We start from the raw sequence: 144179 nt of genomic DNA, 5'->3' as shown, positions 1-144179 counted from the left end.
TGAGTGAATGGATGGATGGACAGCATATCCTCTAGAACAGATGTGGTGCGTTTTGGAATGCTTTCTAGTGGATTTAACCAACTTCCAAACCAATCCTACAATATCAAGATTAACACATTATAAAATAAAATCTTTTGGGCGCATACACATCTTTTTTTGTTTGACTTTATATGTCACGTGACCTCTCATGTTTCTGTGAGCCAGAGCCTCCAGCTGGTCGGCTCTTCTCTGCTGGCAGAATGCAAACACCACCACCCCTGCTTGCTTGGTTCTTTTTCCCCCAGAGCATCCAGGGAGAGAAATCATGTACTGCCTTCCTCATGGAAGCCTTTAGTGTCTTGATTTACCTTCCTGACTGCTAATGGCTGTTGAATTATAAAATGTAGTTAGCCTATTTCTACCTTGAGTCCTTAAATTTCTTCAGCCAAAATTTCAGGTTGAATTCAATCAGGAAAGTCATGCTAAATACCTGCTCCCACTTCAGACTCTGGATGAACTGAGACCTTCCTATTGAATTACTTATGGAGGAAAAACTACATTGTTCTGTCATGTTAAAAGAATATTAGGGATACTCAGAGTCTTCCATATCTAGCCCAAATGACCTTTAGAGAAAAAAAATCTCATTTTTTCACAAGGTTTCTCAATGCATATGCAGTTAAATTACCCTGAATTCTAGTGAGTTTCAATGACGAGAATCAATTTTTTTTATTTTTACTACTGTTTCTCATTGCCCCAGTTTTTTTAATGTGGTTGCTTGTGCTGTTCATTTCTTCCTCAGACCAGCCAATTCCATGTTTCAAACTGAGTAGGACTGAGACACCAATTTGAATTTGAAGGCGGTGGGGGTAACAGTTGAAAGTTTTATGCCATTAAGTCAGTTTTGCTATTGTCACTCTTTCTAAAACGTATTTGAGGGGGAGACCAAGGGACTCTTTGCATCTCCTTCTGAAAGAAATTTCTCCCTTATTAAATAATGTCAGATAAGCCCAAGAATATAAGATTTTAAAGGCCATTCTGAGCACTGTGCTGGGCTGGCTTCCAGAGGACACTCTCCCCTGATGACTCAGCCCCAGCCACACCCAGAAGTCTTCACACTATTCCTTGAAAAGCTGGAAAATATTTCTCTGGAATTCGAGGCTAGTGATTGTCACAGAACACCCTTAGCCAGCCGAGCTGTCCTCAGAGTAGGTTTACGGTGGTTTGTGTTGAAGATGGTCGAAGGCAAATGATTGCTCACCTTCTACTTCCCTTCTGTCTTCAGAAACACCCAGAATGTTCTCTGAGAGGCCTAGAGGTACATTAAAAGTTCCACTCATTTATATATGCCATCCCCCAGTCAACACAGCACATACCTTTGGACATTGACTAGATAAGTTATAGTTGATCTAGTGACCTAAAGGTGAATTGTACGTTATATTTAATTACACTCTTGAGCCAAGTCTAAGTCAGTAACAAACCTTCCTATTTCACTCCAAAATACCGAGAAACCCCATAAGGGAGTCCGCTGATTATACTGCGGAGGTTTGTATGAACCAATGAAGGTAAATAATTAGACTGTATTTTTAATTAATATTGTGGTGCCTTCTAGCACAAGGCTATTTAAGATTAGGATAGTACTGGAATAACAGTGAAGGGAGGGAAGAGACAGTCTTGCTTTTGATGAAGCCAGGAAGAACAAAGAAACTTTTGTCAAATTGACCAAAGCACCCCACAGTTTTGGCAATCCAATGCCCAAAATTTCTAGTGTTTTTAAAGGAAGTTTTCAATTTAGCAAAAGCTTTGTTTGCCAAGGTGAATATTGGTCTTTATTACCAAAAATAAATCCAGAGAAAATGAGAGAGACTGAAAGGCAGTTACTGTACATTTCTCGTTGCCTAACTGCAAAACTTTTTGGAATCGTGAACTTTATGGGACTAGTGACAATTAACACAGATTTCATAATAGGCACCATTTCAATTTTTGTTTCATTAAGCTAATAAAAGTATAGTCTCACGAAAAAGCCAGTTCAATTAAAACATAAACTTTTCATTATTTTTAACACATTTTACCTGTTTGTAATTGATGAAATTGTTTGTATTTTGCCAACTCAAGGATTTTTCACACTTCTTTAATTCAAACCAGCTTGATTTTCGCAATTCAAATAGATAGGTTATTATTTGATATTAGCTGGAAATCAAATAAAACTATAGTAAAATGTATTAATAGATCACAATGCATAATTATTTCCTAAAGAAATTTATTTTATCCACTCGAAATACAGTAAATAAATTTTTGTTTAATCCTAGCTAATCCTCACAACTCCTTAATGAGGTAGATACTAATATTTTACAGATAATATTTTACAAATGACGGAGTTCCCATAGTGGTGCAGTGGAAGCGAATCTGACTAGGAAACTTGAAGTTGCTGATTCAATCCCTGGCCTCACTCAGTGGGTTAAGGATCTGGTGTTGCCATGAGCTATGGTGTAGGTTGCAAATGCAACTGGGATCATATGTTGCTGTTGTTGTGGTGTAGGCCAGAAGCTGTGACTCCGATTGGACTCCTAGCCTGGGAACCTCCATATGCTGTGGGTGCGGCCCTTAAAAAAGCAAATATATATATATATATTTCATAAATGAGAAAACCTAAGCTTTAAAAAGTTACGTAACTTGCCAAGCTCACCTAACAATTGGAAGGTCCAGGATCCCAACAGAGTTATCCAACTACTTGTAATATCTTCCCTAGACTTAAGGCAATCAGGTCTTGTGTCTTTTCAAGGGTTGTGTCTTTTCCTTTTCCTTTCTTTCTTTATGTATTTTATTATTTATAATTTTTGATTAGTTGCTCTTCCCTTTTGCACTGTTGCTGTGCTAGACCCATATCAGTATCTCGATAAGTATAATTAATAAATGACTTGCATTCAGCTTTCTACGAAACACAACTCTCTATTACCTGCATTTTCTTACATTTAAGGTAAAGGAACACTTAATTACAGTGACCTCTGAACACACTACTGGATTATAAATAGTCATCTGAAGCATCATACAATGATAAAATTATGTTCATGAGGATCTTGAACTGCAGATTAGTGTCCCCACCTGTTGGCTGAGCTGACCAGCTCTATCGAAAGGTCTTATGGACACCTCAATCACATCATGTCCAAAATTAAATTATTTCTCTTCTTCTACCCAACATTTCTCTTCAGTGCCCAAACATCCCAACTAGACACCAGGGTGTCGCCCACAAATTTTTTTTTTCTCACTCACCTTCCATATGGTCTCTGAGAATGGATACTCTGTATCCATACTACCTGCTAACTATATTTCAGTTCCATCCCCTCCTTTATGTGCTTTAATTCCTTCACTCAAAAGATTTTGACACTTTTGTTATAAGTTACCAGTCTTTCATCACTGTCATTCTTCCTCCCCAGGTACCCAAAGTTTCTTTCTGGAATAGAAACCATTCACTTCTTGAAGACTGCTGACAGCAGCTTCCGTATTAAAGTAGTATTTTCTACTGTGGGACCCATTGAACCCTAAGAACACTGTGAAAAGGGAAAAGGCAAAGAGGTTTAGAGCAAGTTCTTAGGAATTAATAATGCAAAGCTGCATATTAAAGGCTCTGAGGTCTTGTAGGAACGAAACCCTTGTTAGAGCCTAACACAGTGTCCCCTATATTTTGTTTGGCCTTCGACCCCCCTGTTTTCTCGTACAACACCAACTCACATCTCAAGGCACCAGTGTTCTAAGCATAACCTGAGAAAATGCCATCCTGCCTGATGAATGAATTGTAGTGCCCACCCTCCTCCAACAGACACCAGTCACACCATGTTTATAACTATTCCCAAGGCGATAACATACTCTGTGTTTTATCAAGTTAAAATGAAGTTCCCTCAAAATAGAAAGTGTTTCCCCCAACTTTTCAATCTGAAGAACTCTTACTAACAATTTCAAGACCCGACTCAAGCATTACCACCTCTCTAAAGTCTTCCTTATATCCTCTGCTGTTATTGGTCCTCGTTCTGATGCGACATGGACACGTTCCTAAAGCCACCTTCCCTACCAGACTGCTAGGCCCTTTTATCTTGGTATCTGGAGTCCATAGCACAACATCCAGCGTGAAGCAGTAACTCAACAAATGTCGACTGAAGGTGTATTTCATTGTATTCTAACGCAGTACCTTACAGATAGTAGGTGTCAATGCATATTTATTATACAATTTCTTGAGACAGGTCAAATTGACTTTAAAGAAATGTCACCTGGATGGCTGCAGCTGAGATAAAGGGATTTTCCAAAAGGAGAGGCATCTATAGTTCTGGTCTATCTAGAGAGGCTAGATTCAATCAGCCACCTGATTATTTCTTCTCACCCCCAAATTCCTGAGCACCTCCTGTATTGTGAGCACCTCATGAGAATAAACAATCTTCCCCCAAAGAGGAAGAGATATATTTTCCAGCCACTAATATAGTTCATCATGGGGATGGCACAAGGCACAGTGTTGAACGCCTGCTGAGGGACTGTCCTCATCCAGACACGAGGTACCCAGTGGTTCCAAGAGTTGTAGTAACTTCCTAACTCCTTACTGGTGAGAAAGGGTCCACTGAGAAACAAACAGTCTAGCTCTATACCACTCTGACCAAGGTAATCTTCAAAGAGTTGTGTCAAACGTTTTTAATGATGAGGCAAATCGGTTTTCCAGCAGAGCTATCTAGTTCATCTCTTCCCACCCCCTTTTCCACATCTATCAGAGGAGGATAAATGAAGTAGCATTTGAAAACTTTTAACACCTTGCTTGCCGCCCAGCAGGTAATCAATAAAAAACATGTTACATTTGATTCTGCTTTCTCCTACATGTTAGTTTATAAAAATAAAAAGAGGAACCACTTACATGAAATTAATAACCAACTCAAAAATCTGCTACTAAGTATATTTTGGACAGATCTATTTGTCGCTGCTATTTTCCATGTTAAATTAAAATTAAGACACTCTCTCAAAAAAAAAGCCTTCCTCATTCAGCAGAATAGTCTTCATAATTATGCATCTGAGCCACAGATTTTAATGCTGACTGACTCAGTTTTTTGGCCAAAGTTTAGCAGTTTGAGACCTCAATATTTTTAAGGTAAGATACAGATAAAACACGTGTATCAGGGGGTTCCTGCTGTGGTGCAGTGGTTAACGAATCCGACTAGGAACCATGAGATTGAGGGTTCGATCCCTGGCCTTGCTCAGTGGGTTAAGGATCTGGCGTTGCCGTGAGCTGTGGTGTAGGTCACAGATGCGGCTCGGATCTGGCGTTGCTGTGGCTCTGGTGTAGGCTTGGCAGCTACAGCTCCAGTTAGACCCCTAGCCTGGGAATCTCCATTTGCCACTGGAGTGGCCCTAGAAAAGGCAAAAAGACAAAAAAAAAAAAAAAAACCACGTGTATCAGTGGTATAGTTCTGTCATAGGAGAGTTAGAGATGCTGGTTGGAAGCTAGCAGAATATAAATTTTTTTCTCTAAGGTTGGGATCTTTCAAATTATTCCCCCATTATTTTGTAAGAGGGTAAACAGCATGCGGCAATTTAAACAAGCCAGGCAGAGAAGAAACCACAGCTTAAACTGGGGACTGGACAAAGTCACAGGCAGAGAAGTCCTGGGCCACTGTGGGGTAAGGGCCCCAGGTCTTTGGAATGTGGGTCTCCCTAGCATTGAAGTTAATGAGGTCGTTGGTTCACTCACTTTAATTTCCAGAAACTATCACGATCAATTTGCGTGGTGATTATGGAAAAAATTAAAACACCCTTCCCAAAGATCAAGTTAATATAGGCCTTTGAGACTTAGAGCTTCCCAGAGGAGAAGAGCATATTTTTCTCCAAAAGGGGGAAAAAAGCCCTTGAGATGATCTATAATTTAGTTCAAAGAAGCAATGGTAAATTCCTCTTCCCGTCCATTTTTCCTATTCATAGCATCTAACATCTCTATTAAACCCTTGAGAACCTTTCTCCTTTAAGAACTTGTAATGAATTTAATACAAATTCAAAGGGAAATAAAAGGAGATGGGCAGTGTCGGGGGTGAGGATGGGGGATCTGAATGAAGAAGTGCAAAGAATATGAATTTGTGCAATACTCTTGCATTTGAAAAGCCATTCACTGCTCCTTCAGCCCAGTGACAGATTCTACATTTTCTAGATTCAAACAAAAAACCATTTTTCCTTTGATACCTAAAGCATGACGCCCCCAAGGGATGGACATCTACAGCGACACACCCTCCTCCTTAGGAGCCAATATCTAATCCTTAAGATCTCACTAAAGGCAATTGCCCCACATAGGGAGCAATTTCTTTCTCAGTTCTGTTTTTACCCCTTCTTTTGTATTTTACATACAACTGGATCCTATTTTTTTTTTCCTTCTACAGAGGCTTGCATTTTCCACTCCTTAGAGAAGGTACCTGACTGCCTTTGTAGCTGGTTTGGAGCATAAAATCTACACAAACAGCCCACAGTCTATTTCCCCTCTGATAGCAGCTCCTCTGTGGTAGTTGTGATCAAAAGTCATAAATCAAGGGGAAAAGATGGAAAGTGAATGAGATTCTTGAGATTTCTTCTCATGGCCCTGCTACAAAACAAGACAACATAAAAATGTAAAACAGAAGACCATTGTAGCTCTTCCAACTATTAGAAGTGTTACTTTTAGCAATTAACTTATCTTTACAAAATAAACAAAAGGAAAAAGAGTTAAACCAACAAATATTCTCTATCACGACTAACTTTGCCTGCAAACTATTCTCTATTTCTCTAATTCTCCCCCTTCCCCAATCATGGGCAATCTCATGTATATAAAGATATGCATATCTTTCTTTAATAATTTATGTCCCCTCAGTTTCTCCATGCTTTTCTCCCAATCCATGTCAGGGTTGATTCCCTGCAGTTCATGGACACGCCAAACAAACATACAAATAAACAAAAAACTAGCATTTATGTCCAGTAAACCTGGCAATGACTGACTTAGAGGAAGGAACATTTTAAGAAGAGGAAAGAATCCTGTTGTTACTTTTTACATTTCATCCATAATTTACACATTAAGGCTTTCCAACGAATAAAGTAATCTTATTGAAAATGCAATGCCATCATTCTAGGCACAACAGTGACTGTAACAAATTGAGTTTGAAAAGACTTACCAAGTATGTATGCTGGGCCAAGCACCATGTGAAGTGTTAGTGGAGTCACCATAGATGGTTGTGCGGGTTGTGCACAATACAAAGGTGCCCAGCTGAAGAGCAGTTGGTACCCAGTTTGTTCTTCAACCAAGCAGAACACCTGGATGCTGGCTACACCGACCTGGAGGGGAAAAAAATGCCCTTTTTATAATTCATTTGACTAAGGAAGGTCAGGGCTAAGGATACACAGAGTTTATAATCTAATGTCAGATGATTTTAGTGGAGGGTGATAAAAATTTTATGAAAAGCAGAATTGATAATATTAAAGGCAACTTGTGGGTGGTCATCACTTTCCCCTCTATAATTTCTCTATCTGGTCTTTTTAGCAAAGCACAATCAGGCTGTGATGCTCAATCCTCTCAGCTCTATGAGGCATGAGTCTAAGTGTCCTTTTTTGCAACTGAGGGAAGCAAGATTCAGAGAAGTGCATCTACTTACCCCAGGCCACCCAGCAGCTAATAAGTGACCCTAAGACCCTGTGTCCTCCCAACACAGAGGGACCCAGAAGAAGGAAGGTAAGCTCTGTGACTAGGGTGGGATTGGAACTGGAACCCAGGGGGTAGCAGCACTAATCTCTAAAGTCCATTACTGCACTTGGCACTGGTGGGCCCTCGAGAAGTATTTGTCAATCTGAACTCAGAAAGGAAGACTGGACAACCAACATTTCTTGAGCAGGTCCCAAAGGAGCCTATGATGCCACATGTAAGAGGTACTCCCGCTCAGAGTGGCCTCAATCCCATCGCCCTAGTCCCTCACTCTGTCCCCCCATCTTACCCGACACCTGCCAACTTGACTTGTGCTGCCAAGCCTGGTGAACAGATAGAAATTCAGACAGCTCATCGATGTTTCCACTTTTACCTGCTTGTCGACCCTCCATCACATTCATTGCCGCACCTGCCCAAAGAGACAGTAAAACCCTTGAGGAAAGCTTCCCATCCATCTTCCTGGTGGTCTTCCATTTCTTTGCCAATAAGGCGATCTGCTTCACAACACACTTCAATATATTTGACATCTGTCATAAAACCCAGGTCAAGATATCTGTCTTCTGTTAACATAAGCCATTCTACAGAGGCACTTCTTCTGCTGTTCGGGCTCTACCAGAAGTAATTATTGACATATTGTCTGCACGTCCAGCTAACCCTCTTAATAGGAGCCATAAATTACTGGTCAGGGTTCCCCTCTAGTCCTAACAGAGAAACAAGGTAACACTTACAGGATTAGAAGGACATACCATGATATTAAAATCTGAAGGCAAAGCTGTAACTGAAGTGACTGGCTTGAAACAAATACCTTCCTTTAACGTCTTTCAAAAGTTAGTGACTGTGGCAATACACAGCTGCTTCTTGGTGATGGGGCGTGAATTTTCTCATAACACTTTACTCAGATGAGTCTAAGCTTCACGCAGCGGAGAAAGAAGTGGATGGAGTTTTTTCTGAGTGGCAGCAATTCCTCTTTAGACTTAGGGTGGCTCAGCTTTCAAGGGGGGCGGTTCGTGTGGGTGAGAACAGGGCACTTGGACTCTAATTGTTTACTCCGAATATAGGAAAGAAGCATCCATTGCTTCTGATCCAAATTAACCCCTGAAAGACACCCATGGAAGAAGCTGGTCTCAGTTCCCCAAAGACCTGCCAGTTGGAAAACCTTTCATAAGATCATTAAAATCACTTCTACGATCAAAGGTGTTATAGCCCCTTTGAGCCTCTGGGGCCAGGTGCATATGGTGAAATACACAATACTTCACCCTTGGGTAGAGAACGTGGGCATGTGAACATTTTCCAGCAGATCAGGAAAGAAGGGAAGGGATGACCTCTGTAAAGGAACAAGATTTTAGAAAGACATATGCTGACTTAGCTAATGTTTTGGGGGTAAAAAAGGAGAAATGCTTTTTGAAGATATTTACAAATTTTCCTTGTGGAACTAATTGCCACAGAAGTGACATTTTAACAGCGAAGATGCAGCATGCTGAACAAAACATGTTAGTGGAAATGAATGTTTCTACTTCAGAGAAAGAGAAACTTGTCTAGCTAGATGGCTATAAATACTTTCTAGGTTTTAGCTTGGAGTCAGTCTGACTACCTGAGCAGACCAAGTGGCTATTTGGTGGATGGACAGGGTAGGGGTCTTGGGGAAAAGAGGGGGTTGATATATATATATATATAAAATGCAAAGATTAAGAACTACAAGTTTCCTTTATTGCGACTACCATAGTGAACCAAAAAAAAAAAAAAATCCATGGTAAGAAAAATTACTTCTCTGAGCAGACCTAAATAGGATGTTTAAGGACAGAGAGAATTCATGCAGGCAGGATAAAAGTCCCCAAATATTGAATGATGGACACCCAAAAAACACTATTTCTGGATGGCAGCCTTCTTTCTAAGTTCTTCTCACCCAGCACTTGAATGGACACCAGACATTTTCGTTTGCACACACATAACCTGCTTGCATCATGCTCACATGAGAAATGGACTGTCTTGTTCAAACTGGAATAAATTGTTGAAAGAAATGTAAGTGCTTAAGTGTCTTCTTCAGGACAAGGAAATCATCTATCATTCGGATTTTGAGTTGCAGCCATTGTAAAGAAGAAACTTGTTCCTTACAGTTATGCTGCTAAATTAGGAATAAAGACGGCTGTTGAAAGAGATGCTTTAGCAGTATCTGGATGAGAGATTAACTCTACAAGAGGCAGAGGAAATCGCCTATTTCCCCTTGTCCAACCCACTCAACTCAAACCACCCAAAACTGTCAGTGGATTTGAAAAGAGAGGAAGTGGCTAATTTGATGACCAATAACAACATTGACAGTTCGGGATGTCAAGATAAGGGTAATGTAATTCATGTTTCTAACTATGGGCAGATTAGTTGCAGGAATGAAAAAAGCACCAGCAGTGACAAGTGACTCAAAGGGATCAGTCTTTAATGTTCCAGACCACACATTTGCAAAGCAGAGCCTAGCCATCTTATCTCAAGTGGGCATCCATGTCTCCACAAAAGTTGGAGTTCTGCTTCTTTGCCAGAGTCTGAGCTAGACAAACATGTCAGTGGTAGCCAAGCTCTCCAGCCTTCTAATAGATGAGGGGTGTCTATTTCTGAACTCCTCAAAAGGACGGTCAGCCATGAGTTGGTGATGGGTTGCAGCAGAACAATCTACCATGTAAATGGTTGCTGAACAGCAGGATCACCAGTAGGCATTCAGAGATCCACAGAGGCTAGAAGCCCTCCACAGTGCTCCCTTTCACAGTGCTCCAGGACCTCTGCAGGATGACTGCCGTGAGTTAGTGCCAGCAATAATGGACATCACGCCAGGAAGGTTGTTCGTTTTGCAAAGACAACCACTGGGTGATTGACATACTGTAGACCATTAAGTACTTTTCACATCAAGTCTTCGGCATGCTGCTTACTTTGGGGGTTCCAGGGGTTGGGGGGGACCTATTCCACTGAATGTCCTCTAATGTAGCAGATGTGCTATAGAAAAATTGTCCTACTTTCTCACCAGATTTTGATACATTGTGTGATGTCCATGCTTGGGGGGAATAGTTAGCTCTTTTCACATGACCAAGCATTGTTTCTCCTTGAGAAAATGGCTCACCTCAATTACATGGGCAGAGAGCTGGGTTCTGATCCTGGGGACTGCTCTGGCATTTTCTGCCCATGGGCAGAGGATGCAACAATTTCCTGCAAATGATGGCTTCTCTTGCTTCATTGTTATTGCTTCCCTATCAAGTTCCACACAAAAACTCAGATGCCTCTCAGCATGCTATTTTTTTGGAAGTATAGTTGATTTACAATGTCATGTCATTTTCAGGTGTTCCGGAAAGCAATTCAGTTATACATACATACAAACACTTTCGTCTTTTTTCAGATTCCCTTCCATTATAGGTTGCTACAAGATATTGAACATAGTTCCCTGTGCTATATAGTTGGTCCTTGTTATCTATTTCATAGATAGAGTAATGTGTATATGTTAACCCCAATCTTCCCCCCACCTCAGAAGACCTTTTCCATTTCTGCAGTTGTGATTTTGTATTCATCACATTCAGTACAAAAAGCCAAAGATACGTGCTCAGGTTTAAATGTTAACAAAGTCCTTCCCCTTGATTGGCTGATATTTAAACACTCTAAGACCACACACTTCTCCCCGTGTTGTCTTCATCTGCTTAAGCCTAAATCTGTGCCTGTAGGTGGGGAACGACTGGATACCATTACCTCGATGGCTGATGATAATATTTCTACAGCCATTGTTAAGCTTCTTAAGTTTCTGCTTCACTTTAGGCGTGTTTAGCATATCGTTTTCTAAAAACCGTTCTCAATGTGCCTTAGGTAAAGTAAGATTCGATACCACGTTCACGGGAGATTATCTAGGACTAAGCTTCTGAGCGAATATCTCATCCTTCCTCAGCCAGCGTCTCTGTAAATGCACCTTTATAAACCTCTCAGGGGTAAAGTGGGTCACTTGATGTTGTTTCAGAACATCTGGAAAATAGTCATTGGGGTGGGGAGGGCTGTAAAAGCTCTTTGTGCTAAGGCTCAGGGGATCTCCAGCAAACACGGATGTGACACATACCAGATGATTCTAAAACATCCTCTTGTTTGTAAGTACCCAAGCTATCATTATCTGCTCTGACTTCAAGTGAGGGGGCTTTGGCAAGGACACTGAGTTCAGATCTGTGTTACTGCTCCCACACAAGCTTCAAATCCCTTTTCTGGCATTTTTAGGCCATGAAGACGCTAACTGCAGCTGAGCTGAGCTGAATCTCTATTTTACATGCATCCCCAAGGTGAGCTCCAGAGGACCAAAGACAAACAGAGGACCCAGCTGCCAACAACAAGAGCCTCCAGGTGACCAGCAGGTAACCACTCCTTAGACATGACGGCTTCTCTCTTTGTCGCTATTTCCCGGTCAACAGCAAATATGACCAGGTATGAAAAGCGACCAGCCAGTGGATTGCCCTTTCTAAGGCCTTTCATTCGATGGCTATAATATTTCTTTATAGGTAGAGGTTTAGACATTTCGGGTATGAAAAGTCCTTCCTTAAGCAGCTTAAATTCCAAGCTGGGTAATTTCCGAAGTGATTGAGTAATGTGTTTTACAGTTCTCACTTTCCTTAAAATATTAATTAAGAAACAACTGAGAGCTTTTCTTTAAAGGATGCACTGAGAGTTAAACTGCCTAGTCCTCAATGCTAGCCATATTGCACTTTCCTCCTTGATTAGCACGGATGCCAGGCTATTCCTTCAAATTAAGACAATATGCTTGTAGTGATGAGCCGTATTGGCCATCTATCTTTCTTTTGTGATCTGACTCTCATCGAGCTGAAATGAAGCCATTTCTTCTGCCTGTGGCTGATTAAACACAGAGTAAATCCACATCTCCAAGGAGGCTCTAATGATCCTCCACAGAGCCTGTGTCAGCCCAGCCTGCACCTGCAGGCTTCGGTGTCTCCACTTCCATCATAAAACGAAGCATCTGTTTCAGGGAGGTGGCATATTTTTATCATCCGGTGTATCATTCTGGTCAGAGTGGATGCAGCTCATTTGGTATACAAGGCTGCCTGCCATGCCACAAGCAACAAATGGTCCCTGAGGAAGTTTTGTTCTCAGCAGGGGGGAAAGGGATACAACTTTGGGTAAAAATCTGTGACTTTGGTAAAAGTCTCCATGGTTCACAGCCCATGGTCATCTTTTAAGCAAAACGGGTCAGAAATGACAAGAGGAATTTGTTTTAAATAAGGCAATCCTTTATTCATCAACTCCTTGATGTTTTTATTCATCAAACACCAGCCATGAGTGGACCCCTGTGCCAGGAACTGGAACTAAAGCACAGACATGGCCCCCTGGAGGTTATATTCTAGTGAAGAGACAGCCGTTAAATAAGTAATACTGAGTTAAGTACTTCATTACCACTGTAAGGAGATTCTCAAAATAAGAAAGGGTTCTGGAAATATATGAGGGGGACTGATTTTTTTTTCTGGGGTTCAGGGAAAACTCCTCTGAGGAAGCATCATTTAACTGAGACCTCAAAGACAAGAATGAGTAGAGCCTTAATACAAAGCCAAAGACACAGCAGGTTCAAAAATCCTGGGGTAGACGGGCAATGTTCGAACCATCTGAGCAATCAAAAATCCTTGAGAGGAAGAATGGCTAAAAAATGGGACTGGCAACAAGGGCAGGGATGAGACCAGGCAGGGCTACTATAACCCACGGCAAGGAATTAGACTTTTATCCCAAAAGTTTGATTGGAGCTGGGGTTTGTGAGCAGGAAGGTGGAATGATCATTATTGTCATAGGCCACAGGATGCCATAAGACCTTACAACCATTTATTAAGGACAATGTTGTGCTTCTCTTGCCATTCACTGTACAGATTTGTAATTTATGATCCCCCACTGGAACTAGCATCCCTTTAAGGTGGATATTTCTAGCCCCACATAAAGGTGAGGAAACAGAGGCTGAAAGAGGGAAAGATGACTGGGACCATGTGGGGCCTGGTCCCAGCCAGGCCAACTCCACCCACACATTTTTTCCTCTGTTACGCTGTCTACCACACATGGACTGAGTTTTAGCTTGCTAAATGTTTGTGACATTTATGTAATATTACTTTTCCCAATTGTTTGACACGTTTGGAGAAGTTCCCTTGTTTTGCCTTCCTGAATTTATTATTTTCATTTTTTAAAGTTTATTGAATTATAGTTGATTTACATTTTTGTGTTAATTTCTACTGTACAGCAAAGCAATGCAGTTATACATGTCCATTCTTTTTCAGATTCTTTTCCCATATAAGTTATCACAGAATATTGAGCAGAGTTCCCTGTGCTGTGCAGGGGGTTCCCACTGACCATCCATTCCATATACAATAGTGTGCCAGGCCAATCCCAAACTCCCAACCCATTCCCTCCCCCATCCACATTTACCCTTTGGTAACCATAAGTTTGTTTTCAAAGTCATGAGTCTATTTGTTTTGTAAATAAGTTCTTTTTTATTTTTTTTTAGATTCCACATATAAGTGATATCATATGATATTTGTCTTTCTCTGTATGACTTACTTCACGTAGCATGACTGTCTCTAGGTCCATCCATGTTGCTGCAAGTGGCATTATTTCATTCTTTTTTATGACTAATATTCCATTGTATATATGTACCACATCTTCTTTATCCATTCCTCTGTTGATGGGCATTTAGGTTGCTTCCCTGTTTTGGCTATTGTGAATAGTGCTGCAGTGGACATTGGGGTGCATGTATCTTTTTGAATTATGGTTTTCTCCGGATATATGCCCACAAGTGGGTTTCTGGGTCATATGGTAGCTCTCTATTTCATTTTGTGAGGAACTTACATACTGTTTTCCATAGTGGCTGCACCAATTTACCAGTTTATTTATTGATTTATTTATTCAAATAATGGCAGTTCCATTTTAATCATAATAGAGCTAAAGATAGTATAGCTGATTTATCTTGTCCATTAGAAAAGAATCTTGGCACCAAGGTATTAAATTAGTGCCATGGAGAAGCTAAAAGCCCAAGGTTTGGAATTAGATTGACCATGATTCCAACCCCATCTTGTCGGGTTCCTGGCGGTATGATCTAGTGCGGGGGAGGGGCATGGGTGATGGGGCTCAATTTCATTCTCTATAAATGGATAACCCCGAGTTCACTTTGGATGTTGTGAGGATTAAATAGATATGCAAACCAATTTTCCAATTTTCCGAGACACCCAGTACACAAATACCACCAGCACCACCATCATCATCACTTTAATTGCTATGTAAAATCATCGTCATGACTTAACTAACTTGACAGGATTGTGGGACATTAAATACTCCCACCTCTTTCTCCTTGCCTGTGCTTTTTAGACTATTGCAAGTGCCTTGCTCATTTTCCTGCTCTCCTAGAAAGGAATGTGCACTAATCCCTGGCACGTAGCTGAAGACAAAGTCTACCTGATAAGTCAGGCAGCAATTAAATCCAATAACATTTGAAAGCAGCACAAAGTAATCCCAAAAAGACTTAAACGTCTCTGCAAAGGAAGATGTTTGGTGGAGATGGGTGGCTATGAAGCATTGTAAATGTAATTCCCCTTTTAAATACATAACTATAACAGATGAAAGGCCCCTGTTTTGCTTTGAAAACTGCATTTGTCTTGAAAAGTTTTTTTTTAATTATGTGAGGCATCAAATGGATTGGTTTTCACATGAACAAAAAGTTTACGTACAAGTATCATATAAATTGAACATAGATTCTTATAGGTAGAGGTGAGGCAAATGTCTCGCAGAAGAATATCAAATATCTTAATCCAAGAAATATCTGGGCAAGACCTTCTGCTCTCTTGATGGTTATCTAGAGCACCCACCACACTACACTTGGTGTTACTTACAGCCAAGTTTACACAGCAGAGCCACAGAAATTATTTATTATTAAAATGAAATAATGCCTGTAAGACCCTCCTGTCCAGTGCCTGGTACATATTCAACCTCTGATTAATGTTAGCTATTGCAATGCTAAGACCAAAAAAAAAAAAAAAGACATAATGAAAAGACTTTTTTTCCTCAATTATATTGAGATAAAATTGTTGACATAACATTGTGTAAATTTGACTTACAATGTGATGATTTGATACACATATATATTACAAAATATCTACCTGTGCATGGTAAAAACATTTAAGATCTACTCTCTCAGCAACTTTCAAGTATCCAATAAGGTATTGTTAACTATAGTCACTGTACATTAGGTGCTCGGAACTTATTCATCTTTTAACTGGGAGTTTGTATCCTTTGACTAACATCTCCCCATCTCTCCTAGCTTTCACCCTGACACTGCATTCTACTCTGTTTCTATGAGTTTGACTTTTTTATATTCTACATATAAGAGGGATCCTTAAAGTATTTGTCTTTTTCTATCTGACATTTCATTTAGCATAGTCTCAAGGTTATCCACACTGTTGCAAATGTCAGGACTTCCTTCTTTCTCACAGCTGAGTAATATTCCATTGGAGATACACACACACACACACACACACACACACACACATATTCTTTATCCATTCATCTATAGGTAGACACTTACGTTGTTTCAGATCTTGTCTATTGTGAATAATGTTGCAATGAGCATGGGAATGCAAGAAAAACCTTCAGGATCCTGATTTCATTTCCTTTAGATAAATACACAGAAGTGGAATTGCTGGATCATATAGTAGTTCTATTTTTAATTTTTTGAGGAACCCCCATACCATTTTCTTTTTTTTTCCATACTCCTGTATTTTATTTTATTTTTTCTTTTTATATTTTTTATTGTTATTTCCCTGATACAATTTTTTTTTCTACTGTACAGCACGGTGACTCAGTTACACATAGATGTATATATTCTTTTTCTCCTATTATTATGCTCCATCATAAGTGACTAGACATAGTTCTCAGTGCTACACAGCGGGCTCTCATTGCTAATCCATTCCAAAACCAATAGTTTTCATCTATTAACCTCAAGCTCCCAATTCATCCCACTCCCTCTCTTCCCCTTTGGCAACCACAAGTCTATTCTCCAAGAATAGACTTTTCTGTGGAAAGTTTCATTTGTGCTGTATATTAGATTCCAGATATGTGATATCATATGGTATTTGTCTTTCTCTTTCTGACTTCATTCAGTACTAGAGTCTCTAGTTCCATCCATGTGGCTGCAAATAGGTTTTTATAACATACAAGATAGTAAATAGTATCAAAAGACCAGAAATGATGCAAATGTCTTAAATACAGGCTGGTTGAATAAATTATGGTTTATCCACAGTACAGCACTATGCAGTTGTAAAAATAAGTGAGAAGTATCCCTGTATATTGCTATGGAGTGATACACAGGATCTTGTGTTAAATGAGAAAAAGAGCCAAAAAAAGAGCACTTAGTATGTTATTATTTATATAGGAAACGGTAGGTGTATAAATACATGTACAAATGTGATTGTATTAAAAACATGAAAGAAAGTACCATATTTTTTTTAAATGATTTGCTTATAGAGATAGGGAATGAATGAGCTGAAGAGTTAGTGAATATACTTTATCTTTTCAGTCATTTAAATAGTTTATATAATAATATAAATACATATAGTTAATGAACCTAACAGTACCCACTTGATGGTATAACCTTAAAAGGGGCACATTTGTTTGTTTGTTTTTTTATTTTTTTAATCTTTTTTTCTTTTTTTAGTTAGTCAATGAATTTATTACATTTATAGTTGTACAATGATCATCACAATCCAATTTTATAGGATTTCCATCCCACAACCCCAATGCATCCCCCCAACCCCCCAAACTGTCTCCTTTGGAAACATAAGTTTTTCAAAGTCTGAGTCAGTATCTGTTCTGCAAAGAAGTTCATTGTGTCCTTTTTTCAGATCTACATGTCAGTGAAAGCATTTGATGTTCGTATCTCATTGTCTGACTGACTTCACTTAGTATGATAATTTCTAGGTCCACCCGTGTTGCTAAAAATGCTAGTATTTCTTTCCTTTTAATGGCTGGGTAATATTCCATTGTGTATATGTACCACATCTTCTTGATCCACTCCTCTGTCGATAGACATTTAGGTTGTTTCTCATGTCTTGGCTATCGAAAACAGTGCTGCAATGAACATTGGAGTATATGTGTCTTTTCGAGTCATGGTTTTCTCTGGATAGATGCCTGGGAGTGGGATTTCTGGACCTAATGATAGTTCTATTTTTAGTTTTCTGAGAAATCTCCATACTGTTTTTCACAGTAGTTGCACCAATTTACAATACCACCAACAGTGTAATAGGGTTCCTTTTTCTCCACACCCTCTCCAGCACTTATTGTTTTCAGACTTTTTTGATGATGGGAGGAACCCCCATACTGTTTTCCAAAGTGGCAGCAACATTGGATCCTTAGCACACTGCACCACAGCAGGAACTCTGGTTTAGAGTCTTATGTTTATGTATTTAATCCATTTTGAGTTAATTTTTGTGAATGGTATAAAATGGGGTATAATTTCATTCTTTTGCATGTCAGTGTCCAGTTTTCCCAATGCCATTTATTAAAGAGATTAGCCTTACCCACTGAGTATTCTCGGCTCCTTTGTCAAATATTAGTTGACCATATATGCAAACAAATACATGGGCTCTTAATTCTGTTCCATTAGTCTTTATTTTATGCCAGCACTATACTGTTTTGATTACTATAGCTTTGTAGTATAGTTTGAAATAAGTATGTGTGATGCCTCCAGCTTTGTTCTTCTTTCTCAGAATTGTTTTGGCTAGTCAAAGCCTTTTGTGGTTCCATACAATTTTAGAGGGTTTTTTTTCTATTTCTATGAAAAGTACTATTGGAATTTTGATAATTGCATTGAATCTACAGAAGGCTTTGGGTAGTATGGACATTTTAACAATATTATTTTTTCCAATTCCTGAATAAGAGATAGTTTTCCATTTACTTGTGACTTCTTCAACTTTTTCATCAAAGTCTTATAGCTTTCCATGTACAAATTTTTTCACCTCCTTGAATACATTTATTCCTAAGTATTTTAGTTTCTGATGCTATTTTAAGTAGGATTGTTTTACTTCTTCTTCTTCTTTTTTTTTTTTTTGTCTTTTTGCCATTTCTTGGGCTGCTTCTGCAGCATATGGAGGTTCCCAGGCTAGGGATCAAATCGGAGCTGTAGCTGCTGGCCTACACCAGAGTCACAGCAACACGGGATCCAAGCCATGTCTGTGACCTACACCACAGCTCATGGCAATGCTGGATCCTTAATCCACTGAGCAAGGTCAGGGATCGAACCCGCAACCTCATGGTTCCTAGTCGGATTTGTTAACCACTGTGCCATGATGGGAACTCCATGGGATTGTTTTACTTATTTTTCAGATATTTTGTTGTTAGTTTAAAAAAAAACAACCGAATTCTGCATATTAATTTTGTATCCTGAAATTTCGCTGAATTCATTTATTAATTCTAAGAGCTTTATTGGTGGAATCTTTAAGATTCCTAATACATAAGAATGTATCACCTACAAACAGAGATATTTTATTTTTTTCTTTCCAGTTTGGATAACTTTTATTTCTTTTTTTGCCTAGTTGCTCTGGCCAGGACTTCTAGGACTATGTTGAATAAGAGCAGTGAAAGTGGGTACTCTTGTCTTGTTCCTAATCTTAGAGGAAAGACTTCAATGTTTCACTGAAAAGACTTTTAAAATCATCCAGTTGAATGTCTCTGTGTTCACAGATAATGAAACTACCATCTCAATAGGTTATGAAACTTTCAAAGTATTTCACAGTTATTTAAGACAGAGCCTTCACCTGTTAGGACATGAAGAAGTTAAGGCAATCTAAGATCTGAGTTAACTGGGAAGTTCCATCATACTTAGCCCTCACAGCAAAGCTTTTCCCGTCTTATGGGACTGTTCTTTCATCACACTAATCCTACTGCCATTCCTTTCTTCTCCTCTGTCCTTATTAGGTTATACGTTCCATGAAGGCAAGAACTGTACACGTCATTTTCCATAATATTCCCAGTATCAGCACACTCACCTAGCATGCAGTATGTGCTCACCTTATGTTGAATTGGTAAGAACATATCAACATGTAGCACAATGCCAAAGTTTAAGCCAAATTGTTATGTCATCCATCCCAGAATCATGTGTAGGACTTAGCTAAATGTTAAGCCTCTCCCTACAACTCTGAGGAATAAGAACATTTTGTTATATAATTATCTGTAACCCAAAGATACAAGATAGCATGTGCCAAATAAGTCATGTTTATTGTTACACCCATTTTCAATGTCCTTTCTATCTGAGAGATGACTCAGTCTACAGTGAGTGAAATCAGTTAAAAGTTAGGTCAAGATGATCCAGTAGAAGTTCCCATCATGACTCAGTGGTTAATGAACTTGACTAGTATCCTTGAGGACACGGGTTCTATCCCTGGCCTTGCTCAGTGAGTTAAGGATCTGGCATTGCTGTGAGCTGTGGTGTGGGTCACAGACAGGGCTCAGATACTGTGTTGCTGTGGCTGTGGTATAGGCAGGCAGCTACAGCTCTGATTTGACCCCTAGCCTGGGAACTTCCATATGCCTCAGGTCCAGCCCTAAAAAAACAAACAAACAAACAAAAAAATTATTCACCAACTAGCAGGCTGAAACTGCAGCTTAAGGGAAAACAACTACACACTGGACACTACTTTCAGGCAGAGACGCATTTCCACTGCCATCCATTTGGAAACATCATTGCCAATCATGCTGAGGATTTGTTCACAGTTATCTTGAATGTAGTTGGGTGCTTCCTCTAGCCCTGGAAGTGAGGTTCCAATGGTGAGGGAGAAGTCCTGTGGCTTTATAGGAAAACTTCTTTTAAGTGTCACTAACTGACACATGAATTCAAAAGAACACTTTGTCAGCAGCCCCTTTCCCACCCCCCTTCATGGTAATTCTCCTTCCACTCAAAGTATGCAGCTGTGGGATGCAAAAAAACTGATGGAATGAGACATGGAGGGAATCACAAGTCACTCACTCTCTCTGATACTCAAATTGATCATCTATGAAACAAAGGATTATAAGACTAGCCCAATCTACCTCACTAGATGGTTTTAAGTATCATGGAAGCTCACAGACAGACATCTTCAGGAAGATAATGTCTACACAATTATAATCTAGTGTTTATTTCTCAAAAACTTTCCACTAAGTGTTACAGGGTTAACAAAATGAACAAAGTCACACAGCTCTGCTCTTTAAGACTCTTACAATCTAGTACCCACAGCTAAGCACGAATTAAAAAAATTTATACATACATAGACAAGTCATTATGTTATCAAATATCTTTGTAAAGGAATTCATTATAGAACACACTGAAGCACAAATTAAATAATTTTTTTGATTGATTTTGAATACCCTCAGACCATTTCACGCAAATAAGCATATAAAATTTTACATGTTTAGAAGGGAGGAATAAAGAATATATAAAGTCCTTCATGTGAAATTCTGTATAAGTCAACTTAGGATCAGACACAACTAAAATGGAATAGAAAGATGTCCAGATTACATATCTGCCTCTTACTTCCTGGGCAGGATCATTATTCCATAAGTCCACAAAATCACAGCTTGACCGGTAGAAGTCATACACAAAGACAATTTATATTGACAAAGAGTTGATTTTTTTCCCTTATCAAAAAACAGGCATATTTGATATTTTGCCCAAAGTGCTTAAACTGGATTATACCTACATTTGATTTTGTGTGAAGTTCAAAGACAAAAATCTCTAAAATTTACAAACAAAAGTTTCTTTCTTCCTTCAGAGTTCAAGGCAAAAAAACAACTTTCACTAAATCGCAAACATACTAGAGCTTGAACGTTACAGGGACATAAAATATATTTATTGTTGGTGTAGCTCGACTTTTCTATCCTACTATTTTGAACAGAGTTGAAGTTTACCAAAATAGAATCAGCAACATTGCCAATGAGATCCTATAACCTTAACACAAAGTAAATATGAAAGTAGAGAAGAAATGTAACCTTTTTAAAGTTCTCTCTATGCAAATATCATGCAGAAGTCACTGACTACTGAAAACTCACACAGCTTTTCGATATCCGAACCACCCCCCGAAATCATCATGGCAATCTTGTTATTTTGATCTTTCACAAATTTCTTTTTCTTTCTTTCTCTTTTTCTTTCTTTTTCTTTCTTTCTTTCTTTCTTTCTTTCTTTCTTTCTTTCTTTCTTTCTTTCTTTCTTTCTTCTTTCTTTCTTTCTTTCTTTCTTTCTCTTTCTTCCTTCCTTCTTTTTTTGGCCACATCCTCAGCATATGGAAGTTCCTAGGCCTAGATCCACAGCTGCAACCTATGCCACAGCTATGGCAACACTGTATCCTTAACCCACTGTGCCAGGCCAGGGATTGAACCCTTGCTCAGCAGCGACCTAAGCTGTTGCAGAAACAATGCTGGATCCTTAACCCACTGTACCACAGTGGGAACTCCTCACAGATTTTTTAAAATTCTTATTCACTTTCTGTGATGATCTGTGTACCTGAAACCATCATCTATTATTAGTAAATTTCTTAAGAGTCTGATACAGTCACAACCATTAAATCATAAAAGAATCTTTTTATAAAGCTTCCAGGTCTATTTATCCTTTGAGATTATATTCACTCTACGCACAAGCCATCTTCTAAAATGTTCTATTACAATGAAATATGTTCAAAACATACAAAGAACAAATCCAATTCAAGAGCCCAACCCCCCACCCAACAATGAGATTTAAAGATGGGCAGAAGATCTGAATAGACAGTTTTCCAAAGAAGACATAGGGATGGCCAATAGGTACATAAAAAGGTGCCCAATATCACTAAGCGTCAGGGAAATGCAAATCAAAACCACAATAACATGTCACCTCACACCTGTTAGAATGGCTATCATTAAGAAGACAAAAAAAATAAAACCTGTTGGGGATGATGTGGAGAAAAAGGAATCCTTGTGCACTGTTGGTGAGAATGTAAATTGCTGTCACTTTATGGAAAACCATATTGAAGCTCCTCAAAAAATTATAAATAGAACTACCCTACAATCCAGCAATCCCATTTCTGGGAATTTTTCCAAGAAAAATAAAAACATGAACTCAAAATTATAAACGTATCTCCATATTCATTGCATCATTGCTTACAATAGTCAAGAGATTGATTGTGTCCATCAATGAATGAATATATATATATATATATGTATAATGGAATATTATTCAGCCATAAAAAGAATGAAATTTTGCTATTTGTGACAACAAAGATGGACCTTGGTGTTATGCCAAGTGAAGTAAGTCAAACAAATTCTGTATGATCTCTTATATGTAGAATCTAAATAACAAGTACCAAAGCAACAATCTCATAAATACAGAGAATAGACTAGTGGTTGCCAGAGAGCTAGAGGATAGAAGAAATGAGTGAAATAAATTGAATAACTTTAATTTTAAAATGAAATATACTAACAGTACCAAAGTAAGCGCTGAGACTCGTGGGACCACAGACTCCCTATCTTGCTACCCTTTTATTTGAACTCGTTTCCTTGCATGCATTCATGTCCAGTACTGGTTGGGGGTCTGAACCGAAAGAGAAGAACCTTGGCGTGCAGGCATCCTTGACGTCATGGGAAGTCAAGTAGATGGAGAAGGATGTTGTGCCTTTCCTAGGCAGTATTGGAAACTTAGTCTGATATTCTATCGAGACACTGCAGGATGAGGCTAAAGGGGCTGTTTTGATGAAAGCCATTGTGAGAGTCAGGTCCAAATTGTCTTGCCTCCAGACTGAAGTGATGAAGTGTGACACACAGACAGAGGGACCTCCCACACACAGTCTACCTCAGACCTCACAGCAGCTCTGAGTCTCCATGGTGAGCAGCCCTGGAGAAAGGCTGAGCCCAGCAGAGCCCAGATGGGGTGATGGAAGGGACCAGGCATGCACAGGAGGTCCTGGTGGTGTTTGCAGGAGGCCCTCAAGAACTATTAATGTTAATTCGACCTTATGTGTGCCAGCTAATTGAGGTTCCCCAGGAACCTCAAGTTTCCTTTTGTGTATGGAAGATTGAGCTGAATATGCATTACCCGCCTGAAACTTATAAACAATATTTGTTAAGTCTAAATTTAAAATTTGAGCATTATTTCTGGAATACTCAGCAGTAAGTTACCAAAAATGTTCATTGCTAATATGAAGTCGAATGAGCTAGCCTTGATTAAAGAAATTGGGAAAGGCCATATTTGTGCTTTAAAAAAGTTTTCCTTTTTTTTTAACTCTTCTGCCAAAACAAATGCATATCTCAGTCACTGTGATACTAGATTCAATGAATCTTGCCAAATATGGAAATCTTTTAACAGACTGCTCTTATCAACTTTCTTTTTATTTCATTTTTTAAAATTGTACTGAAATATAGTTGACTTATAGTATTGTGATAATCTCTGCTGTACAACAAAGTGATTCAGTTACACATGCACACATATCCATTCTCTTTCAGATTCTTGTCCCACATAGATTATCACAGATACCTGGGCAGAGTTCTTTGTGCCATACAGCAGGCCCCTGTGGGGCAATCATTCCATATACCTCAGTGTGCATACGCCAATCCCAAACACCCAGTCTATCCCTCCCACCTCCCACCTGTCCCCTTTGGTAACTGTAAGTTTTTCAAAGTCTGCGAGTCTGTTTCTATTCTGCAAATAACTTCATTTGTATCCTTTTGTTTTATTTTATTGTCTTTTTAGGGCTCCACTCACAGCATATGGACGTTCCCAAGCTAGGGGTCGAGTCACAGCTACAGATGCCAGCCCTCACCACAGCCACAGCAACACCAGATTCAAGCTGCATCTGGGACCTGCACCACAGCTCACAGCAATGCTAGATCCTTAACCCACTGAGTGAGACTAGGGATCGGACCCATGTCCTCATGGATGTTAGGTTCATTTCCACTGAGCCATGGCGGGAACTCCTGTATCCTTCTTTAGATTCCGTATATAAGTGATATTATTCATATCAACTTTCAAGAAACCAAAAATACGATGAAATGGGTACTGTGAAGCCTTGTAGAGTCAGGATATCAATCACATTGGATGATGCATGTAAAAATATTTGGTAAGTGATGAGTTCCCATCGTGGCTCAGTGGTTAACAAATCCAAATAGGAACCATGAGGTTGTGGGTTTGATCCCTGGCCTTGCTCAGTGGGTTAAGGATTCAGCATTGCCTTGAGCTGTGGTGTAGGTCGCAGACCTAGCTTGGATCTGGCGTTGCTGTGGCTCTGGTGTAGGCCAGCAGTTACAGCTCCGATTAGACCCCTAGCCTGGGAACTTCCATATGCCGCAGGAGTGGCCCAAGAAATGGCAAAAAAAAAGACAAAAAAAAATTGGTAAGTGATAAATAAAGCACTGCAAGCATGCATACTATTTATCATGGAGCTTCTTCATGATGCTGATGATTGTGACAATGATAGTAATAGCTATCACTGTTGAGCGATTTTATTATATGGCAGCCACTATGCCAAGCACTTTACATGTATTTGCTTATTTATTACAAGAATTTATTAATCATCAGACTATCATTATCTCCACTTTACATACGAACATGAAAAGCTCAGAGAAGTTAAGCAAATTGCTTAAGGTCACACAGCTCATCATCCCATGAGCATTAAAATTGTTCCTCATCCCCTCATGCAAGTAAAAGTGTGAGCAAAGAATTCATGAATTAGGAGTTCCCGTCGTGGTGCAGTGGTTAATGAATCCCACTAGGAACCATGAGGTTGTGGGTTCAATCCCTGCTCTTGCTCAGTGGGTTAACCATTCGGCGTTGCCGTGAGCTGTGGTATAGGTTGCAGACACGGCTCGGATCCCGAGTTGCTGTGGCTCTGGCGTAGGCCGGTGGCTACAGCTCCGATTCGACCCCTAGCCTGGGAACCTCCATATGCCACAGAAGCAGCCCAAGAAATGGCAAAAAGACAAAAAAAAAAAAGAATTCATGAATTAGGTCTAGTTATGTTATGTGATCCAAGTAACCCAGCATATGATCATATTACTTTTTAGTTATTGAAGTAAATGTACACATACAAGCTTATTCAGATACCCAGGGATATGTTAGGGATCCTTGAACTGACATATAGATATGTTCTCCTGATCTGAAAATGATTCAAATGAGTTATGTGATTTTGCTATGAAAAGGCTCTATCTGGCATTAAATAAGCATGAACTAAATATTTGATAAATAAGCACATAGTCCCTGGTGTGGCAGTATTTGCCTTATTTTCCTGGCACATTATTCATAAATCTTTGGTTTGCAGATGACAAAAAAAAATCAACTCGTATCAGCTCAAAGCAAAAGAGAAATTGATTTGTTCACATAGGTGAAGAGTCTGGAGAGCTCTGGTTCCCAACTTGGATGAATGCTGGCTCTCGGCAAGTCTTGTCCATCTCACTACTGCTCCTGCTCTGCATTTTTTTCTTGACTCCCTTCTCATGGCTAGCCCATAAATGGCAGTCCTTCTTTATTTTATTTTTTACTTTTTTCTTTTCTTTTTTTTTTTTTTTTTTGCTTTTTAGGGCCACACCCGCGGCATATGGAGGTTCCCAGGCTAGGGGTTGAATCGGAGCTACAGCTGCTGACCTACACCACAGTCACAGCAACACGAGATCCAAGCCACATCTGCAAACTTCACCACAGCTCATGGTAACGCTGGATCCTTAACCCCCTGAGTGAGGCCAGGGATCAAACCTGCAACCTCATGGTTCCCAGCAGATTCATTTCTGCTGCACTGCGACGGGAACTCCAGTACTTCTTTCTTTAAAGAAGTCCCAAGGAAGCCTTGAGTTGGCATAGCTTGGGTCATACAGCCAAGCTGGAACTATTCACTGCCTTCAGAGGAATGAGGCATCTGCCCAACCAGGAAGAAGAAGGAGGAATGGAGGAAAGGAGGAGAAAGAATAAGAGAGGAAGAAAGTGGTGATAAACTTAGGTGTGACACAATGTAGCCTTTCTTAGTCCAGAGATGCCTTGATGATTTGCAGTTTCGAGATTATCTCAAAAATGTAAGGAGTTCCCTGGTGACCCAGTGGGTTAAGGATGGTCAGTGGGTTTGATCCCTGGCCAGGGAAATTTTGGAATGGCCAAAAAAAAAAAAATATATATATATAAGCTTCCAAGAAACAAAGTGAAAGACAGATCATCCCGTGCTTCTTGTTAGATTACATTCTGAATTTGTGCTGCCTTGTTTATTATACTTAAAGGAAATGGACACAGAACTAGCTTTGACGAGGCCAAGGCTTATATGAATGATGCTGTTCAGGAGGGAAATTGTTTCTTTCCCTGCTTCATTATACTTGGTGATAATTATGATCCATACCACGGTGACACTTAATTATACCATTCCAATAAATCCACATTCCTCTTCCAATTCATAAATTAACCATAGGACACCACAGAGTGTGCCCAGTTATACATTCATAATTTTTCTTCTCAGTCTCCAGGAACATAATGGGAGTTTCGCTGTGGTCCTTTCCCATACAGTGACATCCTTGTGCCCCGTTGCATACAAAGGTCTCTTTGATCAGAAGAGCAGCCACACCAATGGGCAGGGCCAAAGGGGATCCAGGAAATTCCCAACTGGTTTAACAAGAATGGGCACCACACCTTCTTGAACCTCTCCAGTGACCAAGTCACAAAAATCAAGTCTACAATGAGCATTGGGTAAAAATTAGGGCCGTGCCTTCTGGCAAGTTAGGGTCTATGAAGATGGACCATTCAGATAAGGGCAGATGAGAATCTCAGGCTACTCTACTTCATATCAGTCTAGCATCTTTCCTAAGACTTCTTCCCACCCAACGGGGGGGGGGGGGGGGGAGGGGGAGAGGGAGACAATAGAGAGCCGTGCAGGTGACCATCCTCATGCCCTGATTCTGATGCCCTCACAGCACTACTCCCATTAGACCCTCTCCCTTCCCTTGACCTTTTTCTGCATCTTTCCTTTTTTTCTTTTGGATCGAGAAGCAGATTATTGAATTAGTCACACTCCTCAACTGATAACACGCTATCATTATAAGTTTGTGCCAGACCTCTCACTGTTTATTGCCTTTTATCCCATTTCCCGTCCCCATTTTCTTCCCCACCCCACCAGCAGCAGCACTACTAAATTTGATGATGTCCTCGAATTTCTCTGTCTCCTCATAAAACACGCGGTATGTCCTTGTGCTGTGTCCATATATTTTTAACTTTTACAAATTGATGTCCACAGATTTTGTTCTCGTTTTCTTTGTTGTCCACCCAGCACAGTGTTTAAGGTTTATCTAGATATTTCAAGCTCTTTTGCATGGCAGTGCATGGTAAGCCTCCTGGACATCTCGTTATCTGTCCCCCCAGGGGTGAACCCCTGGGTGGCCACCATCCTCACCACCACAAACAGCACTGTGATGAGCATCCTGGTCCAGCCCCCTTCAGGGACCTGTATGACAGATTCTCTGGGCTCTACACCTGGGAGTGGGACTGAAGGCTTGGTCCCTATCTGGCTGTCCTGTCCTAACTACTCAGAGGATCACCTACCTTAGCAACAGTACTGAGATGTGATATTCATGTCATGTAAATGGGAGAACCTGAGGCTCAGAGAGGTTAAGTGATACGCCTAACTCCACAGTGCTCCTTCGGTTGTAGAGAGTCAGGATTCAAAGCCAAGTTTCTCTGACTCCCAGGCATGTACCCTTCTGTTATACCGCCCAGCCTTCCACAGGGATCTTTTGATTCAATAGCCTATGCTAGAGGCAGCAGGACCTGGTAAGCAGGAAAAGTATCCCTTCCTTTCACCAGGCGTCCATTCCCCCAGGCGCCTTCAGGCGCCTTCAGACCTGCTTGGAGAGCTAGCCCTGCCACAAGGGCCCAGGATCCCTAGCCTGGCCCACAGCGCTGTGTAATCAGAGGTGCAGGAGAGCCCCACTGGCTGGGGGCCAGACAAACTTAGCCCCCCTCTCACCCCTGATGCAGATTAACAGCTGCCATCTGGCAAGCAGAGTCGCTCCAGGCAAACTGCACCCGCCCCCCCACCCTGGGTGAATCACTGGTGTGTCCAATACAAGTCAGGCCCGATGAAACTTTGATGGCTCTATTAATGAAGATGAAAACTTGTGATATGCCAAATACAGATTAAATGGCATCTTGGTAACACGATTATCTCTGAATTACTAGCTGCATAGTGCGACAGCCAAGTGACTAATCCTGGGGGAGACTGGACGCTTTGGATGCGGGAGTCACTGCTTTCCACCTTCAGGGTGTCCTTGATTGCATCGAAGTAGTATTTTACTAAATGGAACACCCAAGAGGGGCTTCCTCTGGAGAAGTCCCTCTTTTAGAGAGAAGATTTAATTTCTTGGAGTTCTGAGGTTCCAAATTCAGAGTGGTCTGTAACAAGATGAGCAGGGGGTATGTCAAGGGAAGATGAGGAACAAACATGAGAATCTAGCAAATATCTGTCTACAGCATTGTTCGTAAATTTAGCAGAAAGGACAGGATAGGAATGATAGAGAAGAAACTAAAAGCCCCAAGTCACTCTCTCCTGTTTTTTTTTTTTTTTCCACTTCCACCTTTGGCTCATTATTATCTAGTAAGTCCCTCTAGGCTACTGCTTCCAACACATGAGCTACATTAGCGTGGGTCCTTTCTATAACGTAAGCATTGTCAGTCCTACTTTCCATGTAAGAATGTTGAGGCTTTAAATTGTTAATAATTTTTCTGAGGGCAAACACTCAGTGTCTGCTGGCCAAGCTGAGACTCAACCTTGGGTCTTTCCATGTCTAAAACGAATGTCCTCATAAGGAAATGCCATGGTTTGGCTTCTCATTTTTAGAGTGCTGCAGAGAATTTTGAGAGGTTCTAAGAACTATTTCCAAAACCAATGGAAAGCCAGCCCCATTAGAGAGGCTTTGACTATTTCATGTTTAAAACAGAACGGGATTTTTCAAGTGGTGCTGTGTTGAGGGAGTGGGGTTGTTAGTGAAGATTTGTGGATAATTTGACAAGTAAAAGGTCTTTTGACTTAGTTGGAATTCTGCAAGAAAGTCTTTACTGGACAGCTCTGGAATAGACTATAACATCTCCAAGAATCACATTATCCACAAATGTGTATAAGCTTCCTTCCAGTTTCTGTAAGAAGCCAAGGGACAAGACTTGGTGGCATGGCACGTGGTCTAAATTGTGTGTTGTATAATTATCTAAATACATCTCTCTTTTTTTTTTTTGCCAAGGAGATAATAATTTTAGAAACAAGAGAAGTCTAAATGTAAGGACAGGGAACAAACCATTTGTAGACAGAAGGCTACAGTTTCACATTGAGCTTTCTAGCATCTGACGCAAAGACAAGAACATGATAAGCCAAATATTTCTTGGGGTTCATCAAATAAAACCAGATCATCCTCAAGGGAGGCAGCTGGATTCAGCAGTTTGTTTGTTTGTTTGTTTGTTTGTTTGTTTGTTTAAGGGCCACCCTGGCGGATATAGAAATTCCCAGGCTAGGAGTCGAATGGGAGCTACAGCTGTCAGCCTACACCAGTCACAGACGTACAAGATCTAAACACATCTTGACAAAACCCAAGATATTCTCCTTTCTCTTGAAGTGCATTTCCATGTAGACCAGATGGCTAAACATTGGCTCTGAGACTTCTGATATACTGTACTTTTTCAATCAGATGCATAATTGTGGTAGAACTGTTATTGCTTGTGTTTCACACGATCACTAGCAAGTTTAATTTTTGGTTAAAGTCTTAAAATCCCTTTCTGGAGAAACAAATGAGATCACATCCTGCATTCTCCTGGTTAAGAGTATCATTATCACACTCAGATCCTCAAACGATCAGCTAAATTCCACTGTCATTCTGAACTTCTTCTCTTTCTTTTGTGATGCATTCATAAACTTATTCAGTCTTCTGCCTGTTCAATGGAAAAAAATTTTATAGAAACTACCATAAACAGTATATAACTGTAAATGGCTTTAAAAAGCCATATGGACGGATGAATAATCTTCCTTTTTGTTTCCATCTTTCCTAAATATTCTTCCACTTGGTGTTTTGCAACACCTTTTGCACTCGCTTTGATCAAAATTGTGGTTGGCCATTTGCCAATTTGAAATGTCCTACAAAATGAATTGCTTCTTTTGTAAATTAGAAAAAAAAAAACTTTGGGAAATAGTGCTTTGAAATACTGTGCTGGAGTTACAGCTAGCCAGTAGCACTTTCTGTGGGAGCGAAGAAGGGTAGCATGTATAAATCATGATCCAGGTAATATTTTGTGCTTGCCTTCATAGATTCTAGTGCCTGTAGTTTGGAGCATCACAAATATTCTTTCAGGAAAGAATTACATATTTCCTGTGTCATGATGGCCTTTCAGTTTGGGTTAAACTTTCAAATGGCACCAGTACCCGATAGAAATTGGGACATATCTGTAACCAGCAACTTCTTGGCTGATGCTTAGTGATGACACCACGGTTTTCACATGAATGAGTTCACCCACTTTCATTGGCTTCCTTTTCTTATTATTTACTTTAAAATGTTAATTTAGGAGTTCCCCGTTGTGGTGCAGCGGAAATGAATCCGACTAGGAAGCATGACATGGCAGGTTCGATCCCTAGCCTCGCCCAGTGGGTTAAGGATGCGATGTTACCGTGAGCTGTGATGTAGGTCACAGACGCAGCTCTGATCTGGGGTTGCTGTGGCTGTGGCGTAGGCCTGCAGCTACAGCTCCGATTAGACCCCTAGCCTGGGAACTTCCACATGCCGTGGGTGTGGCCCTAAAAAAGACAGAAAAGACCAAATAAATAAATATTTTAAAAATAAAAAGTTAATTTATTCCTCTTACAGTTTAAATGCCAACCTCTTCGAATACTATTCTTGCAAGGTAACTTTGGATGTGGCCACTCTTCAATTTCCTTCTTTCCAATATCACCCAATGTTTTTTTAGAAAAAAAAAATCTCTAAATGGCACATCAAGAAAAAATATCAGGAGTTCCTGTCGTGGCTCATGGTGAACGAATCTGACTAGGAACCATGAGGTCGGGGGTTTGATCCCTGGCCTTGCTCAGTGGGTTAGGAATCCGGTGTTGCCTTGAGCTGTGGTTTAGGCTGCAGACGTGGCTCGGATCCCGAGTTGCTGTGGCTCTGGCGTAGACCGGTGGCTAGGCTACAGCTCCGATTCGACCCCTAGCCTGGGAACCTAAATATGCCGTGGAAGCAGCCCAAGAAATGGCAAAAAGACGAAAAGAAAGAAAGAAAGAAAGAAAGAAAGAAAGAAAGAAAGAAAGAAAGAAAGAAAGAAAGAAAGAAAGAAAGAAAGAAAGAAAGAAGGAAGAAAGAAAGAAAGAAAGAAAGAAAGAAAAAATATCAGAGTTGTGAGATCATTTTTAAGCCAAAGTGGTTGTCAAAATTAACCCAATAATACATTGCAGGGCAATTCACTTATAGGGCACATTAACATATAAATAATAATGCTTTTATTTTTTGCGAACTTAGAAATGGCAGTGGAAACACAGTACAAGGAAATTTTAAAGCTCACATTTAAGAAAGAAATAGTTTTCTATTTTTGCCCATTGAAATGAAATGAAATTCTATATGTATATACATTATGAATCACTATAGGATTATTCAAATAGCTTTCCTTTCAATAATTTTCTTTCTAAATGCAATTCTTGACTCATATATCTTACTATAATATTCAAAATTATGATAGTGAAAAACTTTATTGAAAAGATGGACTATTAAGGCAGGATTAGATTGCTGGTCATTTAAAACTGTATCTTCACACTTTCATTCATAATGTGGATTTTCTTTCCACCTCTGTAATTAGCTGAAATAAAATATATTATGCCAAGATCTCTGAGCAGGAAATTGCCACTAAGTGTGAACGGGGACACAGCCAATCTCTCCATTCTAATGAAAAGTCATATCTGTACTGAGAAGAAAAAACAAAACATGCCAATGACTCAAAAATTTAGAAAAGTACCATTAAAATCAACTTGCAGCTTGTGTGAAAACCGTAATGAGAGGACCTGACATAATCAATGAATAAGATATAAAAGATGTAAAAAAAGTGTCAAGCATGTTGACTTTAAGTCTTTCTCATACAGAATTTTTATATCAAAAGTTAGGAAAAAATCAGCTTAGGAGTTCCTGCTGTGATGCAGTGGGTTAAATATCTGGCTTGTCTCTGTGGTGTTCCCAGTTCAATCCCTGGTCCAGGAATTTCCATATGCTGCAGGTGAGGCTGAAAAAGGAAATAGGAGAAAAAAATCAGCTTAAATGTCTAAATTCAAAAGAAAAACATATTTTATAAATACATTTATTATATATGTGTGTATAATAATATTTTGGCTCCCTTAGATTGAAAAGAATAATATAAGCTACTCAGAATAAATATGTAAATTTATGAAATAATGCAAAGCTCCACAGAGCATTTAGCCAAATCATAGCCAAAAAAGGGACAAAAAAATACCATTATGAGAGCCGATTGGATAAGTATGTGAAGATTCTTCATTCTTCCATATCACATCTCAAATGGTGTTTCCTCTGAATTCGAGATTTATCTTGGGAAAGACATCATTTTCAAGACCAAAGCCCAATATTCCAGAATCTTAGGCTTAAACAAGGAATCTGAAGAGCACAGTTTTAGCGAAAATTCTGAGACTAATGTTTACTGATGCCACTACAATCAAATACGCTATCTTGAAGAATGTTAAAATAATCAACTCTTGAGCTTCACTGACTTGTGAGTGAATGTGTGTGCGTGTGTGTTGTAACACAAATGTTTTCTACAAATAAACGTGGCCTCAAAACTCTTTGGTTGCTGGTGTATTTTTGTTTTTCCTATGTGGCACTGAAAGCATTTCTGTAGTTGTGCACAACTACATTTGATTAAAATCTGTCAGATTTATCTTTTTAGCAAGAGAAAAGAAATATGTGTTTCTCTAGAAAGGAAATCAATGTGTCTTTATGATAGATGCAGAGTGGAAGGCTGGATACTGTCATTTTAAGTGATGAAGCAGAAAGACAGGGTAGCTCCACAGTTATCACCAGTGGCTGCTGACATAATTGTTGGGAAGCAAAGCCCTGTTTAAATCTCATAATCATTGTTTATAGCATAGACTTACAGCCACTGACCTAATAGTTATTACTCCAACTTGTTAAGTTACAAAGTCTAGCTTCGGAGGTGTCCTTAGTTTACTTTGTTTAAATTTTCTTAGCCGTATCTTTTAGCCAGAGCCCTGCTCTGTTGCTCCACATAGGAGGGCACCATGTCTGCAAGGGCGGATAACTTTGCAAAGCAAACAGAAAAAAATGAAACCTAGCAAGCAGACCCTATGCTCTGCCCAAGACGATGGAAGCACGAAGCATCCTCAAGGGGACATACTGGAAACTGTCTTGTGGCAAAAATAAGTCCAGAGACCTCCTCCCTCCTATTGGGACCCACCTACCTCCCTAGGGGCCTCAGATAGAGAGCTGTGCTGGATCAAAAAGAAACTCCTTTTTTTCGTTTGTTTGTTTGTGGTTTTTTTTGGTTTTTGGTTTTTGGTTTTTGGTTTTGAGGGCCACACTTGTGGCATATGGAAGTTCCCAGGCTAGGGGCTGAATTGGAGCTGCAGCTGCTGGCCTAGGCCATTGCTACAGCAACTCAAGCTGTGCCTGAGAACTACACCACAGCTCACAGCAATGCCGACCCTCCGACCCACTGAGCGAGACCAAGGATTGAACCCACATCCTCATGGATACTATTTGGATTCATTTCCCCTGCACCGCCACAGGAATTCCAAAAAGAAACTTCTGACCTGGCATTGTGAGGTTATAAGAATCTCCCCTCAGAAATGCTACAACTAGCAAGACACCCTGTTAAGACCACCTGAGAAGTCACAGTGGGCACAGATGTCTCTGCAGCACAAATATTAGTGTCTTTGTGGCTACCATCAGAAAAACATCCTAATGAACTTGTAAAACAATGTCAGGATTTATGAACTCACATGTCAGCTAATATTGCTCTTTCTGGCCTCATAGTGACATCCGTCAGTAATGTATTTGACGTGTTTATTTGTGGCCAATTTTAATAATAACATTCTATGTATAAACCCCTCTCCTAATCAACTTTTTAAAAACATGTTTATTTTTATTCCTTAATGAATGTTTCAAGAAAGCATGACGTGAGTGTGTATGTGTGTGCTCTGCATATTAAGCCAGACCTGATTAAACCATTAAATGGCATCATATGCAGAGCACCTAGCCAAGGGTTTGAAACTGGGTAGATAATCTTCACAGGTCCATTCCTTATTTATCATACCTCTCTTCAACTTGCATATCCAAAAATTAAATAAATAAGCGCAGATGACTAAATGCATTTGTTCAAAGCTAAATGACTCTTTCTCTTTTCTCCCAATGCCAGCCTTCCATGCTTACCTCTTTCCTACAATCTCCAAGCTACTCAGGAATCAAGGTGTAAGAATTACGTATTAAGAATTCATTGGAGTTCCCATTGTGGCTCAGTGGTTAACGAATCCAACTAGGAACCATGAGGTTGCGGGTTCGGTCCCTGCCCTTGCTCAGTGGGTTAAAGATCTGGCGTTGCCATGAGCTGTAGTGTAGCTGGCAGATGTTGCTGAGATCTGGTGTTTCTATGGCTGTAGCATAGGTCAGTGGCTATAGCTCCTATTCAACCCCTAACCTAGGTACCTCAATATGCCACAAGTGGGGCCCTAAAAAGACCCCAAAAAAAACGATAGAAGGCATAAAACTTGGCAGAGTATCTAACTCAGGGGAGCTTATGCACAGCTACCCTTTTCAAGAATTAAGAGATGCTGGAAAACTGAATGCTGGGGGGAGGTGGTTATACTAGGAGGTGGGAAGAGAGGGTGTGGCATCAGAATCTAGCAAGACAGAGCTTCTTTCCAACCTTCCCACTTACCAGCCAAGTAATGTGCCCTTTCTGAACCTCAATAGATTCACATATAAAGCAAGATTTTTTTTAAGTGCCTTCCTCACCAAGCTGCTATGAGAATTAAATGAGATGATGCATGAATGTACCTGCCACATAATAAGAGCTCTATAACCATGAGTTTACAGCATTCCTGTCATCGCCATCATTGTCACAGTAGGGACAGGGTGATAGGGTGGAATAATTGAGAGGCAGAAGCCAGGCAAGATGAGCTGGAAAAAGGACAAGACAGAAATGACCTTAGTCCAATATGATCCCAATCGTCTTGGAAACAGTGATTCTGTAAGGAAATTTTAAATCCTTTCCCCGTCATGGTGACCTTTCTATAAACTGGTTCTATATTTCATTTCCATTTTGCTCAATAATGCTACACCTCTCAAGAGGGTGCCCTGCCCACAGAGCCACCCCAAAGATGGCTGCAGGGATGGAGTGGATGGGAGGAAGCAAGACAGGGCGGCAGTAATGTAGTCACTAGCTGGCCCGTGAGTGCTCGTTATTAGGAAGATTCAGCCTTCAGGGTCATTCATGTGGAGAAAGGAAGCCCCTTTCTGCCATTCTTGAAATAAATGCAGGAGAAGCTGCACCTCATCACTGCTGTGCTTGGCCAGAGATCTCTCCAAGGCAACATGGGCCGGTCTGGAACCAGATGGCCAGGTTCTAATCCCACTCCTGCCATTGACAAGCTGTGTGGCCTCAGGCAAGGCACTTGACTTCTCTTTGCCTCAGTAAAAGGAGAGCTTTAATGACAAACATTTATATAGAACTGTTTTAAGTGCTTACAAATATTAACCCATTTAATCCTTACAGCAGGTGTAGGAGGTAGGTCAGATAGGGCATGGTGAGAATTAAATGGTGACGGTACTTAAAGTATAAGCACGTAATATGCTTAGAGACCTTGTTGTTTGGCACATACTAAATACTACACAAGTACAAACTCCTGTTATCATTACTATTATAAATGCCATATATTAGCCCTGTCCTCATCAACATCATCACCATCTTTCTGTTCTGTTGCACTATGGCCCTCGGTGGTATTTTCTCTCTCCTCATTCCATCTCCAAGTTCTCTCCCCCGTTCTCAGGCACACAGAGTTATTTCAGTATTTCCTTCACATTCTTGCCATCCCTCCATCATATGGTCTTCATTCACCTTCCTCACGTTCTGAGACCTTGTTCTTCCATCTCATTTAAATGGGTGCCAACTCTCCCAGACCTACAGGGTGCCAATTACAGTGTTAGGTGTTCTCACCTACACAGAGTCCGGGGCTCCAGTGATCATGACCAGACCCAGTCAGAAAGCTATGATTCAAGCAGCTGTCCATTTGCCTCCAAAGCCCGCTCTTGTCTCATATCCTTATAATATCCACCTCACCATCCAAACTTTTTTTACCGTCACTCTCAAACACTGGACTGATTTGTTTATAAAACATAACCTCCAAATTTTTAACATAAAGAATCATGATAGCTTGATGTATTCATATCTTATTCTCAGTTTTTATGGTTTAATTTTTTAAAGGTGATCGATGAACTGTTTTGCAGCCTGTAATAGGCCGTCTTGACAAACAGTTTCTTATCCCAGCCCACATACCTTGAGATGATTATACCAATCAAGACCTCTTATTCTACATATTTTAAGCAAAAGCATGAAATAGAGAAAAGTTGGAAACAATTGGAATGTGTCATAAATGTGAATTGTTTAAATACATATTAGTAAATCCAGAAATGGAATAATGTGAAGCCATAACAATGACACTAAACAAATAGGTCTAGTGATAAGGACATATTTGATGATCTATTAAATGAAAAAGGCTGGTTACAATGTGTATGTAGAATGAGACGCAATTTTATACATCAGCAAGAATACATAACAGTGCAATGACAATGGCAGATTTGTGATGAAAGGGAAAATTCATTTTGAAGGTGTTCTTTGTTTTGCTTTGTGTAGTCTAACATTTTTCTGTACCAAGTATACATTGCTTTTACAGTATCGAAAAACAATAGAAAAAAACTACATTTTGGTGGAAAACACTGTTGGGTACTTATCTCCACCAGCTGAAACTATCCTCAGTTAAGCCTTTTAATCTGCTGTCTCATCAGGCTGTGCATTTGTTTGATAGATGGCTCAGTTGCCTCTGGCCTGTCATGTTGTTATTTGCTTTGAACTCTGAACATCTGGGTGGCAAGAACTATAGCTGCCTAATATTGTTTTTTAGTGTTTGGATATACAGAAAAATACATTAAAATTCTTCTGATCATTAGGATAAATCAGGAACAACTAGTCCAATGTGTTGAAGGGAAAAGTCAACCTTCTAAGCTTGGAGCATAAAGAGAAACAAAAGGCGCCCCATGTCACCATCTTCAGTCCCCTTTCAGCTGTATCCTAAAGAGCACGGCACACTCAGCTATGTTTAAAACAACCACGGGTGCATTTTCTTCCTGGTATAACTCAAATATCTAAAACTATCCCTTTGCTTCAATATATTATACATTAAACACAATCATCAACAATTTTTAAAGTTCTCATTTTTCTTATCAATCTTAAAGCACACTTTATTGATTAAAAGATAATGAATACATGTTCAGGAAATGGTAAAAGCTGAACTTTTATTTTTATTGAATTTCTATTTTTATATTTTTATCTTCTGATTAAAATCTGAAGAGTAGCTGGAGTTTACTTCTGTAAGAGAGAGAGAAAGGGGTTGCGCCTGTTAAAAAGCAAAAATGTGGAGTTCCCGTCATGGCGCAGTGGTTAACGAATCCGACTAGGAACCATGAGGTTGAGGGTTCGGTCCCTGCCCTTGCTCAGTGGGTTAACGATCCGGCTTTGCCGTGAGCTGTGGTGTAGGTTGCAGACGCGGCTCGGATCCCGCGTTGCTGTGGCTCTGGCGTAGGCCGGTGGCTACAGCTCCGATTCAACCCCTAGCCTGGGAACCTCTATATGCCGCGGGAGCAGCCCAAGAAATAGCAACAACAACAACAACAAAAAAAAAAAAGCAAAAGCAAAAATGTATGACAAAACAAAAATTTCTGTTAAACACCTAGATATTATCTCTTTGCAATGTCAAATTGATGAATAATTGGGTAGTGGGGTTGTTTTTTTTAATTCAGTCACATGGCATTATATAAAATGCCACATAATTCATAATCTATAAGGACTAGATTAGTTAGAAAGTAACACTGGAAGCTGTTGCAATATTCCAGACCAAAAAGGATTAAGAAGTGAGTTCAGAGGGTAACTCTAGGGATGGAGAGACAGAAGCAGAGGCAAGCAATGGTAAGGAATTGACATTGACGAAATTATGAATTGCTTTGGTAAAAGAGAAAGTGGGAGAGTCTAGGATAATTGCAGGTTCTTGCCTTGGGTAACTGGGTAGATGGTTGGCACATTTTCCCAAAATAGGCAGTGCAGAGGGAGGAGGGGTGGTCAGGAGAGGCAGTACATTTAGTCTCCTAGGCATAGTGTTTATAGTGCCTGCAAGATATCAAAGGAAGAAGTTGCATCTACTGGAAAGTAAGATCCCTGAGGGCAGGGATCTTGCTGGTTTAGTTCAGCCAATCAGCACGTGGCTTTCAACATAATCACTACTTAGCACAATATCTGACAGATGATAAATGCTCAGGAAATTCCAGTTGAATATGTGTTCTTAGATGAACTGGGGCTAGATCTCAGGACAGTGTTCTAGGCAATTATTCAATGCTCTTTGGTTTCCCTGCACTGAAAATTCTAGAACTTCTTCTGACCATTTTACTTCCAGAAATAAGATGATTCTGGTCCACCCCCAAAGGAGTGAATTACAAAACTCATACTAAGATTCCTAACGGTCCTATTACTCTTTGTTAATAGATATAAGCATAGTTGTTTGTTTACCCACAGAAGAGGAAAAACTTGGAAAGTTTTGAAGTGGTCAGATTAAGCAGAATGAATGATAGAACCTTGGAGTGAGCCTCTGACATTTTTTAATTGCACTATGGTTTTTAGGTTGCTATTGAAATGGTTAAGAGAGCCTAGTATGGTTGTTGAGGATGCCTGTGATCCACATATACTCAAAACTCTCAAAGAGATGATTGCATTAGAATGAGAAGCGCTGAGAAATGCAGAGCTCAAGTAGAAATCTGGAAAAGACTTTAAGAAAAAAGAAAGGAAAACACCCTATAGTAAGTGTCTCTGCTACTTGAAGAAATTGGAACAAATCTTTTTGTGCCAGGGAAGCTTGAACTACCTGCCTATCCCTTTAAGCATTTTCATGTACAAATCAAACACAGATGTCCCATTACGTTTATGACCTCCTGTCAATTACTTTAGATGGAGCATGCATTAATTATTGAAATATTTTCATAGTATACAAGTTGTTAGTGGTTACATTGCCACAGATAATTTCAATTTTCTGATTAGAAGCCAGTAGAAAGAGTTTTATTTATAAAAATTAATCTATTGAATGTAGTAAAAACTAAATACAGTAGTGGATTTTTTTTTCCTTCCATTTAACAAAGCCAAACTAGAAATCCTGCCCTCTATCCTTGGAAGTAGCATTATGTTAGCATTGCACACAATACAAAAAACTCTGCCAAAATCTATTACGATTGTAGTAAATTTTGATTCCTGGAGTTGTTTGTTATTTATGTCTAGAAGATAAAGACAATATTGGGAATAGCCCTCTTCTAGTCAATGTGTAAACTCCATCCATAAAACATCTTGTTTTGTAAACTGTAAAATTTTTAAAAAGACCCAATTTGGTCGAAGCTTCAATTTGTTGCACCTACTTTCATTCAGGTCAATAAACACTTTAGATGATGAGAAAGTCCACCGAGCGTTTAGGCTCTTAACTGGGCCGCTAATTTTTGTCTGGCATAATAAACAAAACACTAGGTCATTTAACTGTTGGAGAACAGTAAGAACATTCCAATAATGCAGGACCTTCTGAGAATGAGCAGGAACGCTTTGAAGAAACTTAGAGACAGGCTTATGTATTTTCTGTCACTCTGGGAGGAAGCTATTCCTTCAAAAAACATCAACCAAGCACCTACTAGGTGCAAAGGACTTCTCTGGGCATTCAGAGTACATTTGGGGAATAAACCAAAGATCTGTGCTCCCACCAGTATAGATACTAACAGAGCTGATTACCTCCTCTCATCCTCAGACAGGAGAGCTAACTTACCTAATGTCACCCAGCAAGAAAGTTAGTAAAGCGAGAATAATAACCCAGGCTGCAGAACCCATGTTCTTAACTCACCACTTCTCGTGCCTTTACTATTTCCAACTCACCTCTCTCCAGGTCCTTGACACACGAATATTTAAATGTAGCTGTTAGCCTTTCTTCAGTAAAAGTCTTCTGTTAGGCAGACTAACCCTAGAGAAATTAGTTGTCTGTATCTCTTCCCTCTGAAATTCACTATAGAGAAGAATGTTTAGGCAAAGAATGGAAATAGTCATTCCAAGAATGCTGATTTCACATCCTCGTGGAAGAAGGTGGCCCTGGAGGCAGCAGGCAAAGTCAACATGCTTCTTTCATTGGCTCCTTTCTCTGCCCAATGCCAAAGAGAGTTAAAAACTGTAATGCTCGAGAGGCACAAAGAGGCAGTGCTAATGACTCTGTGCTGTTACGATAGTTTGCGCAAGATGGAAAAGAGCAATTCCCACATACCTCAGCAGCAACTAGGGCTGGAAAACGATGGTCCCCAACTAGAATCATGCCAGAGGATGGAGATTCAGCATCTGGACCAGGAGGAAACCATCTACCAGTGAGCAATGCTTACATAGTAGACCACTCTCTCAGATATTCAAACCAATGGGGAGAATTCATGTAAAAAATTATTGCCATATTAAATGCTGTTCAATGAATTTGGGACATTATTTTTGCCAAATTAAAAAGTAATATATTTTCCTACCAGTAATAATGTCCCCAAGCTTATTTACCACTTCATATTTTGAGGGTTTTTCTTAAAGTGAAGTATAGTTAATTTATAATGTTGTGTTAGTTTCAAGTGTACAACAAAGTGATTCAGTTACACACACACAAACACACATATGCTCTTTTTCAGATTCTTTTCCATTATAGATTATTACAAGATATTGAGTGTTCCCTGTGCTATATAGTAGATCCTTGTTGTTTACCTATTTTTTATATAGTAGTGTGTATACGATAACCCCAAACCCCTTATTTATCTCCCCTGCCCCCCTGCTCTCCCTAGAACTTTCTATTTATAAAAAACTGCTTGCTATTGGTGAAAGAGAGAGGGTCAGGGATCTCAGATAACTTGTCTGAGGTCACATCATACTTGACAAAGAAGAGCCTGGAATGTAGGCTTACCGGTTTGCAGCAGGCTCTGGACACTCCTTCCGGCTTCTCATTTGATCCTGACCAAAGAACATGGAGAAGGTATTATGATGTTCATTGACCAAATGAGAGCCTAAAGCTCAGGAACACAGAATAAGTCAGTGTTTAATTCAGTTCAAAAGGAAGTAACTGGGCATGCAAAGTCCAGTAACGGCATGTGCGTGAAGAGAGCATGAGTGGGAGAAACTAAGGCATACAAGAATAGAAATCAGTGGAGTTCCCATCGTGGCTTAGCAGAAACAAATCTGACTAGCATCCATGAGGATGCAGGTTCGATCCCTGACCTAGCTCAGTGGGTTAAGGATCTGGCGTTGCCATGAGCTGTGGTGTAGGTTGCAGATGCTGCTTGGATCCTGTGTTGCTGTGGCTGCGGTGTAGGCCATCGGCTACAGCTCCAGCTCAACCCCTATCCTGGGAACCTCTTTATGCCACAGTGAGGCCCTAAAAAAGACAAAAAAAAATGAAATCGAAAACAAAATAATAAGTCATACAAGGTAAAGAAGTTGTACAAAATTGGAAGTAATTTACTTCATCTAGGATTGAATAAGGTCCAACTAATTGCAAATATACCTGTCTTATAATCAAAACTCTAATAATATTGTGACGAGTTGTGCAGTATCTAAAGATGTTTTTTATGAGATTGCACAATAAAATTACCTGTGAATCCTGGGGGGAAAAAAATAGAGTTTTCTACTTACTGCATCAGAAACTTTGGACATAGGGCACAGGAACCTGGTTTTTAACATGCCATACTTGGAGCCCATAGTCTAAAACCTCACTATTCAAAGTGTGGTCCATGGATCAGCAGCATCAACACCACCTGGGAGCCTCTTAAGACTGAAGAATCTCAGACCCCAGCAAGGCACACTGAATCTGAATACGCATTTTAACAAGATCCCCAGGAGTTCCTGTCACAGCTCAGCGGTTATGAACCCGACTAGCATCCATGAGGACACGGGTTCAATCGCTAGCCTCACTCAGTGGGTTAGGGATCCAGCATTGCCATGAGCTGTGGTGTAGGTCACAGATGAGGCTTGGATCCCACATTGCTGTGGCTGTGGTGTAGGCCAGCGGCTACAGCACCAATTCAACCCCTAGCCTGGGAACGTCCACATGCTGAGAGTGTCGCCCTAAAAAAACAAACAAACAAACAAAATCCCCAAGTAATTTCCTCTCCACATTTAAGTATGAAGAGTAATGGTCTATAAATCCCTCTCCTATTATAGTTTTTCTTATCAGGAAAAAAATCAGGCAACACAATAGACTGTTCTTAGTGAACCCACGAGAAATCCAAGCAAGAATTAAAATGTTCTTGTAAATTTTGTGAAAATTCAACATCTAATTAATAGGCCATCAAGTGTCTCAAGCATTTCCAAAATTCACCTTTGAAATATTTGGAAAGTAAACCATTATTTGCACATCACTAAATTCCCAGTAATTCTCCCCTTTCCCACAGTAAAGCACTTGGGCAATCCCATCTGCTGGTTTTCTTTGCCCCCTTATACGATAATCAATTCATCAAGTTCTAGAGACACAGGTGTGTTTACAGTGGTTGGGGAAGCTGTGATGAGTTCTATCCACCCTGTGCCAAAGCTTCAGGTTTCTCCTACAAGTGTTTGTTTAAACCAGGCCCCTAGTGTGCAACCGAGGCAGTTTCCCCTCGTTTGCAATTGTACCCGCCTCTGCTTGGGGAAACCCCTCCAGCTGTCATCCTGGGATAAGAGAAGAAGGAATTGTCCTCCTCTAGTCCAGTTCTCACCACTCAGCTAGGAGCAGTACAGCTAATGCAATGCTTGGATGTCAATACCTACTCGTTATTATAACATTAAAAAATTTTTAAATAAATAAAATGGGTTGCAAGTCTACACCTCCTGACAAGTTTATGGTCCACATACATAAAAAGTTGTTTACATGTGGGTAAGATTTTTAACTTTCCTTAAGAGTCCATCAAGAACATTGTACAATATTGCTATAGACTTCATAGATTTTATTGCAATCTTGATATGCTATGTGTATGGAATCAATCTACTACTCTTGGACATATAGTTGGCTTCCAATTTTTTCATTATGAGAAATAAATTCTAAGAGCTCATTTTAGAGATTCAATCTCAATATTGAACAATTATCCTTAAAGAAAAGGAAAAGCTGGCCCATGGCCAGGATAACTTTGCTAACTCCCATTAGCCCACTCATAAGTGTATATCATTAGTCACAAGGGGAAACCAGGCAGAAAAATATAAAGACAACTATATAAAATGGATCCTTTTATATCTTAAAAATCAGCTGAATGTACATATTCTACTAAGAGACCCCAAAGTATCATTTTCATGTATGAATTACTATACATAATATAGACTAAATATGTTATTAATATATATAGGGTTAGCTCCATTGCACTTAAATGTTCTGAGTTACAAACAATTCACGGGTTACATGGTAGGCCATTTCCTGATTAGATGCCTGCACTTGAGTAGAGCTGACTAAAGATTTGCTCTAGCCTAACATTTTGATACAGCTGCAATTTGCTTACATTCTCACTTTCTGTTTTAGACTGTAGCATTGAAAACACATTACTATCCATCATTTAAAATCTGTTTAACCTTTATTTAGATCATACTCTGTATTAGCCATTGCACTGAGAATGAGACCAGCATATGATTTTTGTTTTCCCTTTCCTATTCTCCACCTATCATTGTTCCACAAGTGGTGACACTCGTTTTGATGGAGCATGAGGAAGATAGAAGCCACATGGAATAGCTCACCTTTGAAAACAAAGTCTCCTCCTCTGGCATTTCAGGCCATGAGAAGGGTGGAAAGGCAGAAAGGTTGAGGGGAGCATGACTGTTTTGTTTGGCTAAGTAGAAGATCTAGAAAGGAGAAGGAGAAAATAAGTTTTAAAAGATGGTTTGGGGATAAATCATGGAGGACTTTGAATGGCAAGACAAAGAGTCTGATAGTAAGAACTTATTTTAAGCAAGAGCAAATCAAAACCAGATTTGTAGTTTGTAAAGATTTAGCTGGGTGAAGAGGATGGAAGAGAGAAGTGCCTGTGCAGGCGATATAAATAAGGAGCTACAGATGGTAAGAAGGGTCTGGATGCAGAGGGAGGCAGCAGTAAGAACTGAGCAAAGGACGCTACAAAGGGGAACAGAAATCACTGGGAGAAAGGGGCAAGGAACTTTGTTCTTGGCAAGTGGTTCCTAGGACAACCTCCTTCCTGGGCTCTAAGTCCTAAGCACCACTCTGTTACTTTTTGTTTAAAAGGCCATCTTCTAAAATAATAAAATCTGTAGGCCTTGCTGAATAAACCTTGCTGAACCAATTGTTTAAATCACAACGTGTTTCAAGCTGTGATTTAAATGGAAATGTGTGAGTTCCAGTTGTGACACAGTGGAATTGAATCCGATTAGTATCCACGAAGATGAGGGTTCAATCCCTGGTCTCACTCAGTGGGTCAAGGATCTGGTGTTGCCATGAGCTGTGGTGTAGGTCGCAGACGTGGCTCAGATCCCAAGCTGCTGTGGCTGTGGCCATGGGCCAGCAGCTACACCTCCAATTTGACCCCTAGCCTGGGAACTTACATATGCCTGACTTGCAGCCCCAAAAAAGCAATAATAATAATAATAATAATAATAATAGTAATAATAGAAAAGAAATGGAAATGTGTCATTGATTTCATGACCACATTTCGAAAGGAGCAGTAGGCTCTTTTTTGGTTTTTTTAACTGATGCCATCCCCATGTATGAATGGCTAGCCACCTCAGTGGACATGAGCAGTCCAAATGCTAAACATCTGGTGAGTGACTAGGCTTTCTGGCACCCACTGCCCAGGAAGAAGGAAAATTCACTGGGAAAGTCACCATGAATGGTGACTTTCTTCTTAGAAAAGCAAAGGCAACATTTTAAAGGAAAAAGGAGAGTGACTGAGTAATGTGTAGGTTTGAGTAGAGTTGAGAAAATTGTATCAGAGATTTTGGTAAGGCTTTCATTGAAAATAAAAATTTCTAGATAATTTGGCAATAACCAATAAAACATACAATATGCGTACCCAGCAATTTCACTTTAAGTAGCCATGCTGGAAAAATACTCACAGCATATGAATATTATGCATATGAGTACATGAGAAATATTTGGGCACATAAGGAAGTATTACAGGGTTATTTACTGTAATGTTCTTTACAATAGCAAAAATGTGAAAAAGAACCTACCTGTTTATTGTATGGGAATAATATGGCTATGTTACTAGCCATAACATAGGAAATTCTAGAAGCAGTTAGAAAGAATGTGTATCTGTTCACTAACAAGTTCCCCAAAACACTGATGAGTGAAAATATCAAATACATAATGTTATTTATAATATGACATATGTTTTATATCAAAGACATCTTTCCTCTAAAATAATTCATTTTGGAGTTCCCATTGTGGCTCAGCAGATTAAGAACCCAAAGTAGTGTCCATGAGGACACGGATTTGATCCCTGACCTTGCTCAGTGGGCTAAGGATCCAGTGTTGCTGTGGCTGTGGCGTAGGCCTGCAGCTGCAGCTCCAATTCAGCCCCTACCTGGGAACTTCCATATGCTACAGGTGCAGCAGTAAAATGGAAAAAAATAAAATCCTTTTTTTTTTTTTTTTTAAGTCAAGTGAGGTTTAATCCAGGAGTCAATGACTGAATAGCCATGGATGATAGACAGAAAGACAGACAAGCGTTGGCAATCTCCATTAGAGCCACCAATTTGATGTAGTGTTACCAAAATAACTCTGTTCAATATAATAGTGCAGCCCCCACAGCCTACATAAATATCCAAGAGCATGCTAATGAACTGCCAACGCAGGAACACCCTCGTTTATGTCACATTTAAAAGAGAATGTGAAACAGCAGAGCCTCTTGAGATGAATCCATGAATGGAGCTGATTTCAAATCAGAACTAAGGAATGTAGATTGGAATTTATTCACTCAGATATTTTTCTCGGTCTAGAAAAAGTGGTAGCAGATTATTTTCTAAATTATAAACTATGACTCCAGTACCTTTATATCAGTTCCAATTTTGGAGGACAAGGTAGAGCTGTGCAATTTTAATATAGTTTAGCAAGTAGCGATTATTGTAAGAACTTTTTTTGCTCCCTTAGGACTTTTTCACTTAAGAACTTGATGGTGTTTGGGGTAAAGTGTTATAAGAGGGATTCTAGCACATGACAGAAAGGAAAATATTAACCCATTATGTAGCCAAGAGCCAGATGAATCTTTTAGGCAGTTCAAATTAAGTTTGAAAAAGAAAGAGAGAGTCAGAACATGAACAATTCAGGTATTCTGAAAAATGCTCAAATATCTCTTCTCCTAACAATCCACTTTAGTGGATTTTCAGTTATTTTGATCACCTTGCTTCGACTCTGTAAGTCTCAGAAGTAAGTTCTCATGCAAGTCGTTTTATTTTTTCATGTGTTTGAAAGAAATTACCACTGACTATTTCTTTGAGCCTAAAGTTGAAGCGTCTGCCATGCTGAGCACATGAGAGTCACTCTGGGAAAAGGGTGTTTAATGAATAACTTTGCAGTAAAAGGCCTTGAAAACTTCTTCTAAGCATTAGACCCCCGTGCTTGCTTTCTGAAATACATTAACAGCCTCCAGAAGTCTCAGGGATGCTGGCAACCCTGTTAGGCAGACTTCAGAAGGCCCTGACACTGAAGTGCATCCTGAGGTTTCCTCGCAAACCGTCCCACACTGTCCCCGCTCTCCTCGACCCCCTGAGCTCCCACCTCCACCCCCAGCCACTATTTGGAGATCATGTTGACTGCAGTTCTCCTGGAGAGAAAGACTGATAAAGCAAAGCAATTGGGGTTATTTCTTATGCATGAAATTGATTAAATGCTTCACTAAATGGCTTATAAATTTGCTTCTCATATTTCTGTCACCCACTGAAAAGATTACAGAAACTCCGCATATAACCATGTTGTATACAAGACCAAATTACAAAAGGTTGTAAAAACTAATGTTTTGTTTAAAGTTTTGAGCAGGACCATATGCCTTCAGTGACCTTGAGTAAGCTATTTTAATTCAAAACATTTCAAAGAATAGAAAGGGGAGAGATATTAAACTCCATAACAAACCAGACGAGTGGTGGCGGGTAGACCTCAGTTAACTCTGCTGAACTTCTGCTCTTTCTTACGAAGAGGGAGAGTGAATCCCCTCCCACCAACACCTTATAACTCCAAAGCTGGGAAGCACATGTGACGTCAACAAGGATGTACTCACAAAAGAGATGAGAAAGAGGACTTTAAGTCCTCCCCAAGTTGAATCTGCTCTATTATTTTTAGTTCAGAGACACATCTGAATGAGCTCTGAGTCTTGCATAGACTTGTAGGACTACGGAGAAAAGACAAATATTAGCACGGGGGGTGGGATTGTTTTATGTTTAGGGTTTTTGTTTGTTTGTTTTTAATCTTTATGCATCTTTCAAAGTTAAGTTCTATTCTTTCTTCCAGGTGAGAATTCCTTCCAACTCTTGGTTAACAATGGCGGGAGATGGGGGAATTTGAGCAAGGAAGCAATTTATAGGCAAGCACGTGACCTACAGATGTTACTTGGGAAACGAATCCTTTTCTTAACATGGCCCTAAAAGTACCTTCACTTCTACAAGAAAAATGATATTCTTTCATAACATTTATAAGACATCATGTCCCCAGCAAGAATTAACATTTGGCATTAACGCACAGCTCTGGCAAGAGCTTCAAGAGGAGACGTTTATAACCAAGGATGTGCTTAAGATCCCTACTGGTCTGACCTTTGCAATACATATCCCCAACCTCCTATCACCTTCAGGAATAGCCAGCTTAGGAGCCGAGGTGCTGCCACAGCCACCACCATCTGGACCCCAGGAGAGTGGAAACAATCAGGAAAATGCTGTCAGTGGGAGGGGAGACGAGGGGATCGGGAAAGGCAGATAGACTTTCCAACATCAGCCTAGGTACACATCTGCTTTTGAATGCGGTTTCTGGGTACAAGCAAGGGGTTGCAATGGAATTATCTCTCATTTGTGAAAACACAATGTAATCTCAGTAGTAAAATCCAGGTTTCCCTTTTTTTTTTTTTTTTTTTTTTTTTTAATGAATACCTGTTCTGGGAGATATGCCAGCTATTCAGGGATGATTTAACCAGACCATCAACAGCTGGACAACTTACTTAACTCTTCGGTGATGACTACATGAACCTTCTTGTTGGCTTCGAGCCACTACATAATTAATGTTGATGCCAGACACAGAGCATTTAATAAATTATAACAAAGAAAGAGATTCCTTATTATACAACACATAGAATAACTAGCTTCTACCCACAGGTGTTTGCCATCTTAGAAGATGTGAATGCGTGGTTCCTAAAGTTTACTGGCTAGAACACTAATTCCACAAGATTATCCCTTCTGAAAGGGTTTTGCTGATCAAATCCATGAGGCAACGCTCTTCTGGAGAATCGCAGTGCATAGGAATGTGTTAGAGGCCACTGTGCTGCAAATGATCCTATCTAATTCAGTTTACCTAGAGTTTCTCACTTCACCTCAGACTTTTTTTTTTTTTTTTGTATTAGTGCTTAGAAACTTGGAATTGTTCTTTGCGACATACTCAGGGAAACACTGATTTAAACCTACTGCACATCTGGCAGACCAATGCACCTCTTTTGAAAATTTAGCAAAGCTCTCAGCTGCTCCTTCAGTAAGACCCTTGGCCAAAATAAGAGGAATCTCTAATCTCACTGCAAAACGGCCTCCTCCTTGGGATATACCAGCCTTAAGCCATGCACATTTTCCTCTCCTAATTGGGACAGTTGCATATTCAATGGCTCTGTGTGTGTGTGTGTGTGTGTGTGTGTGTATACACACATATATTTTGTTTTGATTTGTTTTAAGAATCTCAGCAATCAGGCACAAGAGCCTGTGAGCATTGAATGCCCAGATGAATATTCACTGTAGTTATTAGTAAATAAATGCTTCAGATACCTTGATTTTCCTTACAGATTCCTTTTTGTCTAAGATTATTTACAAACCTACTTTCACTTTCTATTTCAAATAACAAGACAAAAGCCATGTTTAACTTCCCCTTTCTAAAATCAAAATCACTCACACATCAACATCATTCAAGAAAACCTAGTGGTGCGTGTGAGTGAATGAGAGTGACTTGATTAGGGAGATAAGCTTGCATCTACCTTCCTTTAATTTTTCTTAAGTAAATCATTTGCACACTTCAGCCCCTTAACTAGTTTGAGTAGAAAATTACCCAGGAGGCACCAGAGAGGAGGTGGTTGACAGTGCTGGGTGACAACCCCTTGGCCAGCCTCTTTGTATTATATCTTGGTTCTCAAACTATTGGGAGTGTCAGACCCACCCAGAGGCTGTGTTAAAAAAAAAAAAAAATCAGATCTTGGGCTGTGTACCTCAGAGTTTCTGTTTCAGTGGGTCTCTGAGGAGGGGCCTAAGAATTTGCATTGTGCCCTGGTGATGGTGATGCTCCTGCCCTGGGACCACATGTGGGGAATGAGAGCTGTAGGGCAGCTCCAGCACTTGCCTAATCAAAGTTACTTGGTGCCCCTGTCACCCCAGACTCCTGAGATGACATCTCTAGGAAGGAGACTTGGGCATTTGTATTTTTAATAAACACGGCAATCCCTTTAAAACATGCAGGTCTGGACTACCTCAGCTGGAGAAGCAGGGTTTGCCTTTTAGATCAGGGCCTCGGGTCCTGGACCCCCACCTGTCTCTGCGCCTAGGGAGCCTCCCTGCTCCAGGCATCTTCAAAGTGCAAGCGGGCCGAAGACCCGTAAATGCCCCATCCAATAACTTGTCTGGTAATTGGTATATTGATTGCTAATGTCATCATGTTTTAGTATATATAACCCCCTCACTCTATTACACAGCCCCCCAACAATCCAAAAAGTCATTGTTTATTCATTGTGACTCCCAAACTGGCCCTTGTCAGTTCCTGCTGGAGGGCTTGCTGATAAAAATCAGCAGATGATTGGATGCACACATTCTTAACATGACTGACCCATGACATCTCAGAGGGCAGCCAGGGAGCCTGTCATTACAGTATAATACTTTTCTTTCTTCCTCCTTATCTAGCCCCAGATGACTTGGAGATTTTTATTAACTCATTAATGACTGAAGATGTCATTAAAGCCAGTAGAAGGGTTTTTGGGTTTTTTGCCATTTTTTTTATTTTAATTTCTTTCATTCTTTCTTTCCTTAAGCGAGAGTAAGTACGCAATTTGCTCCTGGTGAGAGGGGAACGGGCTTACGGATGAAACAGCTAAGACAACCAAGGGGAGAGACCCTTTATTAGAATTTGCAATCTGACTGACAGGTACTGGGGTTGAACCGTCTGCACACAGAAATATCAAGTTGCTTCAGAATTAAGTTGGGCGAGAAAAAATGGGGCAATTTGGTAAGGAAATAGCGACCCATAAAATTCAGCAATTTCTATTTGTGTTGTGGGACCAATCTTTCCAACCTAACAGCTAAATTAAAACAAGAAAAAATTCAGAGGAAGGCTACTGAAACCTCTAAATGTTTCTTAACCTACACATTCATTAAACCATATCTTGTTTCTGCCTGCCTTTAATTTTCACATCTGCAGAATTGCTTTTAAAAATCAAATTAGATCTTTTGAAGGCACTTAAATTGCAACAACCTTATGTTTTTTTATATACTCTTGGGTTTCAGGCTTTTCATCTGGGTTGTGCGTCCAATTAATGGGATATCTCAAGGAAGCACTAATCATTTCGAAAACTTGAGCATCTAAAAAGCAAGCAGACTATTTTCATTATAACTGATTGGATTGAGAATACGCTACAGAGGAAATGTTCAATAATTATGATAACTTTTTTTAGATGAGATCACAAAAAAATGTCAGTCACATAAGGTGCTTTTCATTGCAATGAAGTCTTTGATGTCCATTTCAGTTGATTCCTCTTTGGGGCTCAGCCTCGGGCATGTCAGAAGGCTGTGTAGAGAGTGGGTTTACACTGATTTTATCAGGCCGGATAATTCAGTTGGCAAAGCAAGCGTCTATTACTAGATGTATCTCATATGTTACTAAATGTTTATGAAATTTTACTATTGTCAAAACACATCGTAAATTAACACCTCCTCATAACACATGGAAACTACTCCCCAGGAGAGAAAACTGTTGTCTGAAGAGCTCAAAAGATTTTTGCCTAAGGAAATTACTGTCGGTAAACTCTGACCAAGATTTAAATATGCCTGCAGCCAAGTTTTATTCTTAAATCACCTAATTATATCTTCCTTTCTGTATTATTTGCCTGATGGAAAATTTTACTCATTAAATGTTATGTTATGTTATACAGAATCATTCGTTAATATTTGCAGATTAATTAAATACAATAATTTTATCAAACTCAGTAATAACAATATTTTGCTTTCACCTTTCTATACATGATGCCAAACACCCAGATAAAACCTGGAAGAGAAAGAGTCAAAAGCCCAGATGTTTTTAAAGATCCAGATGTATGGTGTCAAGTAAACAAAACATCAAGATTTTTTACTATTTTTTTTTCCATTTTCATCCAGATGTTTGGTGTCACAAAGACACAGTCTTAATCTGTTCAGTCATAATCACAGTACTCTTTAATATCATTTGCCAATGTTTAAATCCATCCTTCACCAAATTATTTCTAAAAATCCTGCTAAATTCATTCATGGGGGAAAACACAAGGATATTTTCTTTAGAAGCAAAAAAAAATATAATGCCCAGCAGACTTACAACACAAGAACGGCCAGAATGATGCCCAAGTTTTTCTGTTGAAAAACACTTCCTATCTGCTTTTTTAAATGACGAAAGATAATTCAACTTAAATGGTTGGAAGGGCAGTTTAATTTTAATTGACATGCATGTGGTAGTTCCAGTTCTAACAGGTAGTTTAGGGGAATCACAGGCTCTCAAGTACACATGATGCCCATCTTTCCAGTGGGTTCCTTTCCCAATTACTAAGTCTGGAATGAAATGACTAGACATTCTAGGAACAATTTATGCTGTGGTGACTTTGAGTATGTAGAAGCACTGCCTTAGGAATTGAAAGACTCGATGTTGAGCTTCCACATGTCCAGGTACTGTGTGACCTTAAGCTCTGAGCCTCCATTTTCGCGTCTTTAAAATGGGAATAAATACCCTGCCCCCAGTTAACCTGAGGATCTAATGATTTGGAAGCAAAAAGTGTTTTGCCAATACAAATTTATTAATTATAAAATATTTGACAATTATTTTCATGTATTATTAATGTTTAAGTGTTCCTGTGTGAAAGTACTGGTACTGTTAATAAGGACTGCAGTGGCACAACAGAGACAGCCACACTCAGAAAGATCTGGCCAACTATTTGCTGTTTACACATGGCTGCAAGGATAACTATAATTCCTGGGTGTGCAAGACAAGAACCAGATTCTACCCGCCTCTGCTCCTATGCCCTTCCTGCATTTCATCCAGCTGAATGGAGAAATACTTTTAAGAATACTCTCTTTGGCAACTAAATCAATTAATCATAGATCCCATTGATTGGGTCTCTATTACAGTAGGTCACTTCTGCCAGTCTAGAACCATATTCCTGACCCACTGAGGCACTTAACTCTGATGGACTCACCCACCCTCCTGGCCAATGGGGTCAAGACTCAAACGTTTGCATATATCAATTTCGTGGCCACTAAATATTCAAACAAATCTCGTGGCTTCTATCAAGGGAGAGGGTTTTCATGGTTTTTTGCTATTAGCAAAATGTGAGTCATAAGAAACTGTCATCAAAGAACAAGCCAACTTTCTTCCCTGCAACAGAAGAGGGTTTCTAAATGAGAAATCAGCTTGTAAAATGCTAAGCACTACAACTCTTTCAAGCATTTTAATCTAACACTTTTTTTGCCATGGCTCTTAAGATTTTGGTGAAAAAACCCTCAAAATTTTGAGCTCTACTTTTAAGACACAGAAACATCCTTGAAGTACAAAAAAAGGCATAAAATAAACGAAAGGCAGACATCTTGGTTAATTTTAAGTTTTTAAAAATCTGCAGTGTTGTTACAGTAAAAAGAAAGAAAAAATGCTCACACATTGAGAAATTTCTGTAAAAGTTTTGTCTGACTTTTTTCTCAATGATGTGACCACAGAGGCAATGGGAGATGTCCTCAGGTTTTAGTGCCTCAAACTTTGAAGTCACAAATCACTCATCAGCATGGGGCCATGTGTGAGCACTTGCTGCGAAGAGCCAAAAATCAATACAAAAGGAGACAATAATAATAAAAGGGAAGATTTCCGCCGCCAGAATAAGGAAAGGTGTGTGAGCTGGAAGAAAGTACAGTACGAAGCCCATGACAAGTCATGATAAATGGGTCGTTATAAAATTCATGTTTAGGCAGCACCAGGCCGGGGATAATGCCATTCGTCATGGCAACACTAGGCCGCTAATGAGCCCTCATTGCATATTCATGTCTATGGCGTTTCTTCTCTCCCTCCCACCCTGAACTAGTGCCTGGAAATATCTCCACCTCAGGCTGAAGCTCGGGCCTTCTTCTTCTTCCCTTTTTTTTTTTTTTTTTTATTTGTTATGTTGCAGCAATTACACTGTAAAAGTGCTGCCCAAGATTGATTGCTCTGATCTGTAGTTCAATTGTAAATTAGAATACACATCCCCCCAGGGACACACGGCCCCTATTTGTGATTAAGAAAAAAGCCCCATAATAGACTAATAGCTAAAGTTCTCTCTCTTTTACTTTCAGGCAATTAGCTTGATGAAATGGCCTCTTTTTGTGTACCCTGGAAGTGTAAACCGATATCATAATGAAGTATATGATGTTTATTCTATTATTTTCACCTTGCCGGGTATGCAGGAATGCATAAGTAATGGCTGCTTTGTCTGGTACGTTTACTGATTCACAAGTAAACTATTTCTTAAAGATGCAGTGTGTGCATTCTGAGGCTTGAGGTAAGCAACCCCTAGCTGCAGGTTAACCCCCGTGGAAAGGACTCTCCACTCAAGAGGAGAAAAAGAAATTTTCCAAGTGGTGGTGAGAGCAGGATTCTGACATTCAAGAGCCATTCAGCTGCTGGGCGGCTCTGGGGTGGATATGGTGACAAGGTACACACACATGGCAACACTGAGAATCAAGGAAGACCCCAGGGCACTTTGGCTAAGTGTCTTGTGGTGACTTTGTGCCAGTAAGACCATAATGTGTGCTTCACCTCCCCTGATTCATTTTGGACCACCAACTGTCTCTCTTCTTGGGTGGTTAAAGCTAACCCTACAGGGGTATGACAGAGCCATCTTTAAGTGGATGGCAGCCATCTCCCCACCAAAAAAGTCTTGTCATTTCAAGATCCAAAACTTTGAAATCATCTGTTGTCAAGAAAACATTCTTCATGGGTTCCCACTGTGGCTCAGCAAGTTAAGGACCTGACATAGGGTCTGTGAGGATGCGGGTTTCATCCCTAGCCTCTGTCTGTGGATTAAGGATCCAGCATTGCTCCATTTGACCCTTAGCCCGGTAATTTCCACATGCCGCAGGTGTGGCCATAAAAAGAAACAAAAGGAAAGAAAGAAAACATTCTTCGGCTTCCTATGTGCATCAGCTTACACAGGTTTTGACCAACAAGCCAGTGAACGCAATCACCTATAGTTGCTGCATTTCCAAAGGTGTTTGTGTTCTTCATATGAAAATTTTTTTCTTGCTTTTTAGGGCTGCACCCACGGCATATGGAAGTTCCCAGGCCAGGGATCAAATTGGAGCTACAGCTGCCAGCCTACACCACAGCCACAGCAACAGAATCCAAGCTGCGTTTGCTGCCTACACCATAGCTCACGGCTTGCCAGATTCCCGACCCACTGAGGAAGGCTAGGGATTGAACCTGCATCCTCACCCAAGTGTCCCAACTGGCAAGACAGAAAAGAAGAAGAAAACAAAATAAAGCGGGGAAAAAAATAAAAATAAAAATAAACCTTAGTCTAAAATGGTTAATGGTGGGTTACTTAACAAGATGTTGATTACTTTTTCAATTCCGCATTTCAATTCCTTGCCTCTCTCATCAGTAACCTAGGTTGTGTTACCCACTGAACACTTCCTAGACTTCTGTAGTTTAAATAATTCCAACCCTCTCCTCTTTAATGTGAACCCTCTTTGCTTTTTTAGAAAATTACTTTTATAGCAAAAGATCTCACTCAATTTTTTAATACTGACTTGGATCTGCATGTTTAGTTTTGTCATATTTTAAAACAAATGTCCGAGATAGTCTACTGTTACACAAAATGTGTTTGCACTTCCTCCAAGTTCCTGGTTAAATAAAAACCTTGAGGGAAAGTTTATTACTATATCCTGGAAAGCGTTTCTAATGTTATATAATTTCCAACAATAACACAAAATGAGCCACTCAGAAATATTTCAGAAAAATTCACTTGATACCTTTCTTGCTAAAAATCAAAAGTTCTTACCAGTCATTATGTGGGGGCTCATTTTCTCCTTAATTTTTACAACATTGAACTGTTGTGTAAATCATAGACCTGCAACATAATAAACTTTCATTTTCATTTCTCTTCAAAACGTCTGACTGTCTACTGGCCGCATTGCTGCCGTATTGGAAATATACTAATGTAAACTTTTAAGTGACTCGGAGCATGGGAAGATCTCCTCCGCACGTACAGCACTTACTTGCTGAAACTTGTCCCTTTTTTCTTTTTTTTTTTTTTTTTGCTTTTTAGGGCCGCACCTGAGGCATATGGAAGTTCCCCAGCTAGGGGTCCAATTGGAGCTGCAGCTGCTGGCCACAGCCACAGCCACAGCAAGCCAGATCCGAGCCCCATCTGTGACCTACATCACAGCTCACAGCAATGCCAGATACCCAACCCAGTGAGCGAGACCAGGGATCAAACCCACATCCTCATGGATACTAGTCAGCTTTGTTATTGCTAAGCCACAACAGGAATCCTGTCACATTTTTTTAAGGGTATATTTATTCTATAACCATAATGACTCATATTTACCAAGAGCTTCATAATTTTTGCAGTTCTTTCATATAAACTACATCATACAAATAATCCTATGAGATAAATGAGGCAAATAATTTTATTATAACCCCAAGGGGGGGGGGGTAATTGAGGCTTAGAGAGGTTAAGTCACTTGTCTAAAGTCATAAGTCAGTAAATGCAAAGTTGATCCTTGTCCCCAGGCCATGAACTTCAAAATTTGAGCTCCTTCTTGCAGGTCCTGCTCCTCTTCGCTAGCTACAAAGTCACCATTAGCAGCAATCTGGAATCTCATAGCTCTTACCATAAACAAGCCCAGCAATCTTTATTTATGCCTGGGCAAGACCAAAAAAAATGAGTGTAAACACACACACACATACCCCTTGATAAACAGCTACTAAGAAAGGAATATAATTCACATGGCATTGTTATTTCCCTACCTAAATTTAAGACAAATAATCTATGTTTGGTTATAGATCAAACTGGGAAAATATCAGCCACAAAATTGAAGCAGTAACCTAGCTAATTCAAATCTGAGATAAGGGCGAGGACCAACCTTTTTAAGGGTCTCTATCTAAATTTTCTAGAGATTTGGCTCAGCTTTTCACCAAACATCTCTCCAAGACCTTTGCACATGCCCTCTGCCCCACCCTTACCCCTTGTCACACATTCCCATGGAGCTAACTCAACCATCGATCTAGAATCAGCACAAAGATCACTTCTCTTTGGAAATGGTCCCTGACTTCTATCTCTACCCCTGTTCCAAATACCTCTTTGATTTGATCTCCACAAATGAATCTCCTTCATCCAAGTAATGGCCTCTCCCATCTTGAAACCAGTGAAGACAGGATTTGGAGCCAGAATCCAGCAATATAAACTCTTTCAAGGATGTGCTGGACTTACCTGTTGAAGTGCCTTCCACTCTCAAGATCCCCACATACAAGATGCCCCCATACTCAGAGCTCTCAGATTAGCAAAGCCGTTCTGGTCTGTTCTTGGAAAAGGAATGGCCACCACTTTAATGAGGAACAGGCAGCTGACCCAGGGTTTACCACTTGTAGAAGTGGCCTTGAAATGACAACTATATCAGATAAAATATCCAAAGCAGAAGCCCCTGCAGTAGGCAAAAATCAGAGACAGAATCACGTCAGCCATGATTTCCTATGAAAAACAATTCCTGCCTGAACTGTACAAAAGAGAAAGCACCAGAAATTAGCCCAAAACAAATGCTCCCAAAAGTGTTCCAGTCTGACATTATCTGAACTTATAGGAGAAATGAGGGAAAGTGTCATTATTTCATTTAGTCATTCATTCTTTATTCAATAATTCATGAAGGAAGTTCCCATTGTGGCTCAGCAGTAACAAACCCAACTAGTATCCATGAGGATTCAGGTTTGATCTCTGGCCTCCCTCAGTGGGTTAAGGATCCGGTGTTGCCATGAGCTGTGGCTTAGGTCACAGACGCAGCTCAGATCCCATGTTGCTGTGGCTGTGGCTTAGGCCAGCAGCTACAGGTCTGATTCGTCCCCTAGCCAGAGAAATTCCATATGCCACAGGTGCAGCCCTAAAAAGCAATAAAGTGAAATAAAATAAAATAATCCATTAAATAAATACTTATTGAGCCTTGAAGATAGAGTCACAAAATAGACGTCATCCTACCCTTATGGAACTGACAATTTAGAGGTGAAAACAAATAAATAATCATTCCATTGAAGAGAAGATAGCATAACTACAATACATGCAGGAAGTATAAGTAGGAATAAAATGGGACTCATAGTGGGATCTTGATACAGACAAGTGCTTCAATATGTCTTACCATAGAAGCCCGAAGAATGAGGTTATAAATGAAGTTACAGAGAAGTGAAGGAAAGCATTTCTAGAAGCAGAATGAGCAAAGGCCCAAGAGTATAATGTAAATTAGCAAGTTAAAGGATCACTGAACAGGCCAAAGACAGGCCCAATAGGTCTGGAAGTAACGTGCAAGGTGATGAGGCTGAAGATATGGGATGTAGCACCAGATCATGTAGGGCCCCCCAGACCATAGTAAGAATTTTGGTTTGGATTTGTTGTTGTTGTTTTTGTCTTTTTGCCACTTCTTGGGCCGCTCCCACGGCATACGGAGGTTCCCAGGCTAGGGGTCCAGTCGGAGCTGTAGCTGCCAGCCTACACCACAGCTACAGCAACTCGGGATCCGAGCCGCATCTGCGACCTACACCACAGTTCACGGCAATGTCAGATCCTTAACCCACTAAGCAAGGCCAGGGATTGAACCCACAACCTCATGGTTCCTAGTCGGATTCGTTAACCACTGAGCCACGACAGGAACTCCTGAGACCATAATAAGAATTTTGGATGCTACCTTAAAGCTAATGCAAAGCAATTGAGAGTTTCTAAGCAGCTGGCACCCCTGATCATATTTGTAATAGGCTGGTGACTGGTGACAGCGTCATCACAGTTTGGATACGCGCCTCAATTTGTAAAGAAAGAAACATAAAATGGTTTTGTTTTCTAGCTCAGGCTACAAACCATGCTCTAAGGAGCCACTTCCCCTTTACTGCTAGAAAACAAAGCCCTCTCCAGCCTATATCCTGTGTGAGCCTCACATCAGACCCACTAGTGCTGGTGGGAAGATCTGGCTTATGAGGTGTGATATCAAAGACTGACTTTTTGGGTCAGTTCTAAGCAACAATGACTGCTCTTGTGGAGCAAGCTATCTTTAAATGCTGCAGCAGAGCTAGAGATGCTACCCAGACTCTGAATGAAATAGAATAGGAGCTGCTCCAAAGATCCCATAAGCAGTCACTCTCAACATCTTGGAATACTCACTGTGGGTACATGACGTGCTCCTGAGTCACTGTCCTGCACCCTTTGTCCTGGTCAGGACTTATCTGCTCTGAACCCCCTTGTTAGAGCACTTTGCTGTCAGTGTTTCTTAAGGGCCTGTCTCCTCCATGCAGCAATAAGATCCATAGAGCAGGAGAGCATGTATCTTAGTCATCACTTAATCACTAATGCCTGGTGCAGTGCTGGACACTTGGAGGTACATAGTAATGTTGGTTTGTTTCATTTGTGCTCTGGTCTACAGCACCGTGTTGTCATAGTTGATTTTTATTTCAATTTCCCTCTGCGAGTTCTTTGACAGCAATAGCATCATCTTTGTATCTTCAGTTGGCACTTGATATAGGATTAATTGTTCAGTTATTAAGGTAGGGACAAAGCAATTCATATAAAGGATCTTCAAGGCAAAAAAAAAAAAAGGTTCCCATCACAGTGCAGCAGAAACGAATCCAACTAGGAACCATGAGATTGCGGGTTCGATCCCTGGCCTTGCTCAGTGAGTTAAGGATTCGGTGTTACCATGAGCTGTGGTGTAGGTCAACAGTCATGGCTCGGATCCCGCATTGCTGTGGCTGTGGCCGGCAGCTATAACTCCGATTGGACCCCTAGCCTGGGAACCTCCATATGCTGCAGGTGTGGCCCTAAAAAGCCAACAAAAAATCTTCATTGATGTAAACAACTCCACCTTCTCTCGCTCTCTCTGTCTTTTTTTTTTATTGTCTTTTTAGTGCCGCACCCATGGCACATGGAGGTTCCCAAGCTAGGGGTCAAATCAGAGCTGCAGCCATTGGCCTATGCCAATGCCACAGCAATCCAGATCCGAGCCCCGTCTGCAAGGTTCACAGTTCACAGCAATGTCAGACCCTTAACCTACTGTTGGAGGACAGGGATCGAACCTGCATCCTCATGGACACTAGTCAGATTCGTTTCCACTGCGCCACGATGGGAACTCCCCCACCTTCTCTTTTGTCAGCCATAGGATGTATAAAACCACATCATCTGAGAACCTTACACAATAAGTATTCATGGATGAAAGATGTTCCCTTAACACCGGCAGTTAATGAATTTCTATATTTTAATACACATCCAAAAAATATATGTAAAAGCTGCTGAAGTCCAAATAAGTTTCTGTACTTGAGTTAAGAATATTGAATCCGTTTCCTAATGTTGACAAGGTACTGTGGTAACATAAGATGTTATCTTTGGAAAAATTGAGCAGGGGATGTCTCTGAAGTCTTTTTACAACTTCTTGTGAGTTTAAAACAGTTTTAAAATAATACTATAATGGCTGAAAAAACACATTTTAATTATTTTGCTTTTATCCATCTTTATATATTTTTGCCTTTATACTTGTAATTTTCATATGTATTTCTGGAATAGCTGAGAAAAATGTAATGGTTAAATGATGCTGCACACACCACATTGGCGTATGAAAAAGATAATGCCCTACTTCTGGACACTGTTCCTTTGGTCCAGCCACATTGGTTCTTTTTTTTTTTGTCTTTTTTGCCATTTCTTGGGCCACTCCTGAGTCATATGGAGGTTTTAAGGCTAGGGGTCGAATCAGAGCTGTATCCACTGGCCTACACCACAGCCACAGCAATGTGGGATCTGAGCCGTGTCTGCAACCTACACCACAGCTCACAGCAACACCAGATCCTTAACCCACTGAGCAAGGCCAGGGATTGAACCCACAACTTCATGGTTCCTAGTCGGATTCGTTAACCACTGAGCCACGATGGGAACTCCAGCCTCATTGGCTCTTAAAATATTCTGGGAGAGGAATGAGGTGCATTACTTTTGCCTGATTCAAACATATCCTCAAAATGATATTTTCATAAACAAAATGCTGATGGCTATGGTCTTCTATTTTCCTTTTATCCTAATTCAAGTCAGTAATAAGTATCTCTGTCTATTCTGCGGATCCTAGGTTTTGGAAGATAGAGAGCAATTACAGGCTAGAGGGAACTGTTATTGAAAAACTCACAGGAAGACAGAGTGCCTTTAAACTTCCTTCTCTTTAGCACTGTCCTTTTCAAAAAATGTCAGTTTTAGAAAAAAGATGTTTTAAGTAAATATCGTTAGTGTGTACACTCCAACAGTGTTCCTGCAGTTTTCAAATTACATGTTCAAGAGCCCACTGTCAGTGACAGGATAACAATGGCGGTCATAACTTCAAATCTGAAGCATAGCAGGCAATTTTTCTACTATTGGGAGATCTGAGAACCACCAGTCAGAAATCCATATGTACATAGATTAAGGTAAAATTGCAGTTTATCTTAAACTGCTTGAACTGGAAGTTCCACAAGAACTTCCTCAGCATAAAGAGCTGTGATTTCCAATACTATTTGATTAATAAGCTTCCTGGAGTCCATAATGATGAAAGTCACGAAAAAGCCTGTCGATGTCATAAACATAAAGTGAAATTAAAAAATGAATGACATTCCCCTGTATTCTTTTTTTTTTCTGAAAACTGAAAATCCTTTAATAGGGTTTTCATCTATGAAGAGCACCAGCTTAGACATCCCTATAGGTTTGTGATAACCTGTTAAAATCAAGTGCAGCCCCAGGTATGGCACTATGATGTCATCTGAGCAACCCATGGGCTTGCCCAGAAAAGATTCAGAAGGCCATGGTACGATAACCAGGTGCAGAGAAAAAACACCTCTCTGATGGCTAGAAAAGCTCATTACACACAGAAGCAACCATCTTTACCTCTTTGGGATAACAGCCCCAAGCTATAAAGACAGAGTTTTACTCCATAAAGAAAAGGGAGGGAAAATGCAAGAATGTTTTTAATATTTGCCTTATTGATTCATGAATCAAAGAGGAAGAAACTATAATTATCTCTGGTTCTATTAGAACTGAGAGATTTTCTTCCACCACAATCTTTTGTGTGGCAGGAACAAAGCTTTATTCCAAAGAAAATTCACTTTAAAATATCCCCAAAGAGATAAAATACCCGCAAGATTCTGCAGCTCTTTAATGCTTGCCATGGGCCAAATCGTGCAATTAGAATCAGTCACTTTAAGTGCTGAAGTCGTATAATGCTAATAGATCACTTTATAATGTGAGCAGTTTTTAAAAGTCGTATTTAATTTTCCATTATCACTGTACAAAATGCTACTTGTGTCCATCCATTCAGTTAGAGATTCTCAAGTTCAGAGAGGGCAGGGACAGACGGCCACTTGCCTGGGCATTGCTGCATTCTGACTTTAACTCTCGGAGACCTGAATTAGAACTCCAAAACAGACCGTACTTAAACTTTCTTCCTAACTGGGTTTATTTTTATTTCCAAACCAAATGACGAGGGCTCCTTTTAGTTCTGTAATTATTTTGTTTCAAAACGTACAGACTGAGGCAAAAACCTCTAGGACGCAGGTATGTGGGGTGCGTGCGCGTGCGTGCGTGTGCCCGGGCGCATGTATGTGGTTTTCTTTAAGAAAATGAAATGAACCATAAAATAAGCCCTTAAGGGTAACCTAAGAAATAAAACAAAATCATTTACAACACATGGGATTGTTGCAGGATATGTCAAGATTAGATGGTTTTAGGGAGCTATCCTGAATGTGGAAGTAATTATAATGAAATTCATGACTCATTAGCAAACATTCCATATTGTGTTTCTCATTTCTGGGTCAATGTTATTAGGAAATATAGACTTAAGATTTCGATGTTTCATTGATTTCAGTACTAGATTATAGGCAGTTGGACCATACAGTGACATGAAGCAAAGACTCCGTTGTTTTAAAGTTCTTGGTTCCTCAGGGGTAGGCAGTTTGGTCTTTAAGGTATATAGGAACAAAATAACCTCAGCAGCATATTGGTAAGAGGGAAGTGGGTGATAGAAGGATTTTCTGTAAATGTGAAGAACTGCATGGTGCACATTCGTACTGGCGGATGTCAGTGGGGACTTGCAGGCACACTGCTTGGTATGCAAAATGGCTGGTGAACTCAAGTACCCAATACTGTATATAATGGGAACCAGATGTCTAACAGAGAGAGAAAAATATTTTATAGCAATAAATGTGACATTGACTCTTAAAGGGTTTGCTGCTTTTAAACAACTTCCCAGTCTTCCTTTCCCTCAGATATTTTTTCAAAAAGTAGATGGTGTAAATAAATTATTTTCATATTTTTAAAGAGAAAGTGTTTCACTCACCATGAACTTCTAAAATGCCTGCATAAGGAGAAATTATCTGGAAAAGACAAATTTGAAAGTCCTGCTCCCAGCAATGCAAAAAAAAAAAAATCATTAAGGCAAATAAAGCATAATTCTTCCTGCCCTTTAGAGACTTGAAATATATAAGATGTGAGAAGATGTGTACAGTTGTTATGGGGACGTGGCCAAAGCACACCCTGGGATGGGACACAGTGTGCTCTGAGAATTCAGAGGGAGAGAAAACTCCTATGGCTGGCAGGTTCCATGAAGGAGGATCCCGCTGACTCACCCTCTGCTGGGTCTCCCACACCCACCCTCTCCCCTGCATGTACCAGTGTTGCCCCGGTAAAGGCCTCCTGCTCTCTTGCTAGCCACTGCAGTGCTCTTCCAACAGCTCTACTCTCTCAGTGCCTCCCCTCCAACTGCCAATACAACCCTGCTTTTGCTCCTGGGATAGCGGTTCCAAAGCATTGATGCCATTGAAGATGTGGGTTAAGTTGCAAGTGCTAGAGTTAGGCCTGGGTCTATGTCTTGCTTTGCCATTTTCTGGTTGTAACCTTGGGGAATTCATTTAATCAGCCTCCTCCTACTTGCATTTTTTCATCCATAGGGTGAGGATGATCAAAGTCCATGTCTCATGGGTTTGGTGTCAGGATGTAATGAGGTCTGCACATAACGAGCTTTGAGAGGTGCCACCATGAAGTCAGGGCACTCATGGTAGAAATGTAGTAACCCTTTTAGCTGTTTTCCTATCAATCTTCAAATCCAGTTTTTACAGGACAAAATCTAATGTCCTTATTTTGGGGTACCAGGCTGCTCAGGAGATGGTGCTTCCCTGCTTCTCCAATTCTTTCTCTCAATCCTCGTCCTCAAATATCGAACTCTCCTCCCATCCTTGTCTGCTTGTCATCATCCAAGTAGGCTTTCTGGGCTCCAGCCCCTGTACCTTTGCACATGCTATTCTGCCAGCCATACTTCACCTTCCATCTATCTATATAGCAAATTCTTGCTGACCATGCAGGTCTCTCTCTAGCATATCTATCTGTGTCTTCCCTAATATCCTGTGAAAAAATAAGAGCTCCCTTTCCTAGGCCAGTGATCATAAACTCATGGCCCACACAGACGGCAGAGATAACTAAAGCAGAATAAGGTAAACAGTAGGGAATAGTGGGGACTGTGGCAAAAAGGAGAATCCATGTCCTGGCCAAAGGGTCAGCCACTTCTCACTGTTGCCATGACAAAAAGAGGGCCCAGTATTTCCAAAACTTCCATTTTTTCAAAGTAAGAAACCTGCATTTTTACCTGAAATCTCTATTTGTAAATTGTTGGCAACTAAAATTTTCTAACACTATGGGGAGTTCCCGTCATGGCTCAGTGGTTAACGAATCCGACTAGGAACCATGAGGTTGCGGGTTCAATCCCTGGCCTTGCTCAGTGGGTTAAGGATCTGGCATTGCTGTGAGCTGTAGTGTAGGTTACAGACACAGCTCAGATCCCACGTTGCTGTGGCTCTGGCATAGGCCAGCAGCTACAGCTCCGGTTCGACCCCTAGTCTGAGAACCTCCATATGCCGCGGGAGCAACCCAAGAAATGGCAAAAAGACAAAATAAAAATAAAAATAAAATTTTTTAACACTGTAACTTCAGACCAAACAAAACCCTCTGGGGACCAAATCACCAACTATGTGCAGACCTCTTGGGTCACCTTACTCAGAGATTTCCTTATGGGAGAACCTCTCTATTCTGAAAAAAATGACTTTGTCCAATAATTGTTTCCACTCCTACTTCTCCAAGAAAGATAAGGGACATGTTGGATTTTCTTTGTCTTTCCAGTGCCCAGCATAGTGAGTGGCTCAAAAAAGCATCTTGGAATTCCCATCATGGCTCAGCAGGTTATAAACCCAACTAGCATCATTGAGGATATGGGTTTGATCCATGTTCTCACTCAGTGAGTTAAGGATCCAGCATTGCCATGAGTCATGGTGCAGGTTGCAGACACAGCTCAGATCCTGCATTGCTGTGGCCATGGCACAGGCTGTCAGCTGCAGCTCCAATTCGACCCCTAGCCAGGGAACTTCCATATGCCACAGGTGTGGCTCTGAACAAACAAACAAAAAAAGGCATCTCAGTTAATTTTACATTGATATTTCTTGAGCCTGAAAACCAAGGTAGGGTGTGCAGATGGGAGATCTTTCTAGGTAGGTAAAAGAATCAAAGTGTTCCTATTCTAAATGTCCCTCTTTCTAAAGAGGAAAGATTTTATAGATATCATAAGCCTTGGTCAATATCTGATTTCCTTAGAACTGTCTGGAACTCATTCTACAAAGCTCCAAAGCCCACTCCATGGTTAGCAACACTAGAGTCAGTGCTGAAAATATAAACCTAATCTATCTATATATGATTAATCTGTGCCTGGCACGTGAGTGAATAATTTAATGAATGAGTTAAATCTTCCTGAAAGAACCCCAACTCAAGTGACACATGTGACACTCTTAATTTTATTGGAAGGTGACCATAGAGCAAATCCTGGACCAGAAAGAGACATATTGTCTCTGAAACTGTAGACAAGAAGAAGAAAATGGTGAAGGCTAGGATGTGGACAACTTAGAAGATTCAGTGAAAGCAAAGACAATGAGTTTTTTTAACTTTTTGGATGCCCACAATCTTTGATCTGATGATGCAACTTCTAGGCATTTTTTCTCACAGAATAATTGTGCATAAATATTTGGCTGTAAATATGTCTGCTGCAGCTTTGTTAAGCTGGTACAACCACTATGGAGAACAGTATGGAGGTACCTTAGAAAACTATACGTAGAACTACCACATGACCCAACAATCCCACTCCTGGGCATATATCCGGACAAAACTTTCCTTAAAAAAGACACATGCACCCGCATGTTCATTGCAGCACTATTCACAACAGCCAAGACATGGAAACAACCCAAATGTCCATCCACAGATGATTGGATTAGGAAGATGTGGTGTATATACACAATGGAACACTACTCAGCCATAAAAAAGAACAAAATAATGCCATTTGCAGCAACATGGATGGAACTAGAGACTCTCATACTGAGTGAACTAACTCAGAAAGAGAAAGACAAATACCATGTGATATCACTTATATCTGGAATCTAATATATGGCCACAAATGAACCTTTCCACAGAAAAGAAAATAATGGACTTGGAGAAGAGAATTGTGGTTTCCAAGGGGGACGGGGAGGGAGTGGGATGGATTGGGAGCTTGGGGTTAACAGATGCAGACTATTGTCTTTGGAGTAAATTAGCAATGAGATCCTGCTGTGTGGCACTGGGAACTCTGTCTAGTCACTTATGATGGAGCATGATAATGTGAGAAAAAAGAATGTATACATGTGTGTGTAACTAGGTCACCATGCTGTACAGTTGAAAAAAATACATTGGGGAAATTAAAAAAATATATCAATAGCAAAAAAAAGAAAAGAAAAATACAGGGCTGTTATATAAATAACAACAGAGAACTTATGATTATGACTATTAATAACGATAGGTGAATCCTTACCTTGTGGCAGCTTGTGTGCTTGGAATGTTGGATTCCTTATATCAATCACACTGTTCTATTCATCCTACAAATGAGGACTCTGAGACACAGGGTGTTTAAATAATTGGCCCAAATCACACAGCAAACAAATGTCAGCAGAAGCATTTGAACGCTGTCCTTATTTAAATCTAGAGCTTAAGCAGAACTGTCCACTCCTCCCATAAATATTCAACATCCACTGTGGTCACTGTAGTCACCAAAATAATAATCAGGGAGAGTATAGGATGATACAGAAAAAACTTATTACTAAGTGAAAAAATCAGGTTACAAAAAATTGTCATCTTGCTCAGGCATTATTAGATGAAAATGTTAGAACCTGTCAAATGCTGCTCTACCACTAAAAAAGGACTTGAGGTGAGAATAAAGGATATCCCACAAAAGTCACTCTATGATTAGTGCCAGATACAAGGAACGCCCCTGGATTCCTGCCATCTGTTCCTCTGCTTTTCACTCTTTATCTCTTCTACTCAGTTCTTGCAAACCCACTTCTTTACCTCAGTGTAACATAGGTGGGGCCTGATGTCCACTCTGGTCCACTAAGCTGGGGCCAGGGGCTATATTTCTGTAACAGCTGATTCTACAAAATAGCAAACGGTTTGGGGATAAACACTGCCCATATAAGGAATAATTCTTTTTTGTAAATAAAAACCATAAATGTGGAGAAAAAAGATAGGACCTGCACCAATGTATTGACAGCATTTAAAGGTACAACATTTGTTTTCTTATTTTGTTTCTCCATGCCTTCTAAGTTTTCTACAGTGGGTACAAATTATTTTTGTACTAAGGGGAGAAAGGGTGCCCAAACTATTTGGGGATTAAAGAGTGAATGGTATTTGGAGTGGATGGTATTTGGAGACCAGAAAAAAGAAAAAAGTGTCCTTGATGATGTTAAGCTTTAAGAATCTCTTACCCAAGAAAGGTTAGCAGCTGAACAGCAGATCCCATTTGAAAGTCATCAGATGTGGAGCAAGGCCTCGCCATTAGGACGTCAAAGCTGTATTGATGGAGATGCCAGCCATTGGTTGCACCAGGGCCATTGCCCCAGGACACTGTGCTGGGTGAATGGCTCCTAGGATAAGACAAGTTAGAGCAGAAAAGAAAGGCGTGAGCTACACGGAATATAAGATACAGTTTTAGAAGGCAAGATACAGTGGCCATAAAAGAGCCAGCCAAGATGAAAATGAGTATTTCAAGCAATTAAGTGAGGACTAGGACAAAGAAAAGCAGGGATATTGCTTTGGTCTGAAAAATGGCAGTGGAGTTGCAAGTAGGTGAGGAGGGGAAACAGAAGATGTCTTTTCCATGCACAGAAAGGAACAATAAAGTGATACCAAGGGAGATGAATGGATGGAGAGTTTTAGAACCACAGGAGGTATAGAAAAATTTTGGAACATGGAAGAGTAAAGTAGCTGATAGAACAGTGTTAGAACCAAGGTGGGGCAGGAGAAGAGAAAACAGGTAACAGGAAAATGAGATATTGAGAAGAAACATTTGCACTTGAATGAAGCTAAACAGAATACCCAGTCCAGAGTTAGGGAATGTTACCCATCCACTGCCATCTTATTTGCCTTCAATGGAACCCAAATAACAAGCTGCCATGAGTCTTCCCAACCATACTCTGCCTATGGCCTCTCTGTAGGCACAGGTTCATCTTATGTTCACTTGGTATCTGTTCCCCTAGCCCCTTGCTCTTCTGGACAATAAGATGCTTCATTAGATCTCACGAATGACTTGATTTATTTTTATAGCTCCAACTATCAGGAAGCTCCTGAAGACTGGGAGGTTGGGAACATGGTAATTGCATATTAGTGGCTTTAAGATGTGTCCACAAGTTTTCTACTCCTCAAATGCAGAGGCGGGACCAATGTGCTCTTCCCTTGGTCTGAGCTGACCTCAGTGACTGGTGGACCATCAGGTATGTGCCTCAGTTAGGACAAAAGGGATGCTTCAGCCTTTGCCTTGTCCCTTTGGGTCATGCAACTTTGGAGCCCTGAATGGCCAGGAAAGTAGCACAAGGATGAGATTCTGTGAGTAAGCTCAGGCCGCATAGAATGGCCAGGCATTCCAGCCAATGGTCTCAGCTGAAATTGCACCAAGGAAGCATCAACCATCACACGTGTGAGTGAGGAAGGTCACTGCAGCCTCTCCTACCATCATACCTTATCCTCATTAAAGGCTGCTCGAGAACCACCCTGCCAGTGCTCAGAACCATGATGGATAATAATAAAGCAATCATGGTTTTACATAAGTTAATGTCAGACAGGAATAGATAACTGCGACAGACATAACTGCTTCTCAATAAATATCTGTTACATTTAATTCAACAGCACATAAAGGAAGGCGACATTGTCTTTTGATTTTTCTTTCCCTTTTTGTCTTACTCTCCATTATTTCTGTTTCTTAGGCTTTCTTCATATACTCAATCTCTCTCTCTCTCCTTCTCTCTCTCTCTCTCTCTTTCTCTTTCTCTCTCTCTCTCTCTCTGCAAATCCAGAATTTTCCCCTGTAGAAGAGAGAGCTGCCATCTAGAGAGCCAGAGCTCTCTCTGTACCTAAAAAGGCCTTTTTTTTCTCTCTTGGGTGTAAAAGAGCTCAAACTCTTTTACTTAAAAAAAAAAAAAAATGTTCCCACTTTCCTATTCTTTATTGACTGTATTCCTCCTTCTTGAATGATTTTTGAGTCTTGTGCATACTTTTTAGGTTGTAGAAATTAAGAACTCTACCAGTGATGACCTTGGGTATAAACTTACCAACATCTGGAAAGCACTGTCGTTTTGGCCACCTTCTAATCGTGCTACATCTGCCCCACCTATCCACTGCAGATATCCTGACTTAATTCCCCAGGGAGTACAGTGGGGTCCACAGGCAGCATTGGCATCAGGGCTTGAGGGCAGGAGCAAGCAGGGTGGTCAGGATAGCTGTGAGGATGCTCAGTGAAGCTTCAAGGGATGTCTCATAGGGGAGATGCTCAGATGCTGTCGCCTGGAGACCAGCAAGGCACACCTTGCTCAGAAACGAAATGATGTACTGAATAGTCACTGAGCAGCTGATAAAGCATGGAGGTGGAAGAATAAGCAAAAACTAGACCAGAAAACTCCCCCATCCCCTATATGGAAGGGCCTGCATTCTACCTGTGCTGTCCCCCGCCCGGGGGGTTGGTGTTGGCCAGCAGGACTCATGTTGAAACATCACCTGCGACAAACATAGGTGAGTGCACCTTGACAGTCATGCTCTTGCACAAGGCCCAGAATTCTGGAGTAGCATGGAGCTGCTCAGCAGAGAAAGGAAGAAGCAACCCCCAGGAACAGCAAAGGCACGTTGCTAAAAGGACCGCGTGCAGGGTTGGCCCAGCACGCCAGCAGCAGGCAAAGTAATATCATCTCAGGTCAAGGAGAAAGCCCCACAGCTCAAAATAGCCACGCTTCCCAGTTGCCACTGGGTCTAAAATTATACCATTGAAGATTTATTCCTTTGCATACCTCACTTTCACTGCCCCCCCTCCCCGCCCCCGAGGTCTGGGTGGGTGCAGGGCCCCATGAAGTGTCTTCACATTAAGGTGTAAAAGGCCTGACAGCTCCATGGAGTTATGTGGGGGCGGGAAAGGAAAGAGGTGTTGAAAGGAGAGGAACAAGGCAAAGGAAGTGTTGGTGAGGGTTACCAAAGGGAAACTTCTCCTATTTCAGAGTTTTACCCAGAAGGAACCTAGCTGGCAGCTACATCATAAAACCAAGGCCTGAACAATTTGCCAGTAAATTTGAAACATGCATGTAAACAATTCTAATCATTTATTCCTTGAAATGCCTTTATAATACATTATTATGCAGAGCTGCATACGCTTCTACTCCACATGCCTTAATGGGGGTGGGGGGACTGAAGGAAGGGGCTCATAGAAAGAATAACAAGAGGATGTATGAGCAAAAGGTATCTGCCTATCATGCCGGAACACAAAAGGGAGCTACAGATAGGCAATCAGATCATTTTGACCAAAGTCTCCATCTCTGAAGTAGAATGTCCTCAGAAATTCAGGCAAGGTCTCTGTCTTTATACACAAAATTTTGGTTAATCTGACCCCACAAGATTAAGCAGTAAACAAAATAAAAACAATCACTATTGGAAATTCACCTCCAGTCCCCTGTTCCAACAACTGCTCCATCTGATTCTTTCGAGTCCTTGAGAAATAGACAACAATTTCAGAAAGGTAACACCACCGTCTCCTCTCCCCACTGAAGCCACCTCAGGGGGCAGAACGCAAAGTACCACGGATGCCAGAGATGAGCTTTAGGCAGAGGTAAGAATGCAACTGGGGAGAGGAAAAGAGTGAAAGGCAAGCAGAGAGACCAGAATGCTGGGATGGATGGATTCCTGTAAGAATGACCAACATGCCTCCACTGTTTGGCAGTTTATAAAGAACAGCCATTTAATTTACCATCTGTCCTCCAAATCCCATGAAGGAAGGAAGTTCTACTCCCATTTTTATGACTGAGAATACTTTGCATGAGAGAAATCTGGTGACTTGCCCAAGGTCATGCAGCTGGGTATTTAGGGACATGGAAAGTCTTGAAACCTGAGTCTAACTACCTGAATCCCCTATTTCCTCTGCTCCAATAGTCCTTGGAGTTACAGAACACAAGTATTCAAGACATGTTCCCCATGGGTCTCTGAATCACTTACTGATGATTTCTGTAGCTAAGATTTCCCCTCTTAGCCTTGATTCATTCATTCACTCAACAACGCCTGAGTCTCAATTAGCACCGGGCATTGTCCTGGAAACTGGAGTTCGCCTTTCTGGGGATGTCACATGCATGACTCCCTGATGATCAGTCTCAACTGTCCCCTTTGCCGAGGGCAACCCCTGACAGGCCGTCAAAAATGGTCCCGGGCACACTTTCCTAGTGATAGTTGTCTAGTTTTTTCATAACACTTAAGACCTCTGATACCATGTGATTCGTATCTTTATTCACTATTTTATTGCTTGTCTTCTCTCCCTAGAAAATGAGGTCCTTCAGAGCAAGGACCCCCTCTCATTCAAAGCTGGCCCTCCAATACTTAGAATAAGGTCCTGCACATGATGGGAGCTCAATAAATATCTGTCTAATAAATGACACTGAACATAACAGAGAGCTTTCTCCAGTGCCTAGTATGTGTCCTAAGCAATATGAGATTGTATGCATAAATCATTCCATTTAATCAAGATCCAAAACAGAAAACATATGAAGAAGATGGAGTTTTAATAATGGCGAAGAAAGTGCTTGGAAGAATGAAAGCTCAATTTGAAATGCCTACACCTTGTGCCACTTAATGCAAGAACAAGGGCCATCTTGTGACATTAAAAGGTAACAAATTTAAAATGAATAAAAGGAAATACTTTTTTAAAACAGCGTATAATCTACCTGTGGAATTCGCTGCCGCAGGCTATTATTGAGGCAAATAGTCTAGCAAGATTCAAGAAAGGATTAGACATTTATATGAATAGGAATAATATTGGCAGTTACACTAACTAGGTTAAAAAGTTACAAGGCATGTCCGTCCTGGGCTCCAGGGCATAACTGCTCACCAGCTGGGGTGAGGAAGGAATTTCCCCTTGTGATAGAGCATTGCATAATTGGCCAGATGCACAATGGCTGGTATTTTTGCAGTCTTCTGTAACAGAGGTAGAGACCACTGCCCAGGGGAAATTTCTGGAGAAGTCGGACCAATGACCTCAACATGGTTATTTCTGTCTTCTTGTTGCCCAATCCTAAATAGAAGGGATAGAGAACACACATAAACTTTGGGGGAATTTGTACCTGAAAAATTTTCAATTTCAGAAAACCAGAAGGGTAAAAATCATTTTCTTCTTCCTGATGATGAAAATACTCAGAGAATAGGGAATCCCTACTGTGGCAGAGTGGGTTAAGAATCCAACTGCAGGAATTGCCATCGTGACTCAGCAAGTTAACCTGTCTAGTATCCATGAGGATGTGGGTTCAATCCCTGCCCTTGTTCACTGGGTTAAGGATCCAGCATTGGGCAAGCTGCAGTGTAGGTCAAAGATGCAGCTCTGATCCTGCATTGCTGTGGCTGTGGCGTAGGTTGGCGGCTGCGGCTCTGATTCAAACCCTTCCCTGGAAACCTCCATATGCCTCAGGTACATCCCTAAAAAAAAAAGAAAAAAAGAATCCAGCTGCAGTTGCTCAGGTCACTGTGGAGGCAGGGGTTTGATCCCCATCCCAGTGCAGTGGGTTAAAGGATCTGGCACTGCTGCAGCTGCAGTAAAGGTTGCAGCTGAGGCTCAGATTCAGTCCCTATCCTGGGAACTTCCATATGCCATGAGTGCGGCCATAATTTTTTTTAATTTAATTTTTTTAAAAGGGACATGTTCAAAGAATGAAATCATGCTCTCACTATAATTTTATTTGCAGCATAGCCAACCGCACTAGGAGGCTGCCAGTATACTTCCAAACCTCAGGACTTTGGAATCCTGGGAGAATCTTAGACAAGGGTATCGTCCACCCATGTTTCACATGCATCTGACACTATGCCTTATGAACATGCACTCAGTTCATCTGTTTAATGAAAGTATATTTCTGCAGGTGTGGTAAAGAAGCTGTTCATAATGCTGTTCACTCACATTTTGAAGTTTTTCTCTTGTTATAGAGTCAGTTACACTGCCAGATACTTCCTTAGATTCTCAGTAGTGTACAATCCTCCATTTTTTTTCTTCATCCTAACATGGGAAAAACCAAAGGCAGTTGTTAGCCATGCATCAGAATACAAGTGTTGATAATAACATGTGATCATATTAAAGAAAACATTGAAACTAAATTATTCCTTACACTAACTTACTTGAGAAACCTTAGTTATCTATCTGTAGCCAAGACTCTGAAGAAAGTGTATCAGTGTTTGAACCACTTAAGAAAAAATATCCCCCAAACTCTGGGACAAAGGACATTCTGCAAGCCAAAACAGAAAGGGGAATTTTAATTTAAATCCTCAAACCAGCAGTGAACCTAAAAGATTTCAGAGATCCCTGAATGAAAGTAATAGATATACAACAAAATGTTGTATAAATGTTTATGTGCTTGGCACTCACCTGCGGAGAGAATCACCTGTGGATTCCTCACCTGCATGTTCAGCCAGCCCAAAGATGATCTGGCTTTAGATGGGTCTGTGAATGCAGAACCCACGTCTATGGAAGGCCATCTGTACTACATCATTTTATGTAAGGGACTTGAGCATCCTCAGACTTTGGCATCCTCAGAGGTCTGGGAACCAATCCCAGATGGACACTGAGAAACAACTACATGATTTTTTTCTGGAAAGAGAGAAACAGAGAGAGATCGTAATTGACATTGGTATTTTCAAATATGTTCTCAAACAAAATATGTTAAGAACCACTGATCTAGGACCCAGTCCGCAAGAAAATTCTTAAGTGACTCTGTACAGAATCTTTTCCATCTACCTTCAAGAACTGCTCTAGTAAGATTTGCTTTCTTATTTGGCAGAAGAGTATTACTTAGATTCTCTTAGTAGAAGATAAAACATATAGGATCTAATTCCCACCCAGAGGAATGACATTAAATATTGCTTCAAATAACTACCTGTCATTTTATTACCTGGTGGAATATTAATTCAAGTTTGTCTATTTTCTCTTGGTTTAAGCTTTCCTATTTACCTTTTCATGTGACTATCACAAGAGTAGACAGAGCTTGTCAGATATTTGTTTATTGGTATTGGGTTGTTTGGGTTTGGGGTGCTTTTCTCTTCCTTTTTATTTTTTTTTTCTTTTTTTTGGTGGTTAATGCTTGATTCTTACTCAAAATTAACCACACAGTATGAGGAATTTCATGTAAGTGTGTAAGCCCTGTGGTCAACTAGGATGGGGTTCAAATTTCACCCCAGCAGTGTTACTTCAGATAAACAAATTCCTATGACTCTCTTTCCTCATCTGCAAAATGGAAATATAATAAATTTGACTTAATCTGGTGAGCAGATTAAAGGAGACATGACTATACAGCATATATTGCCTATCATATATTAAGAAGATAAATTTTATCTGTTATTATGATTGTGCATATTTTGCCTAGGTATTTGTAACACTAAAACTACATATCCTATTTCAATATGATTACATCAGATGCATAACAATAAATATCAAGAAAATACTTTATACTTCCATTTCCCATATTGTTAGGCTTATACTAAGTTCTAATTATCATAAGCAGAAGTTTGATGAACATCTTCGAGCATTATCTTTTTGAAACCAAGAATGCATTCCTATAAATAAAATTATTTGGTCAAGGGTTATAAAAAAAAATCACATGGCTTGATACACATGGTCAAGTGAGTTTCTGGAAGTGTTTTGCCAATGTGCCCCAACACAGCTATATGAGTCTCAATTTCACTGCTCTTTGGGGACCAATGAGCATTACTATTGACAAGGAATTTTTAAAAATCTACATAATGAAAAGACTCTAGACAAGTAAGCTGTTGTGTTTCCTGATCTGGGGGGAAAAAATTCTGTGAATAGTGCAAATTTCCATTCCTTCAACATCAGCCAGTTTCCAAGAACTTTCTCTAAGTTTTGTACTCAACCTCTCAGAAACTTCTCATCCTACAATCACACACCTTGTAGTTTTCTGGCTGAGTGAAGTCACAAAGGGAAAGGAGCAGGTTCCTTGTTTTCTGCCAGATGTCCAATGGTCCCACAAAGGACAGGGATTCAACTGCCTGCCATTGGTGTGAAGACCCTGCATAGAGGAACATTCCCAGAGGATATGGGACCTGGTGAGGCTATTATATAAATATTTTCTTGCAAGGTGGAATAATGTAGAATGGCCCAATCCACAGCTGACCACAAAACATGGAAGGTGTAACCCAATGAGGCATATCACCTGAGCTCTGAAAGGGATAATCTGAGGAGGAACAGTTGGTTTGTGCAGCTTTGAAGAGATCTAAATAATAGCTGGTTTTGTGGGAAGAGAGAAAAAAAAAAAAGAAAAAAGAAAAGAAAGAAAAAGATTACTTTGGCCCTTGGTGGTGAATTTACTACATATGAAAGGTGAGGGACTGACAATGTTGAAATGGAAATTTCTAACTCAAGATTTCCAAATAGAGACTTTTTCCTACCCTTTCCACATCAATGTCCTACTGGCTGCCTCTTTTTCTTTAAACAAGTCCTAAGGAACCCCAAAATTTCATTTGAAATATTTGTAGGCATTATTGTAATAACAAAACATATAACTTCCCTGTTCATCTACACCAAATTCTACAATGAGAAGTCTCTTTTAAGATGCTCTCACTGGAGTTCCCATTGTGGCTCTATGGATTAAGAACCCAACTAGTATCCATGAGGATGCATGTTTAATCCCTGACCTCACTCGGTGGGTTAAGGAAGAGCCAGCGTTGCTTGATTCCACCTCCAGCCCAGGAACTTCCATATGCCACAGAAGCATCCCTTAAAAAAAAAAAAAAAAAAAAAGGAGTTCCCATTGTGGCTCAGCGGTAGCAAACCTGACCAGTATCCATGAGGATGTGGGTTTGATCCCTGACTTCGATCAGTGGGTTAAGGATCCTGCTTTGTCATGAGCTGGGGTGTAGGTCACAGACACAGCTCAGATCCTGTGTTGCTGTGGCTGTGGCATAGGCTGGCAGCTGCAGCTCTGACTACCCCTAGCCAGGGAACTTCCACATGCCCAGGTGCTGCCCCTAAAATAAAAGAACATTTTAAAAAAATAAAAAGACACTAACACTGCTAAGCCTATTTTAACTGTTTCTCCCCGTTCAGTTACAATGGAGTGTTCACATAAAAGACACAAATTACAGGTGGGCTCTTTCAACATGTGTGGATGGCATAGCATTATTTGTTAAATTCCAGAATCTGGTGCTGGTTAAACAGGCTAAAAGTATTCGTTACTCCAAAGATGGAGACCATTGGCATGATGTTCTGTCCTAGCTCCATGGATGTCTGCACACCTGGGTATGAAGCACACCTGAAGGGAGGCAACAAGGTAGAAGGGATAAAGACGCGGCCTCCCATCACTACTACCTGTATGACCTTTTGAAAGCAACGAACCTCTCTGGGTCACTGCTGCTATTCTGTTAAATGGAGATACTAACCACCCTGCAGAGTTACATAAGAAAGCACCAGCTCCCAGGACATGGGAGAATTTTATGTACACACACACACACACACACACACACACACATGCATATGCGAATATGTGTGCATGCACTTGAGTTTTTGAAAATCAATTACTTCTCTCCATCTTTATAGCTCACAAGGTGATTTTTGAAAAGTCAATGAAGAAAGGAAGGAAAGAAACAGATTTTCCTCTCCAACAAGAAAAAGCAATTAAATGTCAAATATTAACTGTTCCTAGGAGTAAATTTTTTTAATGGGTTAAAGGCTTGGCCATTATAGACCTCCGATATGTAATTTCTAAGAAAGGACCAGGTAATATTTTTTTTTAATTAAGTGGAAGATAAAATGCTAGAACCAGTGCATCCATTCAGAAACCACTTTTTAGGCCATTTTCCGGAGATTCTTGATGGCATCATACCTTTTAAGACGCCCAGTTTTTTTAACGGCACTTTATTTTAAACCTCCACTTGTGAAAAGCATTGATTTATGATAGGGCTGATTAAAGCAATGGTGTCTGAAGCAACAATGATTTCAATTATTAAAATTTCACCAGTGTGCATTATTCTGACTTGCTCTCCCTTTTGAGTCACCACAAGAGAGTATGGAAAGCGACATAATTTTGAAAAGTTCCTGCACAAATGTCGTAACAGAAAGGAAGGTATAGACAGATGGGCTGCTGTGCCCTTTTTGATGATGTGAGAGTATGAAAATACGTTTTAACATGCTCTGACAAACCTGAACAACTCCCTTGATGGGCTCCTGCCTGATATCATTAGGGTTTTGGAGAGCTTCAATTCAATTGTGGAGCACAGCCACATCGTAGGAACCTACACACTGAAGATTCCCTCTAAGCCTTAGAGTCTTGCCTTTCCTCTCGTGGACCGGAGGAAACAGGCTCACCCTCAGATCTCTAACTCATTCTCATTCAAATCTAACATTGATATAACTTAGACCAGATACTCTTTCCTTATCTGACAGCCTATCCCCTGGACCAAGCTGGTAAATAAGAAAGTGACCTTGGCCTGGAGCCATATGCAAGGGAATGGGGGCGAGTGGGAAGGAACTCTGTGTAATGGGGGTAGTTGCTCCTGGGCTCCCGCTACTTGTCACTACGTGCAGCTGCTGCAGCTGCGGCCCAAATGGTGCTACATCTTCAGATCTTTTCAAAAGAATCCTGAAATCCATATTGTTATGTTAAGTTGAAGTTTCTCAGTTTCTAAAGGTTAGACAAGCACTGGCCCAAGTCACCCTATAGGCCACCTGTGCTAGGCTTCCTAGATTGGTACAGAAGTGGTCAATCCAACTAGTTACTGGGGAGAATATAGGCCACATGTTTTTTAACTAACAAAGAACTTTTCTTCCACTATTTCACATTTAATGGAAATATAGTATGTGCTAAGTACTACATGCTGAGCGCAAAAAAGAAAAATACCTACTATCTGCTATCAAGGAACCGACAGTCTAGCATTTATATATACTATCTATGAATAATTTTGGATTTAAGGACTTACACAGAAAAGCAACCTAACATCGGGGGTCAGTCTATGTGGGGGTCACTTTTCTTTTTTCGTACACATCTCCATTGTGATTCTTCAGGTAAGTCAGAGTCTACGTTCTGCTTTGAAGCTCCCTTTTAATTTGAGAACTACTCCCAAGAATACTAAAGTCCCTGTAGGGCACATTCCCATTAAAATCCCCAAGAGCAATTGGAAGGGAAAATTCCAGTTGCATCTTGGCAGTTTTTCTCCATCAAATCACCTTTACAAATGTCTTAGCTCAATGCTATTAACTGGACTTTTGCACAATTTGAATCTAGCTATTTTATGCGGCTGTCGTTTTTATAAGTGACCAGCAAATGCTTTATGTATTAATGCCTCTGGAAAATCACCTCGATAATTTTTTTTAACTTTGGGGAGGGAATTATAGAAGTCCCAAGACACCAATGAAAGCATTTGGGTCCGGACATTAACATTTGCAGTTTAGCACTTGAAAAATTATGTATCTAATTGCTTTACAGAAGAAAATCAGATCAAAGTTAAGATTCCTTCTTTTTAAACTTTGTAATTATTTTTCAGACTCCTACTTGAAATGCCTTCAAGTACTTCCATTGAAATGTATAAGGGCTTTTCCCCTCTTCCTTTTAAATAGGCTTTGACTGTGCTGGATCACCTTCCGTTGCACTCTTTGATGGCACTGCCTGCAAGGAAAGTTCTTGAGCATCACCACCACCTAGTACAGAAACAGACAAAACAGGTGGCACACAGTATGAAGAGCCAGGCATTGCACTGAGGTAAAAACAGCATTTCAGGGAGTTCCCTGGTGGCCTAGCAGGTTAGGGATTCGGTGTTGTCCCAGCTGTGCTTCAGGTCACTGTTGTAATGCAGTTTCCATCTCTTGGCCTGAAACTGTCACATAGAGTGGGTGTAGTCAAAAAAAAAAAAAAGCATATGATAGATTCTGTAGCTCAAAAGCAGCCAATCATGGGAGGTATCATTTCCTTCTTTTCACAGAACTCCCAGTCAACCTTTAGCACACAAATCCCTTTTTCATCCTCTCTTTCTCTTTTTTTTTTTTTTTTTCCTTGTTATGCCACATCTGCAGCATATGGAAGTTCCTGGGCTAGGTGTCAAATTGGAGCCTACGCCACAGGCACAGCAACGCCTGCAGCAATGCAGGATCTTTAATCCACTGAGTGAGACCAGGGATCAAAACCACATCCTCATGGACACTATGCCGTGTTCTTAACCCTCTGAGCCACATTGGGAACTCCCCATGCTCTCCCTCTCAGCCCTTCCCCAGAGCAAGCTCCTGCATGGCTTCTCAGGGATCTGATCCTGAGTAACGTGCCCTGACTGCTGGGAGCACTGGATGTTGGGCCACCTCCAAACCCTCCCATTTGCTTAACATGGCAGGCAATTCTGACTTTCTTAGTTAGAAACTACTTCGCTGATTCATCTCCAAAGCTTTTATTTGACAAATAAACAGCTGACCCTGATGACTTCCATCCAGGCTGCCACTCATGGCCTTGGTACTATGGGAATCACTTCCTCAAGTAGAATTTTACTTAGGCTTCACAATAAAAACTAATTAGAAAAGCATGGATGGGCTCCGGTTTTGTGCCAAGTGCCTGCCCATCTCCAGAGACACAACAGTGAAAGAGAAGCATTCTAATCCGGATTCAAACACATGCTGATGATTCATCCTGCCCGAGTTGATGCACAGAGGGATTGTTGAACAAAAAGAGGAAACTTAGAACTTTCATCCCAACTTCCTATGGAGGTTCCCAGGCTAAGGTTCAAACTGGAGCTGCAGCTGCCGCCACAGCCACAGCCACAGCCACAGCCATGCAGGGTCTGAACTGTGTCTGCGACCTACACCACAACTCATGGCAACACCAGATCCTTAACCCACTGAGCAAGGCCAGGGATTGAACCCGAATCCTCATGGATCCTACTCGGGTTCATTACCACGGAGCCACAATGAGAATACCCTCATCCCAACTTTTGTTTTACAGAAGAGGAAAAGGAGGTCCCTATAGGTCTTAAGAGCTGATTCACATTAGAGGGAGGTCCAGAACCCACAGTACTGATCCCTGCGCCATGCTCTTTCCTTCAGTACATCCATCTCATTCAGAATGAAACTTAACATAGGGACCCAGCCTATCTTATAGATCACAAATAGCTCCTTCGTATCCCTTCAGGTAAGTTAGTTTGTCCCTGTGCTGTACTTTGAAACTCTGTTTTAATTTGAAAACTGGTGCCGCGAATACTAAAGTCCATGTAAGGTACATTCCCTTTAAAGCCCCCAACAGTAATTGAAGAGTGGTCCCTGAGACCCAGAGTTTAGCTTGCAGTGACTGCCACAGTATGCGTGGGAACAGTGAACACTCATACCTCCAACATTCAAGACAAACCCAGAGAAGAGGAGTGATAAGCCAATGTCCACTGAGACCCTGGGGTTAGTGTTTGTACCTTTACCAGGCTAAAGGACTTTTTAGGCTTCCCGTTGATATAGTTAAAATAGTAGCTGCAGTTTATATATATTTTCAATGACCTTATAAATCAATAGTATTCAGTAATCTTAGCTGAAACTATAAATGGTTGCTGGACCCATTAAAGATGAAGTTAAGTTAGATCTTCTATTTTTTTAAATGTGGTCCTCCAGGAAGCTGCCTCTGGACATAAGTACAGAAAATTAACACAATAAGTAAAGCATTATAGAACAGCTATTAACTGATTACACTAATAAAAACCAAATGGGGGCCTTAATTCTGCCCCTCTGGGAGAGCAGGACAGATAAAATAAACAACAGGAAAAGAATATGGAGTAAAGGAAATTGATTTTAAACAATAATAATACAGAAACCTCCCACCATGTTTAAAAAAAAAAAAATCAGATCTCTAGCTTCATTTGGGGAAACATAGAAGGGAATTTTCGCACTGCCTTAGTAAGACCTACGTTTGCTACGAATAAGGGTGTTTTCCAGGCTAACAAATAGGGAAAATGAAGGCCTGCTGACACAGATGTCCTTAAATGACAGTCATATGGACACAAGGACTATCTGCTGTATTATCAAAATGAGGAGCCCTTCCAGTCCCCCTCGGAGGAAGTGGAAATCTAAACATTTGGGGCTCATGCTCCATCAGGGCGGGACGAACAGTCAGTTCCAGTGATGGTTGGTATTCCCTGCCAAAGCCATGTCAGAGGAGAAAAAAAGAGAACTAAGAATTTCCACCATCTTGGGAGGTTGGAGGGGTGCGACTTAAGAACTACACCCCGGTACAGCACTGCCTGTTGGTTAAATCCTAAAATCCTTGAGCATGCTTGTGGTTCACTCTTTACAGAAATGTATAGTAGAGAAAGAGCTTTTCTTTCCAGTTTGTTGTCTATAACATGGCCCACATCCCTGCCTTAAAACCTAGCCAGGAGCTAAGTAAGGGCCCGCCAGGTGCCCAGTGTCCTCCAAGATGCCTTACACATGTTGTCACTCGTTCTTCTATTATGCCTGCAAAGCAGGTAGTGATCCTCAATTAGTGCTGAAGACATGGAGGTTCAGGGTGATCCAGAGACTAGTTCCAGTTCCCACCTTGCAGGCACTCGCACTTCTCCCTCCCCATAGGCAACCCCGGCTCAATTGCTGACTGTTATTCTTTTCCTCACTCTATTTTCATATATTGTTCGAACCCATGGAGCCTCTCCTTTTTGCATGGCATATGCAAAATCCCAGGTTATTTTTACTTCTCACTGGCAAAAAGTCAGCAAATTCAAATGAAATGATAATTTCTATGTGAGAAAATAGTTTAGCATTTTCTTAAAATGCAAACTTAAATATGTATATATATTACACAAGACTCTAACTTTTAAGTTGGCAGAAAACAGCCTGGTAGTTTCATGGGACAGCTGAATACAACGATAGTGGTTCAGATGTAAAGTGTTGGTCTGAGACCTGAGGGGGAGCTCTCCCACAGTGAAATGTGGGTGTTTAGACTAGAAAAGAAGCATCAGGAGGTAAGATATGGGATTGTATGTATAGAATACTCCTGTGTACAAAAAGGAAAGATTTGCTCAGTGCCAGGCAGAGAGGGCTAGGAGATATACAAAGGGACCAGTGAGCAGAAGGTTTCAGGGAAGGAGATTGAAATTTGAAGCCATAAACACATTCTCAAAGCCAGAGCACTTCAAAAATACATTGCATTCAGGCCATGATGCTTAGGAGTGAAATCCCAGAGGTGTTCAGAATAAAGAATATTTTCAATAATTCGGAAGTTTGCACTTTTGTAATAACATAGGGCAAATGAAGAAATTACATAATTCGAAGGAAGGGGACAAAATGATCATTACTGCAGATGATAACATTTACTTAGATGGCGTAAAAGAATCAATTGGCAAACTATTTGAATAGGAAAGCAGTAAAGTAGGAAAATACCAAATAAAACGCATAAGTAGATAACTTTTCTCAGCAATTTTAAGATTTAACAGAGAAATTGTATTCACAGTAGCAGTGAATAAATTTGAGAGTACGCACACTGAGAAACTACATGAAGCAACTAGGACTGTAGCAGAAGTTCATGTGAAAAGATGAAAGAGAAGGCAGGCTTGACTTCTAAATGAGAAAACTCAATGTTAAAGCCCAGATCCTCACGCACTAACCTATCAATTGTCTTCTCTTACATTTTGTTTTTTTATTTTATTTTATTTTTTGCTTTCATAGGGCTGCACCCACCAGATATGGAAGTTCCCAGGCCAGGGGTCGAATCAGACCTACAGCTGCCAGCCTACACCACAGCCACAGCAACACAGGATCCGAGCTGTGTCTGTGACCTACAGCACAGCTCACGGCAACACCAGATCCTTAACCCACTGAGGGAGACCAGGGATGGAACCCGCAGCCTCATGGTTTCTAGTCAGATTCATTTCCACTGTGCCACGACAGGAACTCCTTCCCTTACATTTTGAACTTGAGTTCTTATGCGGTAACAAATAGGGAGGCATAACCCAGAAAAATAATTGTAATGAGAAAAAAGACTTGCATTACTGGCTATGAAAGCATATCCTTAAATTGTGATAATAAAAAAGGAGGATTGTGGCAAAAAGAGTGATGGGGACAGAAAGACAACAAATAAAAAATTTAAAATACAGAGGTAGTTCCCATAACATACAATATTTAGATTAGTGAGGAAAAGAGGCTCTAGTAAATAGATTCTTACCACACAGACCAAACATATGAGAAATTTAAATGTTTTTTAAAAATAAAAATGAGCCGCAAAAGCACAAGTAGAAAATACAGATTAATATTTGCCTGCCCCTGGCATGTGCAAAGCCTTTCTAAACATAAAAGCAGAGGAAGAAAGGATAAATGAAAATATGCATTTACTTAAATTCATAAACATATACATTAAAAATCCTTTAAGAGTTAAAAATCAAATGATAAAATAGAGAGATGTTTGCAATCCACAATAGTGAAAGGGTTAATAAACTTACTATGCAAAGAACTTTTTCAACTTAATATGTAAAGAATGAACACAATTAAAAGAGGGAGTTCCCATTGTGGCTCAGTGGAAACAAACTCGACTAGTATCCGTGAGAACTCGGGTTCGATTCCTGGCCTCACTCAGTGGGTTAAGGATCTGGTGTTGCATGAGCTGTGGCATAGGTTGCAGACGTGGCTTGGATCCCGAATTGCTGTGCTGCGGTGTAGGCCGGCAGCTGTACCTCTGATTTGACCCCTAGCCTGGGAACTTCCATAAGCCATGGGTGCAGCCCTAAAAAAAAAAAGGCAAAAAAAAAGTCTTAATAGAACTTTTACAAGTTTAAATAGGTAGAAATTAAAGTAAGAGGCAAATAACATACACACAAAACAAGCTATCACAAATAATCAAGGAAATACAAATCACAGTAGGTTCTAGTTTCTTTGAGGAAGAATTAATGACGGTTTGTGAATTCTGTATTCTCGTTCACTGCAAGTGGGCTCTAAACTGACGTGAATACTTTGAGGGCAACTCTGCAAACTGTAGCCGCCCCCCCCAAAAGCCTTTGGCCCAGGAATTCCACTCAGAGTAATTTCCAGAGGGAACAGAGATGCACACAAACAATTTAAAAGGGCGAAAAGTTACAAACAACATGAATATCTCTCTAGAGGTCAAATGAATTATGATACGAATGAATAAGGAAATATGATGCCAACACAAAACTCATGTTTTACAAATAGTTTTGACAACACAAGCAAATATTTATTATGACTTGTCAGATAGGAAAACCAGATTCCAAAATAGTGGATTACCGCAGGACCTCAGTCTTACTTTTCCAGTGAACAAATACACGCATGTGAAAAAAGAGAGGGAAAAGATTACAAAATATATGTCAACGGGTTGACAATGATTTTACTTAAGCGATAGGGCTACTGGCAATTTTTATTGACTTCTCGGTGCTTTTCTATAATTTTGAAACGTTCTGGGATAGACAGGTATGTATTTTTACAGTCAAGAAAAACATCATCTCCTGTGTGTTTTAAATCCTAGTTGGCCGGAAGCATGGAAGTGTGAGGTAGGCTGCCTGGGAGAGGATATTTCGGAAGAATAAAGGGAGCTTCTCAACCCTGTGTGAGTCTATGCCTTCACCTTATTCTAGCTTTTCTTTTCTTTTTTTTTTTTTTTTTTTTTTGTTCTTTTTTGTCTGTTCTGGAAAAGTTTGCAGCTTCCAACACCATTTTATGTGCTCCTCCCTGTGAGTGACAGAGCAGAGCGTCCCAACAATACCTAATATATTTTGTGTCAGGGGCCCGTGGGTCAGCAAGGTTATTAATAAACATAGCCTCTTGTTCTAATTTGGGTCCCTTCTCTCCTTCGCGTGTCTCCTCCTGCCCTCCTTTTCCTTTCACTTCTCTGTCTGACCCTTTTCCCCTTCTCCCTGACATCAAGGATTCAGCCTTCATTTTAGCTCGAGTTCTGGCACTTTTCCCATATCGCTTTTCTGGGGTTGTTGTTGCTCCTGGTACGTTTTCACGGGGAATTTAATTTTTGAGGAAATGCTTCGTGTCCTAAATCGATTCGACGCAGGCTGATGCGATACTCTGATCTGACGTGCCTGGGAGACGGGAGGGAGAAGTCAAGTCAAGGAAAATGTGGATGAGCAGAGGAAGTACCTTGTTTTTGGAAAAAGAATTTCTGTCAAACAAGATTCACTGACCACAAAATTAGCCAGATGTAAGGGGCCGCTACGATCAGCTCTCTACATAAAAGGGAGAGTTGGAAGGCAGAAGGCAGCTTAGACTTATTAAAAATATTATTTTTCTATTATCTTTGATAAGACAAAAAGAATCATGTCTATTTGGGTGTGTGTCTATCCATTTTAGCTTCCGTTTAATACTTGACTTACTACCTCAACTTATATTTAGAGGAAATCTTGTGTTTTTGCTGATTTTGTCATACAAATAGAAGTGGCTGCATTGTCCCCATCAGTACCAAATTTTTACACACAAGCTCTTCAAATCGTGGGAACTTGATAGAAATCCTGTTCTTTTTTTTTTTCTTTCTTCCTTTCCCACATGCAACATATTCTAATTGCAGCTTCAAACCAGAAAAGATTACTTTGGGAACTGAAAAAAAGTCACTTCCTACATACATCCAAATCTTCATGTGCTCTTTCCAAATTTATTCAACTTCAGTTGTTACTTTCTTCTAATAAACACAATATTGCATTGCCTGTCAGAGCTTTCAGGGAATTACATGTGCCACTGAGAGTTACTTAGCAATGATAAAGCAACATTTTTATATCAGAATATATGTAAAAGGGAATGTATGATTCTCTGCTGAATTACTCATACATTTCAAATTTACCTACTGCATTTTTTTCCTGTTCAAGAATGCGTTCTTTTTAAAATGTGACCTAGACCACCTTTTGTAGAATGAGTAGAAGTCTTTTCGAGTGATGTAATTTTTTAATATGATTAACATGACTAATTCTCCTCTGAACCAGGGTCCTCGTGTTGAAAAAGTGGAAACAAACAAAACGATGACAAGGAAGCTGAATTTATCAGAGAGGGGAGAGATCGTTTTCTATACCTAAACTTCTTATCATGAAACATACTAGTTTTATTGCATTACCAGAATTGCACCTGACCTTCAGTTTTTCACAAACTAAGAATGACAATCTATGTGAACTTTAGATGCATCATGCAGTTGGCTTCTTGATATGGTCACCCCTTAGCACTGTACATTAACAGTCAGAGAGACAGAGATCTTGAACTCAGCTCAAATCTCCACTGGAAATGGCCCTTCATCAGACCTGACTAAATGTCTAGTTGAGCTCCTTTCCTACTCCCTAGTTTTTTATTTTCCTTCTGAATAGATCATCCTTACCTGTTCTGTGATAATGATGAAAGGATAAAGACAGCTTTAAATGTGCTCTATTAAATGTGTGGCCATTTATGGAATGGAATAATATTTAAGTTATTTTCTTTAAAGGCAGTATTTTTTGTAATAGACATAGGTTTTCATGAGCAGTAACTTATTAGGCTGTGGTGGGGAAGAAGAGAGGGGGAAAAAAGGAGGAGGAAGCTTTTCTTGAGTGCCTACTATGTACCACCCAGTGTGACACTTAGATTCATTCATTCAGTGGAGCTCTTACATTGTGCTATGTATGTCCCACATCTTTTTTAGTGTTGTCTGCACAGCATCACAAGGAGGAAGAAACTATTAACTTCAGGATGTAGATGAGAAAACTGAGGCTTAGAGATGGTAAGCAACAAGTCCAAGACACACAATTTGTGTGACACAAAGCAAGGATTCACACCCAGGTTCTGATCGCCAAACTAGGCACTTTCGATGATGATGAATAGACTTCCCTGTCTGCGTTGGTGAGGGCTCAGAGTACAGACAAAACCCTGGAGTTTACTGGAAGGCTGGGCTTGAGGAGGTCAGTGATACATTAAGAGCTGATCACTTATAATGTATGATTTGAGGTTGTCTGAAAAGCCAAGAATGACCTCCCAAAGAATTACATTGGATAATATGACAAAAACAGCAATTCTCGTATTAGTATGACTAGACATATATAATGTATAATATTTTCTACACTATATATGCTATACTATATATTCTATAATTTATATTAAAATATCAATGACACTGTGTGACTCAAAATAGACAGACTAGTGGTTTTTAAGAGCTGGGCGTCATTGTGCCCTTGTTTCATGTATTTTAAAAATTCTATATTTAAAGGAGGTCATTGGTTCTAAGATGTTCCTTGAAATTTTGATAAATAAATGTTCTGAGGATCATCTGTGGGGAATTTTTCCCTCACATAATAGGATCGGATGCAAAGTACGGTTTTATGCCCCGTAGCAGACCTTTTTCTTTTTTTTTCTTTTTTTTTTTTTTTTCTTTCCTGTCCACTCTGTTTCAACAGCTTTCAAATCCCAGGCTGGGATCGACAGGTTGTGGGACGCGGGGGTAGCGTGGCGGGTGTCAGGCTACAGTTCTGAATGCTCTTGGGATAAGGTTTCTTATGAAAACTGGCAGCTTTTTTGTTCTTCCTCAGCCTTTTTAACACACAGCCAGGTCTCTCTGTTTCGCTGCACCCGCTGTGGTTGTGACTGGACTGGGCTAAATTTATGCTGCTGACAACCCCCATTGAAGTGCATCGGTGGCACAGAGTCAGTGGGAGTTGTGTGTATAGAAGCGCGGGCAGCCTTTGGCCCGCTGAGTGTAATAGCATATCTGCCTTGGGAGATTATGGGTATGATATGGGCAATGCGTAATGGATAGGGCAGTCTGTGTACAAATTTCCAATGACTCGCTACACCCCTTTAGGATGGTGGCTGTCAAAAGTGTTAGCACTTTACACACACAACAACCACGGATCATATTACTGGAGGCCCCAGCTCTCACAGGCTGGTTCCTCCTATACTTCCCAGTAGGTAATTGCTGCAGGGGTACCTACTGAACACATCAAGGAGAAAGCACTTGTGAATTTTCTACTTTGAGCTCCACTGTATGAATACAGAAGGAGGAAAATACCGAACATATTTGAATAAGCATGGACAGAAGTTCAAAGGGAATCACATCGTAAGAGATATCTCCAAAAGATTTAAATTTGCAACCCGATGAGAACTTGATTTAACACACGGAAACTGAACCCGGGGGGGGGGTGCATTATGTTGCTATGCACTTAAATCAAGACCTTATCCCTGATGTCAGCACTTCCTTTTTTGGAGTTAATGGAAAGGTACAGAGATGCGGAAACTCCCACACCCTGGATGATGCTTAAAACGTTTTAATTTTTTAGCATGTCTTTTTGAATGAGTCTGCCTATGGCTGGGAAATCTACAAAAGTGTAAACATGAAGATCTGACTGAAGAACACTAGCATTCTTTGATTAAGCATCCTTTCAGGCTAAAAATAGACAGTGTCACCTCTCAGATTGGTGCCAGCAAAATAAGCAGAAGCCTTGCTCTTTTTCTGAGTTGAGAGTAAACTTAAGTGTGTGGTTTTTTCTGGTCTTCCAAGCTAAACTGAGACATAATAGATTAGCATCAATAAAGACACTGTTGTTCACAGAAAAAAAAAAAAATGCTTGTTCACAGAAAAATTAGGGGCAAAATAACCACCCCAGCGATGGCCTGAGGTTGAATGTACACAACTCTTTTTATAATAATATTGAAAATCATTGTTAATATTGGAAACCATAACATTGATTATATTATCTGCCTGCATCTAGTGTCTAGAACACTATGAAAAGTCACTCATCCATGCACCCAATTTATTAGCCCCAGATATATTCCGGGCACAGTGCTAGTGTCTGGAGATAGACATAGATATAAATGAGATATTGTCCCTGCCTTTTGGGGCCTTGTCTTAATTTATTTTTGTTGTACAATAAATAGTGTATGCTATGTACCTGTCACTAGTCTAAGTGCTTTACATATATTAACTCATTTAATCATCAAAACAACCATAGGCAATAGTTACATTTGTACCCCCAATTTACAGATGAGGAAACTGAGGCACATATAAATCAACATGCCCGAGGGCACATGCCTAGCATATCAGCAAACCCAGGATTTAAACCTAGGCAATCTAGTTCCAGAGACCCTACTGTTTGTTACCCACTGCTTCTGAGCTAATTGAAGAAATAAGCCTTTAACTATTTTCAACATAATTGCTAGTGACATCAAAGAGCCTAGAAACGCTGGCTTCTGCAATATTCAGATCAATGATTGGGCAAAACTATAAGAAACATGCTAGTTCAATCTGTAAAGGAACAAAACAGAAGAGAGCCAGAGTCTAAAGGCCACCAAAAAGCCAAAACAAAATGCAATTTAATGGGGATAAACATGAGACATTCTTAAATGCAATAAATCCCTCGGTACAAGCCCTAGATGACTGAGATCTGACTCCATGGTATGGGGGCTCCTCCAGGGGGTAGACAGTGGTTTAAAACCAGTCCTATGACATGGTAGACAGTGCTGATCACAAGATTTCTCTGAGTATTTCATGTGTTTCTGGATGCTTCATAAGAGACTCTGGCAAACCGAGGACAACTCAGGAAAACAAAACCTCAGTCCATGTCCTATGGGGAACTGTGGAGTTTAGTCAATAAAACAAAACATGGCTTGAGGGGGTGGGCAAGAATGAAAGTTATCTTCCAATAATTAAATGTCTGCCCTATGGTACAGGGGTGAGGTTGTACTGTTCAGTTTTATTGCTTCTAAGGACAGACCTCAGCTCTAAAGAAAAATGCTCCAAGACACGGGTTTTGGTTTCCATAGAAGGAACAAAGCTTTCTAAGGCAGAAGCTCCCAATATGGTAGGTAGCCTTGGGGAGAGGGAGGGCTCCCTCTGGCCAGCCTATCTGGCAGCCTTCACCCAGACCGTCACACGTTTACATTACCTGCCTTGAACTTACAACTCCCAAGAAAGCTGAATCGGCGTCTATCTGCCCATCTGCCCATCTCCAGACTCTGGCTTCTGTGGGAAGTTGACCAGTGTTCTCCAAGTTTCCTTCCAAGGGAACCTTTCCATGACTTCTTGTTTCCATTTTGGAGCCTTGAATTCCACAACATTTTTTAAAACCGGTTATCCCTGTTTCATAGATATATCAGAGGGCCGAGTAGCCAACCGAATTAGAAGCAGATAATATCTCCCCCTCACACCTAGATTCCTGCTCACATCTGAATAACTACTTCGATACAACCAGCCTCAGCATTGTTACACAGCAACTTAGTCCTAACCTTATTCTAGAAAATTGGTCTGGTCCCTAGTGGCCACTATGTCATTTAGCTGAGAGCTTACTATCATTTCTAAGTTAATTTGTGAGTTAATTGTAAATGTCAGGAAGCTCTGACACTGCAGAAAATAGTAAATTATTGAGATAGACCAGGGTCAGGAGGATTCAAAATTGAATAAAGTTGCTTGTTGATCAGTTTTGATCAAAAAAGGACATTGACTGGAGTTCCTGTGGTGGCTCGGCTGGTTACAAATCCGACTAGTCTCCTTGAGGATGCTGATATCCTGAGGATGCAGGTTTGATCTCTGGCCTCCCTCAGTGGTTTAAGGCTCCAGTGTTGCCATGAGCTGTGGTGTAGGTCACAGATGTTGCTATGGCTTCGGCGTAGGCCAGCAGCTGAGGCTGCAATTCAACCTCTAGACTAGGAACATCCATATAACACAGGTGTGGCCCTAAAAAAATAAAAAAGGAAAGAAAGAAAAAGAAAAGCACATTGACATCTAAAAAGGACTGGAATGTCGTCAAATATGAGTTGCCTCATAAGTGGACACTGGATTACTGGGTGAAAAATATTTTCCCACCCCAAGATTCCCATAAATACTCCACAATCACAACCGCAATCACATTTCATCTAAGTGACTCTTAAACCTATAAAATTTTTAAAAAGAAGAACTTAGTCCCTGCCTGTGGATATGTCCATTTTGATGGTCTGAATATGGTATTGTAAATTATAAAACTCCAAACATGTGCATTACAGCTAGTGGTAAAATACTCGTCTTTCCCATACCACTGCGCTTCTGCTTCAGGAATAGATGCCTCCCATTTCTTCTTCTTGTCTGACCTCCATGGTTTCTCTTCCCCCTGGCAAGGTCAAGCCCTTAACATCAGGATTATGTTAAAAGAAAGATGCATATTTCCCCCAAACTTCTGGAATAATCAGGGTTACACAAAGTAGGGACTGGTCCTCCTTAGTAAAGGGAGAAAACAAAATCTCAGTCCAAAATGTTTCCAACCCCTATTAGTCTCCAAATTTTTGGTCTAATGATGCTTTTTTTTTCCCCTCACAATAGCAGTATTTACTATGATCTATGTCTATCCATTCCCAGCAGTACAGTCCTCAAGGACTCCACTGTCTCCCATTTGTTGCTGATTAATCCACAGCATCTTAGAAAATGGAGTCAAAGTGGAATGCCATGGTAATTAAGCAAAGGATTCAGAGAGCCTCTATTTTTTAACTTCTTTTGCAAAAATCATTTTTGAGGAGTGACAAACTGAAAACCCACCTCCTGACACAGCACGCACAGTCAATTAGATCCCTCCCCGAGTGATAAAACACTTTCCTTCCTGAGAATCCACGTCAAACATCTTACCTGGAAGACAGTTGTCTTCAGCTCACCACTCAGTGCTGGTTTAAGGCGAGTAACAACAGGGCTTTCCTAGCTGCTTTTCTCAACCCTGGGACACACAGGTCAAAAGAGAAGGCAACGTTAGGCAGAAATTTCTGTAATTTACAATCTCCAGCTTGCCGGCCAAAGCCAAACGGCTCTCGGATACAACGTGTAAACAGGGCATTGCTGCCCTTCATCTGGGTAATTGGTCCCAAATGCTGTTACCACTTTTTAGATCAAATGCTTTACATACTTTTTAAAGAATCTGGAACTTTTCTCCTTTGGCAGGGAAAAGTTTGGAGTGTAACTCAGCCTTTTCATCAGCACTAAGACTCCTATAAACAGCCAGGTGATTTCATGTGGGGGCCTGTAAACACAGGAGGCTGGGGGCCTGCTTCACGAGTTCCCGTCAGTGTTTGCATGTTCATCCATCTATCGTTGGCTCCCCCTCCGAGCCAAATTTTTTCAGCGTGTTTATTTAACATGCACAACTTCTGCAAGAGCTGAGCAGACAGGCCACCTCCTAGGGGTTGCCCGCCAGTTACCAGAAGCCGGGCGATGTCCCATTCTAGCAGAACATGTTCTTATCAGTACGTGCCTTGAGCGTGATGCACCACAGTGAATTTGGCCTAAAACCAGTTGTTTTGTGACATCATCTTCTGGGTGAAGTCCTGGGAATGCTGTGAGAGAAAACAGTGTGGCTTCTGGGAGGAGACTAGGCTTGGGATGATGCAGGGGGACTCCAGGGTGCATGACCCTGAGCAGGAAACACAACCTCCCTGAGCCTCGGTTTCCATATCTGTAAAATTGAGCTAGTAATAGAATCCTTGCAATCTTATCATGAGGATTAAATGAGAAAGTGAATATAAAGGTTTGGGAGGGATTTGTTCCCTGGCGATTCATCAGGTTAAGGATCTAACGTTGTCAGTGTTGTGTCTTGGGTTCAATCCATGACCTAGGAACTTCCATGAGCCATGGTTGAGGCCAAAAATTGAGTAAATAAAAAATAAAAGTTATGGAGCATTCCGCATACTATTATCATATAAAGCATTTTTAAAACTATGTAAACTAGGAGGTCCCATCATGGCTCAGCGGAACCGAATCTGACTAGCATCCATGAGGACACAGGTTCAATTCCTGGCCTTGCTCAGCGGGTTAAGGATCCGGCGTTGCTGTGGGCTGTGGTGTAGTCTCGGGCTGAGGTGTAGTCACAGACGCTGTAGTCACAGATGTGGCTCGGATCTGACGTTGCTGTGGCTGTGGTGTAGGCCGGCGGCTACAGCTCTGATTCAGCCCTTAGCCTGGGAACTTTCATATGCCATGGGTGTGGCCCTAAAAAGCAAAAAAAAAAAAAAAAAGTAAACTATAGATAGATAGATACATAGATACATAGATAGATAGATACATAGATACATAGATAGATACATAGATAGATACATAGATAGATAGATATACACCTTTCTGCTTCAACCTATACCAGGCAGGGAATACATTTCCCCCTGCCTTTGAAGTCTCTCATTTGGGCTCCAGTATTCCAAGAAAATATAGCTTTCATCATGGGTTTTGCAAGACACTGACAAAATCTGTTCCTTTATTTTGTTTTTCTCTCATACGTTCCTCTTTACCTATTTCCAATATCCCCAGTGACATTTGTAGGCCTTCATTTCTCTTCAAAATGTTTCTAGAATGCTCTTGAGTTCCATATTAACTATGGCTTCTCCAAGTTTTCCTTATTTAGTTCTTTTGATCTTTCATTCAAAGTCAGGCTCTCTCCTTGTCATTTTTCTACTTTTTTTCTCCTTTGCATTCCACTCCACTCCTTTGGCTCTATCTCCTTGGCATTAAGGTAGTCTACATATGCAATATTCCAAGTGGAAGCTCAGCAGCAAAGACTTCAGGGAGATTTGGGACTTCGACTCCTTTCCCATGTCTGGGATAAGAAGATTAGACAAGAATGAGCTTTCTTGGCCTTGGCTTCTGCCATTACATTTCCTACTGGTCTCAGTTGTTAAAAATGGGAAATATTGCTCCCATGCATGGTCTGTAGCAGTTTGTTTTCCAAACAACATTGCAATTCTATTTCCTCCAGGGAGGCCATATAGCATTGTGCTTAAGTACAGAGATTCCAGAAGTAGACAATCTGGGCTTCAGACCCCTTTTAGGAGCAGTGTAACCTTGGGCAAGCTATGTAATTTCCCTGTGCCTAGTCTTTCTTATCTGCCAAATGGTGATAACAGTGTTTGTCTGGTACTGTTACAGTAAACTAAGTTGAGTTAACACATGCAAAATGTTTCAGACTGTGCCTGATTATAGTAAGCACTCAAGAAATGTTAGTCAACAATATTTCATTTAGATTCTCCTTTTTAAAAAGTCCTATATGTATTTAACTGTCGGTTTCCCCTCTGGTCTCTCATAAGTGGCCACATTTCCACATATATAATTGACAATTTGTTTCACATACTGTTCTTCCCTACTTCAGAACATTACAGGAAGTGTGAAATAAAATAGGACAAAACTGCAATTCCGAAAACATCTAGATTTCTTCCCCAGTTATCATCTAGTCATCATTACCTAAAGTGGGATGAAAGTTTTATTAGGAACCCAAAACACAACTGGCATTTACCCAAAAGTTAGTGAGTCTGGGTTAGCTTTAGGAAAACCTGGTTTGAATTTTAGGTGAACCTTGTCTCTACTCTCAAATGCCTAAAGAGGATTTATAGTTTCAGGTGGATACCAAATGAAATTTGGTAAGTTCATCTGAGTTTTACTTTGGGTTTGTCATTTGAATGAACTCAAATTTCATGCGGTCTTAATCTTTATATTTATGGGTTTTCTGCCATTTTCACCTCAGTTGATAAAAAAAAAGTTTTTAAATAAAAATTGAGACACGCTGTGCAATAATTAAGCAAACTGCAATATTCTTGACACTTTGTCTCAATAATAAATGTAAAGAAAATATAGTTTTGGTAATATATGCTTTAATGAGTCAAGCTATTTTTGCAAATATTCTCCTTTATTTCATACTGTGTTTATTAGCCATGAAATTCCAAGTGGACCAGATAATGATTAACAAAATTATCTATTTCTGTCAACATTTAAAGACCTGCACTGCATCATTTTTTGATCCCTGGCTCAGTTAAATCATGACTTTAAAATCAAATTTATGTGATGTAAACTTGCTGCATTTTTACATTTTACCCCCCCCCTCCCCCAGAAGTCAGAAGTCCAGACTTTAAACTAGCTAATTTCCTCAAATTATATGCTAGAGGTTTGGGGAGATTTAAGGATAGATCTCATGTCAAAATGATAGGTTCACAGTTTGTGATTGATGATCTTGTACATAGGGGTCTTTGGGATGAGAAGATTAGGCAAAAGTGAGCTTAGAGAAATTTCTAAATCCTACATTTGCAGAGATATGGGTAACATGCTTCCAGTTTCTGTTTATTGTAAGACAAAGTAATCTTAAATAACATACACCTTGAGATTAATATATCAGTGAGCTCTGAAAAGAGGATTTGCCTAAAAGTGCATTTTTCACTCCAGTAGTTAAATAGAAGCTTTCTAGTTACATTTCTTTGAATACTTACTTTTTAATTGAACTAAACAGAGTTATTCTGGGATTTTAAAAAAATGTTTTGCCCTTAAGAAATGTGTATTAGATTAAAAAAACTCCCCCAAATACTACTGCACCTTTTCATAAATTAACCACACCTTATATTATTTTAAAAATTAAAACCTGAAAACACACAAAAAAGTCATCTTTTTTTTTGTTGTTGTTCTAATCTGTAGTCCCCAAATGACTGGTCATAAAAATAAACTTTACAACATCTTTGAGAATCCCAAAGAAGCCTGGTCAAGATATTTTTGGCTAGAAAAGAAAGCAATTTTGATATTCAAAAATTTGGCTTTTCTTAGTCAATCCCCAAAGGGAAAAAAAAAATCGGCTAATCTTAGAAGGATGGTAAATTTCAGTGATTCTGTAATCCAAATTGGTCCTCAGTCATGTTTTGAAATATGATTGAACAGTAAAGACTGGGAAAAGACGTAGAAAGTTTCAAAAATAACTCCAAATAAAAAAACTGAGCATTTCTTTAAGAGGCTTTTCCGTTTCTAAATTAGAGGATGAACCGCATCTAACTGGAAAATAGCAAAGTTTGTGCTGGCACGCCCACTTCACAGTAATCCCCCCACCCTCCCCCCCAAAAAATCCACCTAACGCGTTCTATTACTGGATCATTTAAAACATCAGATTTTTGTCGATCAAATAGTCCAGGTATCATCCTAGACAGCAATCCAGCTAAATCCGAACACATCTATACACAGGCTCTAACACACATACAGCAAACAACTGGCCATGCACGCACGCTGGCACACGCATGCGCACACACAAACATACACACGAAACCTGAGCAGGCTTTGCTCTGGGTCCTTAATAACTCCGGCATATTGTAAGCCCTGGAAAGAATTTTAATCTACATGGTTTGAAAATAGGGACCTTTTAAATATGCTGCATACAATTTGTGATGGTCATCTCTAAAATGCTGCTCCATTATCCTTTTCCATTTGGAATGAATGAGGCTAATTAATTTCAGGCCATACTTGATGAGGTCAGCACCATACGAGGGGTGCGTGCTAGACATTGCTAATCTCTTTCAGCTGAGAGTGATGAATTAAAGATGAAGCATGCCTTTGCAGGCCTAATTTAGAATGTATATCAAAAAAAAAAAAAAAAAACCTACAGCCAATAATACTATACCCTACAACAAAGGAAAACTTGTTCACTCAGGCTCCCTGAGTTGTGTTAATTTTAAAGACATTTTCAGTCCTCTTCAGAATCCCAGCTGTGGATGGGTGAACCATATCAAGAAAATCAAGCCATCTCTCACACATGGCCATGTGGACAAAAGTGAGATTAAAGGAAAGAAAGAAAGAAAACAGAAACAAAATACAATCATTGGGGTTCCAGCCTTTGTGTATTAAAATTCTACCTACACATTAGGCTTTTTTTTTTTTTTCTCCACAGCTACCACATGGACAAAGATCCCAAATTAGCAGTACCTGTATTCACGCAATGACCACCCAGCTCTGCTGGGACATTTCAAAGCAACATACTAAATGAGGCAGCCTGTTGTTTTTAAAGCAGATATCTTAATGAGGCTTATTAGGTTTTTCCATGTCTCTATTTTGAAAGCCAATAGAGATTGACCAGGTAGATAATGTGATACCTTTTATTAAGCCAAGAAAGAAATTGTAATACAGATGCCTCCAGGCCAAAATGTTCTTATGAAAGTTAATGTTAAGCCAACTTCCCAAGTTGTGAAAAGGGAGGAACTTGCTGATCTAAACTCTAAAGAGAAGAAGGAATTAGTCATAATTTCTCAAAGATAACTACTACAAGTCCCTGAGGGTGGCAAGAAAGATGGCTTGGCCCAGAGTCTAGAGAATCCACCTGGCAAAAAATATTTTCAGCGTACCTAGCTAGAGAAATCCTGACATTCTAAATGGACCAACATTTCCAAGTGGTGGCCACAGTAGCTCCTGCCTCTGTATCCCAGTAGTCCTCATTAGAAAAAAGCTGCTTCGAATTAGGTCCAATCTACATGCTGAATCAATCTTTCATCCCTTTGATTGCTTCTGAAAATATTTATATTTCTTAATAATGCACATTTTGTCTTGCAACTTCTGATTAAACCCAGACGGGGTTTCCCAAAGCAGCCAATGTATGTGGAAGGGTGATTTGGGACAGGAAAAGGAAGATAAAAAACACAGGTTTTTCCCATTGGGGAGCCATTAGAGAATATAAATCTAGCAATTTTGGTTATGTAAGCATCAGAGGAGAGTTGTAATAAATACAGATTGGAATATTATAGTGACCTAATGGAGATTACAGAATATTTTTATTATTGTGTGATTCTTCGTGGTAGCTACAGCTATTTGGCTGGTTAGCTTAATAAATTTTATGAAAAATTACTGTAGGAGAGATTTAGGAAGAGTTCATATTACAACCAATAATAACCCACACAAGCTATCATATCAAAAAATAGAGAAATTGTTATAACAGAGGCATGACCAGACCAACTAAAGTATGTGTTTGTGTTGAATAAGGAGCATGGTGGTTGGGGTGATACTGGGGGAGGATGGATTCTTGGTTTGGGGTCCAAGAGAAAAGGGGCTTACTTTTTTTTTAGGACTGATAGGTTTGTTTTTTTCTTTTTTTATTAAAGTATGGTTGATTTACAGTGTTTTTTCAGTTTCTATTGTACAGCAAAGTGACCCAATCATGCACAGTTCCCTGGGCTGTACAGTACGGCCCCATGGCCCATCCATTCCAAATATAACAATTTGCATCCAAAAATCCCAAACTGCCTATCCATCCCACTCCGCACCCCCTCCCCAGGAACCACAGGTCTCCTCTCCTTGGCCGTGATCTGCTTCTGTTTTGTAGATAGGATCATCCGTGCCATATTTGGTTTACTTTCAACCCTGTCACCAATCGGCTAGGAGAGCTTAGAGAAATCACCCAGCTTCTCCATACCTCAGGTTTTCCTTCTTGTTTTCATTTGGGAAATAAAGGAGATAAAGTTTTCCTTGCAAGTCTTAAATCCTATGGTTTTCTAGAGGCCCATCATTGTCTTTTTTTTTTTTTTTTGTCTTTTTGCCATTTCTTGGGCCGCTCCCGTGGCATATGGAGGTTCCCGGGCTAGGGGTCGAATCGGAGCTGCAGCTGCCAGCCTACGCCAGAGCCACAGCAACGCAGGATCCGAGCCACGTCTGAGACCTACACCACAGCTCACGGCAACGCCGGAACCCTGACCCACTGAGCAAGGGCAGGGATCGAACCCTCAACCTCATGGTTCCTAGTCAGATTCGTTAACCACTGTGCCACGACGGGAACTCCCCATCATTGTCTTAAGTATTCAGTGTTCTCTGGAAGCAGAGAGGAAGAAGACAGACCTCAACCAATGCTGCACGTCTCCAGTGCCAGTCTCTGAGAGAGGGAAACCACGTCTCTCTCAAAGTGCCCAGCATGTCACTTGTCCCTGCTCACCTTCTCAGATATGGCTGTCACTTCTTGGTGCCTCATTTCTTCCCTCTTAGACACCATGACAGAACGAAGCCCCCAAAAGCAATGCCCATTGTTTCGTTTTGACTCAACTGTCCCATTTTAGAGAGGAAGGAAATAAAGGCCCAAGAAGTAGAAATCACATCCTTAGTAAGTGGTAAAGCTAGAATTGAAACCCAGGTCTCATTTCCAAACCAGGATCTGTTCTACTATGACGTACTGCCTCGGAGTCTGAGGGATTGTTAGATTCCAAAAACAAGTGGAATTTCTTGTGGCCACTCAGTGCAAGTGAAAACTCCTTGCAACTGGAAACAGGAACATAGGATAGGGCAGTGACTTTGAACGTAGACTCTCGATTTCAGTAATGTATCCCCAGCTTACTAGCAGTGTGAGTTTCAGGCAAGTCCCTGAGCTCCATAAGCCTCAGTTTGCTTTTTATTTTCCCTTGGTTAATGGAAATAACAATCTCTACCTCAGAATTGTATAGAGATTAAATATACACATGTATGTTTACCATAGTGCTGGTATATAGTAAATGCTGATGCTGTTAATAGCACCATCATCTTTTTTATTCACATAGTGAAAAAAACCCTGAAAGCTCCTAGAAAACCTAGATATGACTTCTGATTCTGCTCCTATTAGCCCCATGGCTTCAGATAAGTCTCTGAGCCCCAGTTTACTCATCAGAAAAATGGGAATTTAAAATATCAACCTTGTGGGATTTCAGGAAAAATCAAGTGAGTTATGCATGTGAAGTTAACTTTTCTTTCTTTTTAGGGGTGCACCTGTGGCATTTGGAGGCTCCCAGGCTAGGGGTCAAATTGGAGCAGCAATTGCCATCCTATGCCACAGTTGCAGCAATGCAGGATCTGAGCCACATCTGTGACCTGCACCACAGCTCATGGCCGGATCCGTAACCCACTAAGTTAGGCCAGGGATCGAACCCACATCCTCATGGATACTAGTCAGATTTGTGACCACTGAGCCACAACCGGAACTCCAGGATAACTTTTTAAGCAGGTGGAGACCTATAAAAATACATGGGTTGGTGGTTTTATTAAAACATTATTATTCCTAGGTCAGAATGCCTCTGGATACTTGGAGCTGGTTAACAGATGATAAAAGGGATAACGCCACTCAAATAAACAAAATTTCTCAAATAAATCACCTTAGAAATGAGATACAAGCAACACCATGAAATCACAAAAGAGTATATGCCTTGCCTTAGTTATCACTGTTAGCCTTTTTTTTTTTTTCCTGTGCCACACCCATGGCATATGGAGGTTCCCAGGCTAGGGGTCTAATCGGAGCTACAGCTGCCAGCCTACGCCAGAGCCACAGCAACACCAGATACAAGCCACATCTGTGACCTACACCACGGCAATGCTAAATCCTTAACCCACTGAGCAAGTCCAGGGATCGAACCCACACCTTCACGGTTCCTAGTTGGATTTGTTTCTGCTGCGCCACGACGGGAACTCCACTGTTAGCCATTTAATCCTATTCTACTTTCTCTACCTAAATTTGCAATTATATCTCATAATTGTATTTTACCACGGAATTAGATGATGATTAGGTCACAGGGACTGGGTTTAGAACAGGAAAACAGCGAGCACACTCTCTTCTTTGCTTTCCAAAGCAAAATTCTCAGGGAGAGAAATATCTCCAAGTAAAGAACACACATTTTGTGAAATATTAAATGGGAGCTTCCAAGAAGCCTTCAGACCCTTGTTAAAATATCATCAAATTTCTCCTTTGACCAGCTGTCCATTGTATTTGTCCATTGCCTTGAACTTAAAAACAGATACATTATTGATACAATTTTGTTTAAGCTAAAGAAACATCTTGTGATGGGTATTTGTTTTCTGAGTAGGATTATTAAAGAGTTGGGGCCTAAAGGTGTATGTCTATTTTAAAAAGAAATTTTCTGATTGCAGATAACTTCTCAATTTGATTTAGTGTCGAACGATAGTGATGGGGTTGATAAGTGAGCATTCATCAGTAATTCATCTTGTGCTGGTAGAAATTTACAGCAAAGCAGTGCTTTCCCAACAGTGACAAGCCCTATTAATCTTCTTCAGACACATTTCAATAGGTGTTCCCATCTGTGGCCAACATCTAAACACTCTGGCATCACTGGCGACTTGAAGACACCTTCATTTCAAGTTACACTAGTGAAAATGTGATACTAGATTGTACTCTATTTTTTAACCTAATTCTCTCTCTTCATTCAATTAGCCTTTCTTGCCTGGATTTTCTGCTCATGTGTAACGTCATTTCCAAGGGAGAGCTCTCAAAAGATTTGGTTTCTTAAAGATGCACAATCTCCCCCCAAGGTTAACAACCAACAACTTTTGTTTGTTTGTTTGTTTACAATTTAAAATTGCATAGATTCCAGATCTGACAGTCACTGGCCTCTCATTGCATATGTCCTTAGAAAGGAGAATCTGCTCCAATACAGCCGCCTGGGCATTGAGAGGCCTTAGGAAAAGAAAAAGGCTAGAAAACCCATTGTGTTCATATTCAGAATGCAATTTATTATCCTGAACTATGATGCTTAATTTCAGTGCAGGGGAATGCTGGGAAAAGGAGAAGCAATTAGGAAAACAGAAAAAGTGAAAAAGCAGCCCAGTGTTCAAAGAGCCGCATGTACTCAACATAGTCAGTCTATAGGATAAAACCCCTCTCCCATTCCTTTGCATCTGCTGGAGGACCTCCCATTAAAGAAAGACAATAATCATTTTACAGATAGATTATTTCACTTAAATTGCCTTTATCTACAAGCAACATGCTCTATGTGGCTGCAAGGTTAGTCTACGTGAAAAATGTAGAGAGGGTGTTTGATTTTTGGATTGCACCTAAGTGCTTTTTTGGTGCCATTTCTCCTCATAATGGATTTGATCTTGCAAGGAAAGTGGATTTGAACAGCATTTTTCTTGTGCACTTCAGAAATCATTCAAAAGAGAGAACTCTCTGACACATTCTTACTTTGGAAAGGTTAAATATACCTGCATAATGAATGGATTGTTTTTAACTGTATCGAACATTTTTATGTAAGATCTGAAATACGTGTGTGTCGCTAGTTTGAGTGTGTATAGGTATATATGTATATATACATATGTATGTGTGTGTGTATAAGATATTCATTCTCAAGAAGATCCCCCTCCCACATAAATATTTTTCACAATGATCATTTGAGTTTGTTATAGATCTCAAAAACTTCATCGTAGGTGGCAAGTTTAAATGCGCTACATTAATAACTTGTTATCCAAGACAAATTAAGTCCTTATGTGTCAAAAAGCACTCAGCACTGGATTATCTACAAGACAAGTATTTATTGAATAAATGTAGAGTCCAATTTCATTTTAATGTGACTGACTGTACATTTCAGCTTCTTAGGCAGATAAAAACACTCTGTCCTATAACTGTGTTGCAACATTACACCTAACTTGTCTATTTCTATTATTGTCTCCTAACTTAGAGTATGGAAAGAAGGCTTTTTTTCTTTTTTTGTCTTTTTTCTTTTCTTTTCTTTTCTTTTTCCTTTTTTTTTTTTTTTTGGTTGTTGTTCTGAAGAGCAAGGGGAGAGGTAGAAAAACGGCTGGCATTCAGCCTAAAGAGAAATCATTGAAACAAATTAATCCTATGCCGTTTAAATTGACATGGTAATCCATCATCAGAGAAGGCAAACTCTGAAAGCAATCTAGAATCTGCCCTGCTCCTTCACTGGCCCTAGAGGCACAAAGACAGATAGTAAAGGAAGGAGGGAGGAAATCATAAAAGTTAGGAATGCCTTAGAAAATAATAAAATTGGTTATATCAGCTCTCACTGTCCTGCCTCTGAAAACTTTCTTTGGAAAAGAGAGGTTAACTTTCAACAGTTGCTTTCCAAAGTTTACTTCTAAGTGGTAGGTCATATGCAGTGAAGCTCAGAGAATCTGCCTCCTTGAGGCTGCCAGGCTGCTGACTAGAGTCTAACCACCGCCTGCTGAGTCTAAAAAGTGGACCAACTGGGAGCTTGGGTGAGACCCATAGTTACACAGAAACTTTCCCTAAAGTGGTAAGGGGCTTCTTATGAAGGAGTTAGGATCAGGTTTGTTTGGGGGTTTTGTTGTTGTTTTGATTTTTTTGGTGGAGGAGAGTGGGAGGGAATCTTCTTTTTTCCCTCCTATAATTATCCCGTTTTGCATCCAATGAAACAGTATATTATTGTAATTTTTGAAGTAAAACTTTTGCAATATCCCTAAACACGGAGGCAAGCCTGTCAATTATCTGTGCCTTTTCTTTTGGAGGCTTATTTTTTCAAATTTTCCTTCACTTCAAAAAGCCTGTGAGATATGTTGTTAAAACTTGCTCAAAATTCAAAAATTACATAGCAAACTGAAGTGTCCCATCTTGGTAGATAATTAAGATGAAAAAAGCCTTATAAAGAGCTCCATTATAAAAAAACAATGTTCCTGTATTTCCAACACACTGAATTCCAAGGGTTTTTTGTTGTTGTTCCTCTTTAGCTTATATATGTGAAGATGTTTTCTTTTTTTGTTGTTTGTTTTTTGGGGGGAGGGGATAGTGCAGTACCTCACCTACTCCTTATTGTATAGACATACAAATTTGAACACAGAAATGAGTATTATTTTCCCAATTTAGTAATGCATTAGCCATAAAGGCAAGACAATTCAAAAATATTTTTAATATTGAAAATCCACTAACAATAGATCACGTGTGAAGACAAAAACCCAGATACCTTAGTGCCAAAAGAAAGTAGGCAAAAGGACACAAATATAAACCATACCCAAGAGCTGCCCTATTTAAATTTATCTAGGATAGAGTTTCTTCTAGTTTATTAAGAAAATTTTATATGTACCTGAAACTTCAGAATAAACATCACACCTTTTCCCTAGAATTTTTATTCACTGTTTTTTAAGGGGGTGATAATTCTTGCTTATTGACTAATGGTTTCTCAAGTATTTACACATAAAGACAAATTAGAGGCATTTCCAAGGTAAATGGAAAGAGAGCTAAAGGCTCTTATATAAAATATTCATCCACAGCCAAACTAATTGCAATTTTAAGAGTTGTTAGGAAAGAATAGGTTTAGGTGTTTGTACATATGTTTGTTCTTAAAAGAACATGGAAATTTAAATTGTAGCTCTTCAATACCTGCATTGCACTTTCTGAGAAAGATCTAATGCTTTTGAATTTGTTTTCAATGCATAAACAATGCAGATTTCAACACAAAAGAATATGATTTTAAAAGCTGCTAAATTAGGCAAAATCATATGAGAAAAGTCAGTGAGTAAATAAACATAAATCTTGGGGTTATGAAGAAAAATATTTTTAAATGTTTTTATTCCCCATCCCCCCTCTTAAATTTCACTTCTTTCTATTTTCATGGCAATATGGCACCAAAGTATATACAAAATGAAAATTTACCATACAACTTTTGGAGTCAATAAATAAGTTATTAACATACATCCTGCAAAGAAACAAGATTGCCTAAATTTTTAACTTCTCTCTGACATGGGATGTGATGTGGTCCTGTCAAGAAATACCCAGTGTGACATTTTTCAGAGAAGTTAATATTCTCTTCCTTCTACATTTTCACTTTTGCTTTAAACTATTTTAAGTGATATCATCTCAGTCAATTTACTTCAGTCAAACACATTGTAATCCCTTCAGTAAGTTGATTAATTTATTATAAATTGTAATGGCCGGGTGGGAAAGGTAACTTTCTCTATCCTGTATTCAAAATAAAATGATCAGTGTAAATTTTACTTAAACATTACACTTCGTAAAGCTGATACTCCCTACAGTCAGAAAAACTGAATATTATGTTCAACAGCCTCCTCTTTATTTTGCACAGAAGTTTATTTTAATGTGTACCTTCAACATTTCAAAAAACCATCCCTTTAAGAGGAGAAATGCAGTTGGTAATTAATTAATTATATTTTCTAAATTCATACATTGTATTTTTTTCTATTATGGCAGTATGTCTGTCTTTGTCCATTTGTTTAGTTCTCTAATTATAGGCTTTATATTGAAACTTGGGTTTTTCAGTCTTCTAAATACCAATGGAATGGAAATTAGCCCTTAAATTATTTTCTCCTGAAATTCACCTTGAGTTTGTGGCTAAAGGAAATTAAACAAGATAAATCCCTTTTGTTGTTCTGTTTGTATTTTCTTTAAGTACACTGATGCAGCTAATTAACAATATTGATTTATCTGGAAATTTGCCTTACTAACACCTTCAGATTTAAATAACTGGCACTTGATACTATTTGATTAATGCTTTCTTTTTGACATACCAAAAATGAACTGTCATTTTAAAGATGTCATTACCAGCCTCTAAAGAGAAAAAATACAGAAAGAGACAACCTTTCCTCACTCTGTCCACTTCTAAATAAGAACCAATGTCCACATAGCTTTAGATGTCTTTAAAACTTTCTCAGCAGGAGTTGCCTTGCAATATAATATTACAAGCATGTACAGCCCACCTCAGATTGGTTAAATGGGCAACAAACCCCTTATGCTATCTTGTCTAGCTAGAGACAATTCACTTTTAATTCTTCAGTTCATCGAAAAGTAAAATAAATAGAGTAGCAAATTGTTGAATTTTAAAATAAATATACTGGGCAAAAGGCACTCACCTTTGTTTAAAAGCCCTGCCAAAGCTACCAAACTGAAAATGTTTTCACTTTGAAGTATCTTTCTATGACTCTGCAGAGCACAACAACTTCACCAATACTAAGTTGCTTCAGCTTGTATTTCAACAATAGTGATTCCAAGGAACTCATTCAAAACTCTTCTTTGCACTGTTTTTTGCCAGACCCTCAGCATGTACACATGAGTGATAACCTCCATCTAGTGCTTGAGTATATAAACCTTTGATCCATGAGAGAACTTCTACCACCATAAGAAGATATGCACACTCATGTGCATATACCTTTGTGCACTATTACATAACCACTTATTAAAATGCCACCAGGGTGAAACCAGCAGAATGCATTTTCTTAATCTCATCCAAATTTTATGGCTATAACTTGGCTACTGACAAGATTCTAAATTAGCTTTAACTTAAATGAAAGAAGGTAAAACATGTATTAGGATTTGGATTTTTTTTAATCCCCCTTCCACAAAAATCAATTGTTGTATACATGTTAGAATTATTTTGAAAGTGAACTGGGTGGTCAGGTAAATAGGAGAAAATATTTCACTACATTGTGCTTTCTTATTCCCTAAGAATTCTCATCTCCGTGGATTGAGCTGCCTTGATGGATGAGACTCTAGTCTCTCTGAATGGAAACCCGCTTTCCTAGGCAGGGTGGGGGTGGGGGAGGACCAGTGAGAGAGAGAGAGAGAGAGAGAGAGAGAGAGAGCTCTAAAATCCTTACAAATAGAGTGGATTTACCTTGCCTCCCTCTCCGCTCCCTCCTTCCCTTCCTTCCTTCCCTCCCTCCTTCCTCCCCTCCTTCCTTCGCTTCAGCCCCTTTGGTACATTAGTGTAGTTAACCTTCGCTCTGGCCGAGACCAAGAAGGGTTAATGGAGACCTGGCTCCTGACAGCCTCCAGATCTGCAATGCTCTCCAGCCTCTACCGCAGGAATTAGAGGATTACCCTGGAAGGAATTCGAGGCACCAATCGCCTCGCACCTGAACACATCACTCCAATTCATTTGGGATTCATATATTAAAAAATAAAAAAAAAACTCCCTTCTGGAAAACGGTTAATTGGATCTGCACTTATATTTCCTGTTGCACCGAGAAGACAAGTAGGGCAGCCTGAACTGAATTCTTCAAGCTGCCAAGGAAATTGAGCAATTTGGGGAGAGGGGAAATTAAATAAATAAATAAATAAATAAATAAATAAATAAATAAATAAATAAATAAATAAATAAATAAAGCAAGCAAGCAAGCTATCAGTTTCTTCAGGAAAAGCAGATTTTTTAAGGAAAAGGTCAAAAACGAGAAAGGGAAGGAGAAAAAGAAAAAGATTCTTCCTTTTTCTCACCTTCCGCCCCCTCGTTTCCCCCGAAATTAGTGCCTTCTTGATTATGTGCAGCTGTTGCAAACCTCAAGGTTGGTTCCTGGTAGCGAGCGAGCCTCCCGCTTCCAGAACTGAAAAGTCATTTTTGCGCCAGGACTTTGCTGCTTGAGTTTGGGAAGAAGATTTTGCTCTCCTTCCCTGCAAACTGCCCCCAAAGCCTTTCTAACTTCAGCGAGCCCCGCAAGCCTTTGTGCCTCCACCGTTTAAGCTCCTGCAGCCAGCCTTGGGGCCACAGACGAATTCCCTAGCTAAGAGTGTGGCTTGAGACCCTCAAAGCTGATTTCCTGCCCAGGAGAGGATGGAGACGTCCTGAGGACGTCGTTGGTGTGTGTCACCCTGCTTCTGCCTTCCTCCTCGGCCTCAGACTTCCACCTGCCCAGGAGCCCCGAACCTGGAATCCACTCGCCCTGCGGTCCGTAGCGGTTCCGCCACCCGGCGGCCGCCCTTGACACTGGGTGGGAGGGAGAGGCAGCTGGCGGGGCTGGGCCGCTGAGTCCTCTTTAGAAACGCTAGGGGAGATGCGGGGCAGAGATTCAGCTAGGAGAAAGTTCGGGGATGCTGCGGGGCACGGCATGGGGGAAATGCAACCCATTTGGGCCACACGGTTTCTCCAGGAGGCTGTCTGGAGAACCCGCCCTGTGGGGGAACCTGCCAGCATCCCTGCGCCGGGCCTGAGATTCCCCTCCTCGAGCCACATGACCACTGCCACTCGCGACCTGGAGACCGAGGCGCCCAAGCCCTCGGTCCCGCGGCGGCCGGCGCAGCTCTCACCCGGCGCCGGCCCCGCCAAGCCGGGCCGCGGCGGACTCCCTGCGGCTGGCTGCGCCCTCGAGTCTCGAGTCTCCCGTCGAGGAGTGAGGCACTCAGGCCTGCGTCCGGGAGATCCCAGGAGGTGGTCAGGCCGCTCCCCTCGAGGCTCGCACCCGCCTCTCAGCCTTGCCAAATCCCTGAAAGTCCTGGTCCCCTTCGTCACCCCAGGGGCTTCTAATCACTCGGTATCGATTTCCCTAACTCTTTTCATCCCGTTGAAGACACATCTTAAAACACTCCAGCCCGGAGTGTGCTCTGGGCTTTATCCACACTAATAAAATGATTTACCCTTCTCTCTGCGCTCTCCTCACAGAGGAAAATCGTTCGAGCCCCGGCTATTTGTGTGTGATCAGTAAATATTTAGTGCGGTGACATCCTCAGCTAGGCTTCTGATCGATTCGGGGCCCACCGGGAGGTGCGCATGGCCCGGGCGGGGCAGAGCCGAGCCCGCGGAGGGGGCTCCTCCCGCCCTCGCCGCTGGCTGCTGATTTACGGCCTCTGAAACCAGCAAAGGGGGGCGAAAGCGCGCCGGGAAAATTGGCTTTTCAACCTTTTTACTTTTGACATTCAGCCACCTCCCCAGGCTCTAATTCTCGCCCCTACAGGCCCCTCCCGACCCGGTACCAAGGGCGCCCTGTGCGCCCAGCAAGCCTTTCCTGCTGCAGAGCGCTGCGCTCGCGCCCCCGCGGCCCAGGGACCACCTATCACAGCCCTGCGCCGCGACGCGGGGAGGCCCAGGCCCCTGCCCTGGGGGTCGTCGCCTTCGGGACGGGATGCACTCTGCCCGCCCACACCTCAGAGGGCGGGGATGGGGGGAGTGGAGAAACCCAGAGCTGCAGTAGCGAAAGAGGAGCCACTGTCCTCGCTACCTTTACGCCGACCCTCGGTCTTTACCCCACTTCGTTGGCTGGTCCTCGACGCCCCTCGGGCCGGATGGCGTCGGGTGGGAACTTTCCTCGCCGAGAACTCCCGTTTCCTTAAAAGTGAAAAAACGCTTAGCTTGGAGGAGTTGGAAGGGGGCCTCCAACCCTGATCTTGGCTGCCAGAGGGCTGCAGCCGAGGCAGTGGCAGTGGCCGTGGCCGCTCCCCCCTGGACCTCCTGGGCTCACACTTTTTCCTTATTTTCAGGTCTGGGCCCTGGACCCAGACATCAAGCAACGGGCCCGACACGGTATAAGGCACAGCATGGTCTTGCTCCCTCCTAAGGTGCCCCACCAATGCTACCTCCTCCGAGTAGAAAGATGTGAGGGATACTAACCCCCTGAACTCCATCTCTCTCCGGCCGGGGGCGCGGGCAATACTGATGCCCACCTGTTAGCGGGCCTGATCCCCTCTCACCTGAGGCCCAGGCTTCTCCAATTCCTCCGGGACCCAGGGAGAGAGGTGAACGACCTCTCTGGTCCTAGCAGCCCTCCCCAACGCTATGACACTCTCCTTTGTCCCACGCGTGATTTTCTAAACCGCCTTATCTACAGACTATATCTTTATACTAATGCATACTTAATTGGTCTGTCTTGACTGTCCATATAAAACAATTTAATTAGGGTGCTTTCTTGCTTTGGAGAGCAAAGAAAAAAATCTGCCCAGTGCTTATTGTATTTAGCACCAATACAGGCAGAAAATGTAGCACAAGTTTTTGGTTGAAAGAGCACCTCTGTGCCCATTGAAGGGCGTTGATCCGAAAAGACAGAAAGGACAAGTAAAATCGATTTGAAGCGACCCTCTCTGTCCCTTTCACACCATTCAGAAACTCCATTCCTTCTAAGACAAAGACCAGCGCCTTGGGAATTCTCAGGGGAAAAGAGGACTCCAGTCCCACAAGCCTAAGGCACTTTTAAAAAATCCTCGATATTGCACTTAAAACCTGCTCTTGGTTCCGTGTCCCCCGCATGCAGGTTTCTCCAAAGGCACCCCCTCCGAAGCGTCAGTCAGTATGACTGACATCCCCCCTCTCTTCCTCTCCCTCGTCCTTCTGGCCTGACCAGACCAGCCTTTTAGGGTTAGTGCAGCCCTCACCTTTGACCCCCAAGATCGAAGTGGCTACCACACTGCAGAGTGCAGAACTACAACGCAGGCCAAAGTTAAAACTAAACAAAACAGAAAAATATTTCTCTACTCCCAAAGCCAGGGAAATCAATTCTGGTTCAGCTGTCTGAGGCACCTTACCCAATAACACCTGCACCCTCAACTTTCCTTTTTTTTTTTTTTCTTCTTTTGCAATGAACTGCCCTAGCCACTCTAAAGGAGGGGACTTGGGTTGTTAGGGCTGCATTGCTGGGTTGTAGTGCCTTGTCCTCCATTAGGAACCTGAACGCCAGGTTATCTGACGGGCACCCTGGCTGGGGAAGGCGGTCATCGATCAGACCCGGTAGGAGAGGGAGGGAGAGGAGGAGAGAGGAGGGCCAGGAAGGGGAGGGGAGAGGCTGGGCTGTGCTCACCTTCACCTGCCCTGAGCCTGGCCCCCCTGTTCAACCATCCCTTGACCTCCTGTTGGGGTTAAAAGGGGCGGGGGTGAAAGGGAGGGGGCACCCCCAGTTACACAAGTGGCCTCCTTCTATAAGAGAATGAGTTCATCACCTCCCCAGAGGAGCCTCACCATCCATCCACTCAGTGTAACTGATGAGACAAACCGCAAGGAAAAACTTCTGTAGCCCATATTTATGGTATTAATGAATAGTTAAAAAAGATTTACACTTCTTATGATCAATATTCTGAGTTATTTCCCTCAAAGTATATAATTACAGTGTCTTCAGAGTTTTCATCATTGTTTGAGGTGGCAAAACCATTTGTAATTTTCATTAGCCAGTAAACATGTAATTAACATTCAGCACTGTGTTTAACTTAATTCCTGTTTAAGACAAGGACAAGAAGCAGCCGAGGAGCGTTAGTTCCATTTGTCAAGTCTGACATACATCTTACCATAACAGTTTCCTAAAATAAAAGATCCGTGTTTCCCCATTATTCTTCTCTTAAAACAAAACAAAACAAAAAAAAAATCCATTAGTTAAAACTGTATTAAACTGAGAGGGGCAGAATAGTTTATTCTCACTTTTTGCTAGTTACTGTATTCCTGCTTCCATTCTTCATTTTGGGAGGTGGATGAAGAGAGAGGATAAAGTAAGCATTCATTATCTGAAGACATGGAATGGGGAACCCCTCCCCCCCAAAAGAAATAGGTTTCCTCTTCAGGAAAGTTCTAGAAGAGGGACTGGGAAAGGGGGGGCATGAATCTGTAGGGGAGAGGGAAAAAATCATTTGGTGGTGAGGGGGTACCTGAGTTAAAAGTAGAAAATGAAGATTCCAATGGGTTCCTAGGAAAAATGTTGCCCTCCTGTTTCAAGTTCTATCTTTGATCCAGGGTGAGGGGAGCCTGCCTGCCAGTCTGTTAGGCTGCTGTTCCCCCCACCTCCTCTCCCACCTCTGTTTTTTTCCGACTTGCTTTAGGATTAGCCTCCATCCCTCTCGACCCCAAACAGTGGAATTTGGCTGTGCCTTGGGTCGTCTTTGCTCTGCAATATCGCCTATAGTTGTTGGCGGTTTTCTGCTGAGGCTGAGCGGTTTGCTCCAGCCTCCGACTGAACTCATTAAGTTGGGAGATTTTTTTCAATTGGACGGGTGTTTTTAAAGTCTCGTCTTTCCAGCCCCAAACAAGGTGTAACAACGCACTCTTCCTTCTAAGGAATGAGATGAGAGACAAGGATCACTCCAGACATCTCCTACCTACGGTTTGGGGTTTTTTTTCTTAAAGGCGAGGCTTGCATTCCTCAGCAGCTATGTACAAAGCTCCCTGAAACCTCATCTCTCTAAAGTTACTGTGCTGGGCTTTCCAAGGCTGAGAGCGCCTAATACATGGGGAAGCACTTCCTTGAGGTGGAAGATCTCTCCCTTCACCTTTCCTCTTTTTCCCTGCAGGCTAGTGCCTACTTTTTATCAGTTTGCACAATCGCTTAGATAAACACCGAGGAGGAGATTCTCTTTAATTATCAAAGACACATCTTTTCAGGGGGCCAACAAAGCGTTTATTTCACCCGCCAAACTAAAGGAGAGTTATTCCAGTTTAGAAGGAAGATGCAAGCGGTTTGGGACCTTGAACAAGGCAAATATGGTTTTGGTATGTTTACTTACAGTATTTTTTTTCTCTCTCTCTCTCCTTTCTCACTTTTCTCCTTGTGCTGTGTGGGGTTGGGGATGACTTGGGGTTTTTCAAAAAATCGGATTGCTAACATGTATGAAATGCCTAGCATTGTGGTTTAAGGGGTTCGGGGAAGGGGGGGACAGTCAATTCAATGCATTGCCATATTTTATTACATGTGTGTGGTAGGAGAGTGGTGGAGGGGGGAAGAGGGGAAAAATACAATTGCAAAGCTGCCAAAATATGATTAAACCGAAGCGTAAAGACCGCCGTGCCTCCCATCTCCTCGTCCTGTCTCCTCAAACTCATTTCCTTCGATAGAGCAAACTAAAAAACAGTCCTATAAGCGTGTTTTTCCAAGCAATAGACGACTCGGTTTTCTAGCAAAGGAGCTGCTAGGCTCGCACTAAGTGTCAGAATTTACTGTTCGATTTGCCTCTGCGCTGCATTTTGCAACCTTGTGCAACTGACATCCAGCCAGGCAGGGAGAGAGAAAAGCTCTGCCCGGCGCCCTCGGCCGCGGCTCGGGGGAGGCGAGCGCTCGGTTAAGCTAGGAGGAGAATCGCAACGAGAAGGGTACTCACCATCGGGCGGGGTGGTGGAGCTGGCGTGCGGATTTCAGGCAAACGTGTACCTTTTTGCTGTCTATTACAACCGCTTCGGGCTGACTTAGGCAATTCTGTGCTCTGTCCAGAACGTTCAAGGAACGGTTCCTCATTTTTAAAAAGCCAGCGAGAGAGACGACAGAGACAGAGAAAGAAAAAAAGAGAGGAGGGGGTGAGGGGGACGCACATAAACCCAGTTCAGGAAAAAAAAAAAAAAAAATCATCACCTCTCCGCCAAGTGACTCGGGAAACGCAGAGGTGGCGAGATCCGAGTCCGGTCCAACCAAGCCAGGGCCAATTAATTTTAAATCCTGAAGAATTATTCAGATTAAAATGTACAGAAGTTTCATTCTGCTATGCCTACGTGAGCCCAAAGTCGTTTCCCTTTAAGAGCTCTTTTCTTTTAAAGTTGAATTTTAGGCAGCGAGGACTCTTACACTAGGGGGCAGACAGATACTGTACTTGCTCCAATCTTAAGCAATTTTTTCCCTCCCAGCATATGCTCTGATTTAGCACTGTAAATTTTTCAGAGGACCCAACTCTGACAGCCCCTGGTGATTTTCAAAGTACCACAAGCCAGTGGTTAAAAATTGCATTGACTTGGAAGTTCAGAGAGACACAATGGAAGCCCCTTTCCCTATTCACGGAGCTCCAGTGTGGTGGAAGAGAAAAACACACACGGACTAGATTGAGGGGAAGGAGGGATTCAATGAATCCTGGTGGACAGAACTGGTTTCTACTGAGTTCAGAGTTAAACTCAGCATTTGCTGGGGTCTGCATTCATACTGTGATTTAATTTGTGGAGAATTACAGCCATCAGGCCACTTTCTGCAAGAAAATCATATTCCTGGGTGGGTTTTTTTTTTCCCCCACAGTAAGACAAAATGTTTTTCCAACTTTCTCCAGCCAAATTAAAGCTTGCCATTCTTCTCATTAAAATAAATTTACATCTGCTATAAAAGACGGGGCTGGATTTTTTCTAAACTATAAGAACATATTGATATTTATTTTTTAGCCTTAGGGCTGTTTTATTCAAGAGAAATGAGCATTTCTTAAGAAGACATTTTCAAATAGTTTACCTTTCTTTTTTCTTCTTCGCCTGCAGTCTTCTCTCTTCTTGTATACAGTAAAATTAACTACAAATGAGATGGTTATCTTTGTTTTTGTTTTTTGGCTTTTTAATTGTTCCGCCATAACTGAATGAGTCCTAAAACACTGAGTAAAACACCTCTGACTTCATGGCAGCCCTGTAGTTTTGTGCCTATCAGCTCCAGATCTGTAGGAGATGGTTGGGAAATCCTTCACTTTAAATCTGAGGCCATCAGAGCGTACTTCAAATACCAAAAAATCTCTAAGTGGACCAAGGAAGCTCTTCCTCCTCCAAATTTCCCAACTCCATATTTGTAAAAGATGATTTTGCCATGAAAGTGTCTGCACTCAAGCAGCAAGTTTAGGATTTCCCTATAGTCAATTATTCTTATCTTCTATGAAATTGAGATGAGGATACCCATTAGATGTCCTATCTCAACCCCAGCCCTACCACATCTCTCCTGAGTTTGCCCCTCATCTAACATTCATATCATTAGGCAATTCCTCAAATTATAGAGATTGAAAAGAAAAGGGGGAAAAAATCCCTTCTCTGAAATGATTTCTTTTCCATCTTTCTCTTCCTCTTTAGGAGAAAGTTATATTGTGTCTCTAATCAACCTGAAATTTGCTGCCTGGCAAATTTGCTCTGTAGCAATCTCATTACAATACCAGGTCCATGATAGTTTAGTGTCTATCCATTATAGGTGTTTAAAAAAAAAAACTTTCAAATCATCCCAGCACATGCAGCTTTGGTGAAATACGTGATTTCAGCGAAGAAAGGGTGAGGGCTAAAAAGGTTTCAAGACTGACGCATAAGGAGGATCTTTCCTTCCCTAAAAACTAGCTCCTATCTGCCTACACTTCTCTTAGCTCCTACCTTGTATTCTGCCTGTGTGTGTAAAAGGTATTGAATGCAAAGTACAATCTACACATGTCAATTAAATGTATGATTTATTTTTAATCCTTCAACTCGTCGATTTTTAAAACTATCAAGGATGCTTTCCTGTGGTAATTAATTTACCCTTTACATGTGTTCATGTTTCCTGAAGTTCAGTGTGTTTTGTGTAAAATATATTAATTGTTCATAAACCTGTTGGCTTACCAGTCTATAGTTTTTTTCTTGATGCAAAGAGTGTATGATGGAGTCACAATTTTTGTACTAGAAATGTTGAAAAATCGTAATCCACTAACTGGTCACAGTAGCACAGAAAGGTTACTGCATTGGAATATAGTGTGTTCTGGGGGATGGGGAGAATCCTCTAAGTTTGATGTTTAAAACCAAGTGCTCTGGAAGTCAGAGGCACAATCAGCTTGATGATTTTAGCACACTGAACAGAATGGCACAGTCAATGAAGTTGTTCTCACTGCAGTAAATCCCTTGAGGTAGAATATGGCTTGTGCACGGTTCCTGGTTCCTGTGAGCTAAACTTGGTGTTATTCCCAATTTGGGGCAGAATCTCTGGGTGTGTTTTAATGACTGTATGAATGCCTAAAAGGAACTTGAGGAGCAATGAAGTCGTACTCAACTGTTCTATGACCTAGAAGCATAATCGTTGAAGTCTTTGTCTGTGTACATTGACAAATGTGCATCTGATACATGTGCGCTTACATGTGTGTACAGAGGGTATGTACTGGAGATGCTGGGAGACTGCCTCTGCAGCGGGCTAAAAGGTCTTTACTACTGGTGGTGAGAGGACGCTGGCTTGCAAGTTAGCTAAAGCTAACGAGAGAGGATAAAGTTAAGGAAAACTGATTTTAATTGTGTCACGACAATGAGATGAAGTCTATTTGTGCTTCTCAGCATCCGAGATCCTTTATTTGAGCAATTAAATTGTCAGGCCACTTACCTGTGAAATGTTAACCCTACAAGGAAAAGAGCCACCGAACGGCTCTTTTTCTCTAAAAAAGAAAAATAAATAGCCACCAAACCAAGCAAGTGATCACAGTTGATTAAGGGAAGGATCTACCATCACCCGGATTTGACCAAATCTTTCGTTTGGAAAATGCCTTGTAAGCTGGGTTCAAGGCACCTTCCCATCCCCGCCCACTAACCCTCTGCAAAGAAACCGGGGAACTTTTCTCTTTCTCTGGCACTGTGGGCACAAAGATGCGCCGGGAGTCCCGGGTGGTGCGCGAGCAGTCGATTTCGTGGCATTGCCAAGTTGAGAGACGCGAAGTCCTCAATTCCATCCAAAGCCTCTTGCGGAGCCTTTAAGAGGCGTTTTGTGTGCGCGCCCCGCGCTCCTCTCCCCGCTGGGGCGGAAACCTCGGGTGCCGGGTGCGGAGAGAGCGGTGGCCGTGCGCCCGGGGCCCAGCGTGGGCCCATCCCCCGCTTGGCGGCGGCGGCGGCACGGCTGCCCCTTCGTCGCCCCCCCTTCGCCCCCCTCGCGCTCCGCGCCACGGCCGCGACACCGCTCGCGCTAGGACCAGGCTGAGCCCGCGGCCGCCATGGCGGGGCCGCCGCGCTCCGGCCAATGACGACGAGGGGGCGGCGCGCGCGCGCCTGGCCAGGCCAACCCCGGCTGCTGCCTTATAAGGCGCGCCGTCGCCATGGCAACGTGCGCTAAGTTGCAGCAGTCGTGTCAAAGTTCACTATATAGAGAGCTCAGTGAGCTGATCGCGGAGAAGCCACTTCTGCCAGCCCCGGCGCCTATAAATCGCATTCCCTCCCGCGCCCCCCTTTTTAGCATATTTGATCACTTTGATTCTCTGTTCTTTTCTCTCCGCGGTGTGTGTGTGCGTGCGCGCGTGTGTGTTTTCTTCTCCTCCTCCTCCTCTCCCCGAGTTGCCTTCTTTCTCCCGGTGCCGTGCTGCCTTTTTTTCCCCTCTTTCATTCTTTCTCTCCGTCTTTTTCTCCCCCCTCTGCGCACGAAGGATGTGCTTCTAGGTGGTGATCTGCCCTCCTCTCTCTCTTTTATCATTTCTCCCCCGCCGCCGGCGAGTTGACTCTTTCCCTATGTGTGTGAGGCGGCGGCGGCAGCAGCAGCAGCAGCGGCTCCGGCGGCGGCAGCAGAGGCAGCAGCGGCTTCAGCGGCGGCGGCGGCGCTAGACGCGGCGGCTCCGGGCCCGACCCGGCGGTTTCGGCGGCGGCGGCGGCTCCAGCAGCGGCGGCGGCCCAAGCGGCCCGCAGGGAGCGGCGAGCGGCCTCTATCCGGCGAAAGCGGGCGGCGGCGGCCGGAGCGAGCGAGGCGCGCGCCGGGCGCCTGGGGCAGGCGGCGGCAGCGGCCCAGCGCCAGGACGACGCCGCACAGCGCCCGACGCGGACCACTTTCATGCTGATTCCCCCGGACCCGAGCAGCGCTCCGGCCACTCCGCGGGCCGCCGGCCTCCGCCCCGGCCTGCCCGGCTCTCTGGGCGCGCCCGTGACCGGCGCCTCTGCTCTCCTAGTCCTCCTGATTTCGATGGCTTTCCTGAATGGCTGACTGTGGGCTGCCCTGGACTTGGCCCCCGGACAGTCGCCTCTCCTCCTCCTCTTCCTCCTCCTCTTCCTCCTCCTACTCCAACTCCTCGGCTGCACACCAGCTCTGAGAGCGAGAGAGTGAACGAGAGAGGGAGGGAGAGAGTGAGAGCGAGGGAGATCTTTGGAGAGATTTTTTTTTTTTTTTTTTGCCTCCAACTTCTGTCTTGAAGCCAGACAATCGACTTGCAGCTCTCCCTCCCCTCCCTCTCTCTCCACTTTCTGCTCCCACTTGCTCTCCCCCGGCCCCATCCCCTCCCCTCCCGGCGGAAAGCCCCCCGAAAGCAACAAAGCTGAGCCGAGGGAAACAAACAAAACAAATACACCGGGCCAGACAAGCAATCGACAAAACTTTGCAAAAGCAGAAACAAAAAAGGAAAAACTAACCAACCTCAACCAACCAGCCCCCGAGCCATCCGGGGCGCCCTCCCGCGCCCTCTCGCACCCTTGCACACACAAAAGGCGGCGCGCCGGAGCCCGAGACCCGGGAGCCGCCGCCGCCCGCAGCCAGGGGAGCAGGAAGTCCGGACGCGGCCCCCATAGATATGGCAATGGTAGTCAGCACGTGGCGCGACCCCCAGGACGAGGTGCCCGGCTCTCAGGGCAGCCAGGCCTCGCAGGCGCCGCCCGTGCCCGGCCCGCCGCCTGGCGCCCCGCACACGCCACAGACGCCCGGCCAAGGGGGCCCGGCCAGCACGCCGGCCCAGACGGCGGCCGGCGGCCAGGGCGGCCCTGGCGGTCCGGGTGGCGACAAGCAGCAGCAGCAGCAGCACATCGAGTGCGTGGTGTGCGGGGACAAGTCGAGCGGCAAGCACTACGGCCAGTTCACGTGCGAAGGCTGCAAGAGCTTCTTCAAGCGCAGCGTGCGGAGGAACCTGAGCTACACGTGCCGCGCCAACCGGAACTGTCCCATCGACCAGCACCATCGCAACCAGTGCCAGTACTGCCGCCTCAAAAAGTGCCTCAAAGTGGGCATGAGACGGGAAGGTATCGGCCTCTCATTTCTACCCCCCTCGCCTGGGGTCCCGGGGCCCTGGGTGCGTTTGGCTAGCCTGCTCTGGGTAAGGACACAGAAGCCCCAAGCTCTTCTCTTCGTATTGCAGCTGAAAGGGGTTTCATACTAGAAGCAAGTTCTGCACTGGAATCCAGCCCCCCAAATCCGCATGCTTTGGCTGATTGATTTCCTCCTCTACTCTCTCTTCGAGCTGTTTTCATTTTCTTTGCATTGATTGCCAGTTCATTCGAGTTCGTCCTTCTGCAAGGGATGGGGTGGTGTTTGTTGTTGTTTTAAAGCTGGTTTACTCCTCTCTTTTCTCTCAGTTTCTCTCTCTCCTTGTTTTTCCTGCATGTTCGACATATGTCCCTCCTCTCTACCCCTCTCCCCAGCCCCCACCCTCTTAAAAAAAAAAAAAAAAAGCACCCTGAGATTGTACTTTTGTGCTGGAGGTTCAAATTACAAATGGCAATTTTATGCACTTCGCCGTATTAACGCTGCCGCCTGGGCAGCGCTCATGTGACCCTCGGTGGATTAACATTCTGCTAAAAAAAAAAAAAAATACCTATGTTTTGTTTTTTTCCTTTCACTTTTGAAAGGAGGAGGGCGCGATAGGGAGTAGGGGAAGGGTGGGCCAGGGGCCCTGGGCGGCTGCTTTCGCTCTGCGCGAGTTGGGTCTTTGTGATATGAAATTCGCCGAAAGCCGCGAGCCCTGCTCGGCCAATGGCGCGCCGGGCGCGGGCTCCGGGTTGGGGCGAGCGAACGCCGGGGTTTCTTTGTGTTTCTGCGAGAGCGACTCTCCCCGTCCGGCGTCAGATAACAGCTCGTGCCCGAGCCTGGCCGGCTTCACCCTGCCCTCCCGGGCCCTCCTCGGGCTGCGTCGGCGCCGGCCGCCCGCTCCCCGCCTCTCCCCGGCGTCCTCCTGCCTCGGCCGGCCTGTCTCTCCGCCCTCTCCCTCCGTCTGTCTTCCTCTGAGCACACTGGTTAGGCTGCCGCCAGACCTCGGCTCTCCGCTCGTCTCTCACCGGGGGTTGCCCGCGGGGCTGGGGCTGGGGCGGCGGGATTTGGGGGAGAGCGATTTCGGGGTGGCGAAAAGCCGTCCCGGGTGAACCCTGATGTCTTGCAAAAGCGTCTCACCCTCCCCCCAGCTTCGCCCCTCCCGCTCCCTCATCTCCAATCAATAAAAAATATCAGCTGTTTAGCAGTAAAGAAGAAAGATGCCCCCAGAATGCTCCATTCCGCCCACCGTGCCGAGGACCCCGAGGCAGAGTGGTCAATTCTGGGTCCTCGGCCGCCCAGCTCGGAGCGGGCCTCCGAGGCAAGTGCGCCGCCCTGGCCGCCACAGCTTGCCTGGGGTGGTGATTTGAGGGGAGTGCTGCCGGGCTCCCGGCGACTCCCAGGTCTGTGCCCCTAATGAGCTGGTGAGAGGGGCAGGCCTGCCTGTTCCCGGGCGGCGCAGGGTCTGGGTCAGGTGGGGGTCGGGCTGGGGCAGACCGTGCCGGGGGAGCAGGGGGGCAGAAGCTGGTCATTAACTGCGGAGTGTCTCCTTTCCTCCCCGCAGCGGTGCAGAGGGGCAGGATGCCGCCCACCCAGCCGACCCATGGGCAGTTTGCGCTGACCAACGGGGACCCTCTCAACTGCCACTCGTACCTGTCGGGATATATTTCTCTGCTGCTGCGCGCCGAGCCCTATCCCACGTCACGCTTCGGCAGCCAGTGCATGCAGCCCAACAACATCATGGGCATCGAGAACATTTGCGAACTGGCCGCTCGGATGCTCTTCAGCGCCGTCGAGTGGGCCCGGAACATCCCCTTCTTCCCTGACCTGCAGATCACCGACCAGGTGGCCCTGCTTCGCCTCACCTGGAGCGAGCTGTTCGTGCTGAACGCAGCACAGTGCTCCATGCCCCTCCACGTCGCCCCGCTCCTGGCCGCCGCCGGCCTACACGCCTCGCCCATGTCCGCCGACCGGGTGGTCGCCTTTATGGACCACATACGGATCTTCCAAGAGCAAGTGGAGAAGCTTAAAGCGCTGCACGTCGACTCCGCCGAGTACAGCTGCCTCAAGGCCATAGTCCTGTTCACCTCAGGTAGGAAGGAGCCCTGCCCTGTCACGCTCAAGGGCTCCAAGCTCAGATTTAGGGCCTAAATTCTTGGGAGCCCCCAGAGCCAGCCCAGTCTTCCCCTTAAAAAGCCAAACTGTTGAGTGCAACTTAGAATGGGAACTTTTGCACTGTTGCTGGGCCCCAGCAGGCCTGTCCTGGGGAGAGGAGAGGAAGGCTGGGCTGCAGGAAGAATGCTTCAGAAACAGACTCACAAATTGGGCCATGGGGAAGCCTCTCAGACTTGTTCCCCTCCTGCCAGACTAGGATGCATGCTCCTTTTCCCTCCCTTGGCCCAGAGGGAAAAACTGAGCCTGTGGAATCTCCTCTTCTTTGCGGCTTTCTCTGTCACTTTGGCTGAGTCTCTAGGAGATGCCCCTAGGCACTGAAGCAGTCCTGGTATCACCCTGCAGGGACAAACTTTCCCCTGCAGGGGAAAGTTTTCCTGCTAACTCAGTAGGAGTTGGAGTTCCAGGCAAATCCAACCTGAGGGCAGCTATTTTCAAAATCATATTTTTATTAAAACAATGCAGATTGCCAGAAAAGGGGAAAGAGCTGTCAGGAAGGGGCAAGAGGAAGAAAGGGGCCATCATAACTCTTCAGAATGTCTGCCTAGGGTTGAAGACACTGGCCTCTTGCTTCCCTGCCCAGGCAAACACTTAAAGCAATTTTCAAAGAACCCAAAGTGTATGCCAGCTTTAGCTTTAGCTGGATATGAATGTTGCTGGCGATATAAAACTATCATTGACCCGCATTACGAAATCTAATTAGCTTGCAGGTAGTTTAACCTGTGTGAGTAATAGATCTAATATTAATTAACTCTTGGGGCCAAATGATTTTTGAAGGTGTCTGGCTTTCCACTTTGGGCCACACCTGAGCCTTTTGGCTGCCCCCAGGCTGAGTTCAGCAGAGCCCAGGTGGGTGGAAATCACCCCTTTCACATTCTTGTCCTAAGTTGTCAGCTGATCCCTTTGTCAGGCTGAGAGGCAAGGCAGTTCCCAGTTCAGGATAACAAATATTTGGACCTTGGTAGGGCTTGGAACCTAGTCACCCATTTCAGTTTTTGCAGCTTGTAATCAGGACACTAGGAGAGCTGTGTAGTTCTCATGGCAGACAAAAAGATCCACAGTCTCTTCCTTATTGTTCAAAAGGATTTCTGGGGAACCCAAGTCATTAGAACCTCTTGCAGGATTTGAGCCCTAAACCCTCTGTCTTTTATACATTGCTGCTCTGCACAAATCAGCCCCCTCACTGCCACCCCAAATTCTGTCTTTGAAAGTCCTTAAGTAATCAGTTAAAGGGCAGTGTCTGGACAAGGAAGAGCTGTATGCAGAGGCTTGGACCTGGATTATTTTTCTCGAGGGACCTGTCATAACTAGAATGTTTGCCTGCTGCGAATATACTGGCAGGATTTTCCCTTACCCCACAGACAACCCTCACCCTGTCCCGCAACCTGACACCCAGCCCAGGTTCTCAGACCATTGGGGTGGTGGTTAATTTCTTGATATCATTGTTAGCTCTTAGACTTACCCTTGGTCTTTCAAGGAAAAGAAATGCTTGATACTGTCCTAACAGTTTAATTTATTACTATTGCAAAGTGTAGAGGCCTGTGTAGAGAATGCAAATCGCCTCACAAAGAGATAAACGTTCCTGTTATCTGATTCAGAGGGAGACAGTCCAATGTAAAGGGAAGGAGTCCTATGCAGACAGATCTTTTCATTCCTGATCATAGGCACCTATGCATTCTACAGACATGCACAGTCCCAGGTCCACACATAGGAGATTGCATGTGTGTTCTGGTTCTTAGGGTGGACGTGGTGGCAGCTGTTTTTGAATATCTGTTTTAAGGATTCACAATATGCATGTGTTAGCTCCAGTCTTGCCTGGGGAGCCCCCAAAGGTCAGGTCACAACCTGCACCGCCTTCACTGAGAAGCCTCTCATTTCAAAGGCACTTATTGTATTTTCACGTATCCGAAAAAGAAAAGTGTTTTCCTGAAGATAACGGGGAGGGGGTTTCTTCTTGGAGGGACCTGGGTCTTAAAAAAAAAATAAAATAAAGGAGTGGGAGGTAGGAGAAAAAGGGAGAGAGAAGAAAAGGAGGGAAAAGAAACAGCTCAAATGAACAGAGAGATCACAGTTTGCATGGCTGCCCTTCAATAGGCTAAACTGACAAGATCAGTTTTAAAGGGCCACTTAAATCAGTTTCAAAGACTGGAGAAAAATGAGTCGCCCTCTTTGGGGAGAATCTGAGGCTGGGTCGTGGGCGCCATTACTCAGGGCTGGGCTAGGTTGTTGCCCCCCCCCCCCACTATATAATTATAAGCCAAACTATTATTTACAGAGGAGGAGGGGGTGGAGCCCTGGCAGTTTTAGTTTCATCTGTTTGTCTGTCTGTTTACTGACTCCAGCCAGATTCACCCAATGCACTTTGCTTGGGCCTCCCAGTGACCAAGTCTGAGGATTGGGACAGGGAAAGTCTGCAGTGCACTGAGCTGTGTTTTATTTTAGGGCAAATACCCCAGGACTATCTCATGAGCTTCCTTACCCCCACCCCACCCCCAAGTTTTCAGTACAGAGGCATTTGCTCCAACTCTGGTTGGGGCAGTTTGACAGAGCCCTGTACACACACCTCATGTGACCCATTTCCAACCTCTTAATCTGATGACTGAATTCTTCGTCTTCTTCTTCTTCTTCTTTTTTTTTTTTTTTTTTTTTTAACTTTCTTCCAGATGCCTGTGGTCTCTCTGATGTAGCCCATGTGGAAAGCTTGCAGGAAAAGTCCCAGTGTGCTTTGGAAGAATACGTTAGGAGCCAGTATCCCAACCAACCAACGCGATTCGGAAAGCTTTTGCTTCGCCTCCCTTCCCTCCGCACGGTCTCCTCCTCAGTCATAGAGCAATTGTTTTTCGTCCGTTTGGTAGGTAAAACCCCCATCGAAACCCTCATCCGGGATATGTTACTGTCCGGCAGCAGTTTTAACTGGCCGTATATGGCAATTCAATAAATAAATAAATCAAAATGAGAAGGGGGAGTGAAACAGAGAGAAAGAAAAGGCAAAAGACTGGTTTGTTTGCTTAAATTCCTTCTGTTAAGAAAGGATATAAAAGGATGTTACAAGTTTGCTAAAAGAAGAGAGGGGAAGAATTTAATGGACTGTGAATTTCCAAAAAAAAAAGACTGTCAAATGAACTTTTACAGAATGCATTAAAAAAAAAAAACTCCTGTGTCGGTCAGAACAACTTGCTACTTATCATTTTTGTATAAAAAGGAAATTAGTCTTTTTCTTTTTTTGGTAAATTTTTGAAAAATATTGCTAAAAGTGCATTTAAGGAGATTGGGAGAAAATTAGCAGAATGGAGAGAGTAAGTCTTTTTTTTTTTTTCCAAATTATTAATTGTCCTGTGTCTATGTACCTCTAGCTGTTCTTTTTTTGTACTTTTCTGGTTCCAAACCAGTTTATTCTGTGGTTCTATAATAAGTTTTGATATAATCTTGGCTTCTTAAAAACTGTGTATCCTTAAAATATATGTTCTGCAAGAATTAAAACTGAGTCCATGAAAATATCATAGGAAGACATAAAACTTTAAAAGGCAACTCAAAGATGATGGAAACGCACTTACAAGTGGTGACCAAAAATTTTAGGTGAAGTTGAGCACTCTAATTTGAGAACTGGAGGAACCACATACAACACTTAACTCCCCTTACCCTGCCCCCCCCCAAAAAAAATAGACACCATGACAAACCTAGCTTTTTAAAAATATTTTAAGAGAAATGAACTGTGGAATTTATTGGCAGCCAAGGAATGTGTCCAAGACACATGCTGAGGTTTTGAATAAAAAGTGAACTTTTGTAATTTGAATTGGGTCCCGCTTAGTTCTTGAATTGTTATGAAAATCCTATATCTGTTTGTATATTTGCAAACCCTTTGTATTATAATTGTTGATATTTTCCCTTTTTAAAAAATACCATTGAAATCAGCATGACAAAATAACACTGTTGGCACTTATAGGTAACGTGATTGATTCAGTATCTTAGAGTTTACAGTTTGTGTTTTAAAAAAACTGAAGGTTTTTTTTTTTAAGTGCAACATTTCTGTATACTGTAAAAGTTATAATAACTGAACTGTTTGGTCGAGTCTTTGTGTGTTATATTCCAAGGAAAATTGAAAGTATTCAGAAATTAAAATATTATTTGATATCTGAAACCTGTTTGGCTGTCCCCACTCACTGTCTTTCCATGGAGAAGCCCCTGTGAGCTCTCGCTAAGCTGGGCCTGGGGCTCTATTTGTTTACTCCCCTTAGCCAGTTTGTTCAAAGGTAGACTAGTGTATTTGCCTGTTTAATTTGGGTGTGTGTGTTGGGGGGAGCTGAAGTTAATGGTTTATCTATGGTTTAGGAAGTGCCATACGGTTATAGTAAACCACCCCCCATTCACCTAATCCTTCTTTTAATTAAAAATGGATTTTCCAGGAAAAAAAAAAGGCCCTTATATTTGTCACACTTAAGTGCCTGCTTAGGGAAGGTATTGTGAAAAGTATTAGAAATCTTGAGATCAGTATCTATTTTATGATCAGGAAAAAATACTGTTTTGTACATTTCTGACAGTTACGCAAAAGCCCGTTCAAGCAAGCTAATCACAGCCTTGTAAATAGAAGGCAGTTGTTTGCAATGAGTTTTTCCTTAAGTAAGTGTGATTTTTAAAAATATTCTGTGGTTCTCATCTAGTGTGGTTGTTGAGAGGATTTCAAATTCAGTGATATAGCTTAGAGCGGCTGAAGGGTTTATTTTTAATGTATATATGATAACTTGCAGTTGGCCTGCCCCCCCCCCCCCCCAAGTTCATTCTGTGAGAGCGTGACCACAGGTCAAGGGAATCTTTTCCATTGGAGTTATGTACATAAAAACACATCGACATTTTGACATTTCAGATTGTGTAGATATAATCTGTACTGCTCTTGGGATCCTTTGTCCTTAAAAGCCAAATTAAGAAAAAGAAGAGAAAGAAAGAAGGAAACTTTACAGGGTGTGCAGATTTGGAAGTAGTAACTATTTTGTTTTGGAGTCTCTTCCCCCCCCCCCTTCTCTTTTCCTGGTTTAGAGGAAGCTCAGTGTGTGGGAGCTTGCAATTTTTGTTCTTACTGAGGCTTTGCAGCACCCCCACCGCCATCATACATCACTATGGTTGTGGTTTAATTTTAAAAGGGGGTGGGTAAGGGGATGTGAAAGAAAAGGATCATTTTGTAAAGTGTATTAAACTTTGATACTCAGTTCCAGTCAATACATGTAGACCGGAAAAATCTGTCTGATTTGTGCATTTGAGCAGAGTTCTCCATCTGACCCTCAGCTTCTTTCTGTAGATATATACATACATAAATATAAGTATGTTCTTATGGCAGAACATCGCTGACCTCTAGACTGAGGTTTTGTAGCTTGTTGTTTATTTTCTTCTCTTGCAAGTGCTATCCATGTGAGTGTGTGAAGTTTCTCTAATAAGTAAAACACAGGCCCTTTTCCTTGTTTGTTTTGTGTTAGTTTATTGTAAACAGCCATTTGTTGTAAATTATTATTGGCATTAAATTATAATTTATGATTTTCAAAGCAAAAGACAGTCCCTGTTTTATTCTGCTTAAAGCATGTGTTCTAGACGTTGGAAATCTCTCTCTCACTCTAAGTTTCAGCAATGAGCTTGGGGTCTGCGAGGCAGAAAAACAGGACCCAAAATTTTTCAAACAGTTAAAACAAAACCCCTTGTATATGTTTAGAGTGGCCGGAGGAGGATCTGTTTAGAGTCTTGAGTTTGGTTTAAGTTTATTGCATTTAAAGAAAGTTTTTCTTTTCACGCTGAGTTAGAACAAAAGATCTTTGCTTCGACTGAATTGGACAAAAGACGAGGGCTGGGACCCAGCGAGTGCGTTCTGTGTGAAATTGACGAGATCTTTAAAAAAGCTGCTAAACATGGCGACTCTTTCCCTTTAAGTGTCTCTTTTTCCTTGCTGGGTTTTTTTTTCCCCCCCTATCTGATCTGAGCTCGCTTTATTTCTTTTCCCAACCCCGCTCCCCCTCCTCCTCTTGGCGCTCGGGGGTGTGAGAGAACCCAGTTAGACGCGAAATGCAACAATAGTCCGAGGAGAGAGAGAGAGGGGCGATCGCTGCTTCTCGTCACTTTCAAACAAACCTGGGGAATGACTGAGCTGGGGCGGGGGGGGGGGGGTGGTTCCTAGCCTGTTCGCTCGGCTCGCGGCCGCCCTGCCTCGGCCTTTCACTATGAGTTCTCTCCCGGCCGCCAGGGGCTGGGGCTCAAAGTTAGCGGGAGACGTCCGGGGCTGGTTCCGCGGAGACGGCTGGGTTAGCATCCGGCCGGCTGCAGGGACCGGGGCCTGGAGTTGGCAGCAGCTGAGGAAAAGTGCCTGCCCCCCAGCCTCCGCCCCCCACTTACGTGCGGCGGAATTCCGCCAGCGCCCCTGGAAAGTCCGGGGTGCCGGGCGCTCTGAGCTGCTCTCCTAGGATGTGCAAGAAGCGGCGACAGGCGGGGGGCGGAGGCGGGGGGCGGTCAGGGGGAGCTCGAGCGTGTGAAACTCTGCCTCGAAGCTCGCTTTTGACTTGGTCCTATGAGCTGAGCCAACATGGCGTCTCCCACTGCACCGCGAGCGCCGGGCTGCCAGGCACGGCAGGGCCGGGTAATAGAAAACACATTGGTTACCAAAAAGAAAAGGGGGGGGGCGGCTAAAGGCCATTCCATCTGCAGGCAGAAAACCCTCTTTTAAACTCTAGCTGGCGAGTGAGTGCGGTCCTCGATTATTCTGTAATTAAAGCAGCAGAATTGGTAGGGAACATACTGGTAATACAGGATCCCCTTATCTCTGCGCCCCCTCCCCCTTGTAATAGGGAGAGTTTATTTCAGGTCTCCTCTCCCAACAGGAACCAAATTAGAAGAAGTCTGTATTCTCCACAGATCTTAAATGTTTGAATGGTATAGGGGAGGGGGAGGCCAGTATTTAACAGACCTCGGTCGGTTCTCGCGCTCATTAATGCAGGGGCCGTGCAGGGGGAGGGGGTGTGCCGGGACCACCCCCTACACACACCCGCCGAGCTGAGGGGTGGGGGCCGGGCTTCGATCCCCGCCGGACGTGGGCACAACTTGCTGCTTGCGTGGCAAAGTTAGGGGAAAGGTGGCTTTGGGGGGGGCAGAGAGATGACTGCCGGTGCGCAGGGGCCGAGGGCCGATTCCGGGCCGGGGGTCGCAGGTCCTAGAAATGTGTGAGGCGGCATGGACGGCGCCCCTAATAGGAGCGCTTCTACATCGGGGGTCCCTTTTAATAGGTTTGAGAGGAGGCGAGGTCTGCCATGGAACAGACCTGACCTCCCAGAGAGGGTCTTCTGAGGGCCTCTGGGGAAACAGTGGTTTGGCCCTGGTCGAGCTCTCAGGCGCTGGGGGAATGGCCCCTTACGGTCCAATACGAGCTCTAGCCCAGGCCTGGAGACCCTTACCCTCAGCCACCTGGGAGGGGAGCGAGTTTCTCTCTGAATTCCGGGCCTCGTCGAGATTTATTGAAGTTAGGTTTAAAAAACGTGCTTCAGATGATTTTTCCCATTTTCTCAGATTTCAAAGGCTCCCTGCAGTGCGGCTGCCTAATTAATGGTGAAATTCAACTAAATCTAATTATGCAGTAATTTTAAAGCAGTTAGTGCTGGGCGTTGGTTTGTAATAGGACCCCAGTTTTTTAAAGTTTGCTTACTGTGTTGGTTTAGGGGAAAGCCATCTTTTGTATGGCAAAGAAAGACAGGGAAATAGTTTTTCTGCATGAACCAGAGGACTGAGAACCGCCCCCACCCTCCACATTTCCATCCTCACTTCTATCTCCCTCCCTTTCTTTCTCTCTCTCTTTCTCTCCCGGGCTCATGCTCAAAATCTGAGCGAGGTGCTAACCCAGCAAGGAGACCTGGTTTCATAGCCAAAGGGGAAAAGGGAGAATTTTTCATAAGGAGACACAAAGGGGCTTGGTATCTGCCCTCCTGGATGCATCTGTAAATGCCTGAAAACAGGGAAGGGGGACTCTCATCTCCTCTAATAGAGAACAGATTTCCTCTCTTTAACATCCATTGTCATTAAGGCGAAAAGCTGACTCTTGGAGTTATAAATCTTATCATCCTTCTGATAACACACTTGTAATAAGTTAGTGTCTTATTCAAAGTGAATTGTAAAACTGCCTCATTTAATATGGCATCTGTGTCGTTAAAACTTTTAAGTCCCCCCCCCCACCTCCTTTGAGTCTTGTAGGCCTGGCATGTGGGCAAGCGCTGAGGTGCCTACTGGGCCTCTGGGGTAGGACCAAGGGGGAAGGAGGTGTGAGAGATGGGATTCAGCTTCTGGATCTTAGTCTGGGGTGAGAGACCCCTGAGGCAGAGAGGGCCTGGGGGGGGGTTGCTGTATCCCCCTTTCCCATCCCCCTGAGCGGCCCCCTCGAAATGACGTTCCTTGAAAGAAACATGCTTGTGATTAGCTAAGCAAACACATCTGCTTTCGGAGTTGGGCCTTCGTTAATTAGCTGAACAAAGGGCCGTTTTGCTTTTTACCTTTTGCTGGGGGAGAGTGTGTTATTTCAGGAGTGTCGCGGGCCCTCCTCTTTTCAATTGCAGCCACGACGTTAATTTTATTGGGATTACTGATGGGAAATGAGGTGGCGCAGGCTTCCGAGAGGAAAAGCTTGATCATTACCCCCTTTGGAACTATATTTTTCCACCCAACCTCCTGTTCGCGAGGAGGGGGTGGGGGGCGAACTGCGCAGCAAGTTCGGAGCAATTGGAATCAGGCTCGCCGAATGCTGATATCGGGTGACAGAGCGTGTGTTGAAGCTGAACTCTATAATTTGCGCTTCTGTTTCTTTATTAGGCCTGGACAACGAACTAATGAGCTTTGGCCCAGCACAGTGTCACCTGTATTTATTTTCTTATGGCAACTTTGAGATAGCGGAAATGTTCCTTACCAGGAGCCAGGGAGGGCTGGGTGTCCTGACCGAGGCTGTCACCCGCCGGCCAGGGTTGGTGGCTGCGTCCCCGGGGAGCGAGGGCCCGGTGAGGGCGAGCATAGAACTGATGGAGCCAGAGGACTGGGCCTTTAGGTGAGGCCCTGGGGCACACAGGAAGGGGTTAGGCCCTTTGGAGGCCCAGGCATTCCTGCAAGCCCAGCTCTCTGAGATTGAGGTCGAGGGGCGTGGGGCAAGCCTAAGGCAGGTCCCCAGGCAGGGTGATGGTCGGAGGTGCAAAGGTGGCTTGGCTCCCTCCAGGCCGGGGGAGGAGGAGGGATCCATCAGCAGAGCGTGTCGGGCCAAAGAACCCTTGGAGCGAACAGGGCTATCCAGCCCCGCGGCCAAGGCGTCTGTCTGCTTTGTGTTGAGGGAGGCCTGGCTCAGCTCTCAGGCTGACTGCTTTGGGGTGGGTGGGGCAGAGAGGATGCTCTAAAGGAGCTCTTAGGGTCCTGAAGTGCGGACGCTCCCTTCCCTCTCTCCCTAGTTTGCTCCAAAGAGTCTCAGTTGGAGAGGCCTGGAATAAAGTAAAGGAGGAGTTCCGGGTTGAGGGCCGAAAAGGGTCAGCGGAGGCAGCTGGAACATCCCTTGTGCTGTGGCAGAGAATGCAAGCCCCCAACGCGGAGTGGAGAGTGCAGGGAAAGGGGAAACCCAGGGAACTGGGAGATGAGCGTGGACTCCTCGGCTCAGCAGCCCGAGACTTCCCGCAGCTCCCGCCTTGCTCCCCGGCAGGCAGCCCTGGCTAATAACGCCCAGGCTCTGTGCCCCCACCCACCCCATCTCTCCTTGCTCCATCTCTCTGCCTTACTACCCCCTCCCACCTCTTCCTTCCTTCCTGCAAATGGGTGTTAACGTGGGTCTTTATGTTCTGTCTATAACTAGGATGTAATCACGCGCCCCATGCCTCTCTCTAAAAGCATTTAATAAATGTCTATTAAAGCGCTACAAATGTAAGATGAATTTAGTGGCGCGGCTGCCTCCCTGAATCCGAACGGTAATGATGGATTTATCAATGGGGATTCGCCTTCAGCACAGCAAGGGAGGTTTACTCAGCAAATACGTCGGCAAGCACCCACCCAAATACAATCATTTGACCCCCCTGTGGGCGTTAGCCACCTCGCCCCTATCGTTGCCCGCCTGACGGGCTAGAGTCGCCAGGGGCCAGCGCGGGGCCGGGAGGACCAGGGGGGCACCGCTCCTCTCCTGGCCTCTAGCCCCCTCCTCTGTCTCCTTTCGGTCCGCAGGTTTCTCGCCTTTTGGCGTGCGTGGGGGACCTGGCTTGCAGGTTTGGAGGTGAGGAGTGGATGATGGCAGTACCGGAGCACACAACTAATGTCACTTGGCTTTGTCGGGGACATGCGTGGGGCGCCTCCGAGCCACTGTTGGCTTTTAAGAGGTGCGATTGTTCCTGAATCTGCAAGTGGTCTCTGGAGTACCCAGGCTTTCACTAAATCTTAGGCCGTTGGCTCCTCACTGGGCCCCAGCCCATCCCTGGGCACCATTCTAGAAGAGGCCTCCGTCCCAGGCCCTCGGAGGGCCCCGACTGTGCCCAGAGAGGGTGCCTGCCCTCTCCAGGCTCCCCCAGATGTCCCCAGGCCAAAGCAGAGGCGGCTGTTTTCCAGGGTTAGGGCGTTGTCCCCAAAGCAGGGGCAAAACTTTCACATCTCCTCCCCTAATAGATCCGGTTTCTCTCCCACCTGCCCCGGCAAAGCCCACCCGGCCATTTTAAAGTTTCTGTGGCTGTAGATTTTCAGAATTTGGTTTGGACTGTGATCATTAACGCGCACAAACCCCAGTGACTACCACCTTTCTTTTTGTCTTTTATCTTTCTTTTCGAGGGGGAGGAAAGTGCTGGCCTGTTCCATCAAGCCCAGTTCTCATTTGCTTTGGCCTCTGATTTCTCTTTCTTCTTTGGAAATTTCATTGAGATGTCTCTGTACTTCGCTTGTCAGTTATCTTTGTTCCTTTTAAATAAAGGGCTTTTAAATGGACTTATTGCTCCCAGCGTGGGTTCCTCTCTCTAAATGTTAGAAAATTGTGCCATCTACCCGCTATGCTGAGTACTGTCACACTCGGAGACCTCGGGGACCTCCGGGCCGGCTTCAATGCTGCCATGTCAGGGGCCGCGGGCTGCAGGAGGAGGGGGCGGCTCACGTGGATTTCTACAGATCTCCGCCTGCAGCCGGCCGGCGTGGCCACGCCAGGGCACGGCCCGCAACGCGCGCAGCCGCCAGCTTGATGGCGGCCGCGAACTTGGCTGCGGCTGATCCCGGACCACATCGCAGGCGTGGCTGGGACTCTTCCCTTCTCAGAAACGCCCGGGGCTGGGAGGGAGGGCGCGGGGGCTGCTTCTAGACCCGAACAGCCGCTGGGGGTCGGGGATAACCGCGGACAATGGTGGGGGAAGGTTGCCTGGGAGGGGCACGGGGGGGGGGATTTGGCCGCTCAGCCTTGGAGCGCTCTTGCCCGCCTCCAGCCTCCAGCCCCCCTCTCTCCCTCGGGGAAGCTGAGCTGAGTGAGGCCTGCGAAGAGCCACGGCCGCCGACTGGCTTCCCAGACTTGGAGGGAGGAGAGCCCGGGCCAGGCAGCTCAGATGCAACTTTCAGCTCTCGGCTAGAGAGCATTCTGGTGTCTTGTGGAAGGCCACACTTGCTTTGCTTCCTAAAGCGTGTGGTGTAGGTGCACCGCGTTTGAACTACTCAGATGTCTGAGGTGGGGTCTCCTTATCCCGACCCCGCCTCTGCCTCTGCCAAACAACCCACCTGCAACCGCAGGTTCTTTTTGAATGAGTTAAAATGGATTAACAGTTTAGATTTTATTATGTGGCTACCCCTCTCTGATGCTTTTTTTTTTTTTTTAACCCATTAAAAGTATTAGCTGAGATTTCCAAATGTCCATTGGGTATTTATGCTGGGGGGGGGGGAATCTCCGATACGGTTTATGACTTTTATTACATGTTTCACACTGTTCGAGAAATGGAGTTTTAAGCAACATACAATTAAATCTATATTGCTCTTTGGAGAAGGGCCAAGCAACTCGGCAATCAATTAGTTTAGATCTTTTGATACTTGTTGCTAAAATCAAAGTGTAAAACTGCAACCCTTATGTAGAGCTGCTTCCCCATTTTATCTAAGGTCGTGGAGCTACCACAGAGGAAATGACAGTTGCTTTTTTCTGCCCCAGGATGTTTTTCCTGTACAGATTAGTCTTTTTAAAATACCAGCCTATTTTCTATACTCCCTGTCCATTTCTCTCTTACTGTGATCTCTCATCCCCTGCCTTTATCAGCCAGATTTAATTTTTTAAAATTTACTTTCAATTTCTGTTATTTGAAAATGAATTTTCTATTTACCCTCTCTCTCTCATCTCCCTCCTCTCTTTGCTTGATTCTAAGAAGGGAAGCTGAGTTGTTTAATAACCGCACTAATACAGTGGTTTCCAGACAAAGGCAAAATTATATTCTTTGTAACCACAACAGGATGGGGATGGGGGTTTAAATTCTCATTCTCTCATTCCCTCCCTCTCTCCTTCCCTCTCTCTCTCTTACACACGCACCTCTGTCCCTTCAAATAAGTGGTTTAGGAAATAATCTGCATTGAACAGAAAGTGCTTCCACCTTGAAATGTCACCATTCCCATCTCCCTGGCTCTCTCTGGGCCAGTCCCTTCTACTGCCTGGTGGCAGTCTGTCCTGAAGTCTGTCTGTCCTTGGCCATGGCAGGAGCTGGGGGGTGCCTATGGAGACCCAGGACATCATGAGAAAGTGGTGGGGTCCAGCTAGGCTGTACTGGGCAGCTGAGACAGGGCTGATAGCAAGTTCCAAAGAAAGGCTTGCTGACATATTAAATAATTCTTCCTTCCCCTCGGCAGGCATCTTCTCCCTACAGCCACTCAGGTTCTTGAAAGGAGGGGGAGGGGTTCAGGACTGTGCATCTATCCCCTCATTTCTTTCCAGGCTGGGCTGCTCCTTCACCAGCTTCATCACTGGTTTAAAAACCCTGTGGCTTTGGGACTGAGCAGGTCAGTCATTGAACTGTCATCTCCACCAGGATGGACCATCTAGAACCTCCTCTGTTCTTAAAAAAAAAAAAAAAAAAAAAAAGTTCTGAAATGAGTAAAGTGATTGGGCAGGGTGACATTAGCCTCTCTCCAGAAGCCTTCCTTTTCCTCCCAGGGAATGAGGAACCCCAGGCAGGGAGGGACCTTTGCCTCCACCCATTGCTGTGGCCTTGCTGGGTCTGGGCCTCGTGTTTTCACCCTGCCTTGTGCCCATCCATATGCCTGAGCCCTAATTGTAAGAAAGGTCTGGGAAACATTTTCTCTGTGCTAATTTTATATTTCCCCTTTCCCCCTTGCAACATTAAACATAATTTTGCGCTGTCACTGTCACTAAGATTGCGGTTTGTTGATGTCTCTACTTGGAAACATGACCCCTTTGCCTCCAACAGGGAGTCCTCCCTGGGCAGCCTCTGGGAGGCCCCTTCTCCACTGGGGATTTCAGGGTTTCTGGAAAACCCTGAGAGAAAGAGAGAGGGAGAGGGAGGGGCAGTAATAAAGGCCAGAAAGGTCCCTATGAGAACCCCACAATCATTTCAAATCCCCTTTCCCTATGACCGCGGGAGCAAATGTGTTTTTGATGTGCGTTTGGTTGTTGGCTTGTTTGTTTAATAAAATCCCTGTGTGTGTGTTTGTGTGTCTGTGACATGTAACCACAGCCACTCTACTTTTAAAATTTCCCTTTGAATTTTTTGTTTGTTTGTTTTTGTGTCTATTCTCTTCAACTTCTCTGTTCTTTATCCCCCTCCACTTACACAGCCCCAATATATTTTCTCTAGCTAAGCAATAATCCTCTGGCCCAGTGGCCATGTTCCTGGAGATAAAATCCATTTATCCCTTGTGTTGCCTCACCAAGCCCCAGTTATCTGGGGCCTTTGGTGACAGACTGGAGCATGAGAGATGAATATATTTCTTATTTTGAAGGCCCTGCTCCTTGCTTTCTTTAATGTGCCAGCCTGGAGGGGCTCTGGAGTTAAGCAAATACACCCAGGGTCTACAGCTTTGCTCTCTGTGCCTGGTTGTGGTTCTGGTTGCTTCTCATCTATTTCCCTTTTTTTGGAGGAGCTGCTAGCCCCTCTCCATTCTCCCTAACAGTGTTTCAGAGCCTGTGTGCACCAAGGCTGGTGGGTTTCAGGGCGATTATCTCATTTCTCTGGTGCAGGGAGAAGCGGCTTGCAGCCCCTGGGTCAGGCATTCAGCGGAGGACCCGTGTCACAGACCCAACCCGAAGGTTAATTTTCCCTCATTAGCATGTCCATAGTTCGCTCCCGGCCCAGGATCCCAGGTCCCCGCTCTGTCTCCTCCCAGCTTCCCTCTCAAAGTCTCTGGCAAATTTGCTCTCTCTCCTGGACCCTTCTTCACAAGCTTATATTCTGCCAGGTTCCTATTGGGTTCCTAGACTCTAATCACTGAAAACCCATTTCATCCATTTTCAAACAGTTTGCGTGTTTTTATTCTCGAGCCTCTTTCCTCCATCCACGTCTCACTCTCCTCCATGCACCTCATTTACAAACGTATTCTGCTTTATTTGAATTAGTTCACTTCTCTTCTTCTCTCCCCCCTCCCCTTATTCTTTCATTCACTGCAAGTAAAAGCAAAAGATACAAAATGGCAAAGTTCAGCTGCGTGTGCATGGCGGGTGGGGGGGAGGGCATCCCAACCACCTAGAAAGAAGCTGGAGGTTTGTAATGACAGAAGAAACAACAAAGGAAAGAGAATTGCATTTACGGCTTAAGTGGGCCAGTGTGTTTGTGTGTCTATATCTGTGTGTGTTTTTAAGATTTCTTTGAACTGCTTTTGTGCTGACTCGACAGAGGCATTTGCCAAAGCTAGTCCCGGTATAGGAACTTTGAGTTAACCTCTTATATCAAATGAATCTTTTCATTTAGAGGCCAATAAATCTCAATCTCTAGCTACCTTTTGTAGATGCAGCCTCAGTTCAATGAGACAAGACTGGGGCTTATAATAAAGACCAGATAAAGTTTGCCAAAGTTATTTTCTTTCCCTCCCTTCTTTTTTAAACCAATGTGAAAAATTCCCCCATCTAACAAATAAAAGTTCAGGGAAGTAGCAGCGTTTCCTCAGTGAGCAAAAGGTTGGGGATTTCTTTACCTTTTCACAGCAAAGCCTGTTGACTGAAGTGGTTTTCCAGGCTCAGACACTGAAATGATTTATAGTTTTTCAACAAGTCATTATTTTGGTGTGTTGTTTAGGTGGACCTGAGACGATCTAATAATCAATGTAAGACTTGGGGGGAGGGGATTGTCTGTGACCAAGAGGAGAGTTAACACCAGAAACATGAAAGCCAGTCAGGTCTCCAGGGATGGAATTTGGGAAAGAGCCTGCACACGTCTGCTCCTGGGCTATAAAGAAATACATTGTTAACAACAACAAAACAGACAATGCCCTGAGCTCTGCCTTGATTCAGAGCTGAGCTACTTTCAAGATTTTTTAGCAGCACTGTTCATTTTGATGGGGTTTCTGGGCCATTTGAAATTCAACCTTTAGCCAGCCTGCTCATGGGGTATGGTTACAGAATTCATTTTCTGATTTACTACCCCTCCTCCTATATTTTCTTTATTTCCTGATGGCCTCCCATGGGGCTAATCTTTTTTTTTTTCCCTTTCTTTTATATTTTCCAGTTTTGTTCTCCCTACAAACGACTCAGTGTTTTTCCTGTTTCTACTGATCACTCATTTGCTTCCTTTCTCTCTTTCCTTCCTTAGGAGACACAGAGGAAAATAAAAAGAATGGGAGGGGGATTTCCAAATCATTCCTCTCTGAGTGTTATTAATTACTGCTACAAGGCAGGAGACTCTTAACTAATAACAAAGTTGTAAATTACCCCTGACTTTCAAATATTTCTCATTTGTCAGCTCTGATTGATTTGATTAATATTTTGTTCTTTGAAATAATTTTAGCCATACTTATAATCAGCTCTGCTTATGAAACACAGAGCAGATCATCACCCCTGCATAGGACCCTGCCCTTCTGGTTTTACTCTTCAAGTGAAGTTTGGGTTTTCATCCTGAGGTCCAAGATTCTGACTGGAAAGCAGTGCTGGAAAAGCTCAGGGGCAGTTAAACTGCAGAAGCAGAGTGGGCTGGCATACCTGCATATGTCCAGTGATTTATATGTAATTTTGAAAATATTATTGAGGAAATTAATCGTATTGAAAGAACGGAACTAGTTCATTTCCTAGGTCTCTGAAACATTTTTTCCCCTCCAGATTCAAGGCTGAAGGAGTGGATTTTTAAAGGATTCCTAGACGCGGGCCATTTGCCCAAGCCAAGCCTTATTTCTCCTTATTCTCCTTGATACCATTTTAAAGAAAGAGCTGGTCTACTCTCAGCTCACCTATCAGAGATGGAAATTACTAGTGGGGCAAAAATGGTGTGTGTTGATGGGGCGGGGGAGCAGAAAAGATAAAAAGAGCTCCTGGGCTAGGAGCACCCTAAAAACTCCACATCTTTTAGGACAGGGGTTTATATTTTCCAAAGGTCCCTTTCTCTTTCACCATCATATCCAGAATGCAATCTTTGAAGCTATCAATACCCGCTGCCTCCAATACCTCTGGAGTTTTAATCTTAATTATATTATTAAGCGAAGTACTGTGCTGTCAGGGGATTGAACATGATTTATGACGTCTGCCTATTAAAGGATCGATTGTGAATATCGCTACTATCATCTATCAATAGTCTTAGGCCGGGGGTATTTCTCGCTCCACGGTGGTTATTTGTAATACCGAAATGATAGACTGCAGGATAAGACTATTCTTCACAGGACTAGCTTTCCAGGTGCGGCGGGGAGTCAGCGTGGAGAGACAGGAAACTCCGCACGGCCCACCACATCTCGCACCCGGAGAGAGTTTTAAGTTTTTTTTTTTGTTTTGTTTTAATGTTAAAACCAGTGAATTCTCCCTGGGGTCTAGTAGCAGGAAAGCTAGAGTCGTTGTTTTGGGGAAAAAAGTAACCTGTGCAGGTCGATATCAGAAGCGAGCGTTTCCTGAATGCCAGGTGATACGTAATAAGACTAGAAGCAAAAATCCAGCGAGGGGACCCCTTTATAGAGGGTGACTGGATGGGGGGTTAGTGGGGAGGGCTGGGGGCGGACTGAATTTTTTGAAGCAGATACCCGTGCCGTGCCTAAGCCCTTGGACTCGGAGGTGTTCAATTTCTGGGATCAATCAGGGCTTTCTACTCGGAGCCACCCCTACAAGGACACTTCCACCTGCTCCCGCCTGCTCCACATAGGTGGAGGCGGGTGCGAAACGCGCAGCGGCTGAGCCTGGAGGAGCGGGGCGCGGAGGCCTTTTGTCTCCAGACAGAGCGCAGTGCCTGCTTTTTTCCACCCTCGCGGGGCAAGGCACGGGGTCATCGGCGAGTCTCAGACCCTGCTTTAGGGGGATGGGAGGGAGAGGCTGAGCTTGGAGGAAAACTCCCGCTCGCGAGAGTGGCCTCCGAATGGAGGCTGGAACACCCCAGCGGGGTGGGGCGTGGAAGCAGCCCGAACGCGGCCAGAGGGCGGTTGGGCCTGAGCCCCACTCCTGCCCTTGGCGAGCACCGGAACGCGAGGGCTACGGAGGCCCTGGAGCCCTCCTGCACCATGAAGGAGGCTCACCTCGTCTGGAGCCCGCGCCGCCGCCGCGCCCTGGGCCTGAGCGGGAGGAGCCGCGGGAAGCCAGGCCTCGGGCCTCCGAGCACAGAGAGCTCGCCCCTCGCCCAAGCCTGACCTTAGCGGCCCTCATAGCCCTGTTCAATTGCCTCTGGATTTCCAGCGCGAAGAAATGGCAGCATCATTGGAACCTGTTGGTCTTCCTTCTCCCAGGCTAGAGACCTGGGGCCCACACAGTGCATGGCCACACAGGGCAGGTTGGATGTGGGAGGAGGACCACAGGCGAGGAGGCAGGATGCCTGCTCCAGGCCCGGCTGCCCGCAGCGACCCCCACCACCTCTCCAGGCAGAAAACGCGTCGTGGGGTAAAAACCTCTATCCCCAGCCATGTGATCCCACCTAGCTGGCCACCTGCCTGCCCCTTGCAGCCCTGCCCGCTCCGAGGTCTACCCTTGGCCACGATGCCTTGTCCTCCAGTTTGGAGACCCCCAGGGGGGTGGATACGATACCTGGTACATAGAAGCACTCAATAAATGTTAGCTGTGCTTCTTGTCATTATGAGGCACTTTTGGTTTTCTCCCTGAGCATCTCCTCATACACATTTGTTCCAGACCAACCCTGTGCTGTGGTCCCCAAGCCCCCAATTCCTGCCTAGGTGCCTACCAGCTGCCTCTGACCCCTCTGAGCCTAGGAGCCACAGCCCTCCACCCCTAACATGCCATAATCTGAGGCCCTTGCCATTTCTCCCCCAGCGTGTAGTCCAGGCCTGGACCACCAGGAGCAGAAGACCTGGAGGCCTGATGCAAAATCCCTAATGCCTCAGGTTAGCATCAGGGGAAAGGAATTTCTGTTAAATAAGAACTTCCTTGTTCATTAAAAGAAAAGAAAAGAGAAGAAAGAAAGAAAGAAAGAAAGAAAGAAAGAAAGAAAGAAAGAAAGAAAGAAAGAAAGAAAGAAACCCTTCAGTGTGGTGTGGGTGGAGTGGGGGGAGCAGGGACAGGCTGAGACAGGAGGAGCAATAGTACCTGAGTCAGGAGCATCAGAATGACACCTTTTTCTTCCAGAAACAATTTCTTGGGTAAGCTTTTAATCGGCCCGGGCCAAGGGGAATGAATCGTCAGAGACAAGCCACTAAATATACCTAGGACGTCTTGAGGCCAGATTTTATTTTACGATCTCAAATAAATATAACCCTGCCTTTCCAATTCTTCTTCTTATCAACAATACTAATAATATTGTTGTCGTTATTATTTTGCCAACGACGTTTCAGCTCCAGACTGCCTCTGGAGCCACAGCAGGAGCCACGCCCAGGACAGCGATCACCTGCTGCGCTGTGGCTGGGACTTCGCCCCCTCTTCGTCCCTTCCCTCCTCCCCACAACCCCCAAGGCCGATGCATGTTCTTAGATGTGGACCCCTTTAAAAATGACAAATGTCTTGTCAATACAGACCATCCATCCCCTCTTGCTTTCTAATCATTTTTTTTTCGGCGAGAGGAGGGACCCAGGCGCAGGCCCAGCGGCGCGTGTCACGCGGCCTGCATTGTACCGTAATCGCCAAAACCTTGGCCTAATTTGCAGCTAATAGATCTTGAGCGAGGGAGTCGGAAAGAAATCAGTGGCCTAGGAACTAGATTTAAGCTTTGGAGGGATAAGAAATTAAGGAACTGGAAGGAGGATGTGATTCATATTATTCTTTCTCCTTCCTCTCCTCCCACGTCTCCCGATCGGCCTTTGGGGACGCGGACCTTAGCTCTCGGCAGCCTGTGTCCCTACCGCTGCTTGCTTCCCTGGATCGGGACGACTGTGCGTCTGAGGCGCCCTTCGGCGCGCTCAGACCCCGCGCCCTCCGCCTGGCTTCTCCCCAGCCCCCGGGAGGAGGCGCTGGTGCCCGGGTCGGGCCTCTGGTCCCTCCCAGCCGGCGTCCCGGAGCCCCCATTCACAATTCACAAAGCTCCGCTTGGAGGACGGACACACACACACACACACACACACGCACGCACACACATTGCGAAGAGGGGAGCTTGATCTTGTCTCATTGGCGTCTCGGGCCTGAAAGGAAAATCGTTTGGGTAAACAGCCAAGCTTCCAGGCTTAACGTCGGCTCCCGCCCCTGCCCCTCCACCCCCTCCGCCTCCCCCACTCCCCTTCCACCCCACCCGCCACCCACACTCGGCTCCGCAGCCGGGCCCCGAGCAAGCTCCGCGCAGCCGGCCGGGAGCCCAGGGCCCCCAGGTTCAAAGGGCCGCGGCCCGGAGGGGAAGCCCTACTCGCTGTGCCCCGGGGGGCAGAAGCGGACTGCAGGGCGGTGGGACCGGCCCGGGCCACGGTAGGAACCGCGAAACCTCCCGCTTCCCTAAGTAGAGCTGGTCCCGGGGGAGGGCGCCGGGGAGTTCGGAGCCCGGAGGGACCTTTCCGCCAAGATCGAGAGGAGGCCGAGCCCGGGCCACAGGCTTTCCCAGGCTGGCACCCCGGGGCCCTGAAGGCTGTGCCAGGCAGGTGTGCAAGTGTGTGCATGACCGCAGGCGGGGGCGTTGAGCCTCTGCAGGCCGCGTGGCGCTCCGCACACCCCAGAGTGATTACCGGGTCCCCACCTCCCTCCTAGCGGGGCGGCTCCTGGAAAAGCCTTTAATCTGATATTAAGCATTTTCCGAAGTTTGATTCTTTCCAAAGGAGAGTTCTTCACTTAACTGACTGTAAACGTAATAGTTATTAACATGAAAAAAAAAAAAAAGCCTTTGTGTTGTGTTGTCTAAAAGGATATTGCTTTCTCTCTAGCTCACACTCTCAAGCGTGGTAAGAACCTTGAAATCTGAAAATATCCTGATTAGATTATTAGGCCTGATTATATGGTGACCCTCCCTTCCTCTAATGAAATCCCTCTCTCTTCTCCCTTCTGTCTCTCTCTCTTGTCCTCTCTCTCTCTCTCCTTCTCCCAGTCTCAATCTCCCTCTAATCCAGGAGTCATTAGCAACACCCTCTGGCTACATGTTTTGCATCAGTGAAACATTGTGACATAGTTGTAATACAAACTCTGCTGCCTTGCACTGCATCTTGCGGTAGAAAGTGTAATAGCAATAAAAATCATTTTTAATCTCAGGCATTATTCGGTGGAAAAGAACTCGAAAAAAAATCTGAATGTGAGAAGTGGAGGGGATAGAGAGAGAAAGGAAAGGAGAGAAGAGAAGGAGGGGAGGGAGAGAGGGAGAGAAACTTTTCCAATTTAGAGACTTTTCAAAACTATAGGTATGCAGATTCAAGCATGTCACTTGCTCTTCTCTCCTCTCCTCTGCTTTTGCCTCCGATCCTCACAGCTGGCACTCAGTGGACCCCTGGACCCTTTCAGGAATTGCCTTTTAGTTGCCAGGATCTCTCAGCAACTTCCTTCTTCTCCAGCACAGCACCTCTCTAGTCAGGAAAGCCGCAGGATCCCCCAGGGGCTGGGCCACCCCTCCTCAGCTGTGAAGGGTGAGGGGTCCTCATTCAAGTCCTGCAAGGAAATCGGGGCTTCTTTCTTGTATGGTGTAGCAGAAATCTTTGCTAGCCTGATGGAGAAGGGACAAACCACCCAGAAAAAGCCAACCTGGCTATTTTCTTGGTGCAGCCTTATAATTTCTGAGCAAGGGCTCTCAGAGAACCTCCTAATCTTCCATGAGGAGTGCTGGTTACAGGGAGAAGGAGTGCTCCCTCCATCACCTGTTGGCCCTCTGGGAACTCACCCTACCAACTCTGGGAGGACAAAGTTTCCAGAAATGGTATCTAGGTTGGGTTTGCTCAGGCAGGGAAATACACCTCCACGTGCATACACCCCCCCCCCACCATAGCTCCCAGTTCAATAATCTTTCTAAGTGGGATCCACTGAGCTCCTTAACACAAAAACAAAATTTTGGTCAAAACTAAATTAGAAAAATGTTCTGTACCTTCCTCAAAACAAAGAAATCACACAAATCCTCACAGGACCATAAGATAGACATTCTATTTTTTAATACCAAGTTGGCATCCTCAAGGAAAAGAATCTTATTTTGTGAGATTTGTTTTTACTTAGAACACCTATTTCTAGGGTGGTGTGCTTTGAAAACTTGAAGCAAACTCACCATATGAGTGAACTGATTTTCTGTATATTTTTAGTCCTGCAGAACTTAAGAGCGGGGCAAATCCCTTAAGTTACCAACTGGATTAAATAGGGTCAAATGCCCACTTGCACTTTGGGGAGAAAAGCTGTGTGATTTGGAACTCTTGCCATAACTGCTTCCACTAGCCCATAGATGTACAGGTTAGGGGCTGCATTTTGTGGTTACTTTGTCAGCAGAGCGGAAGGCTGTGGGGTACAAGGTCCCAGTAGGCTGGTTGACTGGCATGGCAGAGACCCTCTGATGTCCGTCTGACCAGAATGAGTGGATTTCGGTGAAAATCATAATTGGGAAGGGACGACTTCATAAGCACCTGCCTCATGGGAGATGTCTGCATCGGCCACAGCCGAGTGGCCGGAAACACATGGCAGCCCGAACCCGTGGCCTCAGAGGAGACATTGCTCATTTCTCTTTTCTATGAAAGCAGCGTCCCAGTTTAGACGCTGGTGGAATTGTACCTACGTGTATTTTTCTCTTTCTCCTGTTATTTTCCCTTTATCCTAGTGCAGACGTTGCGGGATATGTCGGTCACAGATAATGGGTTTTAACCGGTGGGAAGGCCTGTGTGTTTCGGTTTCTCTTAGGGTTTAGATGAAGGAAAAGCTGCGGTGATGGTCAAGCTAGGATGCAGGAGTCTCGGCGGCATGGCCGCGTAATTCCAGTTTCCGCAGCAAGGTGGCGCTCCAAGGTACTGCAGCGCACCCGGCTGCTGGGCGCCGAGCGCCGCGGCCGCGCTCCCGGAGTGAGGCGGCAGCTACCGAGCATCGTTCGCACCCGCTTCCCTTCGCCTGGGCACGAAAAGTCGGAGAGCGCTCATACCCGCTAGGCGGACCTGTTCTCGGGTGGGCGAAGGCCCAAGGCCACGATCGGGAAGCTGGCAGTGGCGGGGAGCGTGGCGCGGCCCAGGCCGGGGCGCATTCTGGGCTCCGCGGATCCGGGGAATCTGCAAAGTTCTTGGTCGCGATGGGACCCGGGCGGGGCCGAAGCGAGGGTGCGGGGCCCGCGCCGCCAGCACGCGGGTTCACCCTCGAACCAATCCTGGAAGGCCGGGCCCAAACACACCAAGCGAGTTGCTCTGGTCCTCCTCCCCTGGCTCGTGAGACTTCGATTTTTTTGGTTTTTTTTTCTTTTTTCTTTTTTTTAAGAAAGAAAATCTAACGCACTTGATATTGGTTTGTCCCCCAAACTAGGCAGTTTTCCTGTTTGATAGGCGTTTCTTTTTACCTTTTCTTTCCTTCTCATTTTTTCCTTTTTTCCTTTATATATATATATATATTTTTTCTTTCTTTCCCTCCTTCCCTTCTTTCCTTC

At 42.7% G+C, this 144179-nt stretch overlaps 1 protein-coding gene and 1 long non-coding RNA gene across 17 annotated transcripts; one reads left to right on the top strand and one right to left on the bottom strand.

Annotated features, from left to right (window-relative positions):
• Positions 1-56902: 56902 nt before the first annotated feature.
• On the bottom strand, positions 56903-115200 carry LOC125136505 (uncharacterized). 14 transcript variants are annotated; one of them, XR_007137208.1, is made up of 11 exons: positions 113387-113602; positions 92737-92821; positions 92154-92227; positions 91031-91221; positions 74592-74813; positions 74345-74451; positions 74130-74225; positions 73074-73256; positions 68431-68589; positions 67482-67707; positions 56903-58055 (listed from the first exon to the last, which is right to left on the bottom strand). It is a non-coding gene; the product is annotated as an uncharacterized LOC125136505 (long non-coding RNA). The 14 variants fall into 14 exon arrangements; XR_007137211.1 differs by lacking the exon at positions 67482-67707 and having other exon boundaries at positions 56904-58055; positions 113387-113589; XR_007137213.1 differs by lacking the exons at positions 67482-67707; positions 68431-68589 and having other exon boundaries at positions 56905-58055; positions 113387-113588.
• Positions 112169-125254, top strand: NR2F2 (nuclear receptor subfamily 2 group F member 2). Of its 3 annotated transcripts, none has more exons than XM_047797349.1 (3): positions 112169-112781; positions 120509-121036; positions 123780-125254. In XM_047797349.1, the coding sequence occupies exons 1-3, from the start codon at positions 112739-112741 to the stop codon at positions 124052-124054; spliced, it is 846 nt and encodes a 281-aa protein (XP_047653305.1). In that variant the 5' UTR covers positions 112169-112738; the 3' UTR covers positions 124055-125254. The 3 variants fall into 3 exon arrangements, with proteins under 3 accessions (XP_047653305.1, XP_047653304.1, XP_047653306.1); XM_047797348.1 differs by lacking the exon at positions 112169-112781 and adding an exon at positions 117683-118940; XM_047797350.1 differs by lacking the exon at positions 112169-112781 and adding an exon at positions 120154-120265.
• Positions 125255-144179: the final 18925 nt, after the last annotated feature.

Source organism: Phacochoerus africanus, chromosome 9, assembly GCF_016906955.1.
Source record: "Phacochoerus africanus isolate WHEZ1 chromosome 9, ROS_Pafr_v1, whole genome shotgun sequence".
NCBI classification, from domain to species: domain Eukaryota; kingdom Metazoa; phylum Chordata; class Mammalia; order Artiodactyla; family Suidae; genus Phacochoerus; species Phacochoerus africanus.
Note: the sequence above shows the minus strand (reverse complement) of the source record. Positions and strands in the feature narration are given on the sequence as shown.

Bases quoted from the DNA above. Each gene is read 5' to 3' on its own strand.
- NR2F2 (XM_047797348.1), top strand. From the start codon at position 118,499: ATGGCAATGGTAGTCAGCACGTGGCGCGACCCCCAGGACGAGGTGCCC. The intron at 118,941-120,508 runs GTATCGGCCTCT...TCCTCCCCGCAG, and splicing joins AGTGGGCATGAGACGGGAAG to CGGTGCAGAGGGGCAGGATG. The intron at 121,037-123,779 runs GTAGGAAGGAGC...ACTTTCTTCCAG, and splicing joins CATAGTCCTGTTCACCTCAG to ATGCCTGTGGTCTCTCTGAT.